Source organism: Camelus dromedarius, chromosome 33, assembly GCF_036321535.1.
Source record: "Camelus dromedarius isolate mCamDro1 chromosome 33, mCamDro1.pat, whole genome shotgun sequence".
Taxonomy (NCBI): Eukaryota; Metazoa; Chordata; class Mammalia; order Artiodactyla; family Camelidae; genus Camelus; species Camelus dromedarius.
In genome coordinates this window covers 10,238,038-10,346,206 of record NC_087468.1, presented here as the reverse complement: position 1 = coordinate 10,346,206, position 108,169 = coordinate 10,238,038, and the positions used below count along the sequence as shown (strand labels likewise).

Genomic DNA, 108,169 nt, shown 5'->3' with positions numbered 1-108,169 from the left:
AACTTCTATCACACTTAACTCTTCATATTTGCTGATGACTCCCAGATTTCCAGGTCCATTCTAGACTCTACATCCAAATCAATCTAAATATCCAACCACATCCTAGGCATTCTGCCTGAGTGTCCTGTGGGTGTCCCAAACACAGCATGTCAATACCAAGCATGCTCCTTCCCACCTCCAAGCTGACCCAGCTCTCCTCTACTGATAAATGGCCTCACCTTCCACCCTGGGGTCACCTTCCTTCCCCTCCACATCCCATCAGCCACTAAGATCATCTCTCTTCAACCCATTCCAGAATTTAAATCCATACCCATCCCAGGATTTAACCATCCCAGAATTTACATCCCTGACTGTGTCCATGTTCCCTCTGATCTGGATAACCACCCCTCAATCTTCTTATTCCTCCTTCAAGAACTGTCTCACACATGCCTTCTTTTATTGTGATTTCTCCACAAAATGAGCTGGCCCTTAAATCAAGTCACACAGGAGCTACTCAAAAAAACCTATTTACCAGCCTGGGCAGGTGTCAGAGTCCTTCCTCCCTTCCTTCCAGGAGAGAAGGAAGAGAGAGAGAAGAAAGAACAGGTGCCTCTCTCTGCCTGGAATAGAACCCAGGACCTCCTGCATGCTAGCCATGCACCCTACCACTGAGCTCTAGCCTCTCTCTAGCTACCTTAGTTTCCCCAGACTCACCTTTATGTCCTCAACTTGGGAGTATGCTGGCTTCCAGATTCCTCAAAAAAAAGAAAAAAAATTCCATTTTTACATACATGCACTCAGAGTCCTGTGTACCTTTCTAGGTTGCTACCTATGCTTATGAAATTTCCCAAAAGGTCTGAATTAGGAGTCTGATTTCCTCAACAGACTTCTCTGGACTTGACAGGTGCTGACTGACTCTTAGGATCAAGGGTTGCAAATAATTCATTCTTTTGCTCAATCACAATGATCAGAGGTGGAAACATTCGTGAATGCATAATTCTGGCCTCTTTTTGCCTTGCCATAATGCCACAGAGTGGAACAAACACTTGTCAGATTTTTAGGCTGTAGTCAGCCCCTGGAAGCAGAAGCCTGACTGACCGTAAAACACTCTGCCTCTTCCCCCTTGATTGTAAGGGTTATCACTATCCATAAAGTTAATTCAAGTCTTAAAACCACTTCATTTCAATGGCGTCCTTCACACAGATCACTTTTCATTGTAACTTAAGATGTGGCACAAGGAAATCCATTAATTTGGAGGCGTGGCTCCCACTCTGAGATGAATTCATTGCACTGAGTAATGAGGAGGAATGATAAAAATCAGGCCCAGCAGACACTCTTGCTTAAAGTCAAATCATGTGTTTTTGTTTGTATGTTTACTTTGGCAGAAATTTCATCCCACTTAAATGGGGCATATAATAATAACACATCCATGAGAAGGGAAACCATTCCAGTGTTAGCTCTTTACCCGCTTTTCCGAACTGTCCAGAGTGGGTCCAGCACACCTCTCCCGCTGCACCTGTCCGCGGACAACGTGCTCCATGAGGACCAAGCCACCCTGCAGACACAGCCCGCAGTTTTCCCTCTGTATTTCAAGGCTCCCCAATGGCTTTTAAGATTTTGTCTTTATGTTTGGAAAAGATACAATATTTATACTTTCTTTCTCCCTCCCTCCCTTCCAGTGCAAATCAAACATTTCTTCTCCAAGGAATCAAGCACAATTTATTTTAGAACTAAACAGTACAGACTGAATAAAAGAATCAAAGTTTTATCCTAAACTTTCCCAATGGACATTTTCTCACCAGCCTCCATGGCACATCAGTGGCCTTCACAGTCTTCACAAAGGATGTACCAACTGTGTCATTTGGTTGAGGAGTCAAGTTTGAAAATAACAATCTTTCCATTCTTTGTGCTTCAGAACAATTCTTAAAACACATCTATTGTGTTTCCAACCCATAACTATTCAATTAAGTTTTCCTCTAAAAATAACTTAGAGCAAGAGAATCATTTACTTTATAACATATTCAAACCAGAACTTATCCATTTTCTTCAGTGTCCATGTAGGGAAAAACTGGTCCAAGTGAACAGATGTAGCAAAAAGTATGTTTCCAATTTTGGCTTCTCTGTGTTAAAGACCAGAGAAAATCCTTTGTTGTTTTCATCTTGGTTTCAACATAGTCGCATCAATATCCTTTTCTTCCCCTGAATCTTGATCTGGCATCCAACTGAAAATAAATATACAACTAAATCATGTTTTGGACAACAAAATTAAACATAGCTTTGGTAAGGTTTGGTAAACTGGTTCACTACATGAGAGAAGTAAACCAGTTTCCAGCACAATCAAAAAGGCAATTGTCACCATTACCAAGGAAAAACACTAATAACAACGAAGATGGTGTTAAAAACAAAAGTCTTATATAAGGTCACCATAAGGATTTTCTCAAGTAGAATCCAAATTACATTTATCTTTCTCTCTGAAGTACACTCAATATATGCTGTTCTAACAAACTTGACTTTCTAATTAAGTTCTGTTTGGGTTAACAGTCAAGTGTATTTAAAACCTTTAAATAGCAACTGAGAGAAGAGGAAAGAGCCCTGAAAAATGTTCGGTAACATACAGCCATTTTGGGATTAAATTACCACCCATAGGTCAACTGCATGTCCTTTGACCGAAGCCTCACAGTGCAGCCACTTCTTAAGGGTGGTGTGGTGGGATGGAGGGTCCAAAACTGCAAAGTCAGCGTCACTCCCTAGAAGTTCCATACGAAGGAGTTATTTTAAAGCTAAAACTTACTAATGAAAACAACAGAGCCAGTGAGGGACAGATGGCTATTTCTTCATCTCAGCACTAGATACAGTAGCTAAGGGCCCCATTTTCAACAAATTAGTTATTTGTCTTTAAACTTGGGAATCATAAGCAGGATGATGAGATGCCTGCACTACGAGAGATCAGCCGATTCAAACTCACCTCGCCTTCACTCTGGATTATTCACTCACTGTTTGAAATATTAAGCAAAATTACCAGCAAAATTGAAACTGTTACATTTCGAGTTTTTGCCAAGAGTGCACAATTAAAGTTGCATTAGTTAAGTGTGACAGGACTCCACTATCTTGGAGCACTAACAGTGAATTGGTCTTGGAGAAAGGCTGTAAGAATCTCTAAGTCTGCTAAAAAGTTCCTTAGGCTGCTCTTCCTGGTGTCAAAGTATGAGTGTAGCTCTGCTTTGTGCTGATATTTAGAAATGGTCAGAAGCACTTTTACTTTTTATTCAAGACTGTTACAAATTTCTGCAGAAGGCTGATAAACTGAAAATTTTTACATGTTCTGATTTTTTAAAGTTCTTTGAGATCAAAGACCGAGCTTTAGGCAGGGAATCAGAAGGAGGTTATTACAAATTCAGTCATTACGACTAAAAAGGACAACTCATACCTCCTACACCAACTGTTCTTTCTGACTTCTCAATGATTTAAACATGATTTGAAATTCCTGAAAGATCTAAAGACTTGCATTTTACACAGGTAACAAAACTATATGAAAGAAGGCCAGAAAATCCTCTCTTCTTAGGTGAAATGACAGAAAAATCTGGCAGAGAACTGTGTCACTTGAGAGAAGAGCATGGCTGAATTTCACCTAACTTTACATCTCCCGGGATCGGACCAGTTAGCAAACATGCTCAAGTTCTTGTTTGGCCTCCCCGGTATCCTGTACTCTCTGCTTCTCCTATCAACAAAAGGGAAGGGATCTGAGTGCTGTTTCTCCACAAAAGCAGGTTCAAGTTCAAGTTACTGCTGTTTTTAAAGGGATGTTCATTTTTCTGATTTCATATTTTTTTCACAAAGAGAAGGCTTTCAGTTTCTATTCCAAAGATCTTTGTAGATCTTTGAAATCAAAGATTAGAGGAGAAACCATCTGAGATTTCTAATGTCGTCTTAGGCTGTCTTTCCACAATCCATCATTCTAAAACTTTACACACAGACACTAACACTTTCCCCTAGTCACGTCAGCATGCCAAAGCACAGTGCATACACCTTAAACTCCCACGTTGTGGGTCTGTGTGTATTTGCCAAGTGACCTGAATACACAGTGACCAACATCAACTTTCCCCCTTTTATACTTGCCAAGACTACTCTCTTCCTCTTTCAGAAATTCATGAAATTCAGCAGCTATGGTTAACAGCAGAACAATAGAACAATCAGCTGTGGGTTTTCATGAATGTTAGCTAACATTAATTCACTGGGTAACAAAAAAGAAATACATCCTTTTTTCCAAGTGATATGACTGCAACCTTTTTATAATTACTAAGTCACTCACATATTTAACTCCACAGAACTAATTTTTAGCATAAGCTTTTAAAAACCTTTGGCCACTTACCATTGATCTTTTACATTCAAAAAATGAGTATTTCAAAGCTTTGCAGTTTCCTTCCTTCAGACACTGCCGAGGGGATTTTCCTTCCTATGACAAATAAAACAATTTAAATGCCTGGGAAATTTTCTCACAAAGTATAAAGTAACTGTCTTTCTGGAAACAGTTCTTTTTTTTTAAAGTTAAAAGAAGAAAATATTAAATTATATAAGAAATAGTTTGTAATTCATTTTGACTGTTGGTACTTAAGGAAAAAAAAAGGACAAAAATACGTAAAATAATTTGGGGGCACTGTTTAAGGGTTCCCTTGAATTCTTGAAAACACTGGTTTCCATGGGATACTCTTCCTTAAAATGTGTATATAAAAATCTAGCCAGCTCCTTCAAGCTCCTTATATGTAAGAAAGGGAAAGAGTAAAGTTGAAAGTAGTAATGGGGTTTCTTCTCTGCAAAACTTTTACACTCAAGAAGTCCTACAGACAGACAAGAAAGCAGTGTGCGTGGCAGACACAGTGAGACAGAGAGAGACAAGACAGAGAAGGAGCGTGTGCGAGATCAGGCATGCTGCAGTGGCGAATGGGAGGGTTTATTCTGGAAGGTAGTATCAAGGAGCTTCAAAGCCTCCAATTATAATACCATTTTAATGCAAGCAATTTTACTTCCAACACATCTCAGCATTTCCCACCCGTTATCCCCACAGTCAAGTTCACTATTCTGGGAAGCTCAACTGGAAGAATAAAGTGAGATTTTTAACAGAATTTATATATACTTGTGAGGGAAGATCTGCCTGGGCCCACTGTCTAATTAAGTCATCTTTAAGCAGTGAAAGCGCAAAACAGAGCTTCAGAAAACTGGATTAAACCATTTCCTTTCTGCCACCAAGACAGGATACCTCTACAAGAATATTCACAGGGGATGAGCTTTTTATGAATCTTAACAAACTATTACTTCATTATCTTAAGATATTCTGAACAAATATACTGCCATCAATTTAACTTAACAAAAAAGCACCTAAATATACTGGACACATGGAAGCATCTACAGAAGAGTATATTTCACAATTCAAAGAAGCAAGATTAAAATTTAACTGCTGTGAAATCAAAACCACAGTGAGGCACAGCACCTCACACCAGTCAGAATGGTCATCATTAAAAAATCCACAAACGATAACTGCTGGACAGGGTGTGGAGTAAAGGGGACCCGCCTACACTGTTGGTGGGAATGTAATTTGGTGCAGCCACTATAGAAAACAGTATGGGGAGTACTTAAAAAACTAAAAATACAGTTACTATGTGATCCAGCAATCCCACTCCTGAACATATATCCAGAGAAAACTCTAATTAAAGATACATGCACCCCAATGTTCTTAGCAGCACTATTTACAATAGCCAAGACATGGAAACAACCTAAATGTTCATTGACAGATGACTGGATAAAAAAGTTGTTACATATTTACACAAATATTTACACTACTCAGCCATAAAAAAGAATGAAATAATGCCATTTGCAGCAACATCGATGGACCTAGATGACCATACTAACTGAAGTGAGACAGAGAAAGACAAATATATCACTTATATGGAGAATCTAACAAAACTGACACAAATGAACCTATTTATGAATCAGAAAGGACTCAGAGACAGAGAAAACAAACTTAGTTACCAAAGGGGAAGAGGGGAGGGATAAATTAGGAATTTGGGATTTGCAGATACCAAACACTATATATCACACAGATAAACAAGGTCCTACTGTATAGTACAGGGAATTATATTCAATAGCTTGTAATAACCTACAATGAAAAAGAATTTATGTATGTATAACTGAATCACTATGCTGTATATCAGAAACTAACACAACATTGTAAATCAACTGTACTTCAATTAAGAAACAATTGTAACTGCTGCAGAGTTTTTTTGAATGCTTTACCCGACTAATCTGTCTAGTAACTAAACACTCACAAGGACTAATTTATTAAAAAAAAAAATCAGGACTGTTCAAGATCAGTTAAGTGGGAGGTTAAAAAGTAAATACAAGATATTCCTGCCTACACAGAGCCCTCAACAGCAGGCAGGAGGTGTACACATGCAAATGTTCACTGGCAGTGTGAGCAGGCCACAAAGTGCAGGAGGTGCCAGAGCGGGAACAGGGAAAGGCACTGAAGGGGTTCCCTCTCCAGGGAATGAAAATGTATAAAGTAACATCTGAAAAAAGGAGACTGAACTTGAATTTTCTAAATCAAGGTTTAATGACATCAAACTGATTTGCAATACGTGAGGGAAAAATATCAAAACCTTACATTTTATAACTATTAAAGAAATAATAATAAATTAAAAATTAAACATATACTGCTTATAAACACCTAGCTGTATGCAGTGCTTGACAATATAAAGGAAAGTCATGAAATCTTCCCACTCAAGGTGAGCTCCAATGCAAAATGAGTCAAGCAGTTTTGTCCAGGAATAAAAATGAACCTTTTCAGCGTTAACTTTAAAAGCTCAAACAGCCACAATTAGGTACCCTAAAATCTGAACAGTTTTGATTCTCAACACTTTAGAAAGATGTTAACAACGTTGCCTAGAGTACTACTTAAGTAAAAACAACTGGTGCATCTATGCACCAGGAAAAAATGTAACTTAAATTTCACCTGCGCTTCACCCTCAAGCCAGTTTCAACAGCCCAACCCAACAACTGGAGTCACTCCCCCAAACCTTTATTTTGCAAGTGCCAGTCTCACTCCTAGCTTTTATAGTAAAACAAAAAAGCTACAAGGTACCACGTCTGCGGCATTCCGCATCCCCAGAGTCCTGGCCACATTCTAGTCTTTATGTCTGCTTGGGCCCTAGATTTGAATCTACATCAGTGACTCTCAAAAGTGAAACAGAACAGAGTAGCAAGCTTCTCTACACTATTACGTTCCTCCCTCAAACTTCGTAATGAGGCTGCCCACATGAACAATGGAAAGAAAAAAAAAGACTACAACTGTGCAAAAGACTGTAACTAATTTATAAACTGATGCTTCCTCAAACTGTATCTAAGATGCCATCTTTTCCACAAGCTTTCAACCCATACTACCATCTGCCTGGTGGGAAGATCCATCTAGGTACACTAAACCTGAGAGAGAAATGTTACTTCATCTTCTTCCACCTCCACCTCTAATGGCAGACTGCTAACTGTCCCTTAATATTCACTCTTTCTTTTTAGTGGGGCATATGGCTGGGCTAGATTTCCCAACCATCCTGCAGCTGGGTATGGTCACGTGACTTAAGTTCTAGACAACAGAATACATAGGGAACTGAAATGAAAATGGGTTGGTTCTTAAGGGAAAGTGGCTTGCCCCCCTTTCCCACTTTACTCCATCATACTACTTGCCCTGATGGTGTGGCAGCCAAGCAATCCTGACCATGAGTGTGAGAATAACAACCTAGCTCCCTGCTGTCATAGCACCTAAGACCATAGATCAACAGCTTCTGGTTCATAGAAGACAGCATCAGTCTAGCTCCTACTTATAAGCACAAGAGCAAAAGAGAGAATTCTCTATCTTGTTTAAGCCACTGTTATTCCGGGCCTCTGTAACATTTCCCTAAACCTATAACCTAACTAATACACTGCCAAGCTTATTTGCCTTCTGATTGGTGATTCCTAAATATGGCTGAGCCCAAGAATCAACCTGGAACACTTCTAATTTATAAGGGAAAGGAGAGCAGTGGAATCTGTACTTTTGAGCTCCACGCCCCCATCTCCAGGTGATTCTGATGAAAAGTCAGCAGGTCTGGAAGCTGTTAACAGACACAAAGGAGATGGCTTGTAACTGAGGTTCTTGGGCATAGTTTCAACCTTTTTGATCTCCTAGGAGTCATAAAATTCTAAGAAGTTTATCCAAGAGATGCCCTTTAAATCTGCCTTTTCCTTGCTTCTCTTTTCCAGCCCCTAATGAGGATAAATTTACATCCTCATCACCATTACCCTGAGTTTCTCTGAGCCCCTACAGTTCTTTGACTATCTCTCATTGCAGCCCTAGAACGAATTATTTTATGTTGAATTCCCCCCTAAAGTGAGATCCAGTAGCCTTTCAAGTGAGTTAAAGAGAGACTACAGCATCACCTGCCAAAAGATCAACTTCTGTATTCAAGGAGCTGAGGAATCAAAAACCTTATCATAAATGAGGTGGCCATACATAGCAGTTACAGACCTCAGCAGAACTTCCCTTGGTCTTGAGTCCCTAGTGGAGAGTGGTGGGTGCCAGTGACACCTTCCGAAAAGGTAGGATACCATCCTGGATTTGCATAACCCAGTGTTTTACCTCAGTACTACTTTTATATTCCAGTTGAAGTGACCATTCGGGATGACTTTAACACAAACTTTAAATGCACTTCCATTTAAGAGAGTATTTATAAACATCATGTTCTCCTAGCTAACCAAACTCAGCCACAAAAAAAGCCACATACTCAATGGGGGAAAGCAACATCTGTGCCACGTGTCCTGCCCATTCCGCATCCCCAGCTTTCGAGCTTTCCAGAGATCCAATTTCTGCTCAGGAGCAAATGGTGTTCCATTCACTTGCATGTCCCGTGAATTAGGCTTGGCACGCAAATGTTTGCTAAATCAATCAACCACTGCAAAAAACCAACTTGGTATTCTCCCTGCCACCAGGATCCTCTATGCTGTTCTTTTGGATTCTCCCCACAACCATCACAGCCCTTTACTTGATAAACTACTACTCAACCTTTAAGACTCAGATCAAATGTCACCTCCCCTGTGAGAAGTTTCCAAATTCTCAAACAAAATAAGCTGCTCTCCACTGGGTGTCCAAAGTATTTCGTTCCTCTACTCATTAAATATTTACTACATTCTTACACAGCATTTATCACAAGAAGTTGGCCCCTTACATGTCTATTCCTCCCATCAGATCAAGCTTATGTAGGTAATGACTGTAAATGATTCATCTTTGTATCACCAGCACCTGGCACCGTGCCTGCTACTTAGTAGGCATTCACTAGGAGCTGGCAGAACATTTGCACCAATTAAGGAGCAGAATGGTAACAGCCTTGGACAGGGGAGCCTGAACACAGTGTATCCGTTTCAACTGTGTAAGCTGGACTAGATAACCTCTTACATTCATAACAACTCTAAAGTTTTACCAGACACCCGGAGGCCAGTCTGGCTGACTGCCAAAATCAGTGAAGCAAGTGTACATCATGACTCAGCAGAAACACCGATGTAGCCTTATGGCTGATGTCCAGTTGGGGGTAGCTGTCTTTTCTTTGAAATAAGGGCAACTTTCTGAAGTTACATCTCTAAATGCAAAAATAACTGATTGCCCTTTCATCAGGCCTTTGTAATTGGAAACGGTACTTGCTTTGGTTGGGTTTAAAGCCATAATCCAGGACTCCAGTCAACTTTGGACCTCACTGCATTCAGACTAGTAGTGAGCTGAGAGTGTGAGAGTAACCCCTTATCTCCCATCAAAGCACCTAAACCCACAAAATCAACGGTAGGGGGAGCAAGATACAAAGTGGTGAAAACACCAAGCTGCCTTATTAACAACTTACCCGAGAATGCATAGAACTACAACTCAGCAACATGTTCAAACTAATACAAGGTAAGTACAGTATCTAGTCAGCCACAACCGAAAAGAGACAGGAGGAACCATCAGCCAATACAGTGTACCAGGTTCATGTAATTCTCTGATAATTTTATCTTCCTTATCACACCGTTGGGGAGTGAGGCTCCGATTTGAATTTGCCCGAGTTCATTAATTTGGAGCTGTGCTCGACACCCAGGACGGTCAACTCCGAGGCCCGTCTCTCCACCGCCACCGCAGGTGGGCCGGGAGCCCTTCGCCAGCCCCACCTCCCCGTTTCGCGCGTCTGGTCACCCGAGCGCCCGGCCGCGTTACCTGGAGCACGCAGTCCGACTGCAGCAGGCAGGCGCCCAGGTCCTCCTTCACGCCCGCGCACGCGCCGCCCTCCGGCTTGTCCTCGTAATACCGCGGCATGACTGCGTCTCCAGACCGTGGCGGCCCGGACCCACTCGGGTCAGCAACGGCTCAGACACGGCAGGACGCCAGGGACGCCGCGGCGGGCGGGACCGGAAGCCCGCAGCAACAACTTCCGGCGGGCGCGCGGCGGATGACGGGAGTCCGAGAGGCTGCGCGCGCCGAGGAAGTGGATCACGTGACACGTCCCGCCCCGCCCCCTCAGCTCCCGCGACGTTGCGGGAAGGGGAGTTGGCCCCGCGGCTGCTGCGCGGAGGTCCGGGTCCAGTTTGGAGCTGGTGGAGGCCGCCGCCGCGGGGCTCCAGGTGAGACCTGCCGACCGCCCCGTCCGCTCGCGGCTCCGGCTCGCTCCGGGGCGTTTTCCTCTGGCCGTGGACTCACCGCGCCCGAATCGGGCTGCTCGGCCTGCGGTAGGGCTGCCAGACAAGATCAGGGAGGCCGGTCACAGCTGAATTTCGGACAAGAACTGATGTTCTGGTTTGCGTATGTCCACACAGTGTTTCGGATCTGCTTATACTAAAAATTACTCCGGTCTCTGAGATTCACATGTAACTGGCCGTCCTGTGTTTTTATGGGAAACCGGGCCGCCCTGGAGCTGCTGGGCCCGGGAGGCGCGGCCGGCGTCTCGGAGGCCTGGGGAGTGGAGCCGGACTGGGCTGCTCCGGCGGGGCTTGGGGGCCGGACGGTGACCTGCGCTCCCCTGGCTTCACACTGGTTCGGCCGGACTCCCACACTGTCGTTCTCCTGCTGAACTGTTCAGGGAGTAAAACACGATGCATTGGAGTTTTGCTTTTGTTTTTATATCACATTCTAGTGAACGAGTTGCTTGCTGGTCATACGCTGATGGACCTGTGTGATAGGCCATTTATTGCATCTCTTTGGGAACAGCGTTTCTTGTTTTTGTTGTTGTTTGTTTGTTTTGGCGGGGAGGAGGCAATTACGTTTATTTATTTATTTATTTTCAGAGAAGGTACTGAGGATTGAACCCAGGACCTCAGGCGTGTTAAACATGCGCTCTAGGCTTGATGGTTAAGAGCACAGATGACAGATGGAATTTGGAGCAAGGGGTTCCTGAGTTCAAATTTTGGCTCTGTCACTATCTGCTTAGGAGGGATCACTTTAGCTCCCACGGCCTCTTTTCTTTCTGTCTCAACCATAGTCACCTGGGAGGGCAGCCTGAGGGTTGAGGGAGGTGAAGTGTGGGGAACATGTGGATCCTATAAAAAGTGTTATGAAGGTTCAGAAGGGCGTGGGGCAGTCCTTGCCTGGAGTGCAGTGGACAGTTCTTGGAGCCCCCAAACCAGCCTGAGAACCAGCTCCACTTGCTTTGGAACCCTGCCTCTTCTCAAGGATTGGGCCGAAATGTAGAGTGACTTGGAGGGGTGCTAGTAGTCAACAGTTTCTTCAGATTACTTGTAAACAAATTTTTTTTCCCTTCCATCCAGGAAGATGTTACCAAGCACCACAGTGAATTCCCTAGCGCAGGGGAACGGAGCATTGAGTTCCAGGGATGCAGCCCGACACACAGCTGGAGCAAAGCGCTACAAGTACTTGCGGAGGCTTTTCCGTTTTCGGCAGATGGACTTTGAGTTTGCCGCCTGGCAGATGCTCTACCTGTTCACTTCCCCACAGAGAGTTTATAGAAATTTTCATTATCGAAAGCAGACAAAGGACCAGTGGGCCAGAGATGACCCTGCTTTCTTGGTCCTGTTAAGTATCTGGCTCTGTGGTAAGTGTTCGTGTATCTGCAGTAGTGTTGAAGAACCGATGATGTGTTTCAGGTTGGACTTGTCATCTGGAGAATCTTACGTTGTCAGAGTATTGTGGGTCACAATTTGGGGATCTCTGAAGCTGTTACTTTCTTTCTGAAGCCTCAAAAATATCCTCACATGAAAGAAGGCTGTGTTCTTCTTGGTTCTAAAGGTCCTAAGCAGATGCTAGAGTAAACTGTTTCCCTAGAACTTTAAAAAGCAGAGGGCAGAGTTACTCCATGTCTTTTAACTACTAATGATAAATAAGTTGATATACCCCAGTGCAAACTTACTGTGAAAAATTACTATCAAGATTGGAAATTGCATTTCACAATCAGGCCAGTCCAGAGTGAGAGTTCTGAAAGCACGGATACGAGCTTGAGAAACTGCTTTAAGTTCTCCGGTAGTGTAGTGAAAGGGTCTGAACCACCTTGAGGGTGCTGGAGTGTGTCAGGATTTTTCTCACCTTCACTGGGACTTAAATAGATGAGTGCCTCTTCAGTACTAGTGGTTTTCCATATGCTGGGGCCATCCTGGTGAACCACAGACAGACAGGGCCTCCTCGGTAAACTTCAGATATCTCAGTGGCTATTCTGTGTTCCAAGGTGGTCTGCATTTCTTTATCAGTTTCACCTGATACATCTCTGGGGTTTGTTTGTTGTTTTTTTTTTTTACATCCTTGTCTCCTGCACTAGACTGGGCATCTGAAAGGCAGAGACTGCCCTGTATCCCCAGAAACTAGCAAAGTACCTGAACGCATCTTGTAAATCTTTCTTTCAGTGTCCACTATAGGATTTGGCTTTGTGCTGGACATGGGATTTTTTGAGACAATAAAGCTGCTCCTGTGGGTTGTATTCATAGATTGTGTAGGCGTCGGTCTTCTCATATCAACTTTAATGTGGTAAGTACCATGATTTTGGTTTTTCAGCTACTGCTTGCTGTAAAACCTCTGTTTGCTTGGTTCAGAGAGTACCTGATGGAAATTGAAACTAGATAGATGAACTGAAAGCATCGATTGTGGCTGCCGGGACTATCAGACCTTGTCCTCCTGGGCCAGCACCTGTGTCAGAAAATACTCTAAGGGGGTGGTCTGCTTTGTCAAAGTGCAGCAAATAAGTGAACTGAAATAATGATTCTGTCGTATTAACAAAAACCCTGATTTTGCAAAAATATCACGGTTCTGTTTCAGCTGTCTGGATGATGGTAGTTTTCTATGTTTGTCAGTGGGTCACTTCTCCATGTGCAGGATGTGTAGATGGTTTTCTCATGGAATCTTACTGTGAACCTCTGACATTAAATGAAGTATGCTTGAAAAAGGACTTTTTTGGTTAAAATTTTGGTGCCTTCTGAGACACACGCAGGTTTTATTGACTGGTGTCTCGGCCTGACTTTGCTGGGTTTGCTGTGACAACAGTAGTGTACTGCGGAAATCTAGTGTTTGGCTTTTCAGTTTTTGCCCAGGTCAGTGCTCCTGTGTGGCTGGCAGGCTGGGTGTAGGGGGTGGATGTTGTCATGTATTAGAGAAAACACTGTGGAACCAGAGTCACAGAGATACCTGGGTTCCAAACCCAGGTCAGTTGTTTACTGTGGACTTCTCAGTTCCAGTCTCCTCTTTCAGAAGATGGAGTTAATTATTTTATAAAATGCAGGACACTGGAGAAGACTGTGGTATGAAAAGTGCCTTGCATGTAGTAAGTGCTCAACAAATGCTATTAATATTTTAAGCAGAATTCTGAGACTCTAACCTCTGATGATACCAACCTTTCATTTTCCTTGGTAACTTCTGACTAGTGCAGAACAGGTTTTGTATGTGGTAGGTAGTCAGTAAATGCAATGCATCGTTAGTCTAAAATTCTAAAATCTGGCCTTAAAGTAATACTGTGAACTATTGTAAGTCACATATACATGATCAAAATATCCAGGAAAAACATGGTATATGAAGAAATTTCAATAAGGCTTCCAAACAAACAGGTTGTAGCAGGCATTCTGCCAGGAACACATTGATCCTGGAGGGCCTCAGAAACCAGGAGTTTAGTCCCTTTAGTATAAATCTGTATCCCAGTTTGAATTAAATAGAAAAGGACTCGGTGTATTTTTGAGAACTGACGTGTGTGAACTGCATGAGGAACTAGAAATAGAAATAATGTGTGATGTTGGTCATCCCAGAGGCGCCACAGAAGCCAGCACGAGGTGTCTGGGCAGACGGGGTCGTTAATCCTGGTACCAAGTGCAAAGGCAGAGAAGCGGGGCACAGCACGCCGGGACTGGGAGACACCGGGCGGCTGGGGAAGAGATGCGACTAGAGAAGTTGGCCCTAAACACAATTCAGAAAAAGAAGTGGTCTTTATCTCACAGGCCACATTGTGGGTTTGGCGTGGGGAGAGGCGGGGAGCTTGGAGACTTCGAAGTAAGAAATACCATCAGATTCACACTGCAGGAAAAATCTTCTCTAGGGCAGTGGAGGAGGAGGGAGTGGCGAGGCTGGGTACGGTTGTGGGGTCTGCATTCGCGTGGAGGAGGCCCAGACCAGTGCGGGGTCACGGAAGATCATAGGGCATGATGAGGGAGGGAGGAGGCTGGGGCCTCTGGGGCGGCCTGCACGTTTCTGGCTTAGGACTAAGCAGCGGGTGCAGACGCAGCATTCTGTGTTGGGCATGTTGAATGCAGGAGGCTTGCTGAGTATTTAGTGGAAATAAAGGTTCATTCGACACTGGGGCTGGGTAACTGTGAAGCTGCAGCAGTCTGGCCAGGACGGGGGCGTGACTGGCATGATTAACATGGAGGTGGGAGGTGAAGGCCGCAGCTGTCTGCGCTCTCAAGAGCGTCTGTTCTAGAAGTAGTCCTCGGATGGAGTCCAGAAGCCTGGAAAGCACCCATTGAAGGACCGAGCAGAGGGGGAGGAGCAGCATGAGGACCACACAGTGGTCCTGGGTTGTGGCAGTGGGTCCTGGTAGTGGGTAGTGGGCTCGGTGCCTATTCCATTCATTTTAATGGCACGTTTTTGGCCAAGATGGAAGATGTTTTCATAAGTTCCAGTTTGTTGGAGCGAAGCAGTATTATCTTGACGTTTTCGGATAACTGAGTACAGGACGGTTGTGTTAGTGCTGTACTACGTCCTCCCTCCTTTATCTTTTCTATGTTTGTTTCCACTGTAGGCGTAGCATTTTCTTAACTGTATCCTTAAAATGAAATCACACATATAAAAGTCCACTGAATTTCCACAGCTATGACACAAATGATCCTTTTCATTCTTTTCCTTTGAAGATCTGTTTTTCTATTACCTGGATGTCTCTCTCTTCATTTGTCTGTCACTTAACGGAACTAGTGGGCCATGCTGTGGAACAGTGACATAAGCTTGAGTGGTCATTCTTGTGAATGGAGACATTACTGGCCACTCTTTCCTTACTGGGTCCTCCTTATGCCCTGAGCTTTTAATTGGGGGAAGTGGGGGGTGACCCAGGTCTTAGGCCTTGGACTTGCTCTCTGTCTGCGTTCACTCTCTGGGTGGTCTCGTTCGGGTTTGTGGCTTTAAGTGTCATCTACACATTGATGAGTTTCTATCTCCAGTTTGGACGTCTCCTCTGAACTCTAGACTCAGTGTACTTACTCCATACTGACAGGCTGCTTCAACATACAGCAGGTCCATATCAGACTCCTGCACTCTTCCCCATCCTGAACCACTCTTCCTAGAGCCACCCCCACCTCAGTCTTCCATTTGTTTTTAGGCAGAACTCGCAGTCCTCCTTGACTGATCATCCTCTCTCGTACCTCAGGTCTAATATGTAGGCACATCCTGTTGGCTCCGCCCTCTGGCTGCAGTGTGTCCCGCACGTCAGCACCTCCCCTGTCTCACCCTTCCCACCTCTTCCTGCTAGCAGCCTCCCCTCTGGCCTCTCTGCCGCCTCCTCTCTCATCCCACAGTCTGTTCTCAGATCGGCAGCCAGGTGTCCATCCTGTCAAAACAGTAAGTCGGACGCTCTTCTGGGGACTCCACAGTGACTTCTTACTTCCCCAGGAGTCAAAGCCAAAGGCCTGACAGCGGCCACAGGCTCTGTGAGATCCGGCTTCTGTTTCTTTTCTGATTTCATTTCCTGCCAGTCTTGTCCCTTGTTCCAGGCACTCTGGTGCCCTCACCCATCCCTCCACATCCTGGGCCCTCTGCCACCACCTCCGCCTCTGTGCTGGGACCCCCTCCGTCTGCAGTGCCCTGCCCTGGGAGTTCCCATCACTGCCCTTGGGTCTTCACCCAGACGGTGCACTCTGCGACCATCATATTTAACTTTGCATTTCAACTTTGTGTTCTCTGTCCGTCTGTGCTGCTTTATGTTTCTCCATAGTCCCACTGACAGGTATTTATGTTGTTGTCAGTCTACTCCCACTAGACTGAAGGTGGGACTTTGTTTTGTTGACGCCTGCATCGTCAGTACCTGGAGGCGTGCTTGGCACGTGGGAGGTAGTCCTAAGTGTTCACAGGGTTACTTTTCTTGGATCATGAGAGAAGCTTCAACTTTGCTCTTCAGGTTTATCTCTAACAAGTATTTGGTGAAACGGCAGAGCAGAGACTACGACGTGGAGTGGGGCTACGCCTTCGATGTGCATCTGAACGCGTTTTATCCTCTGCTCATCATTCTGCATTTTATCCAGCTTTTCTTCATCAACCGTAAGTAGCAAGTTACTTCTCAACCTATTATCAAAAAGTCTCCACTGTGTGCACTGAAGAGAGATTCACTGTCTGCATCTCTTCCACAGATGTTATCCTAACAGACACATTTATTGGATATTTAGTTGGAAATACCTTATGGTTGGTTGCAGTTGGCTATTATATCTATGTAACTTTCCTAGGATACAGTGGTAAGTAATTGATTTTTTTGGTTGACTGACAGCATAACAGGATGGGGAAGTTGTTGTTAACAGTAATAAAGTTAGTTTACTTTTATGGAGCTCTTAACAGGCGCTGCATTCTCTCTTTAATTTTCATAATGAGATGATACAGGTTTACTTCTCTGCATTTTTCAAATGAGGAAACAGGCACTGAGAGATTAACTTGCCCATTGTTACGTAGCTAGAAAGTGGCATAGCTGGTTTATAACAAGTTTTATAATTTCAAGGAAGCGTATGAAATCATACCGATGCTCTCCAAGTTAACTGCAGGAACCCACGACAAGCTTCCTCCTCCTTTTCTCCCAGGCTTTTGGTTCTGGGTTACCAGCAGTAGGTTAGAGTGAGGATAGGGTTGGGTCCGCTGTATGGGCGTGTTTAAAACCTTTGCCTCATTTTTTATTTTTATGGGGGTTCTTTTGTTCGAAATATTCTTTATTTTGTAAACATCTGTGTTTAAAATAGATGAACCCTGCTCACAATTCATACGTATACTGGACCCGAGACACAGTACACAAAGTTTGCCCATCCCAGGGAGATGGGGGTGCCCAGGAGCAGGTGCACTGCCTGGGGTGCACTGAGTCTCCAGGCAGCAAGTGCAGAGCTGGTGAGGAGTCAACAGACAGGAGCGCCTGCTGGACAGTCTGGGCCTCAGGCCAGGTCCCAGGCCACCTCCTGGACTGGAGAAGCTTAGGGGTGAGGGGTTCTGTACATAATCACAGACCAGCCCATCTCCTGCTGAGCTCAGGAGAGCTCAAGTAACGCTACTTACTTTAGGAAATCTCAAATAGCTGAAAGTTGGTTTTCCCCGTAACATCATCCATCTCTGTCGGCACGTTAGATGCGAGGCTTCTGAGGCGGTCCCAGGTTTAAGTTCACCACTGTGTCCTTTAACGTGGGTGATGTTTGTTCCTCACGCGGAACCGTAGTCCTGGGTTTGCTTCTCACTCGGCCTCTGTGCTGAGAAACCTCTTCTTGGTGTCGTCACAGCCGTTAGTTGAGAAGGAAGTAACGCAGGAGAGAGGTACCAGTGGTGCCTTTCTGGCTGCGCACAGCATCCTCAGTGAGATGAATCCGTGAGGCTCAGCCGACGCACGCCTCTTCCGCCCCTCGGGCCGCGGTGAGCGCTGTCTTCATTCGTGCGTTTCTCTCACCAGCGGGTCTGGATTTGCCCCTTTTCCAGCACTGCCGTTTTTGAAAAACACAGTGATCCTTCTCTACCCGTTCGCACCGCTCATCCTGCTCTACGGACTGTCGCTGGCGCTGGGATGGAACTTCACCCGCGCGCTGTGCTCCTTCTACAAGTACAGGGTGCGGTGAGCAGGGGCCGCTGCCCACGCGGCCCAGCCAGCAGGGCCAGGGAGGGGTGACTGCGTGTGAACCCTGTAAATAGCCTCCCGCTGTAGATACCCTAAAGGTGCAAAGTTTGCAGATCTGAGGAAATATGTGTGTGAACACTGTTCTCGACTACATTCCTTAAAACTAACTAAGTGTACATTGCTGTAATAAATATTTTTTAAACTAAAGCATGTATTTTACTCATTTTAGTATCTGCACACAGAGTGATATACAGAGTACTAAGGGAACGAGGAAAATAGATAAAATTTTCTAATATGAATTATTTTTGAAAGATGAGCCATTTGGAGAACGTGAGAACCTGATCATCACAAGCTGTCCCTCCTCCCCTTCCCCACTGTTACTGACAAGGTACAGAGTCCACCCCTGTTTCTAATGTTAAACTTTTACATAAGCCACAGGATCCTAGTCTAACCTTCAAAAGCCTCCTTAACTTGTAACTCAAATAGGAAGAATCACTGTACTGCAGGCCCTAAATACCATTAACAGCATTGTCTGTGCAAAACAAAACCCATAAAATCGACAAACAAAATACGTTAGTTGATGAAGCCCATGGCACACACACAAGACATGAGTGAACTGTGCATCGCACTGATAATCGTGGTCTTAACACCAAGGCTTTTGTTCTTTCTGTAAAGACTTTCCCCAAAACCACATATAAAAGTCACTCATGTTTCCTAACTTAAAACAGTTCCAGTAAGCTATTATTATATGTTAAAATTAACAATAAAAAATCCTTGGTACTCATGCAATTCTCACCCATCTTTATTAGAAGGAGTCTTGAACTCAACATGGCTTTTTAAACGTCTTTACTTCAAATACACACGGACCGTCGTGGCACAGAGAAACGGTGATGAAAGGCACAGTCAGCGGGACCAGTTATCAGGTTTTCAATTATAGCAGCAAATTTGAAAATAAATAATCTGCCTTTAAAAATCCAACCGGTACCTAAAGTATTACTACAGGCATTACCCATTCAGCCAATGAAGACGCTGTGAGGAAAGTACAGACAGTACATTTAAGGGGAAGAAGACACCTGGCACAGACTGGCAGAGCAGCTCGTCCGGCAGCGTCTCCATGAGCCGCTTCCAGAAACGTCCCCAGTGGCAAAAGCCACCTTTCCAAAGTGTTCTCAAGGAGAAACGCTTCAGTATTTCACTCCATAAATGAAACAGTTGTTAACGTTCAATCAGCTGATTTCTGAACCTTTCTTGGAAAACATGACTGTCCACACTGAAATGGAAGGTATCAAGTTGGCTGGCAGTGCGTCTTACGGTGCTGTCGACACGGCCATTTTTAAGGCTCAGAGAATACGTCCAAAGGTATTTCCACCCAATTCCAGCAAACACTGAGAGCATTTCAAATAATGGAATGCTGATCGAACTAAAGTTCCAAACCTTTGATTCCAGGGCGGTCGGCTAATTACCAATACATGAACCCCTGGGGGCCAAGTGACCCCTTAAACAGCCTCCCTGGTGCCCAAGAGTATTGAATGTTCCCCACAACAGACAGTCCTTATTTCAGAACAATTTTAGCACCACGGTTCCTAATGTTTTTCCGCACCAAGTGTTCCCCATTCACCAGTTTACTTTTTTGAATAGCAACTAAATCCTCCACTTCCACGCACTCTAGAGCACCAGCTCTTCCTGGTTTGTCCCTTTGGAAATGCCCTAGCTAGCGCCCAAACAGGAGGAGTGCGTGTTTCAGGTAAGACGAGTTTCTGTATAGGTATTGATGGTATCGGTGTGTATGTATGTGTGTATATAACAAATCCTTTGTTTCTTTTTAGTAATACTGTGGAGGTGGTCTTTTCAGCACTGTACGTTCACATGCATTAAAAAAAATAAAGTAAGCATGTGAGTTATCATGGCATGTATCTGTTAAGATTAATTACTAAAATTTTACAACTATCAAACTAAATGCAGCACACTATAAACACTGCTGCATAGCTTAGAGAAGTTGCCTTTTCTTTAACGGAAAGAGATCAGATGTCTAAGCTCCTTTAGAACGCTCAGATATTATGACTCAAATTTCCAACCTTTTGCAAATCTTAGTCTCTCATTTTCTTCTAGCTCAACTTTTCTTACCTCAAGCCTATGGCAATACAGTAAAAAGAAACTCAAAAATTAATGGACAAAGCAAAATAAAACTTCATTAGCAATTAACGGCTTGGAAGCAGAGTATTTTGGAATGTATTTTGGAAGCAGAGAAGTATTTGGCTAGCATGTATAGGATTTGATCTGTGCTTAGACAGTAGAATAAATAACTTTGGTTTTTAAAAAAAATGAAGTTCTTCAATACAGAGTAGATTATCTGATCTCTACATAAAGACAAATTTAATTTAATATTCAAAGTACCATTGTTTATTCTTAAATAATACACTGATAGGCTCAGATCAGCCTAAATCAGCATAAAGTGACACCAATTCCAGGAAGAAAGACTCCTGACATGCTGGATGCTACTCCTGCAATCTCATGCTAGCAGCTTCTTTATGAAAAGCTACCAAGATGCTGCAAGTTTTTGCCAACAACCTTCCACTGAGGATTAATTCAGGTCTCTGGCAGAGAATCCCAGATGAGGTGTATGATCTGCTAGTGTAAGACTTCATTCGTGTGTTTATCAAGAAATACCCTGCATACCAGAGGGAACCAAGCAGGAAGACTTTCCCTCCTCAGCTCTTTGAAATATTGTCATTTTCTATTGCTGCATAAAATCACTGCAAATTTAAAAGCTTAAAACAACACCCATTTATTATCTCTCAGCTCTGTAGGCCAGAAGTCCAGGCAGGCGGGACTGAGCTCCCTGAAGTCTAGCAAGGCTGGAACCAACGTGCCGGTGGGGCGGGGCTTTTCGCGGCTGGAGGAGAGTCTGCAAAGTCTTTCAGGTTGTTGGCTGAACTCAGTTCCTGTGGCTGCAGGACTGCAGTTTCCATTCGCTTGGCTGTCAGCTGGGACCTCACAGCTCCTTAAGACCATCTGCATTTCTTCTGGAGATGCCCCCCATCTTAAACTAGCAATGGTGCCTTAAGTCCTTCTGCTTTGAATCTCTGACTTCTGTTAACAGCCTGAGAAAACTCGCTGCTTTTAAAGGGTTCCCATGATTAGATTAGCTGTCCCCAGATAATCTCCCATTTGCTAAGTAACATAACATTATTATGGGTCACACTGTCACAGGTTCAACTCACCAAGGGGGAAGGGGGGTCACTGGTAGAATTCTGGCTGCTACAAATATACAGTGCTATCAATTAGAGCGGTCTCTCCAAACGTGCCGTCTCCATACACCTACACTTGTTTTTGAGGACAGCATTGTTGGGAGACAACTTTTTTCATTATTATGACAGATTTTAAAAAAGCCTTCAGAGTGTTGCTCATGTTTTTAAAATAACACCTTCTAATTATTTGCCGATGCAATGACTGATTTGAAAAGCTATGCCTTTGCTCAAAGACATCTCCGATGGTTGAATCAGCATACACATCCATGTCCAGAGCCCGCATGCTATGTAATCTATTTGCATTCCCCTTTTCCAAAGTTTGTCAATCACACCAGCTTTGGAACCCCAACCTCAAGCGGTTGCTCTTTTCTGACTACCTCGCAGGGGACGGGGGATGCCGTGAAGAATGCGTGAGACTTATACCAAAGAACTTAGAAACTGGATCTTAACAATCCTAGAAACAGGTCCACAATCTTCTCTTCTCACCCAAAATACTCACCATCATCTGCATTATGATATATTCTGCATGTCTGCTTTTAACTTCATAATCAGAATTCATTATTCTGGTTTCTCAAATGTTCACATTAACACTCTTGACACAGTGTGGTCCAACAGAATCTTCTGTGATGATGGAGACGTCCTGTATCTGTGCTGTCCAGTCCAGTGGGCACTAGCCACGTGGAGCTGGTGTGACTGAGGAGCTGAGTGTTTTATTTTATTAACTGACATTGAAGTGGCCACCATGTGTCTAGTGGCTACTGTGTAGGACAGGGCAGCTCCAGAGACATCATGCCATGTATATATAAAGATAAAATTAGTCCCACCACATGACACTTCTTCCCACTCACTCTTTGGGTAAAAGTGGTTCAGCGTCCACTCAAGGTCAAGTATTTACTTTCATTTCCAGGCCCCCTCATCTCCTGTCCCAGCATGACTCTCCAGGGCAGCCACTATAACTGCTTGCTTGAGGAAAGCGTGGCCACTTCCACTTGCCTCGTGAAAACTGGGGGGAAGGCGAGCACAACTAACACAAGGCCCCGGGAGCACCTGTGCAGCAGAGGACAGACAGGGAGGAGGAGGCACAGGCCTGCCCGCAGGAGCTCGACGTTTGGCCAGAGTGAGCACACGTCTGTGCACACACACTCCCCGGGATCAAAAACTAGACAGCTGAGTGTGTGGCAAGGACAGGAGGTAAAGAGGGTTAAGAAAAAGAAAGAGGAGTATGGTTGGAACAGGTAGCCCCTCAGCCCGACGCTGCCTGGGCACCTGCCACAGGTCAGGCACTAGTCTAGGCTCGTCTAGGCACTGGGAACAGATTCCCAGGGAGGAAGGAGGCCGCAGGAGAGTCCTTGAAAGATGGATAAGATCTGGCTGAACGTATTCTCAGGAACAGGAGGGATGAGCTCAGCCTGGAAGGGGAGACTGAGCATGCAAACAGGAAAAAGCTGGCAAGATCTAGCTCAGTCCAAAGACCGTGATGCCCAGACCAGTGGCAGGGAGTCGTACTGATGTAACCTAATGAGTAAAGTCACCGCAAGTGTCCCCTCCCTAGAGTCTCTGCACATGGCCTTTCTTCCTCAGATCAGACCTGGCCACCTGGGGGAGCAGGGAAACAAGGGGATTTCTAAACCCACCTCCAGATTTTTACCTCCTGATATGTAACTGTTAGAGCAGTAATCTATTACGGTAAGCTGGTGCCGAAAATTTTATAATGAAAGGTTATGCTTTTCAAGTGAAATCTGCTTGTTAGTCACTGGGCCAAGGAGATTTGAGAAGAAAATAAGATGTAAATTAAAAAATGTTTAAAAAGTAAATTTCAAAATCCCAATAAAAATTTTAGCCGGACTTTGCCATAAAAATCATTATTGGCAATATGTAACTTTTTAATCAAGAAAAGTAACTAAGAACTATTCAAATAAGGAGTGATGGAAATACTTGTACTTCATCAGTGTTTCCCAACCTTTTCCGCTGCATAGCACTGCAAAGAAAACAAGGCTGTTTGGAAGCTATCTGTTCAGCCTACTGGGTAACCAGGTGACAACCCCCAGGCTACAGGCAACCAGCAGGAACCTCCAGCTGCCCAAGGCCTCGACCACTGGCTCCTCTGAAAGCTCTAGGGATTCAATCTTTGCACACCTGTAACCCACCTGCAACCCACCTGCGGACACCAGACTGGCTGGGAACTGATGTTGGTAATTCGTAATTTTGTAAAAGTAAAATACTTTTGAAAAGAAAAAAAATTTGCTAAGGCTGATTATAGTAGTGATATCATTTGGAATTGCACGTTTAAGAGTAATAAGCACTCTTCAGATGTGAATTTACTTATAAGTTCATAATGCAATAGAATAAATTACTTTGCAAAAACATGTAACTATTATAACACCTTTCACCAAAAACCAATATTACAATTTTGTGTCTCTTTAAAATTAAACCAATGACGACTCATACAATAGCATTTCTTAGAAAACATTTCGTCAGAACTCGTAGAATGAGCGCAGATATAAAAGTAGCAACAAAAGAGAAAAATATATCTAATTCATGGATTAAAGACAATGATTAAAACAGAAAGAAGAGTCTGTCATTCTATATATCAATGGAAATGTAATGACTTCAGTCTATGATAATTTGGGTTGAATGCATCACCCTGCACGTTAAAATTTATCAGACTGATTTTTTGGTGGCTGTACACCGTACACAGTATAGTAAAATAAACCTCAAGAAGGACATTGGTCTTTAAAATCTTGGCTTTAAGGAATGACAAATGCCTTTGAAAACAGTTTGTTCAGAATCATTGATTATAAAAGTACTTCAGTTAGTAAATCAATCTAGAATCACTCTTAAATGGCAGTGCATTTGAGAAATGGCATTGATTTGTAATGTTTGCATTTTCAAAGAAAAATATAGAAAGAACTTAAAAAAGCAAGGTAACTGGTTTTCAAAAAAAGTATTGGTTCAAAAATTTACTGCACAAAAATATGTACTTCTTAAATGTTTCTAATAAGTTAACTCCATAACATTTTATGTATATTTATAATATTTATATATACATGTATAATCCCTGATCATCTATAAAAGAGGGTCTATAATAGTAAAATAAATGAACTTCAAAAGTACCCCCTTCATAAAATGTATTTAACATTAATTTTTCTCAAATTTAAGGAATGTAACAATATGTACAACTCTTATGTATTAGTATAATACCAAAATAGTACAAGTCATATTAACAGGCTGTCATAACTGTACAATGTTTGAGCCAAGTTAAAATTGGAGGACAGCTTAGGTTCGAATGAATACAATTATCCAAGGGAGATTCACTTTCCGAGTGGAAATGACAATCATCTTATCTACAGTAGATTTCACAAGAGGTAGAATTCAAGTTTAAAAAAAAAGGACATGCTCAGCTGTCTTTAACAAATTCACAGGAAAAAAATGTGTTGGTTTCTTAGGAGATGGTCAGTTTGTGACTTTTTTAATATGAATCTGAAATACAAGAGAGTGAAAAGTGTGATATGACAATTTTCAATTCCAAAGAGGTCTTAATTACGAAATCCAAATGTTGTAAAAAAAAATGTAGAATTTAAGCTGTTTCACTGATTTAATATCTTATCTTACCTCATTAAGAATGGCCCAAACAGCAGAATTCTGAATAACTGAAAGTCGGAAGGCTGAAATGGGATTTAGGTTGGGATCTACCATTCCTTCTGCAACACCATTCTCAAATTTCCCTTCAAAATAAAAACCAACACTCACTGAGTAGACTGAAACAAGCACACAGGAAATGTCACTGACTTACATTGAAATTACACTGACTTAAAGACACTGAAATATTTCTGGTGGGTGTTTTTAGACAAAGCATGGGTGAATTTTTTTCCTTCTTTCTACTTTTATTCAACTTTTAAATTTTTCATGAAGTAGTGCACGCTTCAAAACATTAGAAGCAACATCTTTAAAAAGGCAGAGCTATGCATTTTCTTACTGCAAATTAAAACAAATACATTTGTTCGTACATCGACCAACAGACAAGTTTTTAGCAAAAGGTGACTTATTAACCTTACACAACATACCCTGTACCATCACTCAGTCTGACCACTTTGAGAGTTAAGTCAACAGTAACAAATTTCAGTGCTTTAACTAGATACACATACAATGGCTGGCCTTGTACTGGGGCTCAGTCTATGTGTATTCTTTCCAAGGTCAGATCTAGATCTAGAATTAAGAAGTGATAACCTTCTTGAGGCAGTCCCAATATAAAACACCACAAATGATAAGCTGAAAAAGCTCTCCTGTAAGGACAAGGAGCAAGAACTTCTATAAAAGATAACATGTTCTGTACTCAGTTTCTCTTGCTGTGATGAAACAGCAAGAGAACAAAACAAAAACGCTGTTGAAAAAGTGACAGGAAAATGCTTTGCTCTCAGCCACATTTCTCTAAGCCAGGGATTGGCAAACTTTTCCTAAAAAGGGCAGATAGTAAATAGTTCGGGTTTTGTGGGTCAAGAGGGCACTTGAGGATATCACGCAGGTACCTGTACACAGAAAAAGAAAAAAGTGAGATGAATGGAAGTTAGGTGGAGGAAGGGAGCCTCAGATCTCGAAGCTGCTGGGACAGAGCTTGTGCAACAGGGAGCTTGCGGGGGCGGGGGGGTGGTGGCAGATGCTGGCGGCCTACCCTTCGGGGTGAGATACCGCAGCCCTGGGGTGGCAGTGGGGGCTGCGGGAGAGGCAGGCAGTGTTCTTGGCTGGACCTGCAGAGCAGGGCTTCCCTCTCTCTGAGCTTGGCCGGTGTGGGTGATGGAGCGGGCCAGGGCTCCAATGACACAGACTCTTAATGCTGTTACTGAGATTCAGACTTTAAGAGTAAATGTTTCTCCCTTTGTTGTATTAAAAAAGAAATAATAATAACTTTCACCAGCGATGTTTGTTTTCACCAGGGAGAAGGTCCATGAAGCCCCTCACACACCACTGCACTAAAGCATACTTCTTAAGGAGGCAGAATTTTTTCTATGCAGTTGAAAAAAATCAGTTGCTTTTGATTCTGATGCACAGTTCCGTTACATCAGGTCGCAGTGCCAATCATCCATCAGTTCTCTACTGGTTCTAAGTGTGTATGAGTTGACGTTTTAGATGGTCATTATCTTCAAATTACTGCTGAGATATTTAATCATATAAATGTCTCTATTTCCCATGCTACTTTCATAACCTAGAACGCAACATTCTCAGAAATTAAGTAACTAACAGGTAATAGAGTTAACAAATGTCTTGTATACTTGGCTAATTTTATCTACATTTTTAGAGTGGGCTGAGATATAACCTGAATATGAAAATAATTAAACTCATCTATACACTAAAACTGCACAGAAATTAGTCAGGGTTACTGCACAAGCCTTGCAGCAAAACCTGAATGACACTCACCAAATATGAGTTACAGCGACAGTTGTAAGAATGTCTCTGTCCTGTACACCTACAATATTAATGCACCGAGAGTCTCTTTTGCCTACCACTAAGAAAAGTGTCAGTTTGTTTTATGTGAAAGGAAATATATAATCATTCACTGCACTGATGTCTATCAAGTGACAATCCCTATGTTTACTGCAGGAGATGCCTGAGCTCAGCCCGCCCCCTTTCCAAGGTAAGCACACGGATCCGAGCTATGAAACAACGCAATTACACAGCAAAGGTGCACACAGAGTGCTAAGGAGAAGAGAGGAGGCAACTAAGCTGGTTAATAAAAGATGAGAAAGTGTTCTTCAGGAGAAGTATCAATTCATCATTTCAGGCAGGGAAAACGGCCAGAGACGCAGCTGCACAGAAAGACACGGGGACTTAAAGGAAGACACCTTGGGACTGGAGAAATACAGGGTAAGAGGAAGTAATGAGATGGTAAGGAGTCTGATCATGGGAGGTCACTGAGGGTTCCACCCAGGTCGTGGAGGCGCCAGCTCTGCGGGTGGGCTAGGGAACAGGCAGAGGGTCTGTAGCACCGTTGCACTAGGGTGACTGCACATTCAGACACAAATGGACATATTTTATGCTAATGGACAGTCAAGCGGGCACGGGGGGTTCACGGTGTCTCCCAAGGTTAGATTTAGGCAGCTAGACAGATAGTGACAGCAAAAACCATGCTGATCAATAAATGTCTGTGTTACAGACACTTAGGGTGGATGGTGACAGCCTCCAGGGGGCCATGACCGTGGGCATCTCCGAACAGGTCTTGGGAGGGAGGCTCGTGACGCTGCTGACACCATGAGAGTGGCTCACTAAGGACATCCACCGAGGGGCTGCAGGAGGCAAAGCAAGGCAGGTCATCTACCAGGGACAACAGTGGAACGGCAGGTGGAGAGAGAAAGAGGAACCAGTGAATGAACCTTTGATCTGAAATCCTAGTTGGGTCAGGATAATAAAAGTATGTAAAACACAGGAACAAATAAAAGATTACACTGGTATTTATAATCCTAATGCTTTTCCACGTCTGAAAAGAACTGAACATTACTTTAGGACTAAGTCCAGAAAAGTAAAGGACATTTTACTAGTTTAAAGGAGGTATTACCTATTCTGAAATAACCATCTTCTAATCGTTTGTCTTTGGTTTCTTTGCTTATTTCCAAACCTTCACTCTAAAACAGAAGAAAAACATTTTATAAATAATGACTTCTATTTAAAACAAACCTAAGTTATGAATATATCTTAATAAATATAAAAGTGACATCTGTGGCACAGCTATCTCTGAAACGAGAACACACCATCCCAGTCCTGAATCTTCAAACGCTCATCAATATATAAAGTGCTCCTTTTCTAAACCATCATCTGAATCTGTATAGAATGTATTGGTGATTCGAAATTATACATTTTAATTAATTTCCAACTTAAAGCAATTTAATACAATACTGTTTTCTATGAAGACCATACAGAAGTAAAGAACTGTATGTTAACTTGAAAGAAATCTAAGCATTCCTTAGAGGCTGATAAATTAACTTTGTGTATCATTTAACAGGTATGAAAACTACATGGTATTTTGGGACTCAAAATACAAACAACAGGTCATATGACCCAGGAATCCCACTCCTGGGCATATATCCAGAAGGAACCCTACTTCAAAATGACACCTGCACCCCAATGTTCATTGCAGAACTATTTACAATAGCCAAGACAGGAAACAGCCTAAATGTCCATCAGCAGATGAGTGAATAAAGAAGATGTGGTATATTTATACAATGGAATACTATTCAGCCATAAAAACTGACAACACAACGCCATTTGCAGCAACATGGATGTTCCTGGAGAATGTCATTCTAAGTGAAGTAAGCCAGAAAGAGAAAGAAAAATATCATATGAGATTGCTCATATGTGGAATCTAAAAACAAAAACAAAAACAAAATAAAACATAAATACAAAACAGAAACAGACTCATAGACATAGAATACAAACTTGTGGTTGCCAAGGGGGCGGGAGGTGGGAAGGGGCAGACTGGGATTTCAAAATGTAGAATAGAGAAACAAGATTATACTGTATAGCACAGGGAAATATATACAAGATCTTGTGGTAAAAGATGTGACAGCGAAAAAAAATGTGACAATGAATATGTGTATGTTCATGTATAACTGAAAAATTGTGCTCTACACTGGAATTTGACACAACATTGTAAAATGACTATAAGTCAATAAAAAAAGTTAAAAAAAATACAAACAACAGGTAAATACTGAAATAATGATTCATTTATTTTCCCAGAACAAACTTCCAAGTTATTTTCCAACAGGAAACAAAATGAAGGCTCTTTCTATGAATAAGGCAAAGGAGACAATATATTAGGTGTCCCACATTTCCTAAAAAAGTTAGTATTACTCACCACCCAGGCCCTGCAGTCATGAGAATTTTCCTTCATAAACAAGAATAGCCTCACATCAGGTCTATTAATACTAGTTCTTAAGGAAAATTAAGAGGAAAAAATAGTCGTACCTTAAAAGGCAAAACTTCTACAGTTGTGTTGAGCAGAATATCTCCTGGATGTTCCTGGTTGCCACTATGGAACAAATAACTGAAAATACAAACACAGAAATAAAATATGAGTCAGACTATAGCTGACAAAGATTCAAGAAGGCGGCCCTACCTCAGAGTAGCATGGACAACGCTAGAGCCGGCGGTGACTGATGGCGTTTTTAAGTGTGGCAGACAATACCTCACGGTGCGGAGTATCACTATGTAGGATGCAAATGAACATTATAAATAACAAAACCAATATTAGATACTCATATAAGTGCAAAATACTACTCTGAAGTATTTTAGTATGTTTTCCCAGTGATCCTTCCATTGCTTAAAAGAATCACACTTAAATTCCTCTTCAGAATCACGTCAGCGTAACAGAAGAAAATTAACAGCATCACATTTAGCTATGCATTGTTTTCGACCACCTAAAATAGAATTATTCCAAGTGATTTTTTGGCAGATTCTAAAGACTAAATGGCTTTCATCAGAACACATAACATCATATGCTGCAGGCTAGGGAACTCTATTCTGTTCTGGGGATTACATTTAAGCATGCCACAGTCGGGGGAACACACCCATGACTGAGCAAAGATTGAAGGAATCATGACGATTAAGCAAAAAACAGGGAGAAAAAGTCCCAATGTTTGTTAAGTGAACATACATGCTGAAAAACCTATAGGGGTTGTGAATTCCTCCATATTGTACTAAAAGTAATCCAGCACCTACAAACCCACTGACTAGGAATAGTGATAGTCTGTCAAATTTATCATTTCAACCAAATTGCAGGGTCACCAACTAGCTCTCAGTCAAATTTTAAGGATAGCCTAGCATAAGGATATGAAAACTGATTTCAGATTTCGAGGGAGAGTTCTACATAAAAGTATTAAAAATACTAATAGCATTTATCAAACATGCTGAATGCTGATATTATATCTGAAAGCAACACACCTCTTTTATTACTGAGTTGTAGGAAATGTATACTATAATCTCACATCTGAGGCTGTCTCCTCACATCCGTTAACCATACCAGAAAAATTCCACCATAAATCACATTATGAGTAAGAGGTCTGAATTGTAAGAGCAAATATATTTCAGTCATGACCAACCTTTCCACATTGACTGGCTTGTCAAATTTAAACAGGATGTAGTCTCCAGCTACCGGGGTTATAGCCCAGAAGAAATCCTCCCCCATGTAAGTTTTCTCCAGTGTATGTCCTTGGTAGACCTTCAAGGAAGTCGATACTTCTGCAGGTGGGTTTACATGGATTTTAAGAAGCAAAGGCTTCATGTAATCTTTATCCTAGGAGGAAAGACATATTAACAACATGTGGCTTATTTATACTTAAGAAGAACAATGAGTGTACACTAAATAAAAAGTTGTATGTATGTGCATGAGAAAAATAAAACTAAACCACCAACCGTGAGTTTCTGAATTTTTCCTGTTAGTGAAGAATGCAGACCAACATGCTGGAAAAGGGAAGGTCTGAAGCGAATTCTCAGATTTGCTTTCTGTCTGTCACAATGTTTCTAAACATTAAAAAAAAAAAAGAAGTTAGTGTTACATTTTAAAGTGAAATCTTGTCCTCATCTGAAAAATGAAAAGTCCTTTATAAGAATAAATATTGAAAAGAAAATCCAACTTCATCTCATAATTCCAAGTCGCATGCTTTTTTAGGGTCTTCTCCGAGGTCTTAATAGATTTGCTACCTACTTGATACACAGACAGGATGCGGGAACTAAAAATAAGCACATCTAAGGGAGGGGCTGAGGATTTAACTTCAACCACCTTTCAAAATACGTCAATACAGATTTGCCTTTTGATATTAAAGTGCACAAACTATAAACTAGAGGTTGGTTCCAATACACAGAATAGCTTCACCTGGATAATATAATGAAGAATCTGCAGATAAGAAAAGGTGCATTTTGTTGCAGAAAAGCAGTGTGAAAATGTGAGGCAGTAAGCTGACCACTACAAGCCGGTGAACAACATCAAGGCAGACAAATCCATCCAAGCACAGGCGAGGGACACCTAAGTTTCAGCTCTGAGTGCCCCGTGGCCCAGACTTCAGGTCACAGCACGGGGAACCCACAGTGCTGGCGGGGGGCCCAGTGTGCATTAATTAGCTCAGTGCTTCAGGACACCCAAGGCCACCTGGTCACACTCTTACAAACTCTTTCCATTTTCAATGACTTTTTATAAGATTTGGGCCAAGAACATACTGAAAAAGACAAATTTATAAGACATTTCCACTTTGAGAGACCTCCAATAATTTCCTGGCTGTTAAAATGCCTAATTTTTCTCAAGAGATTTTACTTCATTAGCATTATTGCTAATGCTAGGGTAGAGGTGAAGCAGTAAATGTTATTTACACAAACAGAGCTGCTCATGTGGAAGCAGAGGGAAGGGGAGGGAGGGAGGGAGAGTGCGGAGACGGCGGGGCGGGCGGAAGCAGCAGGGCCTGAGACCAAGTCCACCACGCAGGCAATGGGCGATGCATTTGGACCTGAAGAGTCAAAGCAGGTCCACAAACCTTTGAAAGAATAAATGAATGTCTTTTTTTAAATGTGACATTGGTTTGTAACGTTATGTAAGTTTCATATACACAACATTCTATTTCTACTTCTGTATACACTAGAGTGTTCTCATCACCAACCATTCAGTTTCATCTCCATACAGTTGACCCCCCCTTCACCCATTTCACCACACCCACCTTGGCCCCTTCCCCTCTGGTCACTACCACTCTGTTCTATATCTACGTGTTCGTTTTTCTTTGTTACTGTTGGTGGAAATGTAAACTGGTGCAGTCACTATGGAAAACGGTATGGAGATTCCACAAAAAACTAACAACAGAAGTACCACGTGACCCAGCTATCCCACTGTTGGGTATGTATCCAAAGAACACAAAAACACTAATTAGAAAAGATACATGCACCCTTCTGTTCATCACATTACTTACAACAGCCAAGATATGGAGCCAATCTAAGTGTCCATCAGCAGGTGACTGGATAAAGAGGTGGTGTGTATACAGACATACAACGGAACACTACTCAGACATATAAAAGATGAAATCTTTCCATTTGCAACAACACGGATGGATCTAGAGGGTATTATGCTAAGTGAACTAAGTGTGAATGCTTGGAAAGGCTTCATGGACCACTGTCTAAGGGATGTTATTCTGGAGGCCAGCAAGTATGCGGTGGCATCCCAGTGGAAGCAACTGAAGGACTACAGGCCGTAGAAAGAAGAGTGGAAGAATGGGTTTTCGTGATTTTATTTTTTGCTCTCAGAGAGTTCCACCTCACAAACTCATTATAGAATCTAACTGTAAAACTGCACAGGACCAATTAAATGAGAGTATGCTGTGCGAGTGTAAAGATGACTTCATTGTTCTGTGTCCTACAATAAAAATTCCTGTAAATCAGGAATAAGACACAGGTAAGGGCTTCCATCATAAAAATGAGTTGATTGAATCAATTTACATGTTCAGCCAATGTTGGAAAGTAGATATTCTGCCTTTTAACTATATTCCATGATTTGCTCTAAGAAAGTGGTTATTTTAAAAAAGAGAGAGAGAGAAAATACAGTAATAATTTATGACACCAGAAGATAGTGTCCTAAAAACTATTTGGCAGGTAGGGTGATCAAACTATCCTATATGGAACTATAAGGTCATGAAGTCAAATTAAATGTTTATTTGTGAGAATGAATGTGAAGTTAACCCTATAATGACATGCTTGCAATAAAGATTTCCTTGTTATTACATGTCAAAATGGACTTATTCACTTCAAAGGATGTGTACATTCATATTCTATTTATGCTTACCCCCAATAAATAAAAAATATTTTTTCCCAGAGGTACAATCCAAATTGGACAAGGAAAACATACTAGTTACTTTTTACAATAAGATTTCTATGGAGATAACCTAATATTTGAATAGTCAGAGCAAAAATAATCATTTACTTACTTACCTGACACCAACACCCCAAAGCCAGCATCTTAGTAGGAACACTGGTTTCATGCAAGTAATACAATATAAAAAAAGGTCCTTTTTTGACTTGCCTTTGTTTTAGTCTAAATATTACTTCCATTTTATTTGTTATATCCAGGTGAGCTGGGCTCTGATATTGTCCCCAAAGTATTTGGGGGAAAAAAGACAGCTGACAAGAGCATCTGAAAAAAACTGAACCCCCCTGCCCTCCTCATACAGGACAGATATGGCCAACAGCAAGGGCGCACCAGAGCCTAAAGACACAATGAACATTCATCAGCAACATTTAGAAAGGTAAAACTCTAGAGGGGAGGGTATAGCTCAGTGGCAGAGCACCTGCTTAGCATGCACAAGGTCCCAGGTTCAATCCCCAGTACTTCCATTAAAACAAATAAACCTAATTAGCTCCTCCTTACACACACACAAAACAAATGAAACTGATTTTTAAAAATAGAAGAAGAAAAAAATCGACCTTAAAAAAATAAAAAATAAAAGACCCTCTAATACAGGAACTTTTTGTAGCTGAAGGAAGAAGTCAAGCCCTTGAAATGTTAAATGGAAACACTGTTTTCTTTCGGCTCCCTCCCTAACTGTTCCTTCACAAAATCTGGTTCCTGAAGAGTCACCACTTTCACTAAATACATAAAAGAAGCCTCTTCCACCCTCATAAGAAATTAACTTACTGCATCTTTCTCAGGGTTGCAGACTTTCACCCAGAGAATATGGTCCAAGAGCCAGTCAATGGGTTTCTCCTTATAGAACATAAATATGAATTCCACAATCAGCGTGAGGTCTGGTGCCTGGAACATTTTACCTGGAAAGATATTCCCAGTCAATAAACGTAATACAGAAACCAAGCATCAAAATGGCTTAAAAATGAGTAAACTCCATACAACAAACACACTAAAGCTTGTACTTTCATCTACAAATCATTATGAATAATCTCCCCAACTGTCTTATCAGAAGCAAATTTGCTTTAGCTAAACATTCTTAGTTGTCAGCTGAGTAGGAACGGAAGTTTTATTGAACTCCTGACTTTATTACAAAATTTATCATATAACTACCAGCTCAGAGGATTCAAGCAGCAAGCTGGAGACGTTTCCTTCACATCTTATTAAAATTCTTCCCATAAAAGGAATTTAAGAGGTTGAAGTGAAAAAAAAAAATTTGCTAAATCAATAAATGCAAAAAACAAGGACTCCTAATTCTGTCATCACTAAAACTTCCCAAGTAAAGATATTTTTTATTTCTTAAATTAAGTTTTGAGATAAATGATCAGCAAGGTCAAAGCCCCAGCCTCTCCAACTTATGGAATTAAAGCACTATAGGAACTGAAATATGATTCTCTGAGTGTTTTTTAAAACCTGTAAATTTCCTTCAACTTTAAACATACTCTCTTTAGTTGGATAATTTAGGAGTTTTAATGAAAAAAGAAAACTTTAAAAATAAGCATCCTGACTAGTCCATGAAAGCAACGCATGAAAACCAATTAACCACCAAACGAGAACGTCATGTACTACATCAAATACCAGGAACTTCTATTAGGAAACCATTAGTGTGGCGTTCTTTATAAAAGAACCCTATCTTATCAAAGAAAAGAGGAAGTGGAGGTATCTGAGGAGGAGGAGGAGTCAGACGTGCTCCCCAGGGCCGTGGCGGGCTCCGGGTGACATGAGAAGCCAGCAGGGTGGCCCTGCACGGCTCCAGAGTAAATACTACAACCTTACGAGTCTCCAAATACTATTCTGGGTTGACTTTCAACATTTTAAACATAGATGTTTACCGAAGTGGAATTTCCCTGAAAGCAACCCATTTCCAGAGGAAGAAAAGACAATTTTCAGGTTAAAAAAAAATAGTTTAAGATCCTAAGAGTCACAATTATTTCTGAAAAGCAGATGAATCTGACACCGTTCTTACCAATGAAGCCCAGCTGGGAGAACTCTAGTATCATCCATTCCTCAGAAGAAAGTTGAAGTGCAAAATTTTTTATGGTGTTAAAGTAATTCTGTTTGACAATAATGTCATCTTCAAGCTGGAGAAAGTGGAACAATCATATTAGTACATCAGAAAGAGAAGGAAAGATTTAGCTAGAAGGACATTCTTTATTATGGAAAAACTGAAGTATACGTTTATAATGTAGATCAAGAAAACAATGGTCCAAAATGATGAAAATATAAAAATAAATTTTGTTAAAAGAAAAGGAGGAAAACAAAATGGCAGGTGCACATAGCAAGTCAACTAAAGCACTCTCTTCCCGTGGGGATAACCACGCCATTTCCTGCATCACTCCTTTTGGATCTTTTATGATGCCCAACGTGATTTCACACTGTCCTGTTTTCTTTACAAAGGAGAAGAATTTTTCTAGGACTTTTATTTTTATTTTTATTTGCTTTTTACATAACACATGTAACAAGGCAAAGGAAAAGCTAGCAGCTTTCCTTCTCTGCCCTCCACCCTGCAAGCAGATGTGGCCAATGTTAAAAGCTGGGTGTGCACCCAGGTGACACCTTCTATATGGACATATAGCACAGATAGACTTATAACTATTTCAAGGTTCCCATCCACCTTTACATTTTTATTTAAAAAAAGGATCATATTATGAAACTGGCTTTCTTCTCTTAACATATTGTGAATGTTTTTCCAGGTTAATAAGTATTTATTGAAAGCATTCTCTTTAATAGACACATTTCCTGGGATCAATGGATAAATCATCCAGCCACTCACAGGCTGACACCCAGGCTGTTTCTCATTCTTTGTCAACGCAAACAAGCATGCAATAAATATGTTTATACTTCATGTCAGTGCTACTCATTTCCGTAGGATAGGTTCCTAAAAGTTTTCTTCTTACATTTTAAAAGATACCTGCAAAATACTTTAAAAAGCCATAGCAACCCAGAGTCCTGGTTAACCCCACTGCTCTGCCATCACCACGTGTTACTGGAATTTTTATCAGATCAACAGGGAGTTGACAAAAGACTGGAGATCATGAGCGTGTGCAAAGACTTCCTCCCCAAACCTCCTTTCATCAAATTTTAAAGTCACTAGATGATTTTAATATCCTAAGAAAACTTTTCCTTTTCTTAACTTCACATCATTTCTAGTTATCTGCTAAGTAACTTTCACTTATTTTAGTATTTAGTGTTTTCGTGTATTTAAGTCCTTAAATAAGCTTTCTTCCTAACCATGAAGAAACAGTAGTAGTATTTTGAAAGATATGATTCTGACTCACCAAGTATTTATGAAGCTTTGATTATGTTCCAGATACAGTACTAAACTCTACGAATCCATCAGTGAACAGAAAAGAACGTTTTATGCCCTCAGAGCTTATGGGGAAGCTGGAGGGAAAACCAGACCTAGCACAGAGCCATGCCAGTCCCTAATCGTGCTTTCCCAAAGAAGAGATGTCGGCACCCGAACCCAGACATATACTGTAGACACTCAGTGAAAGATGACCCCCCAAGAGCAGGCAATTCCAAGTTTTACCAATAAGTGATTAAAAAAAAAAAAGTTGGGGACTGATTTAAATACATAGAAATGTAATGGAATAACCAAATGCCTACTTAGAATTTAGTACACTAATTTTGGTTACCACGTATAAATTTTTTATATTAAACTAGAAAAATTGCTTTGTTCCACTCTTAACATCTCATCAATAACTTCACTTTTTAAAGAAGGTTTTAAGATACTTGCAGATTCACATGCAGCTGTAAAAAAATAATACAGACAGATCCCAAACACCCTTCCCTCAGTTAACCTCAATATTCAACCTCCAACATAACTACAGCACAGGGTCCCTACCAGCACAGACTTGATACAGTTTGATTCTGATTTCACCAGTTCTACGTGCACTCAGGTGTGTGTGTGTGTCTCTCTGTATTCAGCTCCATGCCGTTTATCACGTGTACATTTGCAGGACCACCCCTAGCATTAGGATACGGACCAGTTCCATCACAGGGATTTTCCTGCTGCCCGTGGTAAGCACATCCAGCTCCCGCCCCTCCTCCTCTTCCTAGCCTCTGGCAACCTGTTCTCCATCTCCATAATCTCATCATGTCAAGACTGCTACATAAAGACTGGCTTTTTAAACTGAGCATAATTCCACTCAGATCCAAGATGTTGTGTACTATAGTTCGTGTCTTTCACTATTTAGTACTCCATGGACCAGATGCACCACAGTGTGTTTAACCAGTCACCTGCTGAAGAACATATGGGCTGGCTCCGAGTGTCGCTATTCCGAATAAAGCTGCCATGAACCTTCCTGTACTGGTCTTTTAGTGAACACATGTGCTTCACTGACATCAATGTTTTATCATGGCAAGAGCCAGTCTTTGAAAAATCTAACACATATCTCATTAGTGACCACCAGTTTATAAAGAGAGGCTAAAAAACGAGATGTACAAATTGCTTTCACAGTGTACAAATGTAGTCTCTGAAAGAGGTGGACTATTGTATTTACACTTTTGCTTAAGTCTTTAAAACATACAAGGAGAAACTAAACACTTACGATAGTTACCCATGGGGGAGGGAGGAAACACGGGAAGGTGGCAGGGATGAAAGGCAGACTTCTGTAAATATATCTTGTTTTATATCAGTTTTGATTTGGAAATGTTATTCTTTTATAACCAACAATGAAAAAAAAATTACAAAAAAACTGAATACACATTGAAACAAAGGAATCCAGTTTCATATCAATTTGACAGCATGGTGACACAGGATAAAGAACCTGGTCGAGTGACTTTCAAACAGAATTTTGACTATACATTTGTACCAAGATGTATATACTCTTAGGGGGGAAAACGGACAAAAAAGATTTAACTGCATTTAGTAGTCTAATTATTAGTAGTGATGCTGGTATTGTTATTTGAAACTATTTTAGGTTTACTATGGAATAAAAGAATTATGTTATTCAGATAATTTTACTAAAAGCCAAGACTTTCAATGTAAGAAGAAAATACATAAAATCTAGAAGTTAAGTAAAAATCTGGTAATCTTACATTTGAATTGGGAGTATCAATATAAACATGTGATTTTTCTTCCTCTGAAAAATAAAATGCTCTTTTCCTTTTGAAACGCCTAGAAGCAAAGACACCACGATAGCCATGAGCGCCTCAAGCACCCAGACCGTGGTTCTAAGTACCATGCACCTCTCAAATGAGCAGGGCTCCTTAGAGAATAGCCAATTCTAGATCTGGGATAGGAAATGTGCAAGATGGGCCAGTCAGCAAGGAAGCGGTCAAAGATCACCAGACTAACATGGAAGGAATACAAGAGCAGATCTGAAGAGATTCCCCCACCCCGGCTTATGATGTGCCCATACACGCATCAATATGAATGATGATTGCGAGCATGAGGCAAATCGAACATATTTTAAAAATCCACGAGTTCATAATGATACTTCAAAACGGCCACCACTGGAGAGCACTAGGGTACCAACTTTAGAAATTTTATTTTCCTCTGATCGTCTGAGTGAAAGTGTTTTTCTTTTTGTTTTGTTGTTTTTGTTGTTGTTGTTGTTGTTGTTGTTGTTTCTTAATGTTTTTTATTGAGTTACAGTCATTTTACAATGTTGTGCCAAATTCCAGTGTAGAGCACAATTTTTCAGTTATACATGAACATACATATATTCATTGTCACATTTTTTCCTCCGTGAGCTTCCACAAGATCTTGTATATATTTCCCTGTGCTACACAGTATAATCTTGTTTACCTATTCTACATTCTGAAATCCCAGTCTGTCCCTTCCCTAGAAATTAACAAAGAGAAAGAATCAAGCATTTATTCTTCCTTTCCTTTGTGAACTATCTTTTCAAGATAACCAAATGCTTAGGAAGGGAGACTCCTTTACAGAAGAACTCTACTTATAAGATCATTACAAATGACAGAAGTAGGGAATCACCACTCGGCACCTCTAGTGGAATAAGCCATCTGGGGGAAAAGAAGCAATGGAAGCTGAAACCACAGGGGGAAGAGCAGCTAGGAGCTGTTTAATCAAGGAGAGATAAGGCTGACACCACAACACCCACTGAAGGGATCTTAGCGTCATTAAAAGTGGGACAAGACATAATGCGGACAGTTGGACCATGAGAACTAAATGTCGGGTTTGTTATGTTCATATAAATGTAAACGTACTGCAGCATACCAAAACACTACCTACCGTCAGACCACTAGGAAAATGAGAAGGAAATCCTCCTTTAAAGTCTGCCAAATAGTGAAATCTTAGTTCTTGTTAACAGTGGGGAGAGAGGGGATGAGTGAGAAGACGGAGCGACGGGAGAAATGGAAGGAGGAGATGGGTGACCTGTCCACTGTCGGACCAGAAGGTGGAAACCTCGTGTTTGAGCTCAGACAGCACGGGGAGCCGCAGAGCCAGCTTTCTCAACGATCTGACAGACCCCTCTGCTCTCAGATATACTCTGGTGGTCTTATACACTTCAGAGGGTTTACACTTTCGAAACTTCATTTTAATGAAAATATACCCTTGATAGTACTTTTTCTTTGAAAGTGTGAAAAACCTTAAAGGAGAAAACACACGTACCTGGATGTAATACGTGCCCTTTTCCTGAGCATACATCATTAGGAAGCAGTAATCTAGGTTCTGCTTTGTTCTCCATCTGAAATAAAAATTTTCAAAATTAAGCTAGGAACCAGACTCAAATCTAGCAAGATAAGAATAAATGTACAACAGCTTATAATATATAATAATATTTTATAAGAATTACATGTTCTCAATATATGGTATACAATAAGTAACATTTTATAATATATACATACACACTCTGTGTGATACATATACACAAAGTATATACTATGTGTTAGGTGTACACACATACATGACACACCCACTTAGGAGGGAGTGAAAGAGAAATTCACTCTTCTCTAATGAAGGCTTTAAAAAAAATGTATTCTCAGAAACACTAATCCTTAAGCTATACTGAGGAAAACAGGAGTCTAATGTCAAGTAAGTTTGGGGAGGACACCTATCACCCTTTTAGAGATTTATTAGTGTAACAGAGGCATTGAAACATTCAGCAATAAATATATTTGTTGGAAAAAAGTCTTTAATCCAATATTTTCCACATTTTCTTGACCACAGACCCTTTTTTCAGTACTAGTGTTTCCCATACAGGTAAAAATTAATAAATGTGCACTGAATGCTTAAAAAGCACAAAACATTAATATTTACAATATTAAGCCCTTTCGGTGAATTCTTGGTAGCCTACAGAAATACACTAACCAATGTTAAATAAGAGAAATGGCTCTAAAACTTGGTTTAAAAAGAAAAAAGAAAAGATTTGAATCATTTAGTAAATTTCTCCAGAATATACCTCACAGGCTGTTCTCAATGAGTCTATCTAGAGGGTTTTTGGTTTTGTTTTGCTTTGCTTTTTATCAAATTCAACCTAAATTTTTAAAACTAAAATTATATTTATTGAGAGACAATTTACCATGAGAGACAATTTACCAATGATACGGACATATCTGTTTTTGTGACCAATTAATAACTCAAGAAATACAATGACTCTCTTCCCAAACACTATTTTTCCTTTTTTCTGGTTATAGAAAAATCCAAAAATGAAGCCAATGTCCCTTAGATTACTTTGTTTTTAATAACAACACAATGGAAGTTTCTAATTCTTTCAACTTTGGAGTTTTAGAGACAAATAAATTAATCCAATTGACTATTTTCACAGTATAATTCTGCAGAATTTTATTGTTTATCACTTTCATTCACTCAGTCCTCACTTATGTTGCAGACAGACATGAGATCTCAATCTAGACCAACTTTCAAGTTATATTGACCATGCTCTTAAGAAAAGTTATAACATCACCAAGCAGTAGTTATAAAAATCATTAAGTTTACCAAATTCAACTTCCCATCAGAAATTTCATAGAATTTCCAATAAAATAACCACAAAGCCATTAGCTGTAATAATTAGCTCAATGCTAACATGTGTTAGGCTTTGATAAACAAGAACAACATTTATTATACATTATATTCATCAAGGTGGGGGATTTTAAACACCACAGGCTCACCTCACTCTTTCTTTAGAATCTCCAAATGTCTCCTTTAAGTTTGTCAGGTCAGGATAATAGCTTTCAGGGGGCGATATTATTTCCACCAAGCCAGAACTGATTTCTTTAGAAAATCTATCATGAAAAAAGTTGGCTGAGTTATTTAAGTTCTGTGGGATTTACCTTAACAATCAAATTACTGTGTTTAACATAAAAATACATCAGTTAGGTACATGCTTATAGTCACAATGGGTTAAATGAAGCAGCTCATCATTGATTTTATTTGCCAGAAAATACAGATTTTTCCAATAGCATAGGCTTAAAAAAATGCTTAAAAATCGTGTAAAATATGAATATCCTTAGAATATCAGAGAAATCCTAGGCAAACTACAGGTATTAAATTCCTAAAAAGTATCAGAATTAAAAAAAAATCAAATCAAGGTGGCACAGAAAATAAGGAATTACAGAAAAACGAATGAATGTATGTGTATATATCGATAGACATATACTTAGGCAAAAATTCAAGTTCTTCAATTTTCAGGAAGGCTTACTTGTGGGTGATAGACTGTATGTCATTCTAAACTAGTATTTTCAACTAGGGGCAATCTTGTCCCCTGAGGGTACATGAAGAAATGCCTGGAGATTGTGCCAATGTTGAGAAACTCTGTTCTAAAGTTTTTTAAATTAATCTTTACTGACTCGAATGTAATTTGTTTCACATTTGCATTCTCCCTTACTTCATTCTTGCAAATCTCTACAAAATGCTTGTGCAACTACCTGCCTTTGTACAAATGTTCCTGGTGCTTAACTGCACTTTTTTTCTGGGCTTGGTTTTTCTGCACACTGAGGATGAAGGGGATCAACAGAACCACTGCATAAGCCCACATATGTGTGTGTGTGGTCGTGTAAAGGGGGGCCAATAATTATTGCCTCGTTCCTATATTTAAGGATTCTATACTAATCTGTACTTGTATAAAGGCTGCCAAGACATTGAGCACTTGAGGAAAAACCTAACAAATGCACAATGTAATCCTGAACTGTGCATAGATTTTTTAAAATCTCTGGATTTAGCATCTTGATAGATGAAAGATACAGCTACATTATCTTAAACTAGAGTTGGCAAATAATTGTTGCTTCTCATATCTTTCCTTTTTTAAGTAGAAGACTTGTCTTTTGGCAGTGGGGGGGAGGTAAAAAACAGATACATTTCAATGAAGAAACCCCCATCAGGACTAATTTTTATATCACTATTAAAACTGCAAAGGCAATATTATAAAAACTAATGGTACCTGCAACTTACTAAGCCTTCCACCTGTTACCTGCTATGCACCCTGCTCATGAGAAACTGTTAACAAATCTTTGCAGATTTTTAGACACAGCTTAGCATTGAGGCTTGAAGCTGCTACCTGACTATCTGCCCTGACAAAAGAAAAATTTTTTCTTGGTAAACAGAGGGTGAAAGACTTAAGTGATCTCCTGTGACTCTCTTTACATTCACTGTCTTCAAGATTAAAGACTGTTGTTTGATAGTGTTACACATGTATGACATTCAAGTCTTTTCTATAATGAAATACACCAATGTATTCCACCGGAAAACCTGATATACACACATATACTTTATAACAATGGATAAGACCAGTGATGGGTGGTCCTATGAACACCGAACTCCAAAAACAAATGTACTATAAAAGAAGATATTTTCTTTTAGCAAAAAGCCAAGTGATCATAGCATCTAAAAGATTTTCATTTGCATAATTAAGAAAAACTTACTCTTTCTCTAGGTTGGCTACAACACCATGTACATAATCAATATCTGTCTGGGAGAGAGGAAAAAAAATTGTACCTTCATTCATGTTTTTATATTTTTATTTAACTTTTAATTCTGAATCAAAATTAAATAAATGATTGAAACATTCATTGAAAACATTAGGTTTTCAGACAACTTACAAGATCTGCATTTCTGTATTCTCCTTCATTGCACTGTTCTATATCACTGAGTACTTACTATTATCAGAAGCAGATTTATAAGTGTTTATTGTTTTCAATTGTCTATGTTCAATTCAGGAGAAAAAACTGAGCACAGAAACTACTTCTACGTTTTCTGAAATATCCAAACTGTAAGTAATGCACAAATGGCAGATGCTGTATGACATAGGGAAAGATTTTTCCACTTGGAATCATAAAACTCAGGTTCAAGATTTGCCTCTCTAGCTACTGGCCTGTGTAATCTAAAGCAAGTCACTGCAAAGAGTCTCAGTTTCCTGTCCTATTAATAATAATAATAATAAAAAGGTGGGAGGAAACAATACCTTAGAGATTATGACATTAAATGCTAAAATTACATAATAAAAAGCTGTGTTATTATTCTGTATTGTTATTATTACTTATTAGGCTTATAATGAAAACCCAAGTCAAGAGCATTTTAACCACAGTCAGAAATAACCATTTATCAGGGTTGTTACTTTTAAATTATATACAAGTGAAGAGCCAATATTCTGTATCGATTTTAAACACAGTGTTAGCTTATAGTAAAATGCTCAACTCTTAAAAGGATTCAATAATATACCTAATACAATCTATGTTATAAAGACTGCTAAAACACTTAATACTGGAGGACAATAAAACAAAGAAAGATAAAGCTTCACCCTGGAAATGACAAAACTAGTGAATAATAAAAAGTTGTTTTAGAAGAGCTTTTCTGGAAAAGTATCTTAATTTCCACTAATTGAAAGTAATTTCTATTTTTATTGTAAAATTTCAAGACTTAAGAGTGTGAGACAGCTTCCTCAGACCATATCCTTCAAACTCTTCACAAAGAACTCTGTGGATATAGTGAGCACACAGCTCAAAACCCTCAGTGCTTTCCTTTCATAAACCCCAACACATCTTCCCACTCATCAGAAGGTAATGATCCTTTTAAAAGATAAGATCTGTTATTCTTGCCAAAAGTATGTAAATGCAATCTGATCATGAGAAAACATCAACAAACTGTGACATTCTACAAGATAACCAACTAATGCTCATGAAAAGTCTCATGAAACACACAAGAAACCGAGGAACTGCCCTGGATAGGAGGAAACGAAGCCGTAAGAACAACTAAATGCGATGTGGTGTTCTGGGCTGTACGCTGGAACAGAAAAGCGGCTTCAGGTGGAAAAACGGGGACTCTGAATAATGTCTACGGCTTTGCTAACAGTATTACAATAATGTTAATTTCCTGGGTTTTGATCATTTTATTACGGCTACAGAAGTTGGTAACACTAGAGCAAGGGGAGTGAAGGGAATACTCTGCATTATTTTTACAACTTTTCTGCAAACCTAAAATTATTTCAAAATAAAGTGTTTTAAAGTGCCTTAAAAGAAAAAAAAAAAAAGTAAGTCAAGCGTCTTCTCCACTGGAAACCATCGAACGGCTTTCCATCTTCATTAGATCAGCAGTTTGCAAAACAGACCCACCCCCTATTTTCATAAAGTAAAATTTTATTAGAACACAACCCCACCCTTTCATTTACATATTGTTTCTGGCTGTTTTGGGAACTACAAAAGCAAAGTTGAACAGCTGCGACAGGCCTGCAAAGCCAAAAACATTTGTCGTGTGGCCCTTTACAAAAAAACAAAAAAACCTTTGCCAGTCCCCTGGCTTAGGGCTAAAGTAAAGTTCTTGCAATGGCCTGAAGTGTCCTAAGTGATCTGGCCCAACCCGTTCCTTCTCTGCCTACCTCCTGCTCCTGAACCCCTCACCTTTCCTGCTCCAGCCACACAGGCCTCTCTTTGCTGTTTCACAAAATTTCTTCCTGATCAGCATTTGTGTGATTTATAACCAATGCGTAAGTGAACATTTTTAAATGTTCTAGCTGCTAAAAAATTATAAGCCCAAAATAATACTGAAGCATCAAGACAGTAATCTGTAATTTAAAATCAGGAATAGAAACAAATGACAACCAGACAGATAATCTGCTGATTAGTCTACAGAAGCCTTGAACAACACTATCACCAAGCCTGACCTAACAGACATCCACAGACACTCCCCTCGACAAGAGCAGAATCCATCTCTTTTGAGTACACGTGGAACCTTGTCCAGGACAGACCAGGTACAAGCCCATAAACACGTACTGGTGAATTTACAAGGTCTGGAATCATGCAAAGTCTGTTCTCTGACTACAGTTGGAGTTGAATCAGAAATCAAAGAAGAGGAGGAGACTTGGGAAGCACACAAACAGGTAAAAATTAAACAATACATTTCTAAATAAAGCATGAGTATAAGAAGTAAATCACAAGGGAATTTAGAAAGGATTTTGATCTGAATGAAAAGTTAAACTTGACATATCAACATTTATGGGAAGCAGCTGGAGTGGTACTTAAAGGGAAATTTATAGCTTTAAGTTGCCCATATTAGAAAAGAAGGTCTCTAACCAATAATCCAAGCATTCACCTAAAAAAAAAAAATCTAGAAAAAGAAGAGTAAACCAAACTAGGAGTAAACAGAGGGAAGGAAACAGTGAAGAGTGGAAATTACTAAAACAGAAAAATAGAGACGTGATGAAAGTAAAGGTCGATTCTTTGAAAAAATCAAAAAATGATAATCAACTGAATAGCATCACCGGGAGGTTTTTTCCTGTTTTACCTGATGGCCAGCCAGATGGAGCTGACCTCAGAGGGGGAGGAAATGGGGAAGAGAAAGAAACGGAAACGTTGTGGGGGTAGGAAGAATGAAGACAGAAGGCTGCTGTTTCGCACAGACCTTGTGGAATTGTTGGGCTCTTTAGCCATGTGCATATATACGAAATATTTTTTCAAAAAAAAAAAAAAAAAGACACAACTATAGAAAAAAAATATTTCTGTGTAATGCCAGACTACAAGTTAAGGGCATAGTCTAGTATCTAACAGATTCTTTTAAAGATTTTTGGGGGGAAGGGGGGAGGTCATTAGGTCTATTTAAATATTTATTAGTTTTTTTTTAATGGAGGGACTGGGGATTGAACCCAGGACCTCATGCATGCTAAGCATATGCTTTATACTTGAGCTACACCCTCTAAAGATTTTTACTTTCCTCCAGTACTTTCCTCACCTTAGTACTTCAATAAATACTTGTTCAGTGAGTGAAAGAATATTTATAGAATAGAACAGAACAGAACAGGTAATTATGAGAGTTTAAGAAAATATCACTATAGAGAGGGCTACCATTTGGGAGGCTACTGTACTCCTCAGGTGCTCTGGGGTAGAAAAAAGTTCCAAAGGACTCAGGTAATATAATAACCCCAGGCTGAAAGAAAGCACACTCAAGTGTCTAACCAGAAAAGACTAAATCACTTATACAATGTTCACCGAGACACAATCATCAATGAGAAACAAATACAAAAACTGCAAACCCCGTTTTCAGTAAGACCAGTATTAATAACCAAAATTCTCAAGCTCAAAAGGAAACCAGTTTGGTTCCAAACACCAGAAGTAATATGAAGAATTGTGCAGATTTGCTACATTTGCAGGAAGCAGCCACCCTCTGCAGCAGCGACAAAGACACGTCTTTGATCAAAAAAGTAATTAGTCTGGAACGCTACTCTGTTACTCCTCCTCCTGTAAACCAGCAGCTTAGAGACAAACAAACAAAAAAAGGCCATTTCCTTCAATGATGATTCATTTAAAAAGGAACCAGCACAGTAACTATCCAAAAATGTAAGAAAAAGGGTAGAGATTCAACAAAACCTATGAACAAAAACAAAAAACTACACTGATAGCCACAAAACAGATAATAAATTGTGACCAAAGATACCCTCATCAATTTAAAAGAAAAAAAAAAAAACCAATTGTGATGGTTCTAAAATATGAATGGAAATGCAGAGGACCCAAAATATCTAAAGCAATCCTGAAAAGAACAAAATCAAAATTGGAGGACTTAATCCTGCCTGACTTCAATACTTCATTCAAAGCTATGGTAATCAAGATGGTGAGGAATCTGTATAAGGATCAATCAGCCCACAAATCAATGGAACAGAAGAGGAAAAAAAAACAAAACAAATCCACATTTAGATGATCACTGGATTTTCAAAAAAAGTACCTCAGCAATCCAACAGGAAAGGAAAGTGTTTCAGTAACTGGTAGTGCAGTAAGTAACATCCATATATACAAAGCAGCGAACTTTAATACCACCAAAAAATTAACTCAAGATAGATCATAGACCTAATGTACAAGTTAACACATCAAGTTTTCAGAGAAGAAAATCTTTACAATTTGGGAGAAAGTACAGGTTTCTCAGGTAATGGAGAACACGAATCATAAAAGAAAGCATTGATATATTAGACTTCATCAAAATTAAAAACAGCTCTTCACCAAGATGATGTGAAAGCATGAATAAACTTCCACAGATAGTTACAAAACACAGATTTGACAAACGAATGGTATCCAGCATACAGAGAACTCTGAAAAACTCAAGCCACCACCACACAATTTCTTTTTTATGGGCAAAGTTTTCAAGACATTTTACAAAAGAAGATACACAAGTAAAATGGATTAATGATGGATAGAGAGATGTGATGAACAAAAATACTAAATCTATTAGATGAGTAGAATCTAGGTGGTATATATACAGGTATTCACTATTAAAATGCTTTCAATTTTGTTGTATGTCTTAAAATTTTCATCATAAAAAATACCATTCAAAAGTTCTTTCTTAAAATTAAAGACTTGATTTTATATACCTAAAGACCATGGAGGGGGGTGGGGGGTAGAGGGCAGGGGAAGGGGAGGGAAGGAGGGAGGGAGGCAAGGAAGGAGGGAAAATCAGAGAGATCATATGTAGACACATATATGAACACTGCAGTTCAGGAGAGGAGTCTTCCGAGCTGAGAACACTGTGGACACTTGAGCCGCATTTTCAGTTTATAGCATCTCTCCAAGTGTGATCTCCCGAAACAGTGTTATGCTCAGAAAGCTCAATGGCATTGTCCTCATTTTAGAGTTGAAGAAACTTAGGCTGAAAGAAAAAACGACCCACTCAAGTGGGAGAATCCAGACCGTGAACACAGGTCCTGTGACTCCAAACCCAGTGTGATCATGTTATCAGAGAAATGGCTCCAGAAAGAGGGTCTTGAAAATTCACAGACACTAATCTCTGTCTATAGGCTGAATCCTGTTTTTCAAATACATACAGTTTTTTTATTTTGTAGTTTTTAACTTTGAAGGATTTTTTCTGATAAAAATACGCGATTCTAATTTTACAAAACTGTCTGGAATAGAAAGTATCTCCCCATAATCTCAACTCTCACGATATCTGCTACTAATAGTTTAGAGTCTATTCCACAAGACCATTTTCTCTATCCATTTCTTCAGTGCACATTAGGAGCTGTACAAATGTGTGATGTGCTTGACTATATTTACATACTTGCAAATGTTTCTACTGGATCAATTTTTAGAAGCAGAATGCTGGATCACAAAGTAAACTTTACATTTTAGCAGATACTGCCAAATTGCTTTCCAAAGAGTTTGTACCAATTTCTATTGATAAATAATATGTAATTGACAAATTTGACTATAAGTGTAAAATTTCTATAAAAGACAGAAAACATCATAAACAAAGTTCAAGAGAAAGACAAACTGAACAAAATACGTCAAAGAGTTAATTCCTCTCATACATAAAAATGTCTTACAAATCAAAAATTATAAAAAAAAAGAGCAAAGACTATAAAACTACTTATAAATACAAATGGCCAAAATACAGATACACCAACATCTAATTCCATTCAGTAAAGAAGTCCAAATTAAATAAAAGCAACGTATTATTTTTTACCCATCAAACTGGCCAAAAAAGATGTAAAGGCTAATATCATCTCACATAGCATGGGACAGGGAACCAAGCTCTCTCACAGACTCCTGGGAGAGGGATTTTAACTGGCTCAACTTCTGCAGGGCATCCTGCTCACGTGTGAACATTTAACGTACGTGGACTCCATCCAGCAATTCCACATCTCACGCCAGCAACTATACAAGCGCACAGCAATTTATTTACAGTAGTGTTCCATGCAGTGTTGAAAAGAACAGCAAAAATGTGGAAACAGTGTAAATCAGTTTGGCAATCAGAAATTAAATAAATTATGTTAAAACCAAACAGTGTAATATTTTGTAGCCGCAACAATGATACTATGATAGCTATTCTTTTTAGCATAGAAAAATGTCCATGATATTAAGAAATATATGGAACAATTCCATTTATATATACGTACACAAGCCATAGAAAAAAATTTCTTAAGATATTTGTATTTCAGAATATCAACAGTAGTTTTATCTACATGGAGGAATTATAGGTAATTTTTCAATATACCTTTTCTATAATTGTTTTAAACAATGTATACACGTTTACTTTATGTTAAAGAAAGCATAAGGACATTTTCATTTAAAAAGAGACAGGAAACACTGAAAAGTTGGGACTCAGTGGGTCAGAACCATTTGAGATTCTAAATCCTCTCATATCCCAAATTCTACATAATAATCAAGGAAGTATTTACTCCAGGGTGCTTGTTCCTCATTATTTAAAAAAAAAAAAAAAAGAACCCCTAGCTCAAGACTTATCCCTTCCCAAAATCTTTCGACAAGATTAAAATACAAGAAATATAGTATTTCTCATTCTCATGATATTTTGACTTTTTCAGTAATAATGTGGCTACATCTTGGGAGTACAGAGAAGGGGTGGGGAGACTAAAGATAAAATAGAACCCCAGTCTGGGCCAAACCTTCCTCAGGTTTCAGAACTACCAAGGAACACCAGTGCGAATCTCCAAATTCAGGTTCTAGAACAAGAATGGGGACTCACTGTTCTTAAAGATCTATGTATATGATATTACCCTATTGACAACAGATGACCATTCCTGGATTGCAACTGCAGGAGAGAAGTTAAAGCAAACATGACAAGTTAGACTCACATTTAACTATCAGATGGAATATATCACCTAACTTTCACCCATCGCATTTTATTTAAAAAAAAAAAAAAGGTTTATAAATGCACAGTCAAAATATGATTTCAACTCTCATAGATTATATGTGGTAAAAAAAAAAAGCAACAATTAAATAATTACCTCGCCTATGAAGACTACGATAACACAGTCCAACTTCTCTTCAGGATACAGATTATCAATAAGAGAATGAAGAGTTTCTATGAGGTAAGATTTAACTTCTCTTTTCACTGTGGGAATTCCCATCACTATTGAAACTGAAACAAAAGAATGATAGTAATCATATAAAAAGACTTTGCAAAGACAAGACGGCAAAACCACCATTTCAAAAGTATCATACCCTCTCAAATTGATAGAAATAAATGGTGGATCAAAACATTCCATGTTTCAGAAAGAAAAATAATCAAAGGATATGAGGCATACCTATAATACAGTAATTCTTTTCCACGTGGCTTATCCATTAGAAAAGAAATGTCAAAGAAATGATAAAAATGAGTCATTAAGCCGTATGTTATAAACAAATACTGCAAAGTGTAAACAACAGATTTTATTATACAGCTAAAACTAAGAAACACTAGATACATCTTAAAAATTAATATCTCACATGTCATGTATAAGGTGCACTGAAGAGGACATAACATTGCTTCTGTGGTTTCCTTCTCAAAGTCTCAATCTAACCATGAAGAAATGTCAGACAAATTCAAATGAGGGGGATAGGCCACAAAGATCAGGAAAGGCAAGGAAAGAATGAGGAACTGTCCCAGACTGCAGAAGACTAAGCAGACATGACAATTATGTGAAATATGGGACCCTGAGTTGGATCTTGGAACAGAATAATAATAACAGCAACAACAACAACAACAACAACATCTGAATAAGGTCCAAGGTTACCAGGGCAGCATCAACATTAATTTCCTGGTTTTGATCACTGTCCTATAGCTACATAAGATGTGAACATTTATGGAAACTGGGTGAGGTATATGGAAACTGTGTACTATTTATGCACCTTTTTTTTAAGTCTAAAACTACAGTCAGTTCTACTATAATGCATGTCTTGAAATGCAAATTGTTCCTACACGATTAATATATTAGAGAATCATTTGAGCATAACATAGATTTCACATTTGCTTATATGCAATTTCTCCTCTGGGACAGACACTCACTAGGTGAACACAGAAAACTGTACCCATTTGAACTGAGTTCAGAAAATGGAACCAAGCTGTTTAGAAATACTCAAAATGCACACGTGTCCAACATTTACCCGCTGCTGCAGTTCCCTGCACCCTATGAATCATACCTGTCCACATCTGGTGTGACAACTTCCCACCAGATTTCAAATAACCCATCTGGTACCACTTCACAAAAAGCTTCCAAGCTCCAGTCCTTCTGAAGCCCACTTTTTGCAAGCAAACCTCAAGTCTTTTTCAAGGTAGAGCACCATATCCATTGTAGTATTTAGGCATTTCTCAATGATTTAACATGTACAAAATTGTGCTACTGTTTCTATTAGGTTCTTGTCTCTTTTTAAAGGGATAACTGACAAAGTTTTTGAGTGTTGTGACCCTAACCCCATTTTTCTCCTTTTATCATACAGTTTTCCACAGCACAGTAATTTTTTAGGAACACGTGTATTATATTACAGAAGGACTGTGTTTCACAGTAAGTTTTAAAAATAACATCTTCAAAAAAAGTCTTAGTAGCATAAATGTTACATATCAGTAGGGAAGTATTTTGCAAATGTTAAAAGTAAGTCAATTATGTAACAATTTATTGGCGATATTACAAAATACTTACAAGTCACAGAATTCTAAAGCTAGAAGGAAGCTTAAAGATCGTGGATCCATGAGTCTTCCGCTACATTTCCACAGATAGGAAAACTAAGGTCCAAGGAGCTTAAGGGATTCCCCCAAGTTTCCACACCACATTCCATTCTGGAATGAAGAGGTTTCAAGGGTTCAAACAAGAGGTTTGCTGTATTTGGTCTGAACATATGCACTGAACACCTATTAAATGCAAGGCATGATTCTAGGAGCTAGGGAGACAACAGTGGACAACACAGACAAGGTCCCTCCTTCGTGGGACCATCTTACATTCTGGGAGAGGGGGAAGGATAAATAACTAATCTTAGAGGGTGATATGAACTGTACACATTAAAATGTGCCAATATTAGAAAGAGTGGGTGGGGTGGGGGATGGAGAGGTACCTCTCTAGACAGTGCAGTCACGGAAAGTCTCTGATATCAACTGAGCTGGTAATTAACGATAAGAAAGAGCAGAAAGAGGAAGAACGTAAAGAAACAGCTGGCACAGAAGAGAGAAGGATCTTCACACAGTCAAGCGACAGCAAAAACAGAACGTAGCGAATGCAGACTGAGCTTAGAGTCAAAGAATTAGTTGGGAATCAGATCACAGATAACCTTAAATTTAGTTTTGATTCTGAGCACAAGAGAAAGCCATTGTAAGGTGGTCAGCAGGGGAGCGACAATATTCAATTTGTAACTTCAGAAGATTACCAAATTTTATGGAGAATGGACACAAAAGTGCTAGGAGCATAAAAGGCTTTTGGAGAGATCTGTTAGGAAGTTACTGCAAGTGATTGAAGGAAAAGATGGTGTTGGAATCAGGATGTCTGAAGATGGACATGAATGAGTGGATCTGGGCTATAACTGTGGAGTCCCTCCCCAGAGGGACTTAAGACTGGGAGAAACAAGGAAAGAGGAGGGGTGAGGAGGACCCCTGTAAGTGGATGGGGGATCTTTTACTGAGAACAACACATGGGTAGGGGAAACGGGTCCAACCGAACCAAGATTTCTGTTCTGACCACGTTACTCTGAGATGCTTAGAGACAGGATGAGTTACTCCAGAAGCAAATTTCCATATACTTGAATCTACCTCAGAATGTTAAAATATTTAGAATATAGATTAAAAGTGTAACAACGAAGATTTGAAGCATTCCTATGAAATGTTAACTCATATGGAATTCAAAACCTTTCTACAGAAAAAGCAAAACACATGCCGACCCCAGCATATGCGAAGAAAAATGGTATCAAGTGACAATGCAAATTCTCAATACCCTACCACAGTCTGAGGTTGTTTTAAGGTTAGATGACATTTACAGAAGAAGCTATTTCCCCCTAAATAGACTGTTTTGGACCTGAAATTTAAATTCTTTAGTTTAAACCAAGGCACTCAAGGATTCCAAAGGCACTGAAAGGAAAATACTAATTTTGGCTAAATCTAGAGAATGAGGGTCTCCATGCTTGTGGTAATTCATAAAATGCCACAAAGAGATGTTTTTTCCCTGCCTCTGGGCATGTCACAAGGTTGGACTTCTGGTCCCCTTAGGGGTGGGGCATGTAGGGGGAGGGGTGTAACCAGTAACAGACAAGTCACCCTCACGTGTAACTCAGGTGCTGAGCACGTGTAACTGTGGCGTGAAATCCTTCCAAGGTGCCCTTTGTCCTCAGCAGAGCAGCTGGTAACCTTCGAGATGGTGACCGCCCTATCAGCCTGGCTCCCTGAGTGGTCAGTGATGTATGTACAAACCCCCCTGCTAACCCTGATGAACATGTACAAAAAGTAAATAAACCTTAAATTGGGGGGTTGTTAGTTACCACCACATAACTCAGCCTGTTTATGTCTGCTACAACTGTTCCCCTTTGGCTTACAATCTGGAAAATGTAGGTTAATTCTAAAGGGGTTAGAGTTCAGAAGAAACACATCAGCAATGTGAACAAGATGGCCATATCATCCTTGTAGAAGGAGAAGACAGATCAAGGATCCAAACAGAAACAGCCAAAGGGTTGGACTAAGTACTCTGTTCCACTGATTCATTGTCCAATATTTCCTATTCAGGTAATCACTGTGCATGGACAATACACCTATTGTGTACTAGACAATCTACATTACGGTCATAAGATAGGTAAGGCCACTACCTCATGCTGTTTATAATCTGACAGAGCTATAACTGTTATTTCAGTTTTCTCCAACTTTCCTAGGAAGTCTTCAAATTCTGGTACTTACTTCCTTTAAAATCAAGATAAATTTACATCTATGCATGCTGCACCTGCACTGTCTGTTCAGCTGTTGATGTGCACTCAGGATGCTTCCATATCTTGGCACTTACAAAGAATGCTGCTGTTAATAGCAAGGTGTATGTATCTTTTTGAATTTAAAAAAAAATCAAGAGAAATTTAGGAACAATCTTAATCTGGCATTCTCAATTTTCAATTACTCAGTCTACCTTCAGTTAAAACTAAATTATTTCCCTCTTTAAGTATTCATTGCTAGTCAAGTATTCTAGCCTACCATGCTTCCTTTTGGTTTTAGTCATTTGGTCCTCATTTCTTCCCCTAAATCCTATGACAACTTTTTTTTTTCTCTCCTACTGCCTAGTTGTACCCTCTGTGTCTCTGTCTTCTTTGGCTTCGTCTTTCTCTTTCCTGGGCATGAATGGCTGGAGAGCCTTCGAGGCGAAGTCCTGCCCCGAGGTGATCTCATTCATCTCCATATTCTCCACAACCAGTTACTTGCAAATGATGACTCCAAAAATTAAATCTAACTCAGGTCTCACTTTTGAGTCCTAGATTTATATATCCAACTGCCTGTCTCCAACTCTAATAACTCAAGATCACCTCCTAACATATCCAAATTTAATTAATGAACTTCTCTTGCAAACCATTTTCTGTGGTCCCCAGATCAGTGAGTAGCAACACCCATCCATCCAGTTACATGATCCAATCCAGAAGCCTAGGACTTACCCACAAAACCAGTTCATCACTGTGTCCTCCCATGTATGTCCCCATGCATTCCAAACCACTCCAAATCCACCTTCGACCCAGCTCTATCACTACTACCTGGTCCAAGCACATCCTCCCTCAAGCAGACCACTACAACAGCCTCTTATCAGGTCCTTTCCATCTGCTCTTTTTTGCACATCCTCAATCATTCTTCCCGAGGCAGCAAAAGTGATCTTTGCAAAAATTTAAATCTTATAAAGTCATTGTTACTACGTCCTGCTTAAAACCCTTCATTGGCTTCTCTCTGCTCTTAGGATAAAAGCCCAGATCCTGTAAGTGGCCTGCAAGGCTCTGAGCTGTCTTGCTCCAACACACCTCTAGCTTCATCTTGTTTCACATACCCCCTCATTCTACACTTCCACTACAGGGGCCTTCTTTCATTTTCTAGAACATTCCACACTCAATTCCATCATAGGGCCTTTGTGGTGCTCTTCTCGTTTCCCGAAGTACTCTTTTCTCCCATGCAGTAGACAGCATGATGGCCCCTCCAAAGACGTTCATGCCCAAATTCCTGGAACTTGTGGATGTATTACCTTACATGGCAAAATGACTTTGCAGATGTGATTAAGGATCTGGAGACGGGAAGGTTACCCTGAATTACCCGGGTGAGATAAGGACCCTTACCACAAGGGTCCTTAGGAGAAGAAGGCAGGAGAGTCAGAGTGAGAGGAGATGTGATAATGGAAGCAAGAGGGTCAGAGAGAGACGTGAAGAAGCTATGCTTTGAAGATGAAAGAAGGGGCCATAAACTTAAGGATGCAGTGGCCTCTAGAAGCTGGAAAAGGCAAGGAATTTGGACTTTCCCCTAGAGCTACAAGGAACACACCCCTGTTGACACACTGATTTTAGGACTTCTGATCTTCAAAACTGTAAGATAATAAATTTGTATTGCTTAAGTCACTGGGTTTGCAGTCATTTGTTACAGCAGCAACAGGGAACTAACACACCCATCTTGACCAGTAAACTACATATTCCTCTGATCTGAGGTCAAATGTATTTTTTAAGACTTCCCTAAACTCCTTAACTAGGTCAGCTACCCCTTTTATTCATTCACAAACCATCCTTTATACTACTAAATTTATAAAATTATTTATACCATTGATCACCTAACTAAAACTGAAAAACTAAAGCTCTTCATATAGTTCTTAATGCATTCTCCTTCAGTAGACTGAAGCTCACAAGAATAGGACTCATGTCTAATTTTGTGTAACAAAGTACCAAGTGCCTGGCACACAGCAGGTGCCTATGGATTTTTTTCCCACTTCAGCAAATACTTAAAGAATTACCTGCTGTTCTCTACCCATCAATAATGCCATTTTTGTAGGTAACCTGTGGAGGGTCTTTTCTCAGCCATTCTGCTCAGCACTAAATGGGTCCTTCATCTGAAGACATGTCTTTTTTCAACTCAAAGAAATTTTCTTCTATTATTTATTTATTCCTTCCATGCACTTTTCTAAGTAGAAGGCTGATAGCTTTCCTAACATACCCAAAGAGTTTTTATTACTCTAAAAATGTTAAGAATCATTGCCTAAAGATTTAGGAAGAAAGATTTTTTAATGTAAATCTGCGGGTTTTCTTGTTTTTTTCCCACCAAGGTGTCTGCTTTTTCTACCTTTAAAAAACAATTTCAGCTTAATAAGAATGTTAACTACTGAAAAGCTGGTTGACTAAGATTTTTTATTATATTTATGATGGATAAAGTCATAAACAAATGGGACAGAACAAGTATCTTCAAAAGAGAGAGAGAATGTCACATTCATAAAACAAGAAGAGCCTAATTAAAAAAAAAAACCTATTAAAGACCTTGCATGTTTTAAATGATGTTAAAAATACTCTGCTTTCTTTTTGTTTAATTCTTATTAATGAAGAAATATTCTAAACCAACAAATGCATGAAACTGGCTAAGGCATCTTACCCAAATGGTGATTATTAGAGGGAGGGATATACCATCAACCTCAGATATAATTAATGATCATTGTTCTAAAGAAAATAATTTAGAATACACTACACATCTTATTAGTCTTTGTATACCCAGCACCTGCTGTATAAATAAACATTTCTTGGATCAATACGGAAATAGAAGAGTGAGTTAGCCTGAATATGGTAACTTAAGAATTATCACCTCCACAAGAAAAGAGTGTATAATTTTAAATGATTCATAAAATAGATGACTGAACTAAAAAAAGATGAGTATAAAAGCTTAAACTTATAGATCAACTAATAGGAGAAAATGTTAACCCCAAACCAGTAAAATACCTAAGAATCTCACTGAATCAAATGAAGACTAAATCAGCTTTTCAGAAACATGAACAGCATTTCAATATCTATGAAGTAATGACTTTGTCATTTGTTAAAGATTTAGAAAGGAGCAAAATAATATTTTGGTATGTACATTTAAAAACCTACAAAGATTAACAAAGTCAAACTGGAGAAATAAACTATAAAAGAACCATAAGTAAGTCCCACAAGGAAAACTCAAGAAGGCCTGTTAGCTCTAATAAGAGGAGAAAAAAATGTTATAAAGTACCCTTCAGGTTTTTAGAAACAAGAAGCAAACCAAAGTACTTCTATTATTGCATGAAATGTTAAATATAAATGACTATATATGTATATTTCTGGAAGAAAAAGTAGGGGCAGACATATGACAAACTTGATTGACACGACTGTAAGAGCTATTAATATTGAAATAAGATGCAAGAAAAAACCAGTCATTTCTCTACTTCCCAAATTGTTAAAACAGGAAAGTTAAAAAAGTTATAAGTATTGTTTTGCCTGGAAGAAGGGCTTGAACAAGATGTCTTCATGATCCTTTTCAGCTCTATTACTCTGGTCTTTGGAGAAAAATATCCAACTCCTTTCTTTTCTTTCTTTCTTTTTTTTTTAAAAAAATTTTAGTATAGTCAGTTACAATGTGTCAATTTCTGATGTATAGCATAATGTTTCAATTTCAATCATACACATACATACATATATTTGTTTTCATATTCTTTTTCATTATAGGTTACTACAAGATAATAAATACATTTCCCTGTTCTACACAGAAGAAATTTGTTTTTTATCTATTTTTTATTTAGTGGTTAATATTTGCAAATCTCAAATCTCCAACTCCTTTCAACGTGGACTTCTAGAATGACTCCTAAGTTACTATGCACAGGTCAAGAAGCTTTATTGTTTGACCTCACAGATTTCTAATGGTCAATGTAATACTCCAAGACACAATTAAGACCAGAAGTCCAAACACAATAGGAAACAAAATAAACATACCTCCTTTTCGCCCATTACCAATCTGCACAGCAGGTTGAAGGCTTCCTTCATTTTGTAATAAATGAGGCAAATGGTAATAAATACTTGGCACTTGAAGAGATTTTTTGCTTGTTAACTCCTTTAATAGCTTTAGGGTATCATCTGAAATACAGAAGTGCAATCAATCCATGGTTTTACCTTACTTATAGAAGTTGCTGATTTTACAAATAAAGCAGTAAAAAATTTATGAGAACTAAAATGAAAGAATTTCCTTTCCTAATTTCATACTTTGGTGAATAACATTTCCATGGACACTTTTGCAACCAGAGTCTCACAGACTCATGATGTTGATAACAGTCTGAATAAAGTCCAAGTACCATGAGAAGGTAGGATGTGAATCACTCTCCTTTATAATATGTCAGAACTCAGGCCCTGGGGACACATAACTCCAAACACGCTAGCTATCTGTGAAAATGTAGTAAGTACACTGACCACCAATAACTTTCACTTTTTTATGCTATTATGCTTTACCAAAATTTCACATGGAAGATTTTTTTTTAATTCAAGTACAATCATTTAAATAGTACAAGTTGAGAATGTTCGGTACAGTTCATAACTTTCAAACTGTTTTTCAGTTTTTATGAGAGGAGCCAGTGAACCATTTAATATAATATAATATCAAACCTTGACAGGATAAGCAATATTGTTTTAAAATTCCTCTGAACTAGAGCATAAACTTTTAAGTAAAGAAGTTAGCAGCAAGGACTTGTGGCCTCAATAGCAATTTCATACCAAACAATATGAAAGCTCAGTATGAAATATCCTGAAAACTCAGAACCAAAAAGTTACAAAAGAAATGCACATGACTATCACACATGAACTTAAAGTTTAATCTCATGCTACAGAAACTACAACTCACAGGACAACACTATCCACCTGTCAAATTAAATTAGCAGATTAAATAATAACATTAAATTTTGGTGATACATGTTTCAGCTATTCAGAACAATGTCAAAAGCCCTAAAACATCCTTATCCTATTATTCAGTAATTTCCCTTTTAGGAATTGAACTTTTATGCTTGCAATAAATATTTAGTCGTTACCTTTTTTGTTCCACCATGCTGTGTGTCTGGAAATCAACAGTCATCAAAACACAGATTCTGTTTTTAAGAAAGTCATAATCTAATGAAAATAATGTAAGGCCTATCAGAAATATAATCAATTTATACACAGAGATGTTCTTCACAGAGTTATAAGTCAGGGGAAAAAACCACCCAGAAAAAATCTTATTTGCATAATCATAGAAAAATATTTAATATATTATGGTATCTGATTAGCTGGCATATTACACAGCCATTAAAAATGGTATTTTAAAGAACATTCAATGCCACAGTAAAATGCTAAAAGAGTAATTTCAAATGTAAAAATTAAGGTATAAAACACAGTCACAATTTTGAAGGAAAATATATATATGGAAAAAAGACTAGAAGAAAATAAAGAACGCTAACCATTCCATACTTTCAAATGTTATTGTGCCACAGTATAAATTTTGTAATCAGAAGGGGAAGAAAGGAACACAAATCTTTAAAAATAAGGTAAGGTAGTGAATCTCATGATGAGAGGAATTAATGACAAAGGATTATAACAAGTAATGTTTAATGAAAAAAGTATATTAATCTTGGAAGATTACATAGATTTGGAGGCAACTGATTATACAAGTTTAGCAATTTAATTATGAGAATAAGAATAGCACAGAAACAGATGATTGCATTCATTTTACTCAGGCGAGGATTTCACAGAGAGGAAACAGGTCCGATACCCTCAAAAGTATCCATTATAAAATTATATCTTTTTTTTCTTATAAGTCATATTTAAGAGCACAAATTGCTTCAGATAGCTCAAAGATTCCCCAGAGCCCATCTGAACTCCATACAAGTTACAACATAAACACATGCACTGCACCCCCCAAACTAGGAAATACATTCTTTTCAAATGCACATGGAACATTTTCTAGGATTGATCATGTACTTGGGCACAAAAGAAGCCTCAACAATTTTATGAAGATAGAAATTATCTTAAGCATTTTTACTGACCACAGTGCCATGGAACTAGAAATCAACTACAGAAAAACAAAGGAGAAAAAAAGGAAAGCATGGAGGTTAAACAACATGCTATAAAAAAAACCAATGGGTCCATGATGAAATCAAAGTTGAAATTAAAAAATATCTTGAGGCCAATGAAAATGAAAACACAACCACACAAAATTTGTGGGACACAGCAAAGGCAGTGTTAAGAGGGAAGTTTATAGTGATACAAGCCTTCCTCAAAAAAGAGCAATCTCAGATAAACAATCTAACCCACCAGCTAAAAGAATTAGAAAAAGAAGAGCAAAAAAACCCAAAAGTCAGCAGAAGGAAGGAAATAATAAAGATCAGTGAGGAAATAAATATAATAGAGATTTTAAAAAACAATAGAAAAAAATCAATCAAACCAAAAGCTGGGTTTTTGAAAAAGTAAATAAAATTGACAAACCTCTGGCCAAACTCACAAAGGAAAAAAAAGAGAGAGCACAAATAAGCAAAATAAGAAAAGAAAATGGAGAAATTATAACAAATAACATAGAAATACAGAATATCATATGAGAATATTATGAATAACTATATGGAACCAAAATGGATAACCTAGAGGAGATGGACAAGTTTCTGGAAACATACTGTCCACCAAGACTGAACCAAGAAGAAACTGACCACTTGAACAAACCGATCACTAGGAATGCAATCGAATTGGCAATAAAAAAACCTCCCTACAAATAAAAGTCCAGGACCAGACGGCTTCACCGGGGAATTCTACCAAACATACAAAGAAGAACTCATACCAGTCCTTCTCAAACTCTTCCAGATGATTGAAAAGGAGGGAATACTCCCAAACTCATTCTATGAAGCCACCATCACCCTGATACCAAAACCAGGCAAAGACACCACCAAAAAAGAGAATTATAAGCCAATTATCACTGATGAACATAGATGCCAAAATCCTCACCAAAATATTAGCAAATAGAATCCAACAACACATAAAAAAGATTATACATCATGACCAAGTGGGGTTCATCCCAGAGACACAAAGGTGTTTTCAACGTATGCAAATCAATCGATGTAATACATCACATCAACAAGAGAAAGGACAAAAATCATATGGTCATCTCAATCGATGCAGAAAAAGCATCTGATAAAATTCAACACCCATTTGTGATAAAAACTCTCACCAAAGTGAGTATAGAGGGAACAAATCTCAACATCATAAAAGCTATATATGACAAACCTACAGCCAGCATAGTACTTGACAGTGAAAAACTCAAAAGCTTCCCACTAAAATCTGGGACAAGACAAGGCTGCCCACTATCACCACTCCTGTTCAACATAGTCTTGGAAGTCCTAACCTCAGCAATCAGGCAAGAGAGAGAAATAAAAGGGATCCAAATTGGAAAAGAAGAGGTAAAAGTGTCACTTTATACAGATGACATGATACTATCTATAGAAAACCCTAAAAGGTCCACACAAAAACTACTAGAACTAATTGAAGAATTCAGCAAGGAAGCAGGTTGCAAGATTAACATACAAAAATCAGTTGCATTTCTTTACACTAATGATGAATCAACAGGAAAAGAAAGTAGAGAAACAATCCCCTTTAACGTAGCACCCAATAACATACCTAGGAATAAATCTAACCAAGGAGGTGGAAGACTTATACACAGAAAACTATAAAACACTGATTAAGGAAATTAAAGATTTTAAAAAATGGAAAGATATCCCATGCTCCTGGATTGGAAGAATCAATATTGTTAAAATGGTCACACTGCCCAAGGCAATCTACAGATTTAATGCAATCCCTATCAAATTACTCAGGACATATTTCACAGAACTAGAACAAATCATAATAAAATTTATATGGAACCACAAAAGACCTAGAATTGCCAAAAGCATTATTGAAGAAAAAGAACGAGGCTGGAAGAATAAACATAAAAGTTAAATTTTAGTATCACTTTGAATTTTTTTAAAGGTGCTTGTTCTTCACTATTGTCAATGAAATTTATACAACTGAAATTTAACTTAATATTACTTGCTTTAAATCAAGTTTAGTAATTAATAAAATTGTTTTATAAATTTACCATAATAGAAAAAGTTTTGTGTGGTGACTTTTCTCTCTGTAGAGGGTAACAAACACTGGCTGATAAGCTACTCTAGACAAATTTCAAATAGAATATTTCACATAACCCTTTGAAAATATTATCTTTTTATAAAACCAAAAATATTATCTGTACCTGAAAATTTATTTAACGTATCCTTACTTCTGTTTGTTTCTGCTCCTACACGTCTGAACTGCTGTACAATGGCATTTAGCTCAGAGGAGCGCTGAGAGATTCTATGTTCTGCTATTCGAAGACGTTCCTTCAAAGCAAGAAATTCTCGTTGATAAGCAATCACTTTTTCTAGAAGCAAAACCAAAAGTTATTAGTATATCTCTAAATTAAAAAAAAAACAGACACTATAATCAAAACAGAACCACAAGGTTAGAAATTTAAGTCACATTTTTCAGAAACAGATATTCATTTATGAATTTACTGATACAACTGGAAATAAAAAGAGCTCCGACTAGTTTTATAACAAAGCCACCACTAACGCAGTGCTATTAATATCTGTAAGAATACGAGCTCTTTCTAGCTCTTAGCACTTCAGAAAGTTAAGGGAAAAAAATTTTTTGGAATTAACACTTCAAACACAATACCAACATCATTTCTCAAAAAGTACAAAGACCATATTTGTATGAAGACAGAGAAGAAGCACTGAAACTGATACTATATCTAATAATATAATACAATATAATGAATATAACATATTTTATAGTGTAACCATTAATTTCCATTGGCTAAATGTTTCCTCTGAACTTCCTAGTCTGCAAAAATTTCCCTAGGCCACACATTGGTCAAATTCCTGATCCCTAAAAATTCAATCAGGCAGATGTAAGATGACCCTAAAAGTCAATTACTTGTATTTGAGAGATCTACAGGTGAGGAATGCCTGGTCTGGGAAATAAAAGTAGATTTTATTAAGATAAATGTAGGCATGGAAACAACAGTCTGAGACAGCTCAGATACAAGTGCACAGTGAGCAGAGGCCCCAAAACAGAACTGGACGCCAAAATCTAATGGCAGAAAAGGAACCATTCATTTATCTTGATCAGAAGCGCTGAAAGGTAGCTGAGGCTGTGGGAGTGATCTGAGCAATTTCCACAGCCTCATTAAACTAAGAGAAATCACAACAGTGCTTTCAACCTCTATACCAAGCCAGATAGTCCAAGGCATCTATTTTGACATCTAAACTACACAACCCTTAGAAAGACTATTTTTAATTTATATTGTAATCTCTGCTTTATTCAAGGATGGACTTAGTAAGAAATAGACTTAAAAAAAATAAACCTGCATGTTTCCTACAAGCTAGTCTGAAAAACAGTCAATGGTGCCATTCCTTGTCCCTTATATAAATGCCCACACAGTAAATATCTCTAAAGAATTTTGTGGCAGGGAAAAAAAGTCTCCCCTGCTTAACTGTCATGTTTCCTTATATTGCATAATGTAAGCAGTCCTAGTCCCCTTAAATTGCTGGCTTTAGGAAGGAAGGAGGGAGGGAGGAGGGGGCTGTTATCAAAAAAAGGGGTACAGGGGACCCTCACAGCACCAAAGAGGTTCTACTTACTGACCTGGTTAGTGGTTAAATAAAATTCATTACTACACATTTCTGGCTCAGGCACTTGTCCATATACATATACTCACAGTAAAAAATGTTAAAAAGACACTATTGACAAACACAAAACTATAAACAATTATACCATAAACAATCATAACAAGAGACACAAGATTTATGTGGTGAAAACTATAAGCCTTTTGCTGAAGCATATAACGGAAGAAAAAGAAATGGAGTAATTTCTTAATCCTAAGTGAGAAAAACCCAATGCGGGGAAAAAAAAAAAAAAAAGATAAATTCTACCTTAAGTTAAATAATGAATTCAACATCTTTCAAAACAACGACTTTTTTTTTTGGAATGTGACATTTAACGCATGATTCTAAAGTTCATCTAGAAGAATGCTTTTAAAAAAGATCAAAAAAAAAAAAAAACAACTCAAAATAATAACGGGGAAATGTTACTGCTATGAGATTGGAACATACTGTAAAGCTACAGAAAAGAAAATAGTGTGGATTTCCAGGTGCAAATAGAGTGAACAAGGGCTGATGACACCAAGCAGACTGTGTCCAAAATTAGCACGAGCAAACTGTCCTGTGAGTTCTTCCCTCTGTACCTTTTACCACTTCCACAGTGCCAAGACAGTGGTTTCTAGGCATCTGCCACTTAAAAAGAATCAGAACCCTTTGGAGAAACAACTTGAAGTTGAACCTGGAACATTCTTGTGCGAAGTAAGAAAATGTTACTTTTTTAAAAAGACAGGGCATGTCAAAAGTGGCACAGGAAGCCACCTGACGGGCTCCCACTGGCCAAATTTGGGGCAATTTAAGTAATAAAGCAAGTATGGATAGTAATGGACTCTAACTTATTGAAGAAAAGAAGAATCCATGAATCCACATTAATAATAAGTAACAAACAACAAAGGAGAGAAAAGTGTTTCTCACAGTGGAATGCCAGCTTATAAATGATGAGAGAATGATGAATGTTAAAAAAAAATCACTCCTCTACAACTATCATAGCAATAACTGATTAGGGCACGACTCAAAAACAGATGCTAAAACCAGTGACAGTGTGATAAGGGACAGGATGTATCATCTCAAAGCATCTCCCCACAAAGTACTTATTAATTTACCGGGGAAAACATGCTAAATTTACCATGGAGAAACCTGGCAGATATCATCTTTTTTTTTTTTTTGTATTATTTATTTTATTTGGGGGGAAGTAATTAGACTTATTTATTTTTAGAGGAGGTACTGGGGATTGAGCCCAGGATCACATGCATGCTAAGCATGCGCTCTACCACTCGAGCTATACCCTCCCCCCAGATACCATCTTAATCAAGTGATCAAAGTTCACATCAGCAGTGATGGAACAGACATCACGTGCTCTCTGATGTGATTCACAGAAGACGCATCTCACTGATGTGGTGCTCCTGCCAAAAACGCATCACTTGAACCTAATCTCAAGGAAATGTCAGACACATCCAACATGAGTGACAATGTACAAGACAAAAAGCTTGTGCTATAAAAAAAAAATGTCAAGGTCATTGAAGACAAAGGCTTAGGAACTGCTTCAGATTGAGAGTCTAAAGGAGACAAGACAACTAAATCCAAAGAGATCCTGGACCAGAAAAAATGAACACTAGAAAGAACATTACTGGGAAAAAAGTAACAGACTATAGACCACAGGGTAGATAACATTAGGCCAAAGTTAAATTTCCTAAATTTGACACCTGTACTGCGGTAATGTAAGAGAATTCCTGGTTTTAAGGAAATAAAATTATTTAGCAGTAAAAAGGCATGATTTCTGTAATCTACTCTCAAATGGTTCTGAAAAGAGATATCTATAGACGGAAAAATGACAGGGGCAAACATTCACAATATGTGAAATGTATAGAGAAGTTATTTGTACCATCCTTGTAACTCTTCATTTCTTCATTTGAAACTGTTTTAAACATTAAAAAAAAAATGTTTTTAAAGTAAGCAGGGGGACAGGATGCATACAGGTTCAGTCTTTCAGCTGCCCTTGAGAGGCAGGGAGGGTACAGAGCTAAGCGCAGTCTGCCCTACACGCATTTTCTTGGTACTTTCTGAAACCAACCTTCCCAGAGGCCAGCTTTACAAGCAGGGACAGTAACCAGCAGAGAAATACCCCACCTCTAATTCCAAACTGCCCCCCTGCCTTGAGGTGAACTGACCATGCTTTTGAAAAGATCTGCTGGGCCCATGGACTGCTGGATAAAGTCACATGTATTTTTTTTCAGGTTCAGATGATGTTGTTGCTCTGAGTCCAGAGCCCACAGCTATGAAAGGGCTCAAAATGGGTCATTTCCCATCTTTCTCACATCCATCCTTTGCTTTCAACTCCACCCTTCCACGTTAAAAGTTTTCTCTCCATGGCATCAGAGTTAAGTTCATATTCCATCTCTATAGAAAGCCAAGACAATGTGCTTTGTAAAGCCTTCAGCCAGTCCTGCCGGGAATTCCAGGGACGCGGCTGGCTCCTGTAAGCAGAGAGCAGTACACATGGTCTTCCCACGGCCCTCCCTTGTGGTGTACTCCATCACCCCAACAAGGATAGTGTTACTGGCGACTTCTAGACTTGTCTCCACTCATACGTCCCACAGTACTATCTTGCTCTCTTGAGTGGAGTGGTGTATCAGCTCCCAGAAGTTTACTTCAAACTTTAAAACAATAGACCAAAAAACTCCTTCAAATTAGCAATTTGTGTTTGACAATTTCCTATTTTCAGCATTAGTATCAAAATTCTTATTTTTTCTTTTCTTTGAATCATCTCAGTCAGTTTTTATGGGGAAACTGGGAGAGAACTCTGACACTGTCATCTTACTGGGAAGTACCAGGTTTTGTTTACTGTTTTGTTTTTACTATAGAGTGAATCTAACTTTATTTTAATTGTAGAGAAGTATAGGTTCTGATTAGACAATGAAAGTACAAATCACGTTCTGTGAACCTAAGAATCTGAAACATGTAAAATTTCAAAGGAAACCACTTTCATTTCTTCATCAAATAATCAAGTCAGTTTTCCAGTGAAAAGGGTATCTTTAGGCTTTCAAAGAATTACTGGCTGAACCATATGAAATTGCTGATAGCTGATCATTTTTAACAAAAATGACAATTTCACATGGCTCAGCAATTTAAATAATAGCTTTAGACTCAACAATTTAATTTAAAAACCTATATATATGCACCCCAATGTTCACAGCAGCATTGTTTACTTATTATTGTATTACTTAATTATTTTTTTATTTTGGGAGGGGTAACTAGGTTTATTTATTTTTAGAGGAGATACTGGGAATTGAACCCAGGACCTTGTGCATGCTAAGCATGCATTCTACCACTTGAGCTACACCTTCCCCCCTCACAGCAGCATTATTTACAATAGTCAAGATTTGGAAGCAACCTAAGTGTCCATCAACAGATGAATGGATATATACATACATACACACACATACACAAAATGGGATACTACTCAGTCATGAAAAAGAATGAAATTTTGCCATTCCCAGCAACCTGGATGGACTTGGAGGGTATTGTGCTAAGCGAAATAAGTCACAGAAAGACAAATACCGTATGGTATTACTTACATGTGGAATCTAAAAAATACAAATTAGTGAATATAACAAAGAAGAAGCAGACTCTCAAATAAATAGAGAACAAACGAGTAGTTTACCAGTGGGGACAGGGAAGGGGGGAGCAGCAATATGGGGGTACAGGATAAGCTACAAGGATATATTGTACAACATGGGGAATATAGTCAATATTTTATAAATAACTATAAATGGCATATTACCTTTAAAAAATTGTGAGTCACTATATTGCACATCTATAACTTACGTTATACAGCAACCATAATTCAATTTTTTAAATCTATAAATAATGTCTATAAAAAATTAGCACAAAGAAGCACTAATAACTAACACCCAATGTGTAGTACATAAAAACAGAAAACTTCATTTTTCAAACAGTACACTGTTCTAGCAAGATGTGGGGAAAACTACTTAATTCTATGAGTTAACATTTAAAAACTGGACTTTTCATGTTGAAATTAAAATTCCCAAAAATTAAACCCACTTTAAAATTTCTTAATTTAATATTTAGCAAATAATAAAATTCTGGCACCTCAAAAAATGTGGACAAGTCATCTGACCCATTCTTCTGTCCTTTAGTATGACACTGAGCAATTTCACACACATAAAATTCTTTTTAAAAGCATGAATGAAGAACTCGCTGAGTAATAGATTCCAAAATTTAACAAGCTGTACTTTTCAGGAAGTCATTGCCCTTGAAAACATTTTCTTTCACACTCACCATTCTTATACAACCATTTTTAAATAGAAAGAAGAGGGCCTAGATGAAATTATGGACAGCTTCCCACTTACAAATCTCTTAAAGGAAAAATAAAAGAACTGGGTCCGAAATGTGGTTTAGGACAATGAAAGTCTAGAAAAGCCAAAAGACAGGAGTCCAAATGAAATAAGTTGAAAGAACAGAATTTGAACAGACAATTCTAATGAGAATGGGCAGATAAAATTACATACAAGACTAGGTATCTCATTGTCTCTCTAATTTTACAGTGCATGAGAACCACCAGGAAAAGCTTGTTAAATCACCAAATTCTGGACCCCACCTCCAGAGATTCTGATTCGGTACGTCTGACCATGGGGCCTGAGAATTTCTAACAAGCTCCAAGGTGAGGCTGAGTCACCCACCGAGTAGCACTGAGGTAGCCAATACAGTCCCCAACACAAGTCTAGACTCCAGCAGCCTGGAAACTCACTGACCTCGTCCTCTCCTCTGGTCTAAATGTTCAGAGATCCAGGGACAGGAGGGGTTCATTAAAACGTCTAGGTCCATAATTTTCAAGATTACATTCAGGGCAGAGAGGGGCTTTGAAATATCCAGTGGATACCTATTTCCAAGGTCTCTTTTAAGAGTCATGTAGAATTAACAAGACCATTCCGTCTTTGGAGTATCTTAGTCAAGATCCACAATCTAAGCATGAATCATGAAAAGACCTGCAACCCTTCTAAACTCAAACAGGAAGATGGGGCTCACAGACATACAGGATCATACGCTTTATTAAAATTACAACAGAGAATGTAATTCTGTTTGTTCCCCTACATGACATTTTCACTATGCTTACAAAACAGGATCCTAACGAGTGAATACCAGATATGCTACGGATTAAAAGTTTCCTGGAACACAATCACTATTTGCAAGTTGTCCCGGATGTAATATAATCATTAACAATGCCATTCAAAACAAACTTCCAGGTAGAGATTTAATAAGTTAAAATCTATCCACTGATGTCATAAAGCTTAATACCATAAGATACGATGCTGCAAATACCTAAAACACATACTTTCTTAGAAATATTTTCTTAATCTACATAGTTGCAATCATTTCCCCTGAGTCCCCTAGAAGACAGGGCAATATCCTTTTAGTAATTTTATCATAAAGTCTCAAATTCCATTATCATCGTGAAACGAGAAGAAAAAACAGTGATTTGCATAACCTAGGATAATGTTCACTAAAGTATACTTAGCCATAACAACAGTTCCTTACTTCCAAAAAACATAAAAAATGATTTTATGCAACCTGATGTTTTGAAATTCAGTAAGCCATAAGGAGGTTGGAGTAAAAATTATCGGATGATTATAAACTATTCTCCTTAAGTACTTAAATTTATTGGCAGACATTTTCCATAAAGGTGTTGCTATGTTCCCAAAAGAAAAACAAAGAACTAACTGTATTCTAAAAGATATAATAGTATGTATTTTCTTATGAAGCATTCCTCAACACAGAGCATTTTACTTTTCATTAGAGTCATCTCTACTTAAAAAGCAGAAAACTGATAATCAATTCTACACTGTGGACTAGCTCTACCAACGAACACGGTATCCTCTTATTGAATTTCCCTATTTAGACCTGGTTATTCCTTTTATGACTGATTTCATGATTTCTGCTTCCCTCTGCTCGCTTTCCTCTTGTTCCTGTATCCCACCTTTCCTCCTTATTCTTCTGCAAAACACTTTTCAAATTCTTCTTCTGTGTTTCTTTCTGGACTTTTCATTTTCAACCATAAACTTCACTTCTCTCCTTCCCTCATATATTCACGCTCCCCCATCCATCCCACAATAGTCCCATAATCTCTGTTGTCTTTTTTTTACTTCAGTTGATGATTTTTTTTTCCTTCAGTTGATGTTAACAGACCACTTGCCTAGAAACATTAACTTTGTAGTCTTTTGTAACTTTCACTGAAAACAGCTGAGAATTTAGGATTTTTCCTTCTTGTACCCATAATAGCAAACAGAAAGAAACTGACAGAAGAAAATATTTCACATTAAGATGAACCAGAAAATGAATGTAGAAAGACAAGCTGTCTCACTCTAAACTCTAATAATGTTGGTAAAACAGATCATAAAAGTGAAATCTCAGACTATGAGTCTTAGATGACAATATCCTACATGAGTTTTCTCGAGTTCAAGGTCAGGTCTTTCAATTACAGACCGAAACAGAGTACACACATTTCTCCCTATCCTTCCTGCTAAGTACAATAAAAACCCTGGACATTACATATTAAACAAACATACAGAAAATGCTGAATGGTAGAGAGAAGTCAGACAGAAGAGATCTTGGGACCCAAGGAATGACAATAGTGAGTTCCCTGACTCATGCTTTCTGCTTCATATATTCCAGACTGGGTACTAGAGAAGCCAGCATCCTGGAAACACCATCAGGAACACACAAAAATGCCCCCAAGAAAAGCCCACTCTCTCTGACCAAAGCGTTAAGGATGGGGTGACTGAGCAAGACTGAAAATTTTTAGACAATAATTGCTTTATTCCAGCCAAACATCATGAAAAAAAAAACCCAAAAAACCAGAGTCTCAGCCCCACCCCACTGGCAAAAGCCAAGTAGGGAGTCTAGACTTCCACCCTTGCCCAACTGTAACAAGGACACACATACATACACACACACACACACACACACACACACACACACACACACAGGGGTGATATCAGAGAAGACTGAGTAAGGGTCCAGGATGTTCACTACCTGCAGCAGTAATGAGCATCCCTGGTATGGCGTCAGTGGAGGCTACATGGAGAGCAGTATCGGGGTACCTCCCCCCACTGCCAACCAGTGGTTCCAGCACTGGACTTCTATGCTAACCTGGCAATAATGAGGCAGTACTTCCCTTTGCCCTCCCAGAATGGTGTCAGAAGGGGCCAGCTAAGACAGACAACTTAAGTACGACCCAGATTCTCATAACATAATACCCAAATGTCCTGCATACAACTCTAGTCACTTATTACACTAAGAACCAACAAAAGCTTAACACGAATGAGAAAAGAGAGTCAATATGAGCCAACACCAAAATGACACAAATGCTGGAATTATCTGATAAGGTCTTAAAGTAGCCATCATAAAAATGCTTCAATGGGCAAATTAAACAAACAGAAAACAGAAACCCTAAGCAAATAAATAAAAGATGTTATTAAAACAAATTGAAAATTTTAGAACAGAAAATACAATAGCTGAAACAAAACACTTAATGGATGAGTTCAATAGCAGAATGGAGAAGACAGAAGAAAATATCAGTGGATCTTGAGAAAAATAACCAAAATTTCCCAATCTGAACAACAGAGAAGAAACGGATTCAGGGGAAAAAAATAACAGAGCCTCAGAAGTCCTTGGAACTAAAACAAAAGATCTAAAATCTAACATTCCTGTCATCAGAGTCCCAGAAGGAAAAGAGAAAGAGGGTGGGGTGGAAAAAGTATTAGAAGAAATAATGGCTAGAATTTCCCAAATGTGGCAAAATACATAAACCTCCATAAAGATTCAAGAAGCCAAGAAAATTCAAAATAGGATAAACCCAAAGAAACTCATGCCGAGAAACCATAAATAAACTGCAAAAGAAACTAGCAACAAAGAAAAAAATTCTTGAAAGCAGCCAGAGAGAAACAACAGGAAAAAAAAAAAAAAATGAATGACTGCAGATTTCTCATCAAAAAACCAGGGCAACCAGAAAAAGTGGCACTAAATTTTTCAAGTACAGATCTTCCTCCATTTAGAATTACATCCCAATAAACCCTCTGTAAGTTGAAAATATTGTAACTAGAAAATGCATTTAATGCATCTAATCTACTGAGCATCATAGCTCAGCCTAGTCTATCTTAAACACGCTCAGAATACTTACAATGTCCTACAGTTGGGCAAAATTGTCTAATACAAAGCCTATTTTATAATAAAGTGTTGAATAGTTCATGTAATTTGTTGAATACTGTACTGAAAGTAAACAACAGAATGTCTGTACAGTACAGCATGGTTGTGAGTGTATTTGTAGCTGACCCTTGCGATGGTGTGGCTGACCAGAGCTGTGGCTTGCTGTCCTGCCACTGCTCAGCATCTCAAGAAAGTGAGACCACTTATCACTAGCCTGGGAAAAGATCAAAATTCAAAGTACGGTTGCTACTGAATGTGTGTTGCTTTGGCACCATCGTAACACCAAAAAATCATTTAGTTCGAATCATCGTAAGTCGGGGAACATCTCTACTGGAAAAAAAAAAAGAATACCAACCCCAAATTCCATATCTGGCAATATTACCCTTTAAGGAATGAAGGGGAAATCAAGATATTCTCAGACAAAGGAAAACTAATGGAATTTGTCATCAGCAAAACCATGGAATCTTACTTAGCAATAAAAAGGGACTACTGAGACACCCAACAACTTGGATAGACCTCAATTAGGCTGAGTGAAAAATGTCTATTTCAACTGGTCACATACTGTATGATTCTGTTCCTATAATTTTTCCAAAATGGCAGTTATAGTGATGGATAACAGATTGCTGGTTGCCAGGAGTCAGGGATGGTAGGGGATGGAGAAGCAAGTGTGACTATAAAGGGATGGCACAGAGGGAGACCTTTGTGATGATAAAATTATTCTATTTCTTGTTAGTAGTGCTAGTTACAAGAGCCTGCACATGTGATAATGTGGCACAGAATTACACATACCCATATTACAATGTCAGTTTCCTGATTTTGACATTGTACACTATACACATATAACTTAGCAAGAAGTAACCATTGAGGGAAAATGGGTGAAGGTTACACTGTATTTGTCTGTACTGCCTTGGCAGCTCCCTATAATTCTATAAAATTATTTTAAATAAGCAGCTTTTAAAAGGCAAAACAAAAAAGAATTGATGATTTTTTTAAAAAGCAAAACAAAAAAGAATCAATGAATAAACAATAATTTCTAAAGACAAAAAGGAAAACTCAGCATTTTCACCAAGTTAGTCATTCAACTGGAAGGACCTCATCACAATGAACCATAAGAATCCAGGACATCCTGTTTTGCTAAAAGGATGGGTAACAGTATTCTTTTGTCTATGATGTATTTGTGCAACAGAATTTACTGGATAGGTTCATAAGTTGACAAATGATAAAGGCGTGTGTGCATACTAAAGTGACTAGAAAGAAAGGATGCAGAGATGAAAAAAGCTTCACTGGGTTAATCGTTCTAAATTTAATAATAAAATGTGTTCCAATCAAGGAGCAAAGAAGATGGCCATCCTCTCTTCAACAAAATGTATGAGCTACAAACATTTTCAAAAGTTTTGTTTTTAGATGACACAAGTGCAGAAGAACTATTAATAATGATAAACTGGGACCTATTAGACATGTATTTGAAATCTGGAATTAGAATTTACACACATGGGTCCCAGGTTCATGCATGAGAGTCGGTGAACAGTTAGTTGTAGTCAAAGGACATTGACCGTTTCAGTTTGTATACCTACTGCACCAGAAACATGTGGAATAAAAATTTGGCTTTGCTATGTTTAATTTCTTATTGAAATTTCCAATAGAGTTGTTTTTTACTGTCCCTCTATTTTTTATTTCTGTATTAATTTTAAAATTACTTATAACAAAAGTAAACAAAGGGCATTCACTGGACCCAGATGATAAACACGGATGTCTATTTTTCCTGGTATAATGAGGGTCTCCAGACTGAGTTTAGGGAAACTGCCACTTCCTTCCATCCACAATTCACCCCTTCCCACACGATCTAGAACAAACCTGTGTGTGAGGTTTCACGCTGCATAAGGTAGAAAGGGTCAGTGAGTTTGGCAAGTGTCTCATGATCTAGCCCTCTAACAGCTCCTAAAAGATCACCTACTCTGTGGAGCCAACTCCACATCTCCTGCATCTGGTGAGGCAAGGCGGACGGAGAGGATGGCCCTCCCCATACAAATATCAGAGGATGCAGGTGCTACGGAAAACACACGCACCCGGAAGCTCTCCTTCATAGCCCGAGCACCCTTCTCAAAAATTCCTTGGGCCCCAGCCATCCACCCTTATGAATGCGGAAGCTTTCCACACAAGCTGAGACTTCATCACATGTACTGACCAACCCTCCCTCCCTTCTTCACACGGATGCCACTGTTAGCCTCTCAGCCCTCCCCTGGCTTAGAACAAAACTGTTCTCCTTGCCTTCCTGTAACCCCTCCCATTACTCTCTGGACTATCACGTAGCCTATGTTCTCAGCTGGAAACCCTTCAATGACTCCCTGTGTAACTCTCCAATGTCACCTCTTCATGTTGCCCAGAACTATTTGTTTCTACATCACCAAACTGCTTGGAGTTCTTGAAACACACTGCGAGTTTTATCCCTCATAGCCTGTGCGGTTTGCTTATCGGACCCACACTTCTCTTTCAACATGTGATAGAATTCTATCCTTCCCTCAAATTACTCCTTGGTTGCCCTCCTCTGACGCTCTCTCCGGCCTCTGTCCTTCTTTATAGGTCCTCTTTATCTTATATCTATCTTAATTCCACTCCCACTTTGCACTGACTGCACTGCGCTAAAATCACACACCTTTTCCCTACTAAACTGTGAGTGCTCTGACGGCAGGTGTGCCAGGAGCTCCCAGGACCACACCCACGTTCAGGAACTCTCTAGGACGCATGGGACTCAGCACACAGTTGTATCAGCAAAGGGGAAAGGCACATGGGTCTAAGTCTGGAGGAAACCAGGTACAAACACCCAAGTCTTCTCCCAGTGGAGTGGTCCAGGACACACTTAATTCCTCCAGCAATGAATTTTGACTACACACACAAAGTGCTGTCACCAGGGAAGCTCATTAAAGACTCAGTGTCACTGCCCAAGGTTGTCACTTGGGGCTGGTCATGCTGGCAGCCTCTGCCTAGCACGTACCAAAATTCCAGACAATGAGCCACTTCTGTCATGTGGGGAAAGTTTTATATCAGTGTTTACCAGCCAAGTTCCCAGAAACCAGCCAAGGGCCAACCTTGCAAGCAGGACTTTAACAACAAGCAGGCTCAGATCTGCTGTTAACTCTTTTCTTCACAACAGGAGTCATATTTAGTATTTTTTTCCCTTAAATGCCTGTGCTTTGTAGAATGCCAGGTAATTAATGCAGCAACACCACTGAACTAAGGCAAATCCTCTTAAAATAAAAATTTTTTAAATTTTCATTAGAAACTGGTATGTGGAAAATTTGTCATAGCATTATTTAAGGTTAAGCTAATGAAGGTAATTATGTAATGGAATATTATGGACCCACTAAAAATCATGACTCAGGAAACATTTGGGATATAGTAAGCAAAAATGTACATTACACAACATGTACGATATTGATGTCAATTACATTTCATTTGTATTTAGTACAATAGTTCTCAAACTTTTGGGTCTCAGAATCCTTTACACTCGTCAAAATTAAAGGATCTTCTGTTTATGTGAATTATAACCCATTTCATGTTAACATAAAAAACACGTTTTATCAAAAACTTTAGTCGAGTGAAATTGGTTCAAATCTCTTTAACATCTGGTTTAATAAAATACAGCTGAATTCTCATATCTACCTCTGCTATTTCTTATGAGAGTGAGAAAGGAAAATAACCAAATAATACATCAGTATTATTACGAAAAAAAGTCCTAACTCACATGAACCTCCTGAAAAGTTCTCAGGAATCCTCGTGGGTCCTTGAACCAAAATTTGAGAACCACTGGCCCAGAAAAACGAAAGCAAATATATCAAAAAAAGCTAACATTGCTCTGCTAGATTCCACTGATTAGCACTTTAAGATTTCCACGCACTTACATTCAATTAAGTAAGAATTATGTAATAATCTCTCTCTGTCTCTTTTTTTTTTTTTTGCTCTTCTTGTCCATTACTAGTTAAAGGGTTCAGTGCACCTTCATCCATGCACTTCATTAAAAAATGGAGTCCAGGGCTGGGTGATTACTCATATTCCCAAACTCTGACTGGCACTATTTCTAAAGCAGCACAAAATATTTGGTTAGCTAATGTTCTGTAATAACCCAATGTTCTCAATTTAGTCTCCACTAATATATCAGCCATGAATAATATCCTTTCAGCGTTAAGAACACATCGAGCAGAGATTCCAGACAACCTCTGAGCAGAGCACATGTGCTGCCTGAGAAGCTTTCCAACCTGGAGAAATTAGATTAGGAAACTGTTTTAGGAAATGGATGCTAGCCAACCAAGCTGAACATAAAATGATACCACAGCAAGTCCAAGGGCTAAATCTGCCAACGTTAATATATAAACAAGACAGGCTGCTGGCCAACTTGGCAGAAAACAGGTCTATATTGTAGCCCTGCTTTAGGTCCAGTGCCCTTATTTATAAAACTTCAGATACTAAAGACTTTTTTTTTTTTTTTAGGAAATTCAATAAGGCAAAAAAAAAAAAAACCTTTGCTGTGCTATGATTTTATGTGTGTGTTTTCAAAGCCTGACTAATGCTAGGTGTAATGGTTCTCAGAGCTGGCTGTGTATCAGAATCACCTGAAGGAACATTTTTTAAATGCTCAGGGGGTTTCTAATTCCTGGCATAAAAGATTGCCATAAATCCTCTCTCCAAAAAGCAACTATAAAGCTGAGCAAACGTGGAAAAAAAAAAATTTCAGTGCTCTGGAAGTCAACCTAAGACATCCAACAGACTGAGAAGCCCTTATTCATGAAAACCACCACACTTCGGGTGAGAACAGGGTAAGTCTGTGCCCTTCCTGCCAGTAGGTGCCCTCCTGCCTTCCCCGCTCTATGGCTTCAGAAGTTCAACAAGGCAGGAGCGGGCCCTGCAACCAGCAGGTCCACTGCCGCTGCCAGAGGCAGACTCATTTGACTCGAATTGTTGTTGGTCAATGTGGCAGCCCAGAGCCAAAGGTGCAGGGAGGGCCAGTGGCTTGGCTCGCTAGCCTGAGGATGCTGTCCTATCCGGACCCAGCCATGGACTTGGGCACTGCAGACCAGCCAGAGGCTGAACAGCGAGACCCAGGGAGCCAGACAGCCACCAGGGCCCAAAGAGCTCTTCACCATGTTAACATCGAGGTCCTACTGTATAGCACAGGGAACTATATTCAATACCTTGTAATGGTCTATAATGAAAAAGAATATGAAAAGGAATATATATATATATATTGCTGTACACCAAAAATTAACACAACATTGTGAATCACTATACTTCAATTAAAAAAAAAAGGTTCTTCGCATATCCCAGGTTGACTAGGAGCTATGAGCTTGCCCAGCAGAGACCAGAGAGGGCTCAAGCCCCACCCCCCGACCCCACCTGGCTGACCGAACCCAAGCCCGCGCACAGAGGAACTGAAAGAGGCTGAAGTCTGGCCACTCTAGCGTCCTCCCACACGTAACTGGTTTCCGGACTTTGACTACAACCTCTGACTGGTCTGCGGCTGAACATGGTGCTGTGCAAGACACAGATGCAACCCGTCAAGGAAACCAGGCTTAAAAATCAAAACAAATCAAAACAAAAATGTAGAGCCTCAGTACTCATACACGGTGGGAGAGGCAGACCCAGAGACCCGGTCCAGCCAGGTTACTAAACAAACGAGGGAACAAAACCACCACCACCACCACCTTCAGGGATAAAAAGTAAGAATCTGGAGTTGCATCAATGAACTATCTAAAATATACAGTCGTCAACAAAAACGTGTAAGACGTGAAGAAAAAGGAAAGTGTGGCCCGTACTCCTGGGGAAAAACAAATAAAAAGCTGTCAATTGAAAGAAATATTTCTGAGGGCCCCCAGACAGCTGGGCTTAGCAGATGAAGATTTCAGAACAGCTACTACAAAAGAACTAAATGAAGCCACGCTTGAAGAATTAAAGGAAAATGTGATGAAACTGATGCAAGGAAGAAAGAAAATAGAGAGAAATTACAAAACAAGATAGACATTCTGGAGTTGAACAGTAACTAAAACAAAAAAAATTCACTGCAGAGGCTCAAGCAGATTCCTGGCGGCAAAAGAACCAGTGAACTTGAAGTTAGAGCAATAGAAATTATCCAGTCTGAAGAACAGAGAGAAAATAAGGCTGAAATAAAACTGAACAGAGCCTCAGAGTATGAGCTATTCTCAAGCACACCCAGGAAGGGAGGAGAGAAAATATGGGGAAGATGGTAGCAAAGAGTACATGGGAAAAGTAATGACTTTCCACAAACCAGGAATAGAGGGAACTTCCTCAACTCGAGAAGGAGCATCTAAAAAAATCCACAGCTAACGCTGCACTTAATGGTGAGAAACTAGACACTTTCCTATTATGAGCAGGAAAAAGGCAAGGATGTCTGCTCTCACCACTCCTATTCAACACCATACTGGAATAAAACAGGAAAAGGAAATTAAAAATATGTATACAGATTAAGAAGAAAGAGATAAAACTGGCTCTGTTTGCAGGCGACAGTCGTCTGTGTGGAAAACCCCAAAGGTCAACAAACTCTTGGAATTAATAAGCAATTACAGCAAGCTTTCAAGATATAAGATTAATGTATAAAAATCAATTGCTTTCTTATGTATCAGCAATAAAAAATTGGGATTTGAAATTCAAAACACAATACCACTAACGTTAGCACTCCCCAAAATTAAATACTTAGATATAAATCTAACAAAATATACACAGGACCTGAATGCAGAAAACTACAAAACTCTGCTGAAAGAAATCAAAGAAGATCTAAATAGGTATTTCAAGATGCTGGTTCTCTCCAATTTAATCTACAGAGAAAAATCAATAAAGCGAAAAGTTAGTTCTTTGTAAAAATCTTCCCAAAGAAAAAACCCAGGCTTGGATGGTAATGAACTCATGGTCAGTTCAACAACCATAAATCAGTTAATATAAATATATTATATTAATAGAATAAAAGATTTTAAAAATGATTTTCAATGGATGCATTAAAAAGCATTTGACAAAATCCAACACTCACTTATGATTTTTAAAAACTCTGTAATTCACATTGCACTTAATATGAACAAGGCAATGCTGTCCACTCATGTCACTTTTATTCAATGCCACACTGGAGTTTCTAGGCAGTACAGTAAAGAACAGGTCGGGGAGGGGGACAGAGGGAGAGAGGGAAAGGGAGAAGGAGAGAAAGACAAAACAAAATTTTGAAGTTTCTCAGTGGGTAGAGGGAACAGGTAACATACCAAAATATAGGGCTCGAGAGCCACACTGGCTGCTGGAAGACAGTGAAGGCATTTCTTAATAATTCAGAGGAAATAATTTTCAACTCAAAATTCTTTACCCAGCCACCCGTGAAGTGTGAAACTAGGCTTTAAAATATTCAAGCTTGCACCTAGGCAGGAAGCTACTGGGGAACATGCTCCAGAAAAGCTAAGTCAAGGAAGATAAAAACTCGGGGCCCGCAAAACATGCCCCCAGAGGGAGAAAAAGGGAACTCCCGGGAAAGCAGTGACTGCAGACCCAGGAAGACAGTCCCGGCCGGAGGAGGACAGAGGTTCAGGAGGACACTAACGGGAAAGAAAATAAAACTGATGGGTTATTTGGGCACCTTAAAGCATTTGGAGAGAACGACTGATAGACGTATGACACAGAGAATCAACTGCAGTAAAACAGGCACACAGGAAATTACACAAGAATGAGAACTGTTAGTGCCAGGGAAGCCAAAAGTTGTACCATAAAGGGAAGGTGTGAGTGCAACACTTGACTCAAATCTAAGATGCGGGGGGAGAGGGTGTAGCTCAGTGGTAGAGCGCATGCCTAGAAGGCACAAGGACCAGGTTCAATCCTCAGCACCTCCTCTAAAAAAATAAATAAATAAGTAAACCTAATTCCCCCCCCAAAATTTAAAAAAAAATTAATTAAAAAAAAGATGCAATTACTTACTAATAAATAGTGTAAAAATGGAGTCACAATAGTGTAAATATGGAGTCATGATTTAGTTAAAAACTGTGACGGAACCATATTGGGAAAATGAAAAGGAAAGGGAATAAAAGCCAAATTTTCATCTACGAGAGTCCACAGATGAGGTCTAAAAGTTAAAAAAAAATAGTAGTACACATACACATACACATACATAATTTATAAATACGGAAATATCAAAAAGAGCCAAAAGAACTAAATACAGCTCCTTCTAGGACATGAGACTAAGAGGACAAACAGATGAAGCTGGACACTTCTTTCAACATGACCTTTCACTCTTATAGAATTTTTAAAACTATTTTTTATCGAATTTTTTAAAATTAAAAAATTTTTTAAACGATAAAAAAATTTATATTATACTTTAATAAACTTTTAACTTAATTTAAAAGCACGCAACACAAACATACAGCAATAAGACGGCTTTAGGTGAAAGGGAACTAGAAATCCACCCTGCTTCATAGGCGGACCAGAAGAAATGAAGAAAGTGCTGACAGTAGAAATGCCCTCCAGGGAACCGAGCACACTGGGGAGAGGAGAGACAAGTGGTACCAAGATGCCACACCCTGGGAGATACTGCTAGGAGGCTGGGGTTATTCTGTACTGAGTTCTAAGATCAGTTCCTGGCTATCACAGCACCCAGTTGACACGCTGGCAGGGTGTGCCCTGAGGGTCAAAGGAACAGCTAGAGATCACGGGAGTGCTGAGTCACTTAAGGGAGAGCCTAGGAACAGGTAAGGCTGCGGCAAGGAGGGTTAAAGGAGGAACATTCCAAGAGTAAAGAAGGCCAACAATTGTGGGTTAATGTTAAGTACCAGGATTGTGGTAACTTAAAAGATGAAGATGGGCTTGATCTTGGAAACCACTGAGAGATCAGGATGAGAAATTCAGTTGTACGTAAAATCCATCCATCCTTACCGTGTACAACCTCTCAGGTTCCACATGGTTGATCACTTCTCTCCTTCTTGAAACACTTCTCTCAGTTGATCCTTTGGCATCACAATTCCCTAACACTCCTCCTCCACCTGACCTCCGTGATGAACATGACAGGGCTCAATCTCTAAGCTTTCCCGTCCACTTCCCCCCCGACTTTCGATTCTGTATGTACGCCAATAATGCCATAGTGTCTACCTCTGTCCTGTGCCTCTGGCACTGGTCACAGAACTCTCTTGCACACTCTCCACACTCGCTGTCCCTTGCTCTGCTCTTGCCACACTGACTTTCCTTTATGTCCTTTCAACATGCCAAGCCCATCCTTGTCTTCTGTACTTTCTACGTCTACTGTTGAGGCTCTTCACCCTACTTCTCTGGCCTCTTATCACTCAGGCCTCGATTCAACTGTTACCTCCTTAGAGACACCTCCTCCAATGACCTGCATCTAAACAGCCCTCCCTCCCACCGCTGGATTCTCCATCACATTAGCACATTTCCCTGTCGGTATTCACTGCTCTCTGAAATCACCTAGTCTGTTCAGCTGCTCAGCCATTCCTGTGTAACTCCCCTTCCCCACTTAGCACTTCTATAAACAGGCTCCGTGACAGTAAGGATGTCACCCACCTCGTGGTCACCTAGTGCCTTGTGGAACAGTGCCTCATACAAACTCAATAAACAGTAGGTGAATGATGAAACGAACTGAGCTGAAGGGAGAAAAAGGAGAGATACGAAGACAGCTACAAATCAAAGAGCATGGTGCCAATAAACCACCCATATTCTCTAACCAGGAGTAGTACATTTCCTTCAAGATCCATTTCACTCCCGAGCCATTTGAGCAGTAAGACTAATGAGGGCATCGTTCAATGACTCCGCGACAGTCTACCAGTAACTCCCAGCCAGTGTATCAAAAGAACACAGGAGGCAGAGCTCACGTGCAGGAAGAATCTTCCCTTATTAAGGAAGGTGACAGGGGGACATCTGCTGAGTCCTATTTCTCCCTTATCTTTAATCTTTGTTCTCTGATAAGGAAGCCCAAGTTATCTCTACTCTTTCATCCAATCAGGTCAGAAAGGGCAAAGCTTATTTCCCTCGAAAAGAGGGTTTATTAACCTTATAGATCTCAATCCGCAAACTAAAAGGGAACTTCCTTTCATTACAGCTTCAGCAGAAGCTGGCCACCGCTGCAAGGAGCCATTCCTCTCCTGTTTATATTTCCTTCTTAAGGAATTACTTGCAATCCAGGGCCAGTTCCACGTGTTTGATTAGCACAGTGGATCAGGCTCTCTCTCAGGTACATGGGCTCACGATGATTCTGAACAATGGATCTAGGTGACAGAGAGCTGCACTTCCCAGGGAATCAGTTGCCCTGTTCTGTCGAAATGCGGCCAGTTGTTTCCTACCACTGTCTTTCGCTTCATTAATAGGGTGACTGCAAACTTACCTTTGCTTAGGGACAGTTACTACAACTGCTACCCCAGCATAACTGTTACTAGTAACAAAAATTACTCTCTAGTGCCCCAGTTTGGACAAGATATTGTATGACTGATCACCCGAATCATAGAGGAAATAACTGATGTCCATTAAAAATATTATCTATAGTCAAACAACCGATACGCGATCATGGAATAGTCTGAACTTAAGGAAAAGCAACTAACAACAGAATTCCTATTACTAGATACCAAGAACTAAGTGTACCCAAGTCCTGAAAATGAGGACTATAATGTGCATGTTGAAGACACTAATAAACTTAATAATACAGAGGTTATGATTTTGTGTCCCAGACAATATCTACCACGGATGCAGGGACAAGAAAGTCACATTGACTGTGCCATGACCTACCCATAGAAGGCAAGCTGCTGAATGAACAAGGATGAAAACATTACACAGACAGTTTAGAAGAACTCGGACCAGCCCTGCTGTGAACAGAATGGTGTAAAAAATGGCTACAGAGCGATATCTGCAAAAATGGTGCAGTGGGGGCCTCCAGGGCGTGTAGGGACCTCAGAAACACTGAAATGATTTGTTTAAAAGGGGCAAGATGTCATTATATAGAGAGAATAATACTTGCATAGTACTGCGACATAGAGCATAATACTCTTTGTGTAAATGTCTTTAAACACAAGGAATTATATATATGTACATACATACAACTTATGGATATTTATATACATAAATCAGTGTATTAAAAAAAGGACTAGAAGGGCACACAATCATGATGTGATTTGTCTCAGTAAAGGCAGGGGGCAAAGGTGAAAAGTGGGGGAAAGATTTTAGGTAGGTGTGTCATCCTTCATTTATCAAAAATGAGAAGATTGGAAGTAAATATGAAAATCTAGGGGGACCGTTTCTGTATTGTTAACTCTCTTTTCCTGTATACTTCTACACCTTAAAAATGGGACAGGGTGGAGTGGGGACATGGTCTCTGTCCTCAAGAGGCTTATTTTCTAGATTCACTCTTTGTTCATTTTTGCTGGCTGCCAGCAATCACTGCTTCTTCTTAGAACTAGCTATGCTTTCAAAGTACCCAACTAATGTCTGTCCCCAAACATCAGGTGCTGTAATTTTCAGGATCCACCTTTCTGTCCTTAAACCAAACCAAACCAAACCAAAACAAAAAAACCAGTTTGCCTGTATTGTGCCTTCTAGCGCTTTTTCTCAATCTTTAAAAACTCCATGATCTTAACAGTGAAATGAGACACAGGAAAAAAAAAATACAAAAACAAACAAAGCCAGTCTCAAGAGAGCTAAAGTGACTTTTCCAAAATCAAAGAGCAAGCTCTAGGAGAACCAGGGACTCCAGGCTCTCATTTCTCCCCAGTGGTAACACTGCCATTATTCCTCAGGACAAGAAAACCAACAACAGCATCTTCAAGTGCTTAGTGACCTCCACCCCCACCCCGTCCTTCACCTGCAAACAAGGGTCACATCCTACTAGACCAGAGCAAGGCTGGCCATTTGTAATCTCTGGAGCGCTTTCTGGACCTTCTCTATGACTTTCACATATTTAAACATCTGCTGGAAGTAAAACATTTCACACATTCCATGACACACCTGACCTTCAATATGACTCACTCAATGAAAATGGTTTCAAAGTAGCGTAAGTTCCACACGGCAAATCTACATTTTCTAACTATAAATTTTTTGCCAGATGCCTTAGGTTTACCTTAATTGACTCTGCTGTAGACCAAAATATATGTCGTCCTCCTCTGTGATTTATTCAGTGTCAAGGTTGTTTCAGTGAGCACCACTGACAACGCCTGCTTTTTTTAGGTCCATAATAAAAGGAAACATACTAAATTTGATATAGTCATGATTACGTGTTTTAGTTTAATCAAAAGCCACTAGATTTGTAAGTGTCCTCCTCGGCATCAAAGCAGTAAACTGAAACTCTGAAAGTTTAATATTCTGTGTAATTATTTCTGGGGGAAAAAAAGAGCTACATTCATCCTAAATTACAGCAACAAGTTGCTAGAAAGACACTTTAACGGTCGCACTCTGTAACAAAAGAGAAACTCACCATCATCACTCAAGTTAACACACACGTCTTCCAGAAACACCAGCAACGAGTAACACAGACACTTCAATTTAAAGGGAACTTTGCTCGCATACACAACAGATCATTCGCATGGCTGAGTAACCTTTAACTAGAGGCAGGGTGAACTCACTTTTTAACCTAAAAACAATCAAATTAAACTGGATTCTTTTCCCGAGATTTCTTAAAAATTGAAATCTCATACTTCAAAAAAGAAAAAAAAAGAAACATAAATGAACAGGGCTAGAACATGATTCAATACTGTCAAAGAACATACTGTTTTAGAAAAAGAAGATGAAGAAGCCATATTAGGAGATCAATAAAATAAGAATTCCAGAAGCTCCTCTAGGGAGGCAGAGGGCAGTCTGTCTCTAAGATCTGCTTCAGGTTGTACAACATCAGACATACCTGGGCTCAGCTCTCGGACTGTACGGCTCCCCAGTCATGTAAGAGTGGGATTAAGTAATTTACTAACTGCCCAAGCGTCTTCATGTCAAACAGGGGTTTAATTCTCACCTGATTCCCTAGAGCTGCGATGAGGACTAAATGAGACCATGGATGCAAAGATGGTCCACACCTGGTATTCTTTATCAAGTACCAACCGTATGCTTATTTTCAGTTTTGAAACTATAAGCTTATTTCTCCTGAAATGGCAGCAATAACAGAGGTCTCATCAGTCTTATGATTTCTCTGCAAACAAATAGAACCTTACCGGTGATCGAAAGTAAAATGGGGAAAAACAGAAATGGATAAAAGGTTGGGAGGAATGCTGCGGAGTTACAAGAGAGATAACTTGAGATAAACTCAAGTTAGGAGAGGCAATAAAAAAGAAACCTTACAACATATTTTAAGTTTTTGAACTTAACCTCCACTGACTTAATGTAAGAACAACACATACCAGGGAAAACTCCATCATGACTGCTAGCTACCAGGCATCCAGTTTAGGGATATTATATTTCCTGCAACATTTACCTCCTTTTTCCATAACTCATACACAGGATTTGTGAAGAAATTTAAAAAAAAAGTTTTTTTTTCAGTACTTTGAAATAGCAATCAAGGTGCCAACAGAAGTCTCTCTGAACTGAAGCTTGCCAGGACTAACAAAGAGGTAAATTCAAGCAACAACTTGGCCATTAGCCACCGTGTGAAGCAAGAGATAAACCAGTAGGCAAACTTTTCCTGTCCCACACAACTTTTCACATTCTCCTTTAAGTAACAAGTCCCAGGCTGCCCAGTTTCCCTACAAAACTCCAGTCCTATTGGAATGCCTCTCCGGAGAGCTGGGGTTCACCAACTCAGAACACAGTCTTAGTGATCAGTGAAACCTCAGGCAGAAAGGAAAGGCGGGTACAGCACAGGAGAGGTTCAACTGGAGAAAACCAAACAGTGACCATCTCCCAAGAACAGCAGCAACTCTTCTGTCCATCACAAGGCTCTTGGGCACCCAAAGTTTGGTGTTTAATACAATTACTACTGCAGGTAACTGGGACCCTTAAGGCATAACTAATTCCACATCTTCTGATAGGGAGAAAAAAATTAGTGTCTGCAAGCGTGGAAATAGGATAAGAAAGCAAGGATGCCTTTCAAAGATGTCAGGGAGAGTCCTAAAGAGAGAAAGACAACAGCCTTTTTAAAAGGGCCTCCAGTAGACAAGCTGTGACAATGTGGACATCTGGAAAAAAAAATATTAAGTGGATATACATTTATTTTGAAAAAAGAGAAGACTGTTTAAAAAAAAGGTTGAAATGCAATAAATGAGGTAAATAGAATATGATTAATTTGTTGTTAATTTAAATAAGTAGAAGATTTAGATAAAGTCAATATAATTGAGTGTTTGTTTCCTCAACAAGCAGGTCTCCTTGTAAAAGAAAAGATGTAAATTTATATCTATCTGAGTACACCAAGAAATGGGAGGAGGGGGTTCTGTGCAAGCCCTAGAGTTTTCAAACCAAGTAAGAAGTGTAACAAGAACAGGGGAGAAAACGATCAGAACAATAATCCCACAAAGAAATTGGCAAAAAAAATCAACGATCTGAACTATAACGATCACACCCCTAGACTAGATTCCTCATCTCAGAGGAAGAAAACTCTAGGTGGCCTTCTGAAAGGAAGATTCTAATCAGGTGTGTGTAAGACTGCAAACTCTCTACCAGGTCAGGGTAATGACAAGAGGACAATTAAGAATCTTCTTCCAGAGGGAACGTACTAGCGCAGAAAAAGCTAAAATCCATATGAACAAAGTGAGCTTAAAAAGCCTTATTAACCTAACAAGTCAGTTTAATTGCAAAAAATTACCCAACTAGATCACAAGTAGCCCAGATTTCAATCATTTTGGGAGAGGCAACCAGGTTCGCCAGTCCCACTCAAAACTCTCCCAGTTAATAACCCTGATCGTGTTTGGCCTGAGTCATCTCAGTAGACATTCACCTTTTTTTTCCAGTCTGGTAGGACTTCTAGAACCTCAGGAAGGTCTAAAAATAAGAATGACTGTAATGTTATAAAGGTTCAGAAATGAAGAAACAAAGCCCATGGTACTGACAATCTAGAAGAATTTAAATATAAATATGGTAGTAAGTTTTACAACAGTAGTACTGGTTTGTCTACTGATTGAGGTGTTTGAAGTTCAAAAGAATTGGATGTACTTTTAATTTTAAGCACAATTATGAGAAAAAAGAAGTGTGCAGGCACATGTATTAGGACCTTGCCATCACCTAGCCCCCAAACATACCCAAGTTTAAGGAGATGGTATTTTTATTGGAAGTAAAACTTAGAATCAAGTAATAAAGAAACTAATAATAAAAGATCATGGACTCCTCCCTAGCCCTTCAGATCTCTCACCACTTTGCTGACATCGTACCTGCTCTTACGGTGCCTGCTTCTGATCTAACAGAAGCTTCCAGTCCCTGGACTCTCCCACTCTCTCAGTCTCTTCCCACTCCCTTCCGTCCTTTATGCCCCTGGACCATTAGGTCAAACGCTGCTTTCACTCAAGTCTGCCACTAGCACACACGTTGGTTCCACGCAATACCCTCCCTCTCCGTTACTGCAGGGAATACATTTCTCCTCCCATCAAATGCCTATTTATCTTTCAGACACACTCAAACATCACTCCCTGTAAGAAGCTTTTACAGAACCCCCCTTATCAGAAGGAACTATTTTTACTTCCATGCTATCAGAGCACTGTGTCCACACCTGCTCGAAAGCATGAACAGTAACGCTTATTCCAATTACCGGTCTTGCCCCTGAAAGTAACCTCCTTTCCAAGGGCAGGTTTTGTGTCTTAATCATCCTTGCCTTCCCATCACTTAGTACAAGACGGGCAAACACTCAGCTTTCAGTACAATGCTGGGGAAAGACAGGTAGGAAGGTTAAATGCAACTTTAACATAGAAGAAATCCAGGATCTGGTTCCTTCAGAGAAGTACCATGAGAAAGACTCTTTTTTAAAAAGAAGTTGTTGATCCAGTAACCTCTAGGTAAAATGCCTAAAGATCAACGTACACGAAAGACAGGTAGTGTGGAACTGTTCACCTTCCAGAGTTTGTTACACTTGTGCCCACCTGGTGACAGTTCACAGAGAACACACTTACAATTGTGCGCTTTGATATGTACGTTATACTTTAAAACATTTGCTTAAAAAAAAGAAATTGCTCTGAAGACAACAGACGTGGAAACCTGCTGAAATGAAGATGCAACACACAGGCCAACTCCCCATCCTCTTGGCTAGAAAATTATTTCTCATCATCTCAATTGTGGAGAAAGTAAATTGCCCAGCATGTGAGTATTTACTATTTTTTAAATTGGAAAAAATCAACTTTAAAAAATGAACAATGATTGCAATTTGCTCCACGTTACCTTCTAGGGTCCTGTTGAAAAGATATAGAATAGAGCTGCTAATTAGGTTTTGAAAATGAAATACTAAGTTTGACAGGCAACAAAATATACTTTAGCAAAAGAGAGAATCCATTTTTCCGGAATATGTCACTTAAATCTAAATGTTAATCAAATCAATTCTATCCCCCCAGACTTTCATGTTTATAACCTAAATGGCACTACAGTTTTCCACCAAAAAAATTAAGATCTTGATTTCCCACAGTTTGGATGAAAAGTTAAGGCTAAAATTAAACAAACAAGCAAACAAAAGTCCTGTAAATTAGATTTCCATTACTCAAGGCCCTGCACAATGGCTGGCAGAAAACATGTGCTAAAAAAATACTGAGTAAGTGGGATATGCATAAAAACCAAAGTGTCCTTAGAGAGGAGCATGGTTAGACAAATTATGGTTCATCCACACAATGGAGTATTATGAAGCTGTTTAAAAAAAAAAAAAGAATGGAGGGGAGGGTATAGCTCAAATGGTAGAGGGCATGCTCAGCATACACAAGGTCCTGGATTCAATCCCCAGTATCTTCTCTTTAAAAAAAGAAAAACCTAATTATACCCCCCCCAAAAAAAAACCTAAAAAACAAAATAAAAGAAAGAATGAGGAAGATTTCTATGAAGTCACAGGGAGTGATTTCCAGGATACACTGCTAAGTGGAAAAAGCAGCGTATAAAACAGTACCTATCACGGGCTCCCCTTCACATAAGAAAGGAAAGGGTATGAAGAAATGCTTGTGTATTTGCTCAATCTGTGCAACAAGAACTATAGGAAGGAAAAAACTGAAAATAATGAGACTGAATACCTGTAAGTGATGGATGGGAACTTCTGACGATGGAGAAAGGCATGGAAGTGGAGAAGGACTGAGAATATTTCTCTCAGGACACTTTTTTTTTTTTTTTTTTTACTGGTGAGTCTCAGAGCCAAAGTAATGTTCCATGTATCCAGAACACAAATGACTGTCACTACACAGGATATGGGGGGACCCAAAATAGAATAGTAACAGTAACTAATGGACCCACAAGTGTTATAAATAAACAGAATAACTACCCTGAAGAGGAAGTGACTAAGACAAGGAATAAGTGAAGGAACTTTATAAAACAGCATTTGACTGCGGAGCTGTGAGTGTAAACACAAAGAACAGCGTACAAATGTCACACCCAACCGGTTTCCTCTTCACTGGGGTATGGGTTAGCAATTCTGAAACTACTGTACATATATACTGAGGATGAGCAAATAATTACTATAGTGGGGTACTAACAGCCATCTTTTTTACGGAGACAGGGGTTACAAACAAGGAAACATATGGAGACTAGAATGAACGCTATAGGATTGAAGTCAGAGCATCAGTATGAATTCATGGTGGTTTTTTTAAAGGATACAGATGGATACAGAAATAGACACAGATGTACGTACATACACATCTAAGTTCCTTGCACTGTCCCCTGAGAGGGACAAGAAGTGGTGGTACCACAAAGGACCAAGGGCATCAAGACTCCATTCTTCAAAGGAACGAGAGGCTCCTTGAGGAAATGATGACCCCCAGGGCTCAGGGAGAGGAAACACAAGATGAACCTGGAGCATCTTATGGCACCAGGAAATAAAAAAAAAATCACTAAAAAATGGAGACTATATAAAGGTGGTGGTTGCACATTACGAATGTACTAAATGCTACTAAATTGTTCACTTTAATACGGTTAATTTTATATTCTGTGAATTTCACACCTCAACAAATTTGGAAAAAAGAAAAAGACAGGGCATATTAAAGGCTCAGAAGCCAACTGGAAGGAGTCCCCATTGGGCGCCTCTGGGACAATTTAAACAACAAAGCAATTAATGACGGTGAAGGATTATAAGCCATAGAACAAAATGAATACCCATGAGCTCACAGTCTCATACAAAGAAATGAGAAATAAATGAGAGAGAGGAGACATCTCTTCCTTTCAGCAGAGTTCCAGTTAATAAATGCAGAAGAAACGAGGGAAACAGGAAATCATATTTGGCAAACACCACAGTCAGAACTGTTGCAGGCAAAAATCATCAATGCACGTTAAAATCTGCGAGCAAAAGTATAATGAGACACGAGGTATCTGCTTAGTTTTAAAGATGCCTCTATAAATACTTATTAATTACAAAGGAAAAAACAGTAACTTTACAGAGGGGAAGGCCTGGTAGACAACACTTTAACCAAGTGATCAGAGATGATACACCAGTGATAAGGCACACGTAGCAACATCACCGCACCTCTTGATACAGGCGCTCAGAAGAACACAACGTCATTTCTGTGGTATTCTTGCCCAAAATGCATTATGGCAGCCTAATCAGGAGGAATCATCAGGCAAACTCAAATTAAGGGGCGTTCTACAAAATAAATGACCAAATAACTTCACAGGTGCTGAGGTCATAAAACATAAAGATTAAAGAAATTTCCCATAATGGAGGAAGCTAGGAAAATGACAACTAAGTGGGCTCCTGGACTAGATCCCAGAACAGAAGGAGGACATTAATGGAAAAACTGGTGAAATTCAAGGAAGGTTTATAGATTAGCTAATAGTCTTGCATCGAAGTTAATTTTCTGGCTTAGAAAATTGTACTCTGTGGTTATGTAAGCTGTTCACCTCAGGGGACATAAGTGAACTCCATGTACTGCTTTGCAAATTTGTTGTATACCTAAAATTATTTCAAATGAAAAAGTTTATAATACACCCTTATTATTCTTTAGTTTGCTGTTTAATTTATTTATTTATTGTGTTTTAGCTGTCTCTCCCCTTCCTCTTCCTCATCAGAGAAGGAATCTTTCTTTGATACGTTCACTAGTATAACCCAAATCTCTAACAGTGCCTGATACATGCAAGCCACTCAACACAATTTTGGTGAGTCAGAGCCATGACAGTATCCTCTAAATTCTAGATTTACTATTAATTTTCTTTATATTCTGTTTGAAAGGAGTATTGCTTATTCCATAAAGAAAAACTAAAAAAACTACAAGCTTTGATTCACTGTTTTTATTTACAATAAGAACTACAGTTTTAAATCATGTTTTATTTAGTGTCTATTTTTATACCAAACAGGAAATGACATCGGATCTTTTCAGGCACCAAGATTCTACCCTGTGTATGGGGTACTGAGAACCCTGGGGCCCCAGCAGCCCTTCCTCCAGCCAGCAAGGCGATGGTTCCAGGCCAGGGGAGGCAGAACCAAGAGAAACGAAGGCTACTGGCCCCCTCCCCTCACCCAGGGCTGGGCTCCCGCAGTGGGGGTACCACCAGAAGCCTGTCATTGTCCCCACCCCCACTCTAGAGCCCTGGCTCAGAAATTTTGCCTGGGGGACAAGCGGCTACAAAACAGGTAGCTCCTAATCTCTTCCCAAGGGAACCAGCTTTGCTTGCAAGAGAGCACGGAAGAGTTTAAACTAAAAGCCCTCTGAAAACCAGTGGAGGTTGTGGTGGAGGGAACTGGGAGAATCATGGATCTAATGCAGCGGCCGCCTAGATTGCAGGTGTTTGTGGCTAGTTTGCAAGAGACAACCAAGAAAAGTGACAACCAAGAAAAGTGACAGCTAGGGCAGCCTTCCTGGGGTCAGAACAAATCTCAAACACTGAACTCAGAAACCATTTCTTTAAGGGAATTAACAATTTGATTAGATGAGTTGGTAGCAGAATTCATGCTCCAGTGCATTGTTATAAACAGGAGGACAATCAGCCAGCAATTAGTGTAGTGGCCACCAGAAGAGTGGAAGAGAACCCAGCTGTAGTAACCAAATCCCAGGATGACTGTGGGCATACCCAAAACTGCGCCCCAGACCCAGGAGCAACAACAGAGACTTAACCTTCAGGAGGTGAGAAGACAGACGTCACTAAAATAATCCAGCCAGTCACTAACCAAACAAACAAGCTCAGGGTGGGGAAAGGGCAGTACCCGGCGTTGCTAAAATATATTACCTAAAATGTCCATTCCATTTCAAAAAAAAAAAAACCTATAAGATGTGCAAAGATGTAGGAAAGTAGGACCCATACACCAGGGAAAAAAGCAGGCAGCAGAAACTGCCTGTGAGCACAACTGGATGTAGGATTTAACAGGTAAATATTTCAAAGCAGCCATTATAAAAAGAAATAAAGAAAAGGTTCACTAAAGATATAAAGGAAGATATGACAATGTTGCATCAAATAAAGAATATTGAGAAACAGAAATTTTAAGAAAGAACCAAATGGAAACTCTGGAATTGAAAAGGACAGTAACAGAAATAAATTTACTGGGGTTGGGGGGTGGGGGTGTGCCTCAACAGGTTTGAACAGGTGAAAGAAAAGAATGAGAAAACTTCTGAAGACAGATCAGTAGAGATTATGTAAGCTGAAGAAAAAGAATGAAAAAAATGAAAAAGCCTAAGAGAAATTTTGGATACCATTAATCACATCATCCTATCTGTAATGGGAATACCAGAAAGAGGGGGGAGAAAGATGAAAAAAAAATACTCAAAGAAATAATAACAATACTTCTCAAAGCTACTGAAAAGCAATAACCTATGCATCTTGGAAGCAAGACCCACAAACAGACATGTCATAGTAAAAATGATGAAAGTCAAACACAAGAAAATCTTGAAATCATCAAGAGAAAACTGATGCACCACTTATAAGGGGAACCCCAATAAGGTTAATAGCTGACTTCTCAGCAGAAATAATGCAGAGGCCAGAGGCAGTGGGATAACACAGAGTGCTAAAAACAAACAAACAAAAACCCCTGTCAGCCTGGAATTGTACATTCAGGAGAGCTGTTTTACAAAAATGTTGGTAAAATACACACAATCCAAAAACTGATGAAATTTAATGCTAGCAGACCTGTCTTACGAAAAATACTTAAAGAAGTTCATCACGCTGAAAGCAAATGATGCTAGGTAGTGATTCAAATCCACACAAACAGCATCAGTAATTATGTAATTATAATAGACACTATTAATGCAGTTTTTCTCCTTTCAACTCGTTAAAAAGTAATTTTATAAAATAATATGTATAATGTATTGTTGAGTCTATCACACATGGAAATGTAATACATTTGCCAATAACTGCACAAAAAAGTAGGTTGGAATAAAGCTGTAATGTCCTAAGGAAATAACAACATGGTAAAGTAATAATTACAATAATATATTGTTGGGTTTACAATTAAAAGATGTAATATGTATAACAATAATGCCACAAAACTGGGGGAAAGGGAATAGAGCTACAGAGGAGTAACGCTTCTAAACATTACTGGAATTAAGCAAGTATAAATCAGGAGCTGATTCTCATAAGCTGAAATGTTTATGGTAAACACTGTAACAACCACTAAAAATACTCAAAAAATAGTAAAAAAAAAAGTCATTAATGAAATTAAAATGCTACATTAACAAATATTCAATCAATGCACAAAAAAGTAAACAGGGAATATAGGTACAAAAGTGACAAGACACAGGAAAAACAAAATGTAAGATGGCAGATGTAAATCAAGTATACCAATAATATTAAGTGCAGATACATAAACAGTCCAATTAAAAGGTAAACACTATTACACTGGATTTAAAAAAAGCATGATCCAACTATATGTTATTTACCAGAGACACACTGTAGATTTAAACACATGAATAGACTGAAGAAACAGAATGGAATAAAACACACCATACAAGTAGAAACCACAGCAAAGCTGGAGCAGCTATACTAATATCACACAAAATAGATCCTAAAACAAAAAATGCTACTAGAGGTAAAGAGGGAAATTTTAACAATTATAAACATATATGCACCCAATAACAGAACACCAGAACACATAAAGCAAAAATTGACAGAAATGAAAGGAGAAACAGACAACTCTACAATATTAATTGGAGACTCAAATACTCCATCTTGAACAGTAGACAGACTAGACAGAAGGTCAACATGGAAAAAGGAGACCTCAATAGCAATATAAAGCAGCTGGACCTAACAGACATCTACAGGACACTCCATCCAATAATAACCAAATGCCCCTTCTTCTCAAGTGTACTGTATAGGATGGGCCACATGCTGGGTCATAAAACAAATAAAAATAAATTTAAAAGGACAGAAATGATACAAAGTATGTCTTCTAATCACAATGGAATAGAATTAGAAAACAATAATAGGAAAAAAATTGGGGAGAATATTTGACAAAATCTAACACTTTTATGATAAAGACACTCAGCAAACTAGAATAGCAGGGAACTTCCCTAACCTGAAAAAGGGCATGTACTTAAAAATTACTTAAATGTAAAAGACTGTAATTTCATCAAATTTAAAAATGTTTGTGCTTCATAGAACACCATAAGAATATGAAAAGACAACTCACAGAATGGGAGAAAATATTTGCAAATCATATGTCTCATAAGGAATTTGTGTCTAGAATATATAAAGAACTATTCTTTTTTCCTTTTTCTTATATTGAAGTATAGTTCATGAACAATATTACGTTAGTTTCAGATGTACAATGTAGTAATCTGAGAAGCAAATACATTATGAAATGATCACCATGACAAGTCCATGACACTTCATCATACAAAATTATTACAGTATTATTGACTATATTCCTTATGCTGTATGTTACCTTATTTTATAATTTGCAGCTTGTATCATTGCTGAATATGATGTTAGCTGTGAGTATGCCATATATGGCCTTTATTATATTGAGATATGTTCTCTCTGTGCCCACTTTGTTTAAAGTTTTTATCATAAATGGATGTTGAATTTTTTCAAAACCGTTTTCTGTATCTATTAAGACAATCACGATTTTTATCCTTCATTTTTCTAATGTGGTGTATCACGTTGATTGATTTGTGAATATTAAACCATCCTTGCATCCCTGGGATAAATCCCACTTGATCATGGTGTATGACACTTTTAATGTATTATTGAATGTGATTTGCTAATATTTCGTTGAGTATTTGTGCATCTATGTTCATCAGAATATTGCCCTGTAATTTTCTTTTCTTGTGACACCTTTACCCAGTTTTGGTATCAGGGTAATGATGGCCTTGTAGAATGAGTTTGGAAATGTTCCCCCTCTTCAATTTTTTGGAATACTTTGAGAAGGCTAGGTAAGTCTTCTTTAAAAGTTGGACAGAATTCACCTGTGAAGCTATCTGGTCTTGACTTCTGTTCATTGCGAGTTTTTTAAATTACTTATTCAATTTCATTATTGATAATTGGTCTGCTCAGATTTTCTATTTCTTCCTGACTCAGTCTTGGAAGATTGTATGTTTCTAGGAATTTATCCATTATTTTCAAGGTTTTCCAGCTTGTTAGCATGTAAGTTTTCATAGCAATTTCTTAGAATATTTTGTATTTCTGTGGCATCAGTTGTAACTTCTCTTTCATTTTGATTTCATTTATTTGGGCCCCTTCTCTTTTATTCTTGATGGGTCTGGCTAGAGGCTTACCAATTTTATCTTTTCAAAAGGCCAGCTATTAGCTTCATTGATCTTTTCTATTGCTTTTTTAGTCTCTATTTCACTTATTTCCACTCTGATATTTATTATTTCCTTCCTTCTACTAACTTTGGGCTTTGTTTGTTCCTCTTTTTCTAGTTCCTTTAGGTGTAAGGTTAGATTGTTTATGTGAGGTTTTTCTTGTTTCCCAACATAGGCCTATATTGCTATACACTCCTTTTTTAGAACTGCCTCTGCTGTGTCCCATAAATCTTGGAATGGTGTGTTTCCATTTTCATTTGTCTCAAGGCATATTTTTTTTCCTCTTTGATTTCTTCAATGACTCATTGATTATGTAGTAGCATGTTGTTTAAACTCCACATATTAGTGTTTTTTTCCAGTTTTTTTCTTGTAGTTGATTTCTAGTCTCACATTACAGTGGTAAGAAAAGGTGCTTAATATGACTTCAATCTTCCTAACTTTATTGAGACTTGTTTTGTGGCCTAGCATGTGGCTTACCCTGGAGAACATTACATGTACACTTAAAAAGAACATGTATTCTGCATTTTAGGGGTTGAAAGCCCTATATATATTAAGTCCATCTGGTTTACTGTGCCATTTAATGCCAATATTATTGATTTTCTGTCAGAATGATCTATCCATTGATATAATCAGTGTGTTAAAAATCCTACTATCAATGTATTACTGTCAATTTCTCCCTTTATATCTGTTAATGTTTGCTTTACATATTTAGGTGTACTATATTTTTGCCTTAGAATATATAAAGAACTCTTACAACTTAATAATTTTTTAAAAACTCATTTTTTAAATAGGCAAAGGATGTGAATAGATACGTTTCTGAAGAAGATACACAAATAGCTAATAAGTACATAAAAAGATGCTCGACATTATTAGAATTACATATCAAAACTATAATGATCTACACTAGGATGAGTAGACTCAAAAAGCCAGATAACAGGTGTCATCAAGAATGTGAAGAAATGGTAACCCTCACACCTTGTCAGAGGAAATGCATACGTTTCCAGCTACTTTGGAAAACAGTCTGGCAGCTCCTCAAATGATTAAACATAGAGTTACCACACGACCCAGCAATTCTACTCGTAGAAAAATATCCAAGAGAAATGGAAATAAATGTCTACATAGAAACATGTACATGAATGTTACACGTCCCTAGGCACAGGGATGTAAGATTGCTTGCGTCGTCTTGCCCAGTTTCTGGGCTGTGCCTGACCAAAATAGGAGGTTTGATAGGAGAACCACACCCCCTCCACCACCACCAGTAAGACATGTAATCACTCTTGTGCCAGATTTAAACCTACTTACAATTTCCCCAACATGCACATTCCACATAATTGGAATTCTGCCTCATTTTAATGTAAGAATCCTGTATATCCTGCAGAAACAGGTACCCTAGCCTGACAACTACTCCAGCTTTCCTGGCTGAGTTCCTGACATCCTCCCCAACGTATGCCAATCCCAAGGACCAACTCATGTATCCTTCCAAGTGGTAAATGAAGACCTAGGACAGATATGATAGGAACTGCACTGGGATTACCAGCTAAACCCTGGGACAGTCTAGGAATTCTTTGTGCCAATCACAACGAGCATCTCATAATTCCAAAGCACAAATACTCTACACCCTTTCAGAACTTCACAGATGCATACACAGCTCCCTCCACCTGACATGCCCACTGTCCCCTACTCTGCCTGGCACTACCTTTGCATTTACCGTTCTCCTCTGTGAAGTGACTTGAGAATTAGCAGCTCCGTCTCTGCTCTTCTGGGCAGTAGACCAATAACTAAAGAGTGTAATCTCTGGAATCAGCCTGACTGAGTTCAAACTTCACTCTCCCACCTAATGTACGACATTGACAAGTTTCTCAAACACTCTGCTTTGGTTTCCTCATCTACAGAAAGTGAGTAATAATATTTCCCAGGGTTGTTAGGAGGATTAAATGAGACAATGTACAGCATGCAATATGCTTACAACAGCACATCCCAGCACTCTGTTTTTGCTTCTACCTCAATCTGTCTGATGGTATCACATCTGTTTACATGCATCCTCCGCTACTGGTCCTTCAGCTTCCCAAAGGTGTGACGTTTCTTATTCCTTTTCATATTCATAGCATGTAATACAGTGCTAGGCACAAGATAGGTACGTGAGACGGACCAATGAATGAATGAAAAATAAAACCTATTAGTCCAGTAACATCAGTGATTATGGAAACTATGCTTTCAATATAAAAAGCAGAGCTCATGGTTTATGAGTAAACAAGAATTAAACATCTGAAATGAGGCCAGCTCTAGAAAACTCAGGCTGTCTGACTGCCAGAATGATCTAGAAAGAATCCAAACGCTCAGCAGTTAGACTGGTTACATAAATGATGCCATTAAAGCACAGGGGATTTTACATAAGCACAACAGGAGACCTCTGCTGATAACCTGAAAAAGTCTGGACAAAACACTAAGTAGAAAAACAGAGCAGCAGAGCCTACACAGAAGGATTACAGAAATGTTCAAAGACTGATCATCAAAGAGAAGAGATGTTTTGTGTGTGTACCTAATACCACATGGGGAAAGAATATTTTTTGAAATTAATTTTGATTCTAAAGACAGCTTAACACACACACACACACACAAATAATGCTTATAATGTCTTTACATAACAAAATTAATGGAAAGGAGATTCCAAAACTTTTAATCCCTTAAATAAGACACAGTGAAAAGGGTCAAGTTACTCTGTTGCTGCAACGCTCCTAACAGATAAGTTTCCTGATAAGAAACAAATCCATATACTTTTCTTAAGGTGAATTCCCTTAGTTCCTAAGTAGACCTTTAAGGCCAGTCATCTGGTTTGTTCATGATAGGGGCAAGCAATAGCTTGACTAACTACTCAAAAGTTCTTCCTAAATAAGTCATCTCCTTTTGGTACAACTAAAAATGTACTCTAAAATGTATATATTTGTCTGCAAGGAAGGAAGGTCTCTAGCAAGTTTTTCATCCCCGCCCCCCCAGAGTTCCTTTCAAAATTAGAGCCCAACTCAGAGAAAAAAAGAAAAAGAATACTATATTTGTTTAAAGCACAGAGCATGTTTTTCTACCTATATCAGCTTATTTCATGTATTAAACAGATATACATACACTCACAGGTACATGCATATCTATGTATACATATCTGTACACACACCAGAGAAAAATCATGTCTTGAATACATCTTTTCAGTTATCCTCATACACATCAACAAAATAATGCCAGCTACAATACCTTCAAATAACCAGGTGACAATTACCCCACCTTGACTCTAAAAAACTAAAGACACACCTCCATTCTTTGTGCTATCAATATTCCTTAGGTTAATACAAGGAAAAGAGGTTAAGAAAGAAAACCATAAGCAAAACTAAATGACAACCTACGGAATGAGAGAAAATATTTGCAAAAGATGAAACTGGCAAGGGCTTGATTTCCAGAATAGATAAGCAGCTCATATGACTTAATAAGAAAAAAACAAACAACCCAATCCAAAAATGGGCAGAAGATCTAAACAAGCAATTCTCCAAGGAAGACATACGAATGACCAATAGGCACATGAAAAAATGCTCAGTATCACTAATTATCAGAGAAATGCAAATCAAAACTACAGTGAGGTGTCACCTCACACCAGTCGGAATGGCCATCATTCAAAAGTTCACAAATGATAAGTGCTCGAGAGGTGTAGAGAAAAGGGAACCCTCCTACACTCCTGGTGGGAATGCAGTTTGGTGCGGCCATTATGGAAAACAGTATGGAGATTCCTCAAAAGACTAAAAACAAACTTACCATATGACCCAGCAATCCCACTCCTGGGCATACACCCAGAAGGAACCCTACTTCAAAAAGACACCAGCACCCTAATGTTCATTGCAGCACTATTTGCAATAACCAAGACACGGAAACAACCTAAATGTCCATCAACAGATGACTGGATAAAGAAGTTGTGGTATATTTATTCCATGGAATACTACTCAGCCATAAAAATGATAGCATAATGCCATTTGCAGCAACATGGATGTCCCTAGAGAATGTCATTCTAAGTGAAGTAAGCCAGAAAGAGAAAGAAAAATACCATATGATATCACTCATATGTGGAATCTTGGGAAAAAAAAGACAAATGAACTTATATATAAAACAGAAACAGATTCACAGACATAGAATACAGACTTGTGGTTGCCAGTGGGGAGAGGGGTGGGAAGGGATAAACTGGGAATTCGAGATTTGCAGATACTGACTGGTATATATAACATAGATAAACAAGTTTATACTGTATAGCACAGGGAAATACATTCAATATCCTGTAGCTCATGGTGAAAAAGGATATGAAAATGAATATATGTATATTAATGTCTGACTGAAGAGTTGTGCTGTACACCAGAAATTGGCACAACATTGTAAATTAACTATAACTCAATAAAAAAAAAAGTGGGGATAGGAATTTGCTGCAAATATTTTCTTTTAAAAAAGCAAAGAAATGCATTATCCCTGAATATAGTTCCAATCACTAAACAGATAACCTTCCTTAAAAACACAGTTCAATAGTCTAAACAAAATCAATTTCAATTAAACATTTTTTTCAAATCAGAATTCCTCCTCACCCACCTCAAATACTTTTGCCTAAAGAGCAACCTTTCAATACACGTGGTTTAAATCATTAGCTACAGAGCATCCAATCATCAGTATAATCAGCATGTAAATTTCATGAAGGCACTGATTGTGTCCTTTTCAGCGTTTTATACAACATCCAGTACAAGGAAGCTGATTAAACATTTATGATGTTTAATAATAAAAAATAAAATGCCAAAACAAAAGTCTTTATTATTCCGCTTGGCTGTCATTTATAATATTAACCATTGATGGGCACGTTTCTTCAAGTGCAATTACAAGAACTCAAAAACAAAACAATCCCCATTCAAATTAGAAATTCTGTCTCCTCTGTCCAAGAATACTGTTTCATTTTTGTGTCAGAAAGAAACTGGCAGGCAGCCAGCAGATAGCATGCAACATGCAGGCTTGTAGGGGCATTTAACTTAAGCTTTTATGCACCATTGACAAAGCAAAAAACCTACTACATTCTATGCATATTTTTCTTGATGTTTTCCTTACCTTTTCCATTTTGCCATGTAGTATACCAGGATAAAGTAAGGAATGAAGTGATAAATGCTAAAGCAGTGGCTACAGTTCCATTTCGGAGCCTCATCTCATTTCACCATCACACTGGTTCATAAGTTTATGATGATAACCAAGACTGTTTCTTTTTATCCTGAAGTCAACTGAATCCAGTCCCCCTGGCTCTGGGCCAAGGAAAACAATCAATAGCAGAGGTTCATTTCAGATGCTCGGCTGAACAAGTCTGGCAGCCTGCACCATCCACAATGACCATTCGGGGTTGTCTGCTCAGTCTTCATAGGTGGCTGTCTCAGGCTCCTTTCTTCCTATTCAGGGGAAAAGGAGAAAGAAAGACTTTCTCAATGCTGCAAAATACCCATTTCTTCATTTATTAATCACTGTTATAAACAGACTTTTGGCTGAGCTAAACTGTGTCCCTCAAGATTATCCCCACATCCAAATGACTCATTTAATATACTAGAACGACATGGTTCTTCTCTTCCAGGGAAAAAGCTTCCAACTATACTCCCTCCTCAGTGGTTTTGCTTTGTCTGTGGAAATGAAAACATGGTTACTTAAGTAAACAGGAAGTGGTGGGGCTCATTCAATAGGAAGCCATAGATTCCAAGCTGAGAACTCTAAACCATTGCACAATGGTTCCTGGGTAATACCATCTCCATTCTCCTCAGTCCTCTGATTGCACAAGAATAGTTACTGGTTTAAGAGTTTTTAAGAAAACTGATAACTGACAACGTACAAAGGTCAAAAGCCCTGGGTTCTGGATTCAGCTCCACCATTCCTTACATGACCTCAGGAACATCACGTAGTTCAGCCTTGTGGCTGCACCCATAAACGGGGAAAACTACCTGCCCTGGCTCCTCCTAACCTCATAAAGAATAAAAAGATTACACTTAGCACTGCTATTTATCATCATCATAAAATAAATGCACTTTTCCCAATGATTAACCTACTCCCAGGGGGTAAACTGGAATCATTCAGGTATTTTGAAAATGCAGCAATCCACACCAGGATACTATCTGACCCAGGACTGATCACTTAGCATTGGTTTAACTCAGGAAATCTGGAGATCACCACCCACCTAGCAAAGCTGCTCAGAAGAAGGAATAAAATCAAGTCTTTCAAAGTACTTAAGCACAACTGCCTACCACATAACAGGTTCTCGATAAATGTTAACTGTATTAGAAAATAAAACCAAACAAACAAACAAACAAAATAACCTGCAGCCAGCCACTGGTTCAGGCTGCTCTGTGCAGAGCCAGTCTCACCCCCTTGGGGCATGTCAGGCTCTCCAAGATGTGCAATGAATCCTCGTGGCCTCAAGGGGACCACAAGATGCATTTGGCAATACACTAAGTGACACTCTAGTGGGGTGAGTTAAAGCAGCTCCAAAAAGGCCTAGGAGGCCCAAGGGACAATTCCCTCTGGAGAAGAGTGTGCCTGATTAAAGCAGCCATTTGTAGGCAATTCAGAAACTACCATCTCAGCTAGTTTGTAAAACTGAATGTGTGTCCACTAGTGAAGAAAATCACTAGGGCACAGTATTAACATACATATCTAATATATATCATATAATAATATTGACAGACACTACAACTCATGGAATGTTTCCTAGGTTCCATTACATGTTCTAAATCCTCACAAAATCCAATGGGGCAGGCATTGTCAACTCTATTTTACACATGAGGAAATGAACCCAGAGACAGAAACCTAATTTGAATCACTCTAAAGTCCAAGCTCTCATCTCCCACTCTTTGCCTCTCAAGCGGGGCCACCTGCACCATGGCCCTGGGAAGAGAAGGGCCAGGGATATTCAATTCTCAGGTTACACTGCGGAAATATTCCCAGGGTGGTAACCTTACCCAACCAACAGTTTAGGTGTGAATTAAAAAAAAAAAAATTATACTCTACAACAAACATGTATCTATCATGTAATAAACTACCAAATTCACAGGAAATCTCTCACTTCCTGTACCTTACCTAGGCCCCCCTCTTCCCCGACTCATACCCATGTCTGTTAACCCTCCATGGCCAGTGGTTCCAACTGTAGTATATCCTAGAAGCACTAAATTCTTTCACTTGCTTTCCCTTACTCCCTGAAAACAAGAACTCCAAAGATATTCTCGGGGAGGGTATAGCTCAGTGGTAGAGAGTGTGCTTAGTATGCACAAGGTCCTGGGTTCAATCCCTGGTACCTCCATTTAAAAAAAAAAAAAACATAAATAAAACTATTTACCTCCCCTCCCTTCCCCAGAAAAGATATTCTCACGTTCAACTTATGATTGTTTTCTAAAACCAAAGTTAGATACCTTCTAACATGCCCATATCCGCAGTCTTGGTGAAATCCTATAATTTCAACTCAATTCCATAAAGTGCCTAATATCTTATATCAGTAAGGACTCAGTGATTAATCCTGATTATAAGAATAGAAGGGGTAACTCAGTGAATTATGTAACTTGGAATTTTAATCTTATTGTGGCATCATATTAAAATGCATATAGCTTTCTGTTGCTATATCATTAGCCCTACCTTACTTCAAGCAGGAGTCTGTCCTGCTAAAAGATCTAAAAATATACAGGTTATTAGAGAAATTGTTCAACTAATAATTAGGGGGGAGCGGAGAAGCAGAGAATCATTAAAAAAACAATATTTTAAAACATACTTCAAATACAAATAAAGCCCGTAAGATAAAAGATAAAATTCAAGCCCGTAAGATAAAAGATAAAATTCAGCATAAATGAGTAGAGAGACAATAAAAATGAATGAACTCTATAATCAAAGTAGACTATAGCTTGATAACATGTGAAAAACATAAGGAATATTAACTATTGGATCCAGGAAGTCATTACTCTCTGGTTTGAAGAAGACACTTATAATGAATTCTACCAACAAATAAGACCTGAAATTCGGCAAGAGAAATATGAGAGAATTTTAACTCAGTAAGAATGTAGTCATACATTTTTAATTAGGGTTTCCACACTAATGAAGTTTAACTTCACAGCACAAGTGAAGCCTCCAGACAAGAACAAAACCAATGATCCCTAGGCTCTCAAGCCAGGAGAGGTAGTTCACAGGCTGGAGAGCCAAGAGCCCTCTGGACTGAATGACTACCTACAGCAAGAGGAGAAGTGACCCATATTTTTCTCAGTCTCCACCTCTGTGAAAATTTCAATCTAACACCTTAACACTCTCTGAGATGATCACTTAACACATTTGAATCCTTAACAACAAAAAAGGTAGTGGCTAAAGATACTGGTCATCTTCTCCATCCTGACAAAGACGAATGGAATTTTCAACTCTCAATCTCAGACTGAAAAACCTGTTTCATTAGCAGTCCTTTAAGGGCTACAGTTCTACATTTTATTATCAGAGACATAACCTTTGCTTTATTTTAAAGTGGTTCCTGAAACATTCAATACGTTCTGTGGCTGAGAACGCCCTGCTGAACACTTGACATATTGTTTAATTACCACTCCACAGACAGGACAGAGGTGCCCAGAGAAGCCAAGGCACGGACATGAAACCCATGATGTAAGCCATACAACTTTATACACCGCGATTACGTTAAAACTCATTTGTTTTACATTTACAAAAGGATTAATATTTTTCTTTAATACAGCTTACATAATTTCCTCGTCCTCCACGTTTTCGTCCTTTGGGCTAAGTAAACCTTTGTTAGGAGAACCTATTAATGAAACTATCGTTTTTAAAGAAACATAAACCACCAGATGCATATTATTCACGTGTAAATTTAGGTTCTAAATTCAAACGAATGACTTTGTCACTATCTTTTATCAAAAGCCCTCCGACAGCAAAAGCACAACAGCAAAACACATGGGAAGCGCTGCAAACACAGATCGCGCCTGCCACCGTTTCCCATTTCGGATTCTAAGCAATCAACGGGCTCCAGAGAAACACACGCTGCGAGAAATAAAAAGCGGGCGCGTGAGTGGTATGACTGCCAGCTCATAAAACACGCCTTCGCGATGTCACCTGGTTCGCTCAGTGGAAGCACCCAGACCCAACCGGAGGGTCGCACTTGCAGCTTCCTCATTAAGGGGGAACCGAGGCCTGGGGATGGGGGTGCGCTTGCACAGCGGACACGCAGGTCTCGACTTGGTAGGAAAATTCGCTACGACGGTGGCCGCCTCTCCGCCCGGCCGGAGCAGCCCTGCTCTTGCACCGCGAACCCCTCGCCTCCGGCCCACCTGTCCCGCGGCCCCCGGAAGCCGCTGACTCCGGAGCCGCCGTGCGCCCTGGGGCAGCGGGTCCCCCGGGCAACTCTCCTTCCCCCTCTGCATCCCCCAAACCCACACTTTCTTCCACTTTGCCCCAAAGTCGACGAGCCCCAACGCGCCAGGAGCGCAGAGAACGCACCAGGCGCCGGGCAGGCCACCGGGAGAGCGCGCGGCACCGAGGGGCTGCGGCGGCGGCGGAGCGGAGCTGACGACTCGCCCAGGGCGGCCCGGCCCGCGCCCCGCCCCTCCCCGAGGCCCAGCCCGCCCGTGCCCGGAGCCAACCCCGCAGCAGCCGGAGGCGAGCGAGCTACCAGCCGGGCCGCGGCTCGGGCAGCTCCGCTACCAGCAGGTGGATCTCCCGCGACCCGGCGCCGCAGAGCCGGGCAGCTGACGCCGCCTCTCCATCCCGCGCCCTCCGCGCAGTCGCCCTGCGACCCCACCTTGAGGCCGCCCGCGCGCCGCCGCCACCGCCGCCGCCGCGAGCCCCTCACCGGCGCCGGCGCTGCCAGTCCTGCCGCGGCCGCCGCCGAGGCTGCTGTGGCCGCCGCCGCCGCCGCCGCCGCCGCCGCTGCTGCTGGGCGCCCCGCCTCCCCGCCGCGGCTCCGCCCCGCCGCTGGAGCGCCGCGGCCCGGCACCCGGCCCCGCCCGCGACCCCGCCAGCCATTGGCCGCCGGTGCAGCGCGCGGTCCACCGGGCGCCCCCGCGCGGCCGAGCCGCCAGCCCGTGGCCAGGCCGGCTGTCACTTAGGGGCGCCGCCTCGCAGCCTGTATCCTTCTCGAGACATCTCCCCGCTTCATTTACTGTCACGGCGGGGTCGGGGGCGGCGTCTGGGTCTCCGGTCCCGGGCTCTGAGCGCTTGGCGTCGCCCGGCCGCCACATCTGGCTTTAATCCTCCCCGGCGTGCGCGCGGAGGCCGCTCAGACTGCCGACAAAAGGCCCCGGGGAGCCCCGGGCCTCCGCCTGGCGCGCGACTCGACCACCCGGGTGCCCCGGCAGCAACGCCTTCCCCCAGCTCCGGGTCCCGTTCCCTGCCGTCCTGGTAGGCTGCATTCCCGGTGACAAATCCCCGGGGCAGCCCCCGCCCTAATCCAACAAGGCCCCGCAGGTCCAGGCATCTCACTGCCTCTGGCCCTCGCGGCATCCCCAGCCACAGGCCTCGTTATCCCCAGTTTACCCTTGAGGACCCCCACCGGGACTCAGACGGAAAGACTCGCGTAACTAGGATTTAAATGCAGGTCGTTTGGGTGCTAAAGCCTCTGATTTTTCCGCTACACCACGGTGCACTGCTCCTTTCTCTTGAGCCCCATCTCCTAATCTATCACCATTTCATCAAGGAGGTTAACTTCGGAACCAGATAGCTAATCATCTATAGAAAGCTTGAGTGGTCCGCCCCAGTTTTTCTTAGAATCCATTTGTACCATGATCTGGGTTAGTAAACTGGCTTGAGAACCAGATTTCCTGTATTCTGTGACAAAGAGACATTTCCTAGTAGCAAGCTGGCAACAATTTCAAGACCAGATGTAAGCAATAAAGGCTGAAAACATTCTCGGATACAACTTTGATACATTGTTTGATACACCGTGCCTAAAATATCTCTTGGGAATGGAAAACCCTAGGCCTTGTCGTGCAATGCTCTAAATAAAAGACAGGCAGTCTCCTTGCAGGTGAAGAGCGCCACCAAGCCACCAGCACCAGATAGGCCAGAAGAGGAGATAGCACAGGCAGCTGCTGCCCCAATTCTACAGAGGAAGAAACGGAGGACCTGAGAGATTAACTGTGCAGATGGAATTAGTCTTTTGAGCAGCTAGTAAGCAATAGAACCAGAATTCATACCCAGGTCTCTGATTCCAGGGCGCTACACCAGGGCCCCGACAGCCCACCACACTACCTCTCTGCTCACGCCTTTAGCAATTGACAAAACCTTGTTGAGTGGGTGAATACTAAGAAGATGGGTTTCCCTCCACTTTTTCCATTTTTGTCTCAGTGAGGGAAGGAAATGAAGGCATTCACAAGCAATCTATAAGCAGAGGCATAGGTCAGAGAGAAAGGAAAGTCTTAAAGAACAAGCTTCAACTGCAGGCTCAATGGGCTTATTCAGGAAGAGGGCAGAACCCCCACCCCATGGGGATACGTGGTGAAACTCACAGCAGAAGACAAAAAAGGAGGAGAAACACAACTTCCTTTCTTTGGGGGCCTTTTGGATAGTTTTTTGCTACTCCATCTGGCAGTAGAAGGGCAGGTTTGGGAAGAAATCTGCTGATACAGTTAAACTTGTCACAAACCCATCACATTTAGCCCCCAGAAAGTCTGAATTTCAGTTCATTTTCCTAAGAAATTGGGTTGGCATGGCATATACACCAAGGTATGGATTAGAATGGATTGATCATTCACCCTCACTTTGCAGAGTACCCGATCCTGGACTTTCCAACTGTGTCTGTGGTACTTGTTTAATAAACAATCAAAGGCATTCCATCTTTGGAATAGAGAATTCGCCATCTCTATTATTCCCTTGTTGTGTCTTTTCTACT

General features: G+C 39.5%; 3 protein-coding genes across 8 annotated transcripts; 1 reads left to right on the top strand and 2 right to left on the bottom strand.

Moving 5' to 3' along the window:
• Positions 1-1,671: 1,671 nt before the first annotated feature.
• Positions 1,672-10,447, bottom strand: LOC105099795 (cytochrome c oxidase assembly factor 5). 2 transcript variants are annotated; one of them, XM_031441142.2, is made up of 4 exons: positions 10,238-10,447; positions 4,349-4,432; positions 2,617-2,726; positions 1,672-2,201 (listed from the first exon to the last, which is right to left on the bottom strand). In XM_031441142.2, the coding sequence occupies exons 1-4, from the start codon at positions 10,334-10,336 to the stop codon at positions 2,135-2,137; spliced, it is 360 nt and encodes a 119-aa protein (XP_031297002.1). In that variant the 5' UTR covers positions 10,337-10,447; the 3' UTR covers positions 1,672-2,134. The 2 variants fall into 2 exon arrangements, with proteins under 2 accessions (XP_031297002.1, XP_010990982.1); XM_010992680.3 differs by lacking the exon at positions 2,617-2,726 and having other exon boundaries at positions 10,238-10,439.
• Positions 10,448-10,496: 49 nt separating this feature from the next.
• Positions 10,497-18,491, top strand: UNC50 (unc-50 inner nuclear membrane RNA binding protein). 2 transcript variants are annotated; one of them, XM_010992679.3, is made up of 6 exons: positions 10,497-10,641; positions 11,782-12,065; positions 12,868-12,988; positions 16,608-16,747; positions 16,837-16,938; positions 18,149-18,491. In XM_010992679.3, exons 2-6 carry the CDS (start codon positions 11,786-11,788, stop codon positions 18,283-18,285), a joined length of 780 nt encoding a protein of 259 aa, XP_010990981.1. In that variant the 5' UTR covers positions 10,497-10,641; positions 11,782-11,785; the 3' UTR covers positions 18,286-18,491. The 2 variants fall into 2 exon arrangements, with proteins under 2 accessions (XP_010990981.1, XP_031297000.1); XM_031441140.2 differs by having other exon boundaries at positions 18,123-18,315.
• Positions 18,492-19,068: 577 nt separating this feature from the next.
• Positions 19,069-106,207, bottom strand: MGAT4A (alpha-1,3-mannosyl-glycoprotein 4-beta-N-acetylglucosaminyltransferase A). 4 transcript variants are annotated; one of them, XM_031441134.2, is made up of 16 exons: positions 106,133-106,207; positions 101,383-101,711; positions 62,815-62,982; positions 58,518-58,658; positions 50,579-50,712; positions 43,284-43,330; positions 41,535-41,648; positions 40,036-40,111; positions 35,419-35,533; positions 34,185-34,315; positions 30,932-31,039; positions 30,619-30,812; positions 29,486-29,564; positions 28,080-28,146; positions 25,145-25,257; positions 19,069-25,012 (listed from the first exon to the last, which is right to left on the bottom strand). In XM_031441134.2, exons 2-16 carry the CDS (start codon positions 101,474-101,476, stop codon positions 24,986-24,988), a joined length of 1,608 nt encoding a protein of 535 aa, XP_031296994.2. In that variant the 5' UTR covers positions 101,477-101,711; positions 106,133-106,207; the 3' UTR covers positions 19,069-24,985. The 4 variants fall into 4 exon arrangements, with proteins under 4 accessions (XP_031296994.2, XP_031296993.2, XP_031296997.2 ...); XM_031441133.2 differs by having other exon boundaries at positions 106,082-106,167; XM_031441137.2 differs by having other exon boundaries at positions 62,842-62,982; positions 106,082-106,167.
• Between the last annotated feature and the right edge of the window lie 1,962 nt (positions 106,208-108,169).

Bases quoted from the DNA above. Each gene is read 5' to 3' on its own strand.
- MGAT4A (XM_031441134.2), bottom strand. From the start codon at position 101,476: ATGAGGCTCCGAAATGGAACTGTAGCCACTGCTTTAGCATTTATCACT. The intron at 58,659-62,814 runs GTACAGATAATA...TCTGTATTTCAG, and splicing joins TACGTTAAATAAATTTTCAG to ATGATACCCTAAAGCTATTA. The intron at 41,649-43,283 runs GTAAGTTTTTCT...TTTTCATGATAG, and splicing joins GTAGCCAACCTAGAGAAAGA to ATTTTCTAAAGAAATCAGTT.
- LOC105099795 (XM_031441142.2), bottom strand. From the start codon at position 10,336: ATGCCGCGGTATTACGAGGACAAGCCGGAGGGCGGCGCGTGCGCGGGC. The intron at 4,433-10,237 runs GTAACGCGGCCG...TATTTGTCATAG, and splicing joins AGTCGGACTGCGTGCTCCAG to GAAGGAAAATCCCCTCGGCA. The intron at 2,202-2,616 runs GTAATTTAATCC...ATTTATTTTCAG, and splicing joins ATGCAGTTGACCTATGGGTG to TTGGATGCCAGATCAAGATT.
- UNC50 (XM_010992679.3), top strand. From the start codon at position 11,786: ATGTTACCAAGCACCACAGTGAATTCCCTAGCGCAGGGGAACGGAGCA. The intron at 16,748-16,836 runs GTAAGTAGCAAG...TCTCTTCCACAG, and splicing joins CCAGCTTTTCTTCATCAACC to ATGTTATCCTAACAGACACA. The intron at 16,939-18,148 runs GTAAGTAATTGA...CCCCTTTTCCAG, and splicing joins AACTTTCCTAGGATACAGTG to CACTGCCGTTTTTGAAAAAC.